This window comes from Notamacropus eugenii, chromosome X (genome assembly GCF_028372415.1).
Source record: "Notamacropus eugenii isolate mMacEug1 chromosome X, mMacEug1.pri_v2, whole genome shotgun sequence".
Lineage (NCBI taxonomy): Eukaryota > Metazoa > Chordata > Mammalia > Diprotodontia > Macropodidae > Notamacropus > Notamacropus eugenii.
This window is the reverse complement of record NC_092879.1, coordinates 5,111,637-5,255,815: the sequence shown is the minus strand read 5'-3', so window position 1 is coordinate 5,255,815 and position 144,179 is coordinate 5,111,637. Positions and strand designations below refer to the sequence as shown.

Here is a 144,179-nt window from a genome sequence, read left to right as displayed (position 1 = left end):
TTGAAGCATATACTATTGCTTTATTTTTCTTGCTTTTTTCTTTGCAACATGGCTAATATGGAAATATATTTTGAATTATTTCACATGTATAATTGATACCATATTGCTTGCTTTCTCAGTGAGTGGAGGAGGGGCTAGAGAGAGAGAGAATTTAGAACTCAAAATTTTTTTGAAAATCATTAAATAAGTTTGACATTATCTCCCCCTCTCTCCCAAAAAAGCACTTAGATACACAGAAGGGAACAAGGTCAACTAAGCACCTGTAGCATCAGGGCAAGAAAAATTGCAGGAGACTTGAAACCAGTGTAATCTCTAACATGGGGCTTGTCATGGCCACAGCAGGAGATGAAACCAACTCCTGATTGGGAATCATTCAACAAGAAGAAGAAAGACCAGCAGAGGTCAGAACCTCTGGTGGGCAGCCAGAAAACTGGTTGAAAACAGAGGCAGAGCATAGGACTCTACCAACCACCTCATCTAGATTGGCAGCGACAGCAGTGTCTAAACTGGAAGGAAATGAGATTTTTTGAAAGCCCACTCAACCTATACAAGAATGACTTTCCAGAATGAAAAAATCCTAATCTAAAAATTAAAAGTGAAAATATGAGAAAACAGAAGATTTCACACAATAAAAAAATACTATGGGTTAAGATAAATCCCAGAGGTAAATGCAGATGAAGAGAGTAACCCCACTATAACTTCAGATAGAGCGTCAGAAAAGATGGTTTGAATACAAGGACTACTATGGTTATTGGACATAGTGAAATGAGTTTTTAAAAATTATAAATGAAATGAGAATATAAGAGGAAAAAAATTGAAAAAAGGTTGACTACCTTAGAACAGAAAGTGAAAAACCTTAAATAGTATATTACCTAAAAAATAGATTGGGCAGAACTCAATCACTCCAGGAGATAAGAAATATTAGAAGAAATTGATAAAGTTTTTAAAAAATTAGAAGAAAGCTGAAGGTATCTACCCTTCAGAACAATTGACTTGGGAAGTAGGTCAAGAAAAAATAATTTAAGTGCCATTAGAATCCTGAAGTGCATAACCAAATAGTTACTTGATTTACATGTGTTAAGAAATCATTTAAGAAAACTACCAAGATTTATTAAATCTAGTGGATTAAGCAAAATTTTGGTAGCATGAACTTCAGAGGAGTGGGAAAGGTTGTTGAGTGATGATGACAACCCAATATTTTAGAAATAACTCTGTAACACAAAAAAACCAGTGAGACAAGAAGTATGAAATAAGATGCAGTCAGTGCTATATATTATGACATGATGTAGTATGATCTGTGAAGCCAGGTTTCTGAGGACCTAGAGGCTGGAAGAAAGAAAACAGGAAGAGATATAAAATGAAGGAAAAATTGTTAGTTATGGACTGGGAATCTGGAAGGCATAATAGATAAGGTGGTCAAAGTTGAAGTGAGACATCAAGGTTTAGGGCTAGGGAGGATAGCAATGGGAGGCATGAGGTGAGGGAGGGAGTGTTTTTTTTTAAAGGTCACATTTTTCTACTTTATAATGAAGTGCAGAAGCCAAAGCAGCAGCCATAAAAAGCCTGTAGGGTAGAGGAGAGAAATGACCAAAGGTCTCTAGTTGCTTCCTTCCCACTAGTGGGGGGATGTCTATTATTTGCTCTGGATGGCATAATGGCATTGAAGACATTTTAATCAACATATTGGTTAACTGTTTTGCTCTGTTTCTCTAAGTGAAAGTATTCTCTCTTTTGTCTACGTAGTTTGTTACAAGCACCATTATTTCTTTCTCTAATTTCTGTACTCAGCATCTTCGCTTTCATCAATGCAAAATGCTCAGTGGGACAGTTTCCCTTTATTTTCTAAGTATTTATCAAACATATGCTAATAGGCATGGATTATATAAGAAATGTAGAGTAGAGCCCCCACTGTTATGAAAAACTTTTGTCCCAAAAAAAGAACAAGTTTGACATTTGCTGTTCAATTTACAACTCATGATCTATGTTGTGTTGCTACCAGTTCTTATGTTGTACACAACACTATCTGATGGATGCACTATTGCTGTGTGTCAGATATTTAAGATGATGCTTTTAAGAAGTTGAGGATTTAGCTCACATTAAAGCTTCATAATATAATGCGTGTATGCATATATATACTTATGAATACATTATGTGCATGTGTACATAATCTCACTTAATGGAAAATGACTGGCATCAATATCACTAGAGTAGTGAGAGTCTTGGACCAGAAAGCCAGTTAGGAGGCTTTTGCAATAATTGAAGTGAAAGTTGATGAGGGCTTGAAGCAGTGTGTTGGCTGTGTGAGTAGAAAGAGGGAAACATGTATACATGATTTTGTGAAAGCAGAAATGACAAGAATTGACCACCAAGTGAATATGTGAGAAGTTGAAAGTAATACCAAAGTTGTTAACTTGGGAGACTAGAAGAATGGTGGTACCTTCATCAGAAATGTGAAAGTTTGGAAGAGGGAAGAGTTTGGGGGGAAAAATATGAGTGAAGTTTCAGACATGTTACATTTGAGATGTGTCCAGCTGCCAGGCCTAGAGGCCTGTGGGCTACCCGAGTCTTCTTACCTCACCTCCCGAGGTCTTCGGTTGGCCAAACCAGATACTCGTATGAGAGAAAGGATGTTCCAGAGTCAAACAAGGGTTGAGCTTTATTTCTCAGGGTCTCAGTTACAAGTGCAGGGGATTCTTCCTTAGGAGGGAAAGAGAATCTCCCAAGGAGGCAAAGATCTTACAATAAGAGATTGGAAGTAGAAGTACAAGCGGGGAGAGAGGGGGAGGGGAGAGAAGGAGAAGAGGAAAAGCGGAGCCTTGTGTCCTCTTTGGCTCCTCACGTGCTAAGAGAGCTTTCAGGCTTCCCTGATCCTACTTAACTCTCCAGTCGCATAGTTTGCATCTAAATACCGTGCTGTTAGATAACAATAGTGTGCCCAGATCCGGGACAATCTCGAGGGCGGGGAGATCTCTCTCCCATCACGTTTCTCACGGGAAGAGGCAGAAATACACGAGATAGCTCGGTTCACCTCGATTCCCAGCCGTTTCCTGGGGGGGTCTCGTGAGAGCTCTAAGATTTAGAAGTTCCCACCTTTACCCGCCCGAGACTGTCCACACGGAATTGAGCTTCCAACCCCAACATCCAGCATATCCAGTTTGAAGTGCGCAATAGGAAATTGGTGATGTCAGACTGAAGCTCAGGGAAGAAAGCCTGGGACAGATTATGTATAGATCATAAATCATCTGCATAGAGATGGGATTAGCAAGAGGAAAACTCTAGAATGAGAGGAGTAATAGACTTAGGACAGAACTTCAGGAAACACTCACAATTAGAGAGAGATTTTTTGGACAATGAGGCAGCAAAGAAGACAGAAGAGTGAACAGACAAGTAGGAAAACCTGAAGAGAGTAACTCACAGACCCAGAGAACGGAAAGTGTGTGTGCAGCTGGAAAACGTGATCACTAGTGTCAAATGGAATAGATAGGTCAAGAAGAATAAGGACTGAGAAAAGATTGTTAGATTTGGTCATTTCAAGGTCATTGCTTAACTTTGAAAGAACAGTTTTAGCTAAGTAATGAAGTCAGAAGCTAGATTGCAAAGAGTTGAGGAGAGGAAATGGAGGCAGGCAGTGTAGATAACTTTTATTTTTATTTTTTTAAGGAGTTTCGGAAAGAAGAGAAATATAGGACAATTATTTGAAAGAATAATAGGTCTAGTGAAAGTGTTTCTTTTTTTAAGTATAGGGGAGACTTGGGCATTTTTGAAGATGAAAAACTAGTAGAGAAGAGAAAAAGGGAAGATACATTCTAGAGAAGACGAGATGGGCTCAAGGTCACATGAGTGTATCAGGGTTGATTTTGGCAAGGAGAAGGGCCACATTTTTGTCAGAGACTGGGGAAAAGAACAAAAGTGTAATAAATAAGATGAAGAGAATGGGAAAAGTGAGAGCTCACATTTAATTGCCATAATTTTCTCAACAAAGTAAAAGTTAAAATCTTCAGTTGAGAGAGAATGGAGGGAAAGTTATAGAATGCTTGAAGTAACAGATTTGAATTGACTTCTTTGGAGTAAGATAGGGAATTGAGGTTGAATAAAAGAATTACCTTGCAGGTGAGGGCCCAATTCAGATTAGTATGTATGATTTTGTGGGGTAATCAGTTCCCCCCAGCTTCCTTCGTTAGAAGTGTTTGGTTGTCCTTCATTCTCAAAGAGGGTCAAAATGACATCATTGTGCTAGAGGCTGATCAGACCAACATGAGTTCAGAATGTTCTACCAAGAAAACACAGGTACTCTATCAGCCCCCACCACTCCATCCATCCATGGAACCATTGGTTACAGCAAATGGAGAAGTTTTGAATGCTGTGGATAAGTTCATTTATCTTGGTAGTATACTTTCCAGGGATGTGCACTATGATAATGAGGTTAACACACGCATTGCCAGTGCTAGCTCAGTGTTTGGGAGCCTCCAAAGGAAAGTATGGGAGAGAGGAGGTATTAGACTGACTACCAAATTGAAGATCTACAGAGCCATTATGCTGACCTCATTGTTGTATGCCTGTAAAACCTGTACAGTGTACCAGTGCCATACCAGAAAACTGAATCATATCCACTGAAGATCACCTGGCAGTATAAGGTACCAGGAACTGAGATCCTTACTGGAATTGCCAAGCATTCATACTCTGCTTCAGAGAATGCAGCTCCAGTGGACTGACCATGTTGTTCAAATGCAAAGTGTACACTTGCCAAAAAGACTGTTTTGCGGAGAACTCACACAGGGCAAATGTTCACCTGGTGGTTAGAAGAAGCAATACGAGGGTACTCTCAAGGTATCTCTTAAGAACTTTGAAAACTAGACATAGACCAATGCCTGATACCATACACAAGAATAAAGTCCAAATGAGTACATGACCTAGGTATAAAGATTGATACTATGAGCAAATTAGTGGAGCAAGGAATAGTGCATTTGTCCGATCTATGGAGAATGCAGAAATTTATGATCAAACGAGATAGAGAACATTATGAAGAGCAAAAGGATGATTTTGATTACATTAAAATGAAAAGTTTTTGCACAAATTTAATGCGACCAAGATTAGGAGGGAAGCAGAAAACCGGGAAAGAATTTTTGCAACTAGTGTCTGTGATAAAGGCTTCCTTTCTAAAATAGATAGAGAACTGAGTCAAATGTACAAGAATACAAGTCATTCCCCAATTGATAAATGGTCAAAGGATATGAACAGACAGTTTTCAGAAGAAGAAATTAAAGATATGAAAAAATGCTCTAAATCACTATTGATTAGAGACAGGTAAATCAAAACAACTCTGAGATAACACATCATACCTATCAGATTGGCTAACATGACAGAACAGGAAAATGATAAATGTTGGAGAAGATATGGGAGAGTTGGAATACTAATTCATTGTTGGTGGAGTTGTGAACTGATCCAACCATTCTGGAGAGCAGTTTGGAACTATGCCCAAAGGGCTACAAAAATGTGCATACCCTTTGACCTAGCAATACCACTTCTTGGACTGTATCCTCAAGAGATATGAAAATGAGAAAGGGTTCCACGTTTACAAAAATATTTATAGCAGCACTCTTTGTGGTGGCCAAAAACTGGGAATCAAGGGGATACCCATCAATTGGGGAATGGCTGAATAAATTATGGTATATGAATGTAATGGAATACTATTGTGCTGTAAGAAATGATGAACAGGAAGACTTCAGAGAGACCTGGAAAGACTTATGTGATCTGATGCTGAGAGAAAGGAGCCAGAACCAGGAGAACTTTGTACATAGAAACAACCACAGTGCGAGAATTTTTTCTGGTAGACTTCGAACTTCATTGCAATGCAAGGACCTAAAAAATTCCCAGTGGTCTTTTAAGGCAAAATGCCTTCCACATCCAGAGAAAGAACTTATGGGATTCAATTGTAAAATGTAGCAGATCATCTTCTTTTGTATTATGATTTGGTTTCTTATATGATCTCTCCCATTCATTTTAATTCTTCTATGCAACAAAAATAAATAAATAAAATTAAATTAAAAAGAAAGAAGTTTGAAATTGATTGTGTAACAGAAGAGACCTTGACACAGGACCACTCAGCATGGTGTGCCCACATCAGAGAAGGTGCTGTGCTCTATGAGCAAAGCAGAATTGAAACAGCTCAAAGGAAACACAGGATGCGCAAATTTAGAGAAATCACTCCAAATGTTCACATGGACTTATGTGTGCCCAATCTGTGGTAGAGAAGTCTTTTTCAGGTATGTTGTTGAGGGCTTTCTTAGGTATAGATTGGACTAGGCAGGCACTCAAATTCCTTTCTAGTTCTGAAATTCTGTGAATTTATGGAAGCAGGTTCCTAAGAAGCAAAAATTTAGACTTAAAACAAAACCCAAGCCATGGATATATAAAAATAATATTTGTAAATCAGTAAATGGGATTAGTAATTACAATCAGGATAGTGTGATTTTTTTTTCCTGTGGACATTAACCAAAGAAATTATTTATACAATTATTTGTTAAATAGAGCTTCTTGTGTCTGCTAAAGTGCTATATGGACTTCCACTATGTAACATTTGTTATAATGAAATTTTATCTGCCTAAAAGTCCAAAAAATAATTTTTGTCCTTATTTCCAACTAGGGAAATAAGCCATTTAGGTGAGGAAATCTATGAAACTTTTCCAAAAACATATCTAGAAACATATGCACCCACCAATTGAGAATCAGTTTTATTGCTTAGGAGCTGATCATTTCGCATATGTCCTACCATGGGAATATAAACATTTTACAATTGCCTTATTGTTCCAGCTAATAAAAATGTAGCATTTATTACCAAGTGCAGGGTAACTAATGAGCTTTAAGAGAATGAAACAGAATGCTTTTTTCAGATAATTTCTAGTTTTGGAATGCAGAGTTAGTCAGGATAGTTTACATTGCTTGGTACCATAAATATTAGTCATGGCAAATAAAATATTTGCCTTTCCTACCTAATTTTAAAAATTCAAATTATGTCTTTTCTATAAAGTAAAAAATGTTCAGCAGGTCTCAGAAATGGTTTTTTGTTGGTGCAAGGAAAATATGCATATACTGCGATTTTGAAAAATAGCAGAAAGTTAAAAAAAAATCCTAAATTTCTTCTTTGGAGCCCAAGAGCAGTGGCAGTTTTTTTTAATCCCTTTAAACAAGGTAAATTATGTTTAGATGTTATGCTAGGTGACCAATCTGACCATTTCTTCCCAGAGAAGGTTGTTTATTATGCTTAGCTTTTTAAAAAATTTATTGGTTGTATACTTTCCACTGATTTAGAGAAATATGATTAAGATAAACTTTATATGAAAATTGGATTCTTTTCCGGAAACGGCCTGATTGAGTAATTTGAATACTCTGTGTGCGCGTGCGCGTGTATGCATGCGTGTGTATGCATGCGTGTGTGCATACTAAGAATTGTATTTATTTTCATTATTTTGCCCCCAAATATTTAAAAGTAGCAAAACAAAGGCAGAATTCTTTTTTCCTTTAACTCACTTCTGTTTATTGCTTAATATCACATAAAAATCTCGTCACCTAAAAATCTTCCTTCACATTTTCCACATTTAGTCACATTCTGGGTGACTCATAATACTATTATATCTGTTACCTACATTACCGTTTAAATTGTGTACTCTATCTCATATTTAGTCTTTTTTTTTTAGCTAGTTTTATGAATGAGATAGTGCTAAAAGAAATATCCATCCATTAACAAATGTTCATTTTCTCATAGATTGGCGATTTGATTTCTGCCTTCATTAATAAATTGATTCTGCTATTTCCAAAGTTACCACTCATGTCTTAATTGCCAAATTATGCTTTCTCAGTTTTCTGCCTTCTTGACCTCTATGGCATTTTGATGCTGCTGAGAACTCCCTATTCCTTGATACAATATCCAGGCAGATTTTAATGACAGGGCTTGTTCTTTACTGTTTCCCAACTATCTGGCTGTTCCTTCCCAGTCAGTATTGCTAGATCACTTATTCATATCTACCCCTTCTCCAACCTCTCCAAGGTGTGGGCATGCACCAAAACTATATCTTGGTCCTTTTCTCTGTATGTTCTCTTGATGATTTCATTAGTGCCCATGGTTTTAGCTATCATCTCAGTCAATGCTTCATAGAGTATTCCAGTTGAACAGAGGATGTAGGATTTGTTAGTGAGGACATCATTGGTCATGGTAGAGAGGGTGCTTTTTGTAGCACATATAAAGTGAAAAAACCTACAAAGCATTAAGGAGCAAGTTATAAGTTGACTTTGGCTAGACAAAAGTGTTGGGGGTTGATAAGTGGCTATAGGATATAGTCTGGGACTTGGGGTCAGGAAAACCTGAATTTATATCCTGTCTTGGATACTTACTAAGTATGTGACCCTGGGCAAGTCACTTAACCTTTCTGTGTTGTGTCTCAATTTCCTCATCTGTAAAATGGGAGTGATGATTGTAGCACCTACCTCACAGGGTTATTATGAGGATCAAATGAGTTAAAATATGTGAAATACTTTTCAAACCTTAAAGCGCTATATAAATGCTAGCTGTTATTACTGGTGTCTTTGTTGAAAGTTGGAAGCAAAGCTGGAGCAAAGGGATGAAAATGAAAATGAACTCTATATGTAGAGTACAATAAGGAAACCACAGTGGTTAAAATAGAGGGTTTGTGTTAGGGAATAGTGGACAATAAAACTGAATAGGTACGTTGGGCCAGGGTAAATAGGGTGTATTAGGATCTTAGATGTGATGCTAGTGCAAATGTGGAGGTTCCTTCTTTTGTTGGAGTGATATGTTGAAACAGATTGATAGTGTACATAGTAGTTTGTAATGAAGAAACTAGATTCACCATAATCTGGTATTGTGACTATTATTATTATTATTATCCAGGTATGAGGTGATAAGAACCTGAGTTGGGATGAGGATGGAATAGAGAGAAAGTTATGAATCTCAGGTATTGCTGGGACCGTTACAACAAGTGAATGAAAAACAGAAAGGCAGTTTGGTGTGAGCTAATTACAGTTCATAGCTAATATGTTTTTCAAATTCAACCCTATCATTCCCTGGAGTAGCAGTTCTAAATGACAGATTCTCAGACAATAATAGTGGTATTAACTGCTATAGGTTAAACGGCTGTACTCATTTTATAAAATTCTCTGACACTGACATGATTCCTGATGGAAAAGTCTTGATAATAACTGCTATGATATTTTCACATTGCCACATTTTCCTCATTCAAGAATAGCAGCTGTTCTCAGTGTGGCGCCAGTATGATCTAATGAAAAATCTCTTTTCACATGATTGCTTCTTACTCCCCCTGAAATATTAACCACAGTGCATCCTCATATGTGAATTGCATGAGATGTGTCTTTTCATTAGAACAAAGTATGTTTTTAATGAGATGCTGATTTGCGCATCCTTATTTATATCTTTAAGATATTGAAATGTGAATGAAGCAAGTTTATACAATACCAAAGACATTCTCTTCTCCTTAGAACACTGCATTGGTTCTTCTATAAGTGTTAGTGTTTTAACTTCTGTAGTGAAAAGAGTACTGGACTTAGGAGAATCTTCAGTATGTCTCTTGGATCTGATACTTAATAGCTTTGTGGTCTTGGACAAATTACTCATGCTCTCTGAGCCTCATTTTCTTTATCTATAAAATAGGCCTATAATACCTCCTCTATTTACCTCCTAAGCTTGTTTATAGGATGAAATGAGATCATGTATATAAATTTGGTGCTAAATAAATATCAGCAATACATTGAGATATTTCTGATTTTTTATGTAAATATTTTCATGTACTCTCAATTATTTCTGTGACATATTCTTTATTTAGTAAAGAGTATATGCATCGAAAATAGGAAATCTTATTACTCTGTTTTTAGTGGTATGATCAGATTTGTGAACAGTGACTTTTTACATTACTTTTACATCAGCAGATGTTTTTTTTGTTGCTTTTTCCTCTGCATTGTCAACACTTATCCTAATATTTTAGCTATATATTTTCAGTAACAATTCAGAACCTGTAGTTAATTTAGAAAAGACAGGATTCTCCACGTTACTTTGATTGTACTTATCTGGCATCTCTAATAAGGGATTGAATTAGACTTTCCTTTTCATCTTGTGTATATGATTTACTACTAAGGCTCAGCAGACAGGGAATATATGGTGAGTCTTTGCTGATCTCTCCATTTTTTATCCACATGAAGGTTTGTGGGAACAAGAAAGCTATGCACTTGTAGCAAAAACTAGATCATCCCATTCCAAGCTTTGCATATATTACTTAAAGTATTATTAGGAAAGCACATACTTATATTACTGAATCTTCTCCCAACAACTAATAATATCTTATTCTAAGGCTAAATCAATTTTTAAAATGTTAACCCTTGACAGTTATATTATAAACAGATTCTCCTATATTCTCTTTTGATAATCAGTCTCTGATGTATACTGCAAAAAGCTGAAGGTCAGGGCTGTCCCAAGCTTATTATTTTCTGGCCTCCTATTAGGTAGAGTACTCAAAGTTTGTCTTGGAACACTTTTTCTTACTCATTTTGGGAAATGTGTGATCTTAGCATAGAAGTCATAGACTTTTCCCAGGTGCATTTTGATTCTAAACAGATAAGTGGTCTCTTATTGGTTTTTTGAAAATTGGTAAAAATGAACAACATTTTCATGCCCTAATAAAATAAGACCACAGTATGGAGACCATATTTTGTTTTGCCATGAAGCCTCACTGACCTACTTGCTTGCCCATTGACCAGTTGACTGTGTTGTTGTTATATGTTCATCCTTCATTGCTGAAGACCATGCCATCAGAGAAATGATGACATGACTTGAATTTGACTTTTTTTTTTTGAGTGAGGGAGGTTTGTGCAAGTCACCAGCCTCACTTCTCCTCCAGTGTCATCTGAATCCGGTGACCAGATATTCAGCAAGATGACTGGAGATGACCCAGGATGAGGCAATTGAGGTTAAGTGACTTGCCCAAGGTCACATAGCTAGTGAGTGTCAAGTGTCTGAGGTAAGACTTGTCAGGTCCTCCTGACTCCTGCACAGGTACTCTATCCACTGCACCACCTAGCTGCCCCAATTGACTGAAAATAGATGAAGCAGATCATAGGTCAATCTACTGAAAGAAAAGGAGACCCCTTCATCATACCTTATGTAGATTAAATCCCCCTCCTACCCTCAACATTGAGCAGGGATAGGGTGAGATGGAAACTCAGGACATTATTTTCTTGCCAAAGGCTATGTTCCAGCCACTCTATTTTTATTATTTCTTTTCAACTCAGTAAGCTTTACTTATAGTATTTGTCATTTGAAGTTGCCTATATAGCCTTGAAGAAAACCTCCCCAGTGTTTTTGAGAACCTGAATTTGTTTCTTCACATTACATCTTCACACAGGAGAACACATACATATTCACACAGTTACCTTAATGTTTGCATATACAGTACCATGCTTTTCTCTTCATCCTTCTCTCTTCTCTGGCTATTCTCTTATGCTCACAGTCCTGTCCTGAGCTCCTTCATGTCAGTAGGGCAGTAGAGAAACCTCTCTGAGCACACTGCTGCTCTCGTGTTCTTCACTCTCTTTGTGTTCTTCCCCAAAATAACATTGCAAGGCGAGAGAGAGAAAGCAGGTGCTTCTGGGAGAAAATGTTCCTCTGAGAATGGTTTATAGAAAGGTAGAATGGAAATGATACTCCTTCTATGCAGTCAATATGAATAAGGAAGTTAGACAAACTCTAAGGTATCTCCAGTGATCTATTTTGTATTATGACTATTTGTGTATTTATCCTCCTTTTTCTTTCTGCCTATCACCTAATTATAAATCCAGCACTGTCTTATTCAATATTGAATAATAAGTCATCTTCTATCTCCTTACCACTACTGTTGCACAGAGGCCAAATTTTTCAAAAACACCTTTATTTCAGTAAATAAATATATGTTAAATGAATCATTTGACTCCACATAATTTAAGACATTTGTTTAGAGTACACAGTTCAGTTATCCTATTCTAAAATTATACTAAAATTTATTTTTAATATTTTATAATTAATTTTGTATGAATAAGGATTTTTCCCCCTTCAGTGATAGTTAGTTATCTTTGAGTTTTTATGTTAGTAGGAATACCTACATTATGAACATATTTTCATTTTTTAAAAACCACACATTTGAAATGGGTTTTTTGAACAACCATGCTAACCTGTAACAAAGCATTCAAGGCCTTTTTGTCAAAAGCCTTTTTGAACAGTGTCGAATATGTGGTGTGAACAAGGCCAAAAGCACTAGGTTCGAACATTTTTTCATTATTGCTTCCTTATGCCATGTTGAAACAAGCTTAATGAGGGGAAATTTTTTTGTATAATTTACTTTATATTTTAATGTAACTTAGATAAAAATTTTAGTATCCAAAATGAGAATTTAGCAGTTATTTTCTGCCTGTTTTGTTTTATTTTGTTTCACCTTTAAAAAACTATTAGCCTAGAGGAGGTAGGGATGTAAAATATGCATTTACTTTGGTTCTAAATGCTTACTAAATACTATCAGTCTATGTAATATTTGAAATTTTTTAATAAAAATTAATAAAAAGTGAATCTAAATTTTAGAGTTTAGAATGTAGGACATTTTGATGGTGCCATCTTTTGAATTCATACATTGTAGGCTGTATTTTTATAATATGTATTGCTGAGATGCTGATGAGATGTGGATTACTTTTCTGATTGAATTTGAACTGTTTTATTAACATCTATCAGTAGACAGGCAGAAGAAACTCAAATTTGTCAAATGACTTACTTATCTTTAAGAAACTTACAGAAAGGTTAAAGAAAGGAGGAAGTTAAAACTCATGACTAAAAAGTAAATGAGAACAGTTTTTATTTAAGGTACCGTAGAAACATACCAAAGATCACATACTCAGTTATTTTGCTTATTCATACTGTTCTTTTTTCTTCCTTTTCTGTCTCTTCTCTTACCATTTCCATTTTCTTCCCTTTCTTCCTTTTCTAGGCTAATTTTTTTCCCCTGATTTTGTCCCTTTTATTATCCATTTATTAGCCTTCCTTCCTTTTCTTTTTACAGTTTACATATGTAATAAAACTAATTCAAAACTTAAATTTTTATGCAGGGATCTATGCCAGTTAAACTTATATCCCATTGCCTGTAATTTAATTAGAACTATATCATGGTGATAGTAATAGTTAATGGATGACACTTTGAGGTTTACAAAGGAAATTGTATACATTATTTTATTTGTTCAACAGCTCTATTGTAATTAAAGTGCAAATATTACTCCCACTTCACCATCTATAAATATTTCCAGTTTAAAAAATCTTGACAGAATCTGCTTATATGGAGCAGAAGTGACATGTAACATGTATTTTAAACAAGCAGAAATACAAACATTTCTACTGTTAAAAAATGTTTTTATTTTATATGTAAATGCTGACTGGTCATTCCCTGACAATTAAACTCATCTAAAATGAGAAAGACACTGGTTTCTAGTATCTTTGCCCATAGACAATAGAAATTGTATAATAATTTTGGATTACCGTATTGAATATTTTTAGTTGGTGACTAAAGCTGTGTAAACAGATGGTTTTATTGTGTTAAAAATGATTTGCCAACAAAACCTGACCTATATTTTATTGTGAAATTATTGTATTAATTATTGTGGCATCTTGGTTCTTTAGCAACTTGTTGATCATCTTAACTTCAATAATAATGACAGTGATTATCTAATGAGAATAAATTATCCAACAAACATATTTAAATGATCTTTATTTTTAAAATGTTGGAAGTTCTGCTACAAGTTCTCCATAGGGGAAATATACTTAGAATAGCAGAATCCTGAAGACTAAAATCCCCGCCATTTATCTGTATAAATACAAGATAGTGACCTCAGGTCATCATTTTCATCAATTAGTCTCCTTGATTCAAGTCGCTCCTCTGTGGACTCCACTTTCCAAACAACAGCCTAAATGATTTTCCTAAAGTTCAAATCTTACCTTGTCATTCTTCTTTCAGTAAACTTTGGTGGTTCCAAGTTACTTCTTGGATTAGATAGAATCTCCAAGTATGCATAGAATGGTCCAGAAAAACTGGTCTTTTATTGTTCCTTGCACTTGTCACTTCATCTGTCTCTGTGCTGACTCTTTCTGGTGCATGGAATGAACTCCTTTCTGGCTCCTATCTTTCAGAATCTACTCAAGTATCACCACTTACACAAACCTTTTCCAAATTCCTCCCACTGCTTGTGCCTTCTCCCCAAATTACATACAAGTTGTTTTCCATGGCTAGAGGGCAAGTACTGTTTCACTTTTGTTTTTGTAACCCCAGAGCCCAGAACAGTACCTAGCACATAGTAGGTACTTTAATCTGTGCTGGTTGTTTAATCAGTACCTCACGGTTTTTCTTCAGTACACCTTCCAACAACATAGTTCTTTATTGCTCTTTGTCTTTGTAGATGGTCTTTGTCAGTTTCTGTGACTAAAAAAAAAAATTCATCTCTTGTGCCTAGTCTTGCCACAAGCCTCTCGAAACTCAACTACTGTGCTCTCAATTGACAGATATACATCTCTGTGTGTGAAAACTTAGCCCAGTTTCTCTAGACAAGCATCGTAGGTCAGTTTGAGTGCCAAAGAACAATTTGAACTTTTCTATTCAATAGTATCAATCTAGTAATACCAGATTTCTCACATTAAATGTTCTGTCTGTATTTGTGCAAGACTCAGTAATTCACAATATCAGGACCTATCAATACTTCCATACATAATTCAGTAATACAAAAAGTATCAGTCAGTCAATCGACCAGTGGATAACTTCCCATAAGATATTTTAGAATGAACTTGATTTTCTTTATTAAGCACTCTGCTGGGCTTCTCAGGAAGGCTTTTTGGTTTTACACTTGACTTTTTGTAACTACCTAATAGTAAAACCTAAACATAAGCAAAATGACATTGAAATGAAATTTGACTACTTAGCATAAAATGTTTCTGTATTTTCTGTTAACTAGGAGAATATATGGCCATGTTAAGAGTAAACTAACACACTTTTATTTCTAATGTAACATTAGTTTTAAATCACCTCTTTAAGATGAAATTTGATACATTTTTCTGTATCATATATATTAGAATATTTTGCCATGTAGACTATCAAGGGATGGGCCATGCATGATTCCTTCCTTAAAGGCAATATTGAAGTTAACAAATGTATAAAATAACCCTGCTAGATGATATTGCTTTTCATGCCTCTTTTATCAAAATTATAACAAACTTTGATTGCAACTGCCATGTATTGTGTTTTTCATTTGCACCCTCCTCCCCTAATATCTGACCTTAGGTTAGTTACTTAATGCCTTTGGGCCTCAGTTTTCTCATCTCTTAAGTGAGGGGATTGTAAAATGGAACACATCAGTGGTGTCAAACACAAGTAGAAGTGGGCCACTGAACCATCGTAGCAGGCCACGTATTGAAAACTATGTTATCTAAATTCTGTTGTATTTTTATTTATTTTGTTAAATATTTCCAAATTAACTTTTAGTCTGCTTTGAGAAATACTGGAGTATTACTGGAGTAGATGATCACTTTTAGTTAAGATACTATGGCCTGACTTCAGACTAAGATGGTGCAACAAAAGGTCCTAAAGGACCCAGGTCTCCCACAAGAATCCCAGCAAAAGAGCACTAAATAGAATAGTGATCACAAAGAACAAAAAAAACACTAGTACATTTTCTTCATCTAGTTCAGAACTGCTCAAGAAGACAGAAGCCTGTGAAATCTCAAAGGGGGACCATGCCAGAATAGGTTGAAGCCAGCATAAGCTCCAGGAAATAAGCTCCAGCTCAGCCAGCAATCTCTAATTAACATGTCCTGAAGTCCTACACGCAAGGAGTGAGATATCATTACAGAGGAAATTGGGGGTGCGGGGTAGGGGGAAGGAGTCGGTCAGCAGCAACCTCTTGCAAATGAGCACTGAAGTCTATAGAATCTGGACCCTGGCCTGTGAGAGTAGCAGTAACAGACAGAGTCACTATCATTATCCCTCCCACCACAGATCATTATACAGAGAAACAGGTCCTACCAGTGCTCACTTCAGAGCATTTGGAGGCACAGCAAGAGACATGCTCAAATCAACAAATAGTCACATATTCCAGGGACCTGCAGGATATTTGAGATCAGCTTAATCTGTTTTCTCTGACCAGGCAGCAAGTGAGCAGAATGAACTTCTGATTAAGAATTGTCAAAGGAGAAAGAGACGGTGATTGGCCGAAGCTAATACCTGCGTTGGGCTAACTAGAAAGGATGTTAGCAACCAAGGATTACAGTGGGTAGGGCCTAGTATAAATCACCCTGTCCAGAAGTGCAACAGCATCCAAACTACAGTGAGGACAAACTTCACTCCCCATCCAAGGTTATAGAAGGGCAGAGTCTAGTCTTTGCACAAAATCACAGGCTAGCAACTAAGACTGGAGACAAGTTAGCAGAGCAACATATGGAACACAATGAAGAAATATTGTGAGTTAAGAGAAGTCAAAGAGAAATCCACAAGAAAAGAATAATTTTACAAGTCCAAGTATGGCGGCAAGGGGAGTGGAGGAAGAATGGTTTGGCCTCAAGGACTCTAAAAATGGCTAGACAAATAAACTAAGAAATGAAAAATGAAATTTGAGGTCTTTAAGGGAAAATTGGAAGAATAAAACACCGAAAACAGAGAATGTACATGGCAGACAGTTTTTATTTTACGTATAATGGTGCAAGGAGAACTCAGTAATTCCTGAGACATCAAGAAATATTAGAACAAAGTGAAGAAAAAAAGACTTAAAGATTACAACATATTAAGTACCTATATCAAATACAACTTAACCTGAAAAGAGTTAGAGAATTTAAGAATCATCAGATGCCATGAAAAAGATGACCATTCCAAGAACCTTGGATATCATATTTATAGATATAGTAAAAGAAAACTTCCCAGATCTATTAATACCAAAGGACATAGTGAAACTAGAAAGAATCATCTATCATTTCCTGTAAGAAATCCCAAATAAAAAACAACCAGGAATTTCTGAACCAAAATTCAGACCTCAGTCAAAGAAAAATACTTCAAGCTGCCAGACAGAAAATTCAGTACCAAGGAGCCACATGCCAGATCATACAAGACTATACTGAAGCTACCAGAAAGAACAGGAAGTCTTGGAATATGATTTTCAAAAAGACAAATGGACTAAATATTAGAACTAAAAATAACTTATTGAGAAAATACTGAGTATAAGCATGTGGGAAAAAATGTGACCCTTCAAAAAATGAGAACTTTCAAGCATTCTTCATAAAAAGATCAGAGTTGGGTAAAACCTTTAAAGTAAAAATATAGGAAACCAGAGAAACCTAAAAAGGTTAAATATCTTTGAGAAATTGGAAGGGGCTAAATGATGATTAAGTGCTTACTTTATCATGAAGGAAAAAAAGACAAGTCCGTTCAAAATTTCACTGTCTTGAGGGGTCACAGAAAGACAAACATGAGAAATATTATTAACATAAGAGAGTTCAGCGGGAAGAACAGACAACCGGGACAATTTTGAAATAAATACTTAGGATTTATTACACATTTTTTAAAAAGCAGGAGATATTAAGTGGACATTGACAGTTTCATTGAAAATCTCATTTTGTGTTGTGCTATGTGTATGGAAGTGATCTCTTTTTTGTGTTTAAGTTTAGAATAAATTTTTTTAAAAATGACAAACATAAAATTTAGGGGTAGTTTGGTTCCACCTTGTTGATTTTGAGAGAAGAAAAGGGTTAGCAAAGAAACTGGGAAGAGGAAAGAACTTAGTATTTCTAGGTGAGAATGGAGAAGGGAGAGAAGATAGGAAGTCATCTCACAAACTTCAGGCTTATCTGAATTAAGCAAAGGACAATTCAGCACACATACTCATAATTTGACTTAAAATTACATTAAGTTCAGTATGGAAACAGGCAGAGACAGGGAAGTGGGACATGTTTAAGAGGAAAAGTAGAGTTAGAGAAGAGAATCAGTACAAACTGAACAATCTTCAACATTAGAGGCTGGATCATAAAGGGAGCATTAAAAAGGAAAAAATTTATAAGAACCATTGTTTGGAATCTGGGCATGTTTTAATGTGGAGAGCAGAAGAATGGGGAAGAAAGTTATGTGAACTTATGGTACAGTACTTTGCCCCAAGGATGACACTGGTTATGTTCAACTTAATCTTCAGATTTTAATCAAAAGAAAATTTTCACAGCAGTCACACACTAATAGTTAGCAAAACAATGGTCCTACAAATAATAGCAAGTGTTTTTGTAAGGTTTATTTCCCACGGTCTAACCACACTGATGATCTCTGGGCACTTTGTTTTTAAGCCCTTCAAGAGTGGGCTCGGCAAAAGGAGCAAGAAGTACTAGTGAGAGGATCCCTCAGTTGCTCCTGTAATGGGCTTTCACACTTTTCATGTTTTAAGAAGCTAATGGTGACATGCAGTTCAACATGTATTTATTAAGTAGTTGCTGTGATTGGTTCTCTGACTCCAAATTTGCTGCTCTTTACTCCTCTGTCCTTTCAGAGTTATTCTTCATATTCTCCTAACTAATTTAAAAGAGTTACTGGTCATCTTTAAGTCTTAGCATGCAGTTATACCATGGGAATAAGTTTCTAGTTAATTTTTGTGTCTAAAATTTATATTTTATGTATGTCTCTTTCATGGATTTTTTAAATAGGAATATTTAAATTACTGCTCATTTTTCTTTGTGTGGATGAATGAACTTTTAAAATCTCAGTTAGTAACTATATAAGAGAGCCTATAAGAACTTATAAACATTTTAAAAATAGATTTTTACTGATATTTTTGTTTTTATGTCCCCTAAAATTCCCATCACTCTATTCTTCCTTCTCCAGAGAGCTACTTACCATAACAAAGAATTTTTTAAAAAGAGGAATAAGGAAAAAATAATTTAGTAAAACCAACTTGCATATCAAAAAAAATTTGACTTTATATGCTATATTCTATGCTTCAACCCTAAACCTCTGTAAAGGAGCTGAGAAAAGTTGTGTGTATATGTATATATGTATGTTTTATGATTGATCTTTCCATTCACAGTGTTGTAGTCATTGTGTATGTTGCTTTCCTGTCTTTGCTTACTTGATTTTGCATCAGTTCATGTACACATTGACTCTTGATCAATTAATAGGTTGATGACATCTTAGGAGAAGGAAGTGATGACAGTGACACTGAATAGAAGAAGCTAGAAGAAGAGGGAGAGAAACCCCAGAAGGGTGAAACTGAGAATCTTGGAACAAAAATTGAACAAAGACCTGGATCATCATCATCACCGAGTGAAAGAAGCCTGACAGGCAGTATACCCAGGTAAGAATTCTACATGTGAAGACAAAAAAAATGACTAGAATTTAATGTTGTGGAGGTCTTTGCTTCTTTTCTTTGTTTCATTTTTTTTAGGATTTAAATCTGAAAATCTTTTATTCTTTCAAGATTTTTACCTAATATAATCACTAATTAACTTAAATTTCATCAAAAGAATCTCATCTCCACTTTCAAAAATAGAAACTGGTTATAATCTCATATGAAAGGAATATAAGGTAGTGTTTGATTTTTGTTTACTTACAGCAGATGTTCAGTGCACACTATATTTACAAACAATAACAGATTGACAGAGATGAGATAGTACAAAAGGGAATGTTTTACAGTTAACGGTATTCCTCTAAAAGATTTAACTACTGTTATTCCTTCTGTGTTTGTAATGTGATAGTCTTGTACATCATCTAAAAACTGTGATTAATAGCTCCATCTATCTCCTTTTCCAACTTTTTTTTTTTTTTTGCTATAAATGAATAGGATTAGGATTGCAGCTAAATGGAAGGTTAGCGCACAGGTTCACCTTACACAATGAATAATGGAACTGGGACAGCGGTTTTATGTGAGAACCAAGGGCAGTATCAAACATCATTCTGTTGTTTGGTTTCTCTCTCTCTCTCTGCAATATTGGAGCTTTGGCAAGGCAACAGCTATGACGCTGTTTGTACTTTATTCACCAAGATGCAGAAGATGAAATAGAAATATTTTTCTAAGTCCTCTATACCAAATCAACCTACACTTTAATACTTGATGGGAAGGCACAAGGAATTCGAACTCAGTATAAGAAATCAATTTATAGCAAGAACTGTCCAAAAAATAGAATGGCTTGTTTTACAGAGGAAGGTAAGCAGCCTAGGCAGGTAGGTGGCATTGTAGATAGATTGATGGACTTGGAGTCAGGACAGCCTGAGTTTGAATTCTCCCTCAGATGTTGCCCTCTCAGCCTCAGTCTCCTCGTCTGTTAAATGAGGCTAATAATTGCACTGACCTCATAGGGTTGTTGGGAGGATCAAATGAGACAATATCTGCAAAATACTTTGCCAAACTTAAAGCACTACATAAATGCTAGTTATAGTAATAACAGTTATTTTTATTATCATCATCATCATCATCCATAGTTATATGTACTCTCTTCTCCTCTTCCTCTCCTTTCTCCTGCTCCACAATAAGCTACTGAAAGAAATTCTAGAACCCTAGTGGGGACTTTGGAGGTCACCTGGTCCAATCCCTATTTAAAGCATTTATCCCTTCTACAACACACCAGACAGATGATAAATCATTCAGCCCCAGCTTGTAGATCCACATGTCCAGAAATTCATTATCTCCCTAGAGAGCTAATTCTGTTTTCTGATGTCTCCTCTTGTCAAGAAGTTTTTCCTGACAAGGTAAGTCCATGATCATGAACAGTGACTTGGTACATAGAATAAATGTTTTCTGAATAAGTGGATTATATTACAACAATGTAATGATTCAGTCTAAAAGTCCAACTGATATCATTAAGTACTAAAGTATTAGTGTCTGTCTTCATCTTATCTGAAAGTATTTGTTCCTTTGGGATACCACATTAACTAACATTGTGTCCCTATTCTCCTTAGTGTAGCCTGAAACATAGACATACGTGTTACTCTAAGGGAGCGTGCAACATAGTTTTTACCAAGTTAAAATAAGGGCATTGTGAGAAAATTGACTAATTTTAAACTGTTTTTTAAAGTAATAATAATAATGTCATTTATGTAGTGCTGTAAAGTTTGAAAAGCACATTACATACATTATTTCATTTGATTATTACACTATCTCTGAGAGGTCAGTGCTGTGATCACCTCAACTTTACAGAAATTACTGAGGCAGAGAGATTAAATTATTTGCCCAGAGTCACACATAAGTATCTGAAGCTAAACTTGAGGCTCTGGTCTCCTTAGCTTCCAGGTACATTGCTTTGTTGACTGCACTACCTAAGCTTGCACAGTAATATTTGAGGGTAGGAAGGGCTACTGAACTGGACTTTATTAATCCACCTAACCCCCTTTGCATGGAACAGTGGGGAAACAGGTAACAGGAAAACAGTAACACAAAACATTATTTTGTATTGAATGTTCATAAGTTTTATCAGGAAATTCAGGTACTTGTTGCAGAACATAGTAAGGTTCCCTAGCATCTAGGTGGTAAAGTTCATGACATAAAGGTTTGAGGCAGTAATGCCCCAATGGGTACTTCCCAGGAGCATAAAGGAAAGATGAGGAAATGTCTACTTTCCACGTTGGAAATATTTTCTTTTTTGTAAAAGTTATTATTGCCATTGCAAATTGTTTCTTCTGTCCTGGTAAATTCATTGGATTACGTGAGCATTTTTTATCTGGAAGCAATTATACTAATACTTTAAAAGAAATAAATTCTTTGAGTGGTATTTCAGTAAGACCTTGATTAATGGTTCTGGAAGAAACCTCAATAATGGCATTGCTTGTTCTCAGTGCCCTGCTACCCTGTATAATGCTATGCAGGGGGTGGTATTACGTTAACTCTGTTGAAATCTAAGCTAAGATTTTTCAGTTGCCTTATAACTATTTTTGTTTGTTCTTTCTAAATTTGCATAGATTTCAGCACTTAAGGAAAGCTGCTCAGTCTGAATCTTAATACTGACTTTGTTAATCCTGTAGTTAATAGTGGCTCTCAGTCAGACTTGTCTTAGCATTTACCCCTTCATCAAGGCTTCAGACTGAGTAAATTGTCACATTATTTTCAGAGAAGAAATTGCTAAATCAGAAAGAAAAAATGAGACTCATAGAAGGAATTCTTTTCTCAAGTTCTAAGTTGATAATTCCTTTCCTTTGTTTCCTGTTACTTTTTTATGAATGTTAGTTTCAGGTTTATATAATCACTAAACATAAGAGACTATCAACTCTAGAGCTAGTTGTATCAATCAGCAAGCATTTATTAAGCACTTATGATATGCCAGATACTGTGCTAAGTGCTAGAGATCCAGAGAAAGGCATAACCAGGGTTTTTGTCCTTAGTATGTCCTTACATAGTAATAAGGGAGACAATATATAAACCAGTGGATCCATACAGAGTAGAAAGAAGATGAAAAGGGTTAATTGAATGGAGGAGGAAAGGGCAGTACACAAAGAAAGGCCTTCTGTATAAAGTTTCATTTGAGCTGGGTCTAGAAAGAAGTCAGGGATGTCAAAAATAACTCTAGTAATTTCTCTTTACCTATTCTTATTTACCTTGTCTTGTTTTTCCAGCTGAGTTGTTGTCAGGTTTTATTCCCCTGACCCACAAGCCCTCATCACCTTTTTCTTGGTCTATTGCAGTAATCTTCTAGATGATCTCCCTACCTCAATTCTCTCCCTACTCCAATCCATCTTGCACTCAACTGCCAAAATGATTTTCTTAGTCATTCCCTACCTCCTACAGAAACTCCAATGGCTCCCCTTTACCTCCAGGATCAAACAAACAAAAGAAATCGTGCATTTGGGCATCTCAGACCCTTCAGAAGCAGATACCTTCCTCCCCTGCCAGTCCTTACTATTCCTTACATGACATTCCACCTGCCAGCTTTGCACTGTCCTTTTCCCATGCGTGGAGTGCTTTGCCTTCTCATCTCAGGAGGCCTCTCCTAGCATCTCCTGTCCCCACTTGTGCAGCTAGAGCTTTTCCACTGAGGTTATCTTCCGTCTGCTCTGTGCATATCTTGTGTGTACATGGTTATTTGCGTGTTGTTTCCTCCATTAGTATGTGAGCTCTTAAAGGGCAGAGATGCTATTTTGGTCTGTGTATCACCGTAGCTTCGCTCATTATCTGGCACATAATAAGCACTTCATAAAGAGCTTCTTAACTGGCTGACAATTGGAATTTTGTTTTGGTTTGGTTTTTTTTGTCATTTTTGCCAATCTAGTGAGTGTGATGTGGAATCTCAGAATTGTTGTAATTTTCATGTCTCTAATTATTAGCGATTTGGAGAATTTTTTCATTAGGCTGTCAGTAGCCTGAATATCTTTAAGAACTGACTGTTCCTATTTTTTGACCATCCATTCATTGGGGAATGATTCTTGTTATTTGCAAATCATCTCCTTGTGTATCTTGAATAGTTGGGCTATCTCAGAGAAACATTGTGCAAAGATTTTTTTCCTAGTTAATTCTACTTCTATTTTTAACTTACTAAACTTCTGATTTTAACTTTTTGTTTATATGTAAACTTTTCAGTTTATGTAGAGATATTTCTTTCCTTAATCCTCTGGTTGGCTTATTGTACAACCTTTTACTACCTCTGATGTATCTATGGCTAATTTAACATATTTTTAGATGACCTTCATTACCATCATTATAGAATTTTCTGTATCATGATTCAAGAGCATATTATTCAGTCAATGAAGAATCCAGATTTGGCAAAGTTGGTACAAGGATAACATGGAACAGGGTTTGAGGAGAGGGATTCACAGTGCATTTTTGAGCTAGTCTCCTATAACACTCAAGATTAAAGTAAAGCCAGAGCAGAGGGAATGTTCTAGAATCTAGAACAGGAAGTGGCAGATGAAGAATGGTTTTTAAAAGAATGAGATAGAGAGGAGAAGCTGAAGTGATTAGAAAGAGGAATTTAAGATTTCGGAATCAAGGAAGTAATACAGTTATAGATAATGGACCCAAGGATATGATTAATTTTGTAATTTACTGTGTACTGCCAGATTGGTCTCCAAAAATTTTTCTGTTACGATTCTGCTGGCAATGAGTGTAGATATTTTATTTTTGCATGCTCCCACAAGTATTTTGTTTTATAGTTTTTAATTATTTTTTGTCAGTTTTCTGGGTTTGAGGTAGTATCTCAAGAATTGTATTAATTTGTATCTCTTTATTAGTGAGTGAACTTCTAAAATTTACTTGTTAAAGCTTTTAACTAGGAATTCGCTTTGTACTGTTTTAAGGTTTTTTTTAGTATTTTAGATGTAGTTTTTTTCTACCATCTCTGCCAGAAAATTCTTTTCAAGTCTCTTTTCAAAAAGTAAGTTATTATAAAAAATTATGTTGTTTTTTGTTGTACAGAATATGTTTTTTAAATGAAAGCTGATGAGGCATTTTTATTCTGTAGGTTTGTTGAATAGAAAGTCATATCCATTCTACATTTGAGAAACATTATAGAATCTTTCTAGATAGCCCAGTTTTAAATAGCCAATTACCACAACTTGTATATGTCTGTTTTTAAGTGATTTTAAATGGAAATTTTTAAAAAATGTGTGGTTTCACTTGTCTACCATCTTAAACAGAGCATAATGAGCTTTGTGATAGCATGGAATTTGGAGTTTTTATTATTTGCCATAATAGGACATTCTGTTTTAAGGTACCTTTGACTTACTTTTTTGTTGTTCACTTATTTTCAGTTGTGTCCAGTTCTTTATGACCCCATTTGAAGTTTTCTTGGCAAAGATACTGGAGTGGTTTGCCTCTTTCCTTCTTCATCTCGTTTTCCAGATGAGGAAACTGAGGCAAAGAGAGTTAAGTGATTTGTACAAGGTCACACAGTTAGTAAGTGTCTGAGACTGCATTTGAGCTCACAAAGATGAGTCTTCTGGACTCCAGGCCCCGCACTCTATCCAGTGCATCAACTAGATGCCCTACCTAATAAGTATCAAATAAAAGGAAATATAAAGGAGTTGGCTAGGTAAATACTATTGTACTTGGGCTCAAAACTTACTTTCTTCTTAAACATAAGTGTATAGGAGTTTGAGGATCACCATATCATTTCAAGTTACTAACAATGCTTCAATTCAGAATCAAAACAAATTCTTTGTATGTAGAGTATTTAACAAATAAGTTTTCAGCACTTAAAAGTGGTTTTTCTTTTTTTTAAGAGCTGTGGCACAATCCATACTGAAATTCAGTTTTAGTGTTGAACAGAAGTGTTCTAGTTGCCTACACATCCTGCTGATTTCACATTGGCAAGCTCTTCTGTAAAATTTTAATTTCACTTGAATTCGATAATGATTTTCTGAATGATAGATTGAAGGACATGTGGTTCTTTGTTTGCTTATGTATAATTTCCTTAGCCAAATCAACAAACATTTAATTGCCTACTACATGCAAGATACTGTGTGGGACTCTGTGCAAAATGCCCTTGACAGAAAATGACTTGGAAAAAATTATTTTAGTATTAGAGAAGCATTTGTCCATTTTATTCTAGTTGAAATTTGTTATACTATGGTATTATAAAAACCCCTGCTTTCTGCTGACCAAGTCTTGAATATACAGTTGAGTATTTGAATATCTATCTACTCTTTGCCTAGTGCAGTTCTAGGTATAGTGAGACAATACAAAGTTGTTCAGAAATGTGGACCCCCTTCTCAAGATGCTGTTACAGGAGTCATTGAGAAAGTAAGATATGATGTTCTAGAAGAATCAGATAACCATGTGCTTACTTGGGCATTTAGTATTGATAGGCAGCATGACAGAATCTTTAGAATACTGTACTGGGACATAGAAACAGCAAGAACTGGGTTTGAATCTCATCCCTGACATTTATTAGCTGTGTGACCAAACTGTGTGACTAAGTCAGTTTGCCTTCAAATTTATCATCTGGAAAAAAGGGATAAAGATGCCTATAAGGCTTACAGAAGACAATGACAGTGCAACTCCTATGAGGTGATACATGTATAGAAAGTATTTTATAAACTCCACAGAGCTATAGAAATGTCAGCTTTTTATTTTTAGTAATTTTATAGGCCAGAGAAAAGACAAATAGTAGCAACTTACAAAAATAATTATTGTTCAAATAAACATGTCCCCTAAAGATTTCATTTTCAAAGAGCTAGAAAATGATAACTTAGACACTGTGTCTTTATCTGGTACAATGAAATACAAGCTAGCAAAATATTATAATACTGGCAAGAAGTCTCCATTACCTAGCTCTGGACTAATAGTCGACTTCTGTCATCCCTACTCATCCTAAACTTCTGAAGGAACACTCAAAGGACTTGAATAGTTTATGTAATAAAAAGCAACATTGTAAAGACAAACAGTTTTGAAAGCCTTAAGAACTCTGAGCAACCATGTTTGCAGAAAACCAGTGCTGAGGCAGTGCTACCCACTTCTTGATAGATGATGAAATCAAAATGCATAATGAAACATACATTTTTGAACATGGCCACTAATTTTAAAAAAAAGGTTTGAGATGTGCCCTTTACATAGAGGAAGGAAACAAGCATTTATTAAAGTGCCGACTACATACCAGACCTGCACTAAGTGCTTTACAAATATTTCATTTTATCCTCACCACAACCTTGTGAAAATAGCCATATGAGATAGGTGCTATCATTATCCCCACTTTACAGTTGAGAAAACTGAGGCAAAGAGAAGTTAAATGATTGGCCCAGGATCACAAAGTTTGTAAATGTAGAAGACCACATTTAAATTCAGTTCTTCCTGCTTTATCCTGTGTCACCTACCTGTGGTGTAAACAGAAAATGTGAGGTCTAATTAGAAGAGCTTGCAGGAGACAAATAAGCATGTCTCCTCCAGAAGAAATTAGACTTCAGTATTACCATGTTATTTCCTCATTTATATCTTTTAACAAGAAAGTAGAATTCATCTGTTTGGTAAATATTTAGCTCCTTGGGACAGCTAGGTGGTTCAGTGGATAGAGTGCAGGAGTCAGGAGGACTTGAATTCAAATCCCACCTCAGACACTTGATACTCACTACCTGTGTGACCTTGGGCAAGTCACTTAACCCCAAATGCTTCATCCTGGGTCATCTCTAGTCATCCTGATGAAGATCTGGTCACTGAATTCAGATGGCTCTGGAGGAAAAGTGAGGCTGGTGACCTGCACAGCCCTCCCTCACTCAAAACAGTCAAGTGCAAGTCATGTCATTATTTCTCTGATGGCATGGTCTTCGTCGACAACAAAGGATGGACAGACACGCACACACACACAAATATTTAGCTCCTATCCTGTACAAAGCACTGTGTTGGGAGGAGGAGAACATGCCCTTTCACTTTACCTTCTCTAATCAGTTTTTTAATTTAATTTTCTTTCTGAACTTGACAAACACTCCCAGAAGTAAACATTTCCATTTTCAAAACAGCATTCAGTATGCTTTTAAAAGTATGTAATAAATTCAATGTGCTATTTTAAAAGCTTTCATGATTTTCTGTTTTTTTCAGAATTTACTTCTTTTCTCTGTATTTTTAATTAAATTTTGTATTTCTCAATGATCAGATTTTAATTTTTTCTCTCTCGCTTCCCCCACACTACTGGGGGGAAAACAACAACTCTTTTTAACAAACACAGTCTAGCAAAACAAAGTATATTGGTCACATCTAAAAGCATACATCTCATTTTGCATATTAGCCCACACTTCTGTGTCAGGAGGTAGGTGGCAGCATACCTCATAGGTCCCTGAATTGTGGTTGATCATTGCATTGATGAGAGTTTTGAAATTTTTCAAAATGGTTTATTTTTATAATGTTGATATTACGAATGGTTCTCTTAGTTCTGCTCAGTTCACTCTTGCCACAGATCATACATGTCTTCCCAGGTTTCATTGAAAGCATCTCTTTCCTCATGCCATACAGCACAAGTGTTCCTTTTCATTCACATACCATAATTTGTTTAGCCATTCCTCCAGTTGATGGGCACCCTCTTAGTTTCTAGTTCTTTGTACCACAACAGGAGCTGCTATATGTATATTTTTGAGCATCTAGAATTTTTTCCTTTTTTTGATCTCCTTGGGCTATTGACCTAATTATTTGCCTAGTTATCAGTGGGTACTACTTAATAATATTTCTGGGTCAAAGGGTATGCACTAATTAATAACTTGGGGCTTAGTTCCAAATTGTTTTACAGAGTGGCTATCCCAGTTCACAGACCCATTGAGGGGGCATCAGTGCTGTTTTCTGACAACCCCACCAACATCATTGTTTTTATCAGCTTTATCAATCTGCTAGATGTGAGGTCTAACCTTAAATTTGCTTCAATTTGCACTTCTCTAGTAGTAATTTGGAGCATTTTTCATATGACTACACACAGCTTAAATTTCCTCCATCGAGAACTGTTCATATTCTTTGGCCATTTATCAATTGGGGAATGTTTCTTATAAATTTGAATCAGTTCTTTATGTATCTCAGAAATGAGACCTTTATCAGACAAACTTGTAGCAAAGATTTTTTTTCCAGTTAACTTTCCCTTTTAATTTCAGTGGATCTGTTTGTGCAAAAGCATTTTAATTTTATTTATTTCCCTTCATCTTATTCTCTTAAACTTTTTCCTTTTTGTGCCCCTCTCACCCCCAAACCTAGAAGAAGAGAAGACTAGAACAGGTGTGTACTTCAGCACACTGATTCTCTTCTGGATGTAAATAACTTCTGTCCCCTAGACCCTCTTCTCTTCCCCTCACCCAGACTTAAACTTGAGAATTATAGCCAGTGCAATGGCTAACTCCAATCCCAGAGGACCAGACAGGGGTGATCGGCTCAAGATGCAGAATGAGGCATATATTTTCAGAACATGGCCAATGTTAGAATTTATTTCACTTGACAATGCATATTAGTTGCAGGGGTAGGGGTGGAGGGGAGGTATTTTTTTTCTGTTTAAAAAAATTCAGTTGAATGAGAAGGAAAGAGAAAGATTAGATTTGCCAAAAGAAAAGAGTGTGCTTGAAGCATTTTTTAATGCATAAAAGAGAATAGGAGGAAGGCCAGAACAGCAAAAAATAAGTGTTTTAAAAGACAAGGGTTGAATATATTATTTACTTAAGAGAAAAAGCAAGCTGTACATAATCACATTTTCACGTACAATCATTCTTCTTTTCTACTTTGTGTATGAATAAAGTACTCATTTTATTTAGTGTTGTATTTTAGGATAAAAAATGATTTTTGTTTTTGCACTGAATGTGGTGACTTTATTGATGATACACAGTACAGGACTCTAGGCTTCTCCCCCCTACTACAGGGGTGTATCGGGACAAGGATGTGACTGGGACATGGTAGCCCCAGTACAGGAACATAAGTTAGGAATATAGGCTCCCCAGTGGTAGAACTCCTTTTTTGACTGGGGATGAAGATCCATGACTTTCCACTTTACTCCTTGGAGGCCATGTAGACCATGCAGTCTACTACATGGTTGCTGTAACCATACTCATTGTCATACCAAGAAATGAGCTTGACAAAGTGGTCATTGAGGGCAATAACAGCGCTGGTATCAAAGGTGGAAGAGTGAGTGTTGCTGTTAAAGTCACAGGATACAACCTGGTCCTCTGTGTAGCCCAAGATGCCCTTCAAGGGTCCCTCTGATGCTTGCTTCACCACTTTCTTGATATCATCATATTTGGCAGGTCAGATCCACAGCAGATACATTGGGAGTAGGAACACGGAAGGCCATGCCTGTGAGCTTCCCATTCAGCTCAGGTATGACCTTGCCTACAGCCTTAGCAGCACCAGTGGAAGCAGGGATGATGTTTTGGGCAGCACCATGTCCATCATGCCACAGCTTACCAGAGGGGCCATCTACTGTCTTCTGGGTAGCAGTAATGGCATGGACTGTAGTCATGAGTCCTTCCACAATGCCAAAGTTGTCATGAATGACCTTGGCCTGGGGGCCAAGCAGTTGGTAGTGCAGGAAGCATTACTGACAATCTTAAAGGAATTATTATATTTCTCATGGTTCACTCCCATCACAAACATTGGGGCATCAGCAGAAGGGGAAGAAATAATGACCCTCTTGGCTCCACCCTTCAAGTGAGCCCCAGCCTTTTCCATGGTGGTAAAGATTCCAGTGGACTCTACAACATACTCGGCTCCAGCATCTCCCCATTTGATAATGGTGGGATCCCTCTCCTGGAAGATGGCTTTTCCGTTGATCACCAGCTTTCCATTCTCAGCCTGGACTGTGCCCTTGAACTTACCATGAGTAGAGTCATATTGAAACATATAAACTATGTAGTTGAGGTCAATGAAGGGGTCATTGATGGCCATGATGTCTACTCCACCTAAGGTGAATGCAGCCCTGGTCACCAGGTGCCCAAAACAGCCAAATCCATTGACTCCGACCTTCACCATCTTGTTTCTGGGATGTGACTGAAGTAGCAGATCCTGGCACCAAGCTTGGGAGAAAAGCCGAAAGCCGATAAAAAAATAATTTAAAACAACTCATACTGTCATCAGAAGTTTGCTTGCCTTTTCAAAAAGCATTTCAGTCAGTTATTAGCATTTATTAAACTTGTACCATGTGCCACACACTGTGCTAAATGCCAGGCATACAAAGAAAGGCAAAAAAATAGTCTCTGACCTGGAGGAGCTACCATCTAATGGCTTTTTCAAATGCCTTGACCAAACTTGCAGAATATCTCTAGCTATTATCCTAATCAGAGAGTTCGCCAGAAGGAAAGTTTTATGAAAAGAAAACTAATTACATTTTAAAGTGTCAAAATTATAAGGTAGGGGCAATAAATAGTCTTGCCTCACTTGGTAATTTCATACAAACAAATAACAGCAGTCAACTCTTGGAAATATTATCTAGAAATTCTAAGTTTTGATGAATCTATCAGTAATAGCAGTTATGATAAAACTAATTATTTGCTGAATTTATTTTTAAATTGGATATATTAGGGATATATATGTATATATAATATATACGGAAATTTTTAGATGAAGGCATTAACAATGTATGATGTGTTCAAAACTTATCTGATTTCTCAACGTTATATATTATTTTATTCTACATACTTCATTTAAAAATTCAAGTGGAACAAATGTTTTGACATGCCACTTTCTATGAAGTCTTTTTTTTTTTTTTGAGTACCAATCTTAATAACATTGAATGCAGTTCTCTACACTGGTAAAATCACTAAGTGTGTTAGCAAGGCACACAATATTATGTTACTGAAGTACCACTGATCCATCATGTAATACAAAAAATAAGGATATTGCTTTTGGTCATTGGAAGATACAGTTTACCTTTTAGTCCCTGGGAAACAGAAATTACCAGAGCAGGGAAGGGAGGATCAGGCCATTGTGACACAAGTTAATCTTAACTTAATTATGTATTTTTGCCATAGTTTATGAGAACAGCATAAGAGCTCAGTGTAAACAAGAAAAATTTTTTTTCATATTTTATTTGGCAGAATTTCACATTTTTAGAAATGTTACCCATGTCAGCAAAGAAAATTTATATGCAATTTATTAAAAATTTTTAATAATGCTTTGCTTAAAATTATAACAGCATTTTATGGTTAATTGCTCTGTTGGTTGATTTTATCTTAGTTTAATACAGTTCCATATCTACTCTCCCAAGAATGAATCTTGTGGCCTCTAGATATTTAATGCTTGAGAAACCATAATAGTTTATAACAGTAACCAATTTAATATCCATTACATGTTTTTCCTTTTTGTTGTTGGCCTATAAGACTTGTTTATTTTTATTACAGTCACACCAAGGAACATTTTGTGGGAAATTGTGATTTCTAGGACGGGATGTTGGAGATATTTCATCTTCTCATCATACTATCTTGAATGTATTTATTGAGAACATTTTTAAATTCATATATTTTCAGTATGTTCTAACTTTGATTTATGTATATGTATATGAATATATATAATTTTCCCAATTTCATGTTAAAACAGTTTTAAACTTTTTAAGCTTTGAGTCAAGTTCTATCCCTCCCTCCTTCCTTTTTCCCATTCCCCCCTCCCTGAGATGGTAAGCAATCAGATATAGGTAATACATGTGCAATCATGTGAAACATTTCCATATTGGTCCTTTTGTTGAGAAGACTTGAATGAAAGATAAAGAATGAAGAAAGTGAAAGATAGCATGCTTCAGTCTGTATTCAACAGTATCAGTTCTTTCTCTGCAGGTGGATACTATGCTTCATCATTAGTCCTTTGGAATTGTCTTAGATCATTTTATTGCGAAGAATAACTAAGTCATTCACAGTTATTAATCATGCAGTATTGCTGTTATTGTATTCAGTGTTCTCCTGGTTCTGCTCACTTGACTTTAAATCAGTTCATGTACATCTTTTCAGGTTTTTCTAAAATCATGATGCTTATCATTTCTTACAATGCAATAATATTTCCTCACAGTCATATACTATAGCTTGGTTAACCATTCCTCAATTGATGGGTGTTCTTTGGATCTCCAATTCTTAGCCACCACAAAAAGAAGTGCTGTAAATATTTTTGTGTACTTTTGATTTTTAAAAAGCAAAAAATAATTAACAGTCACATACATCTCTTGCTACAAAAGATATGAATACCAAGCATAAAGTCTCTTTTTATTCCTTATATTCTACCATATTGGGAAGATTATTAAAATGTGATCAAGATTCAAATGCTTAGCATGGCCATAAAAATTTTTGTAAAGTGGATCAGTGGCTTGCCTCTATTTTATTACAGAGACCTCAAGCCAGAGGACAGTTTCTCTTTTATGAGTTTTGCAAAGTAAAAAACGAAGAATAGAGCAGAGTAGATGACATGGGCTTGGGGACAACATGACTGGTTACAAAGCTCAAGTACAGGAGCAACATGATTAGTTGGAAGTTTGATGAGTTGGTTGGTTGTTATCCTTTGTTCTTGAAGAGGATCAAAATGGATATCACTGTGTTGAAGTCAAATTACAGTATGTGTCCGACCATGACTGATACCAGTATGAGCTCAGAATGCTCCAACACAGGTCGGGCACAAATAGTCCATGTGAGCATTCTCTAAATGTGTGCATCTTGTGTTTCTTTTGACCTACTTAAGTTCCGCTTTACTCATGGAGTACAGCACCTTCTTTGATTGTGGCTCACCATGCTAGGTGGTCCTGTGCTAGTGTCTCCCATGTCATACCGTTCCAAAGTTCTTCAAAGAGACTTTCAGAGTTCCATATCACTTTTTCTCACCACCGTGTGAATGCTTGACTTGTGTGAGTTCTCCATGAACTCAAAAGTGTCTATTTGGCATTTGAAAAATGGGGGCTAGCAAAAATTTTTCTTCCTACCTGAAAATCTAGGTGCAAGATAACAAAACCAGATACCCTTGAAGGGTAACTTAGTGGTGTAAGATATTAGTCTCATCTCCCTTATATTCATACATCCCCCAAAATCAGTTAAATTCCATGAGACAAGAATAGATCAGTGATTAGAACTTAACCCATTACAGGCCATCTGAATCTCTAAGTTCAGAGACAGAGTCATGACTTAAGTTAGTTACAGGACAAAAGAAGTTATGGGACAAAATCAATTACTTGTAAATAGGATCAATTTAAAAAATGATACAGAATCAATTCAGTCTTCTCAGTCTGACAGTCTTATTTTGTAAAAAAAACAAAAAACAAAAAAAAACTTAAAAGTTTGAGGGAATTAAACCTGTTTATTTGGATTTTTATCAGTAATAACTAATAGCATTGTAAGTTTGCAAAATGATTTATGTTCATTATTTCATTTGACTTTAAAAATTTATAAAGTAAATATTGTAGGTATTAATATTCCCATTTTAGATCAGGGAAAGGCTTATGAAAATTAAGGATCCTAAGTGATTTGCTTAGAGTCACAGAGCTAGTAGTGTTTTAGGCAAGATTCAAACCCATATCTCCCTGACTCTAAGACTATTACTCTAATATGCCATCTTCTCTCTCAACCAAATGAGTGTTTATAAACAACAGGGAAAGAATCCCATATTCCTAATACCCATTGTACACTTGAGACAGCAATTTATTTCTAAGACTGCAATTAGTGTACCGCAAGTTAGAGGGAAATGCTCTGTCATTCCCATTAGAACTCAAGTATTCAAATATACATGTGACCTTACCGATTTTGGAGTTCCTTCCACCAATACAAATGACAACCTGCCCATGACTGCCCATCCTATGCAGTCCTTTTATACCCAAGAGATTCTTGGAAACCTTCTTTCTTTCTCTTAGCATCACAGAGATGGAACATTTTTGGCTGTCTATTTGTAATTCCTCGATATTGTCCTTTACTCCTATTCTTTTGAGTTCCTTATTGGTTATGTATTACATACTTCTAGAATTTACCATGTCTTTCCTCTGCCCTCTGGTAGGTGCAACTCACATTGGAGGCAGTTTTATGTCGTATTTTGTTGCCCTAAAAAAAACTGGCACAATATTAGCATGAGGATATGAACTTTTCATGAGAAGATTGGGATCAGTAAAAGAGTTTTGCCATTTACTTAATACAATCCATCCCACTTGCCTTTTTAACTCTGGACCCAACTAATTTCCCATTTCTTCAGTCTGTCCCAAGTGTATCTTCAGTAGATCCTGGACAAAATCTAGGAGATGTCCATCCAAATTCAGTTTGAAATATGAGGAATAGACATTCTCCATCCACTCGGTCTTTCCTTTGTGATGATCCAACACTTTGGGTGGTTATAAATCTCTATTAGGTCCTGTAGCCAGGTTCTTGAGGTTAGGTTCAATCAGCATGCTGTCATTGGTAAGCACTGAGAATGAAATTGACCACATTTTGATAGATGGGAAAAGACTAGCTATTGAGGTGGGAGATATCAATGAGTCATTTGTCTGTGTATAATTAGACCATTAGTTTATGAGAGCCAAGATTTGAATTTATTTAATTTTTTAAAAAGGAAGAAGAAAGAATAATAATGAGAAAATGATATGTCATTTAATTAAAACCACTTATCTTCATTATATATTTTAAATGAAGTAGATTCTAACTTAGATTTGGAAATTTTGTATATTAACTGATGAATCAAAATATCTGTACTGTTATTTAAAAAAAACCTTTGAAAAAGACTGTTAGTTTCCACACATTTTCAATTTTAGTATAAGAAATAGTAATCAGGTTTAAAAATCATACTTATTGGCTTTCCAGCTGTAAAGTAGCAGCTCCCATTGTGAGACATCTGAACCATGAACAATTAGGAAGACACAGAAACAGTGGTACGTTATTCTCCTAAAAAAAACCAAAACCCTCTGGAAATCTATATAAATACATATACTGAAGTTATATATTCTTGAAGTTTGTGAGGTAGTTGTTATCCAAGCTTCTATTATTAATTTTTTTCCTATATGTGCATCTGAGTACATCTAGTTCTGTAAAGAAATATTTTTTTTAAACCACGAATTCCTCCATGTAACTTTCAAAGACAAGCAAGGGCTTATTCTTAAAATATCCCTTACTCCTTATTCATTTTCGTCTGAATTCTGTGAAACCCTTATTGATTCATTATGTGATAATAGGAAAAGCCCCACTCATAAGAACTATTTCTTTTGGGTAGCAGAATTTGCATATAAAAACAATCTATATGTAAGGTAACAAAGTAGAGCAGTGGCTAAAGGGCTGGGCCAGGATTCAGGAAGGCCTTAGTTAAAATCCAGCCCCAGACATTTATTAGTTGTGTGACCCTGAGCAAGCCACGTAACTCTTCTTCTGCCTCAGTTTTCCTCATCTGTAAAGTAAGGATATTAATAGCACTTACCTTCGAGGGTGATTGTGAGCTTTCAAATGAGGTAACACCTCTAAAGTACTTAGCACAGTGCCTGGGACATAATAAGCACCAACAGATGCTTCTTGATTTACCTTCCCCATCCTTTACCTGGGCCAATTCTGTTTTCAAAAGGTCAGTCTGTCTAAACAGTAAGATATTAAGACTAATCATAAAAAATACTCCAGAAAAATTTATGTTCCTAATGATTATTTTAGTACTTAAATTGTTCAAATTAGAAACACTAGGAATAAGTGGATTTTCATACAATAGAAGAAATTTTTCATCGTGAGTAATCATTTATGTTGTTTTCCCACAGGTGCTATTAGGGAATGGCATCCACTCTAAATTGGATCAGAAAACCCTAAGATCGTATTATTTGTGCATTAGAAGGGATTTTGTTCTTCAGTTAGATCCAACTCTTCGTGATCCCATGAAGGCATCGATACTGGAGTGGTTTGCCATTTTTTTTCTCTAGCTCATTTTATAGATGAGGAAACTGAGGCAAACAGGGTTAAGTGATTTCCCCAGGATCATAAGTAAGTGTCTTAGACTGGATTTGAACTCAAGTCTCCCTGACTCCAGGCCTGGCACTCTATCCACTGTGCCACATTTCCTTGGTAAATTGAAGAACTTAGACATTTTGCAGCTCTAAATCTTATGATCCTATAAATTTTGACTAAAAACTAATTATACCTTCACCTCTGTTTAATCTCATCAGCATGAACAGTAAGATTACCTAGGGTTTCCCAAAAAAAGGCAGTTACCTTCAGTAGTTTATATTAGAGCAGAAACATAGTATATGACTCCTCATTCTTCACAGTAAATTCTAGAAAAAGATGCTATCTTTATGTTAAAGTATCTAGAAAATAGCCAGAATTTATTTATAATTCACTTTGACTCATTCTTTTTTAAATAAAGAGAAGTGAGTTCTTAGTTATTTAGAATCAGGTAGAATTTAAACTTCATGTTTTTTGAAATTTTAATTAATCTTTTGATGAATTTATTTTGAGGGAAGTTCTTTGGGAAATAAAAAGAAGACTTAGAACAGGGATCATGGGAAGTAGATAAAATAATTGTAATCTAATTTTTTTTTTTTGGAGTAAAGAGATTCATCATGGAAATGAAAGCTGACGTTAAATGGAATAGACTGTTGAGAAATTTAACTTTGGTAGTGAAAAGGATAGAAGGCAATGCAAACGAAACCGACCTATATTTTGTGCCTCACGTGCCTCACATATTGTCAGTTGCTCTAGATGAGTGGGCACCAGAACTCTAAAATCTCTCATAATTTCTGTTCCTAGGTTTCACTCATCTCCTTCTCTCCTCCGTATGATCCATTCTGACTATGCTACTGCTTGGGACTGCTTTATCCTGATGCTAATCCTTGACTGAGCCTCCATTAACAGGACTAACTGTGATAACGACATTCAACTAGGGAATGTCAAATTCAAATAGAAGTAGGGGCCGCAAAACTGAATAGAAGAAAGCCTGTAGGATGCATATTGACCTAGAAAACCTACACATTTATAGATATGTATTTTTATGAATACATGAACACACTAGTCTTGTAGCCACACTCAGGAGTGTCATGGGCCCCACGTGGACACCTCTGCGCTAAACTTCTCTCAGTAGATGACCTTGCCTTCAGCTAGACTGAAAAAAAATGGGATCATTTATTGTAAGCTTCCTCATCTCTCCTGTTCCTTAACTCAGGACCTTTCTATGTCATCACCTTGTTCCTTTTTTTTTACTCCCATCTCTTTTCTAATATTTTCTCCCCCATTTCTTAACCCCAACTTGTGCCTTGAACTCTAGCGTCCCTTGTGGGCATTTCCCTCATCAGTCATTCTGCTTGTCCCCCTGCCCCCCAACATCTTCAATCTCCCCTCATCTGTAAATGCTTTCTCTGCCACTTTTAAACCTGTTCAGCTCTCCTCTCCCATTATCTAAAAAACAAGCCTGAAATAGTTACACTTGAACTACAGTTATCTGGAGAAATTTTTTTAAAGCAAGTTAATGAACTTACTGGTTATAAGAACTCACAGTTTAGATACTAGTAAACCAAAATGGAAATTTAATTTTGGACTCATGCCACATATTTGTATATCATAGTAATTTAAGTAGATTATTTGAATTTCAATTTATAACTTGGTGTGAAATTACTTTTTTCAGAGTTGCAGCTAGGAAGTAAACCAATCCTTAAGTCCCATCCTCCTTGATTGCATTCAGTCAAAACGTGAGGGAAATCCCATTCCCCAGTGACACAGGCAATAGCCTATAACTCCTAAGCAAAGTGGAGTGACAAGGAAAGAAGGAAGGCCCTGGGAGTTACAGTAACAGAATTTTTGGGCCCAGCAAGGAGCAGAGGTAGTACTTTGGGAGTTGGAAAAGGAAGTGCTTCCTTATTCCCAATTATTTGTGTCCTGGACCAAAGAACTCCCTAGTTTTAGTTCTTCCTTTTCCTGCTACCTCAAAAAAAAAGAGCAATTCATCAGTAGGTTCGAGTGGTACTAACTTCATTTAATTGTAATCTGACCATAAATGTATGCCAAAACTGCCAAATAAAATAAAGCAGCTTTGCAAGAAGTTTAAAAAAATTGTAACCAGAAAAGAATGCATACTAGTTCATAAAGCTTTCACTGGTAGAATGCTAGCAGAGCAGTGTACATATTTTCCTATTTTATTCAGATATTTTTTCTTACATGATTAGTGTTTGAGGATTGTATTTTAAGAGAATAAAAAGAATCAGCTGACTGTATTTTAATTTGCACACAAAGGTGATATGAATTGTCCATTTGACTAATCCTGCAGGGGATGTATGGTAAAATTAGAAAGCATAGATTTTGCATGAAGAGAAGGGGGAATATATACTTTGAAGTGAATGTTAGGATTATTTCTGTTACATCTTTGGAGCAAGGTTTTTTCCATAGACACATAACAGAAATGACAAAGAAGTAAAGGAAACTTGGTTTGTTAAAAGCTTGGTCCATTAGAAACTTTAATTTTCTCAGCTGTATGATTGAATTGAAAGATAATTCATGTTTTTGTTGTTATTGTTTATGCTCAGAACCTATGTAGCTAAATAAACCAGATTAAATGTGACACATCTTGAGGTCTTTGTTTTAAAAATTAGAAAGACCTATTATGAAATGAAGTAGATCCTCTTAAAATTGTTTTAGAACTCAATCAAGTATATATGGAATTCCTACTTAATTTCTCATGTTGGACAAATATTTGTATGTGAAGATTATTAGCTTACAAAAGGTTATACCTTTTGAATAGATTTGCCTAAAAAAATTCTCATTTGATTAGTAGCATGAGAAAACCTAACTTATATGTTTTATCAACACAGTGTATCCTAAAAGTCTTTGGACAGTTTTGAGTGTTAATAGTTTAAAATTTTAATAGCCTGAATTTAATACCTGAATTTAAATTCATCTTGCCTTGAAGAAATCTTAATAAATATCATCTGCATTAATCTGCATTTAATAAATTATCATCTGCAGAAAATACTGCAGCAACAGTGTGTTCAGAAGATTGAAATGTGAAGCTTTCTCAGAGTTGAACATTTTCCAGAATTGAATTCCAATTGGTATTTCTCTCTGGAGTTATGCAGTTGGTTGTAAAAACAAAATGTAAATATTATGTGTTAAACAAAAAAGAATGTGAAGTCAGTTTCAGTTATAGATGTTTATTAGCTGGGCCACATGGCCATCTGTTTCTAATTTTGAGATAATTGTTAATCACTAAACTTAACCATGTATGTTTAAAAAAATGCAAAATATTATTTAGTCATACTTTGATTCTTGAGTAGGAGAAACATCACTATATTTTTATTTAATTTGAATAAATAAACACTCTTGAAGGGAAAAGCCAAAGGATTTTTATTCATTAACTTTCTCTAAAAGAAGGTCCCTGCAACCTTAACACTCTTTGACTGTTGAACCTATAACTTTTCTGTAAAGACTAACTAAATTGTTATTCCATGGAACCTTCCCTGATCTTTGCTCCTCCTCTGGGAATTTTAGTGGGCTACAAGCTTAGTGTAAATCAATATATTACAACTCTGCAGCCAAAAGAACCATCATGATTTTAGCCTATATTAACAAAGGCATAGTCTCTCCAGAACGTAAGAAGTAATAATCACACTGTACTTTGTTCAGATCAAACATATCTGGCATGTTCAATTCTGAATGTCATTTTTAGGGAGAGCTTTGACAGTCTACAAAGTGTTTTTTATGTGAGACTTGGAAGGGATATCAGAGATCATATATTCCAACTCCTACCTGAGCAGGAAGGAGTCCTCTCTGCAGCAGTCCTGAGAATTTATCCATTTGTATCTTTTCTTTCCTTTTTCCTTTTCTTTTCAAAATTCATCTGCAACTTGGCAATCATATCCACAGAGTTGGGGGGGGGGGTGTTTTTTTTTTGAGTGCACCAAGGCATAGTCCATTCAAGGCATGTCTTGAATTCTTTGAGGGTAGTGAGATGCCTTCCAGCCATCTCCTCACTTATTTTGGATTTCTCTATTTTTGTTCACTTTCCTGGTCTGAAACTTTTAAACCCTTTTTTTTTTTTTAAATCATACCTTTGTATTTATGCTCAATTTCCTTTTAGGCTTCCATTTTTAATATACATTTCCTAAAATCTAAGTTATTTAATTTCCCATGAGATCAGAAATTTTATTACTTTTCCATTTGTACCCCTCAGCACCTGGTACAGAGCTTTGTATGTAGCAAGCATTTTATAAGTGCTTTTCTCTTCCAGTCATTTTTAGTTGGCCACCCTTTCCTTCCTGATCAGAATTACTTGTTAATTCTCAGAATTTTGTCTAAAGATAAAATTCTTTCCATTTCATCTGGAGGAAAGCTGCCAGAATGGCAAAGGTCCTTGATGCTATGCCTTGGAAATATCAGTAGAGTGAACTGTGAGTGTTTTTAGTTTGAAAAAAAACATTTAGAGGATACCATAACTGTCCTCAGATATTTGAAGGTCTGCCTTTAGTTTATTTGACTTGACCCCCAAAGAACAAAACAAGGAAAACATGATTAAAGTTGTAGGGAGGGTCTAAATTAGATCAGCAGTTCTTTTTTGTATGTCATCGAACCCTCTGGCAATCTAACAAATCCTATGGGTTCCTTCTCAGAATGATATTTGTTGCCAGTATTCTTCAGTTAGAGTGATAGTTCCCATTCAAGTTCATGGACTCCCTGAAATCTTTCCATTGTCTCCCAAGGAGTTAAGAGCTCCTCAAGTTAAAGTTCTTTGTAGTCCTCGAGATAGTTGCCAAACCAGGGATCTCCCACAATTTGAGCCCAAATGCCCAGCAGTTTTAAATGATATCTGAAGTAAAACTATAGTAATTTGGGTTTTGAAATGGCTTTGAATGGAATTAGAACATTCTTTTAAACCATAAAGTTTGTCTTATCTTTTAGTATATTCATTTTGGAGGAGAGGAGAAGGTGGATTGTAAAACATTTGTTTGAAGACTGAATAGTCTTTTGTGAAAAGGTGTTTTCGACTGGGGTAGAAATAGAAAGACAATGATAATAATGGCAGGTATTCATTACCAGCATCATGTTAAATATATTCTTATTTTCTCAGTTTAATATAATGGAATTGCTTTTAATAAAAAAAAAAACTTGCAACTTGTTCTACATGGCTATAAAGTTTAAAAGTAGCAGTTCAGTCATGAGATATTATTGCCTTTTGAATTTTAGAAAATTATTCGTTTCAGAGAATTGTCAACATTTGACAGCAGCCAATTATACTGTCATGTAGTAGACCCAAGTTCATACATAAATGGTAGTTACCACAGAAAGATATGCTTTTGGTTTCTCTTTTCCATTTTTTTTTCTTTCTCATACACCATAATCACCTTCAAATCTTTTGTGGTGTCACAGAGCCACATAGGGCGATCTTGGTATTGGTATTGGCCTTGGTATTGGCCTCCTTAAACTAGGCAAGTGACTTCTGGGAAAAGATTGTAGAATGAAAATAAGTCATTATGCATAGACAGTTATCAACTAAATTGCATCTTGAATATTTGGAGTATTTTTTTATTATCCCTTTGGGAAGCTTTTAGCAATAGTTCTTTCATTTTATGTAGAAATTATGGGATTCAGTACCTAACCTTAAAAATGGTTTATATTCAGAGTTCATTATCATCATAGTGTTTTCAAATGTGTTCTTTATATTTTAGGTGAATATATTTTAGCAGCATGACTTCCCCTTTAACATAGTTTTTACATGTTAGACTTTGAGTTTTCTCTTAGGAAAAAAGCATATCAGGACTAATTTAAGCTTTTGAAAATTCATCAGAGCGAACTCATTCCTTATGTATTCTGCAGGACAACATAATCTAATACAGCATGCTCCAAATTATGATTCATAGAATTATCATTTACCCAGAAAAAGTTGCTAGTGGACTTTGTTATTTTCCCCTCTTCCTAGTTACAATGGTCTTACTTAATTGATGTGAAGTTATCACTTCATGAAGGTCAAAAAGAAGATAATTAATTTAGACATTAAAACCAGGAGGCCTAAGGTCTGATTGTACCTTCACCTCTAATTTGCCACATAGCTGAATTATATTTAAAAAAAAAAACCAGGTTATCCACTATATGACATTCCTTACTTTTCTATAAAATATTCTTAAATCATGATCCAGAGATTTATCTGGGTCATGGACAAATTATATTTCACATGTAGTCAGTCAATATAAAATGATTCAGGCAAATAAGTTTAGAATAGTATTTAACTGGATTTTATGAATATATTTGGACAACCTGAATTTCCACCATCTCAGACACACACACACACACACACACGCGCGCACACACACACGCACACACACACACTTATTCTTTGAATTTTTTTCTGAAATTACCCTGACATTGAATAGACATTAATATTATGTAAAACCGTTCTTACAGGTAAGAAAAAAGACTATGGCATAAGTTCTAAAAATAAAAAGTAGGTCTTTTTTTAGTCAGGTCTTTTAATTCTTTTGTGTTCATTAATTTCCCATCCTTGGTAAAATGTCATGTTCCACATCTAACAAATGCCATGGGTAAGGCATTTTGGGTGCTTAGTTTTAAGTTTGAAAAAGAAATGAAATATCCCTTACCATAGTTTGAATTATTATTAAATCATTATTTGTTATTTTTTATTACCCAGAATTATTTTCCTTGAAGTTGATCTAGAAGCAGTATTATAACACTTTCAAAAGATTTCCTTATTTCCTTTTTTCTCTGAAGTTGGCACTGATTTTCAGTTATTTAATGAAGGCTTCACAGTTAGAACAACTAACTATATTTCCTTCTATCCTGTTTTCTCCTTTGACCTGTCCCTCTATAAAAGTGTCAACTTTCAATTACCTCTTACCCCAGTCTGCCATCTCTTCAATTATCCCCCCTCTCTTATCTAAAAATATTATCTAAAAATGAGATTTTCATTAGTCAAAGCTTTTTTTGTTAAATCCTTAAAACATTTATACAGATAGAGTAATTTCAGCATATTGTTTTAATCTCCCCTTACATAGAAGGATAACTTCCAGCAGATAACATAGTTTTTTGAATATATGAATTAATATCAATTGATGATTGATTCATCAATTCAATAGATATGAATTAATATCCATTGATGATTTCTATTCATAACTGTTGATATTTTAAGTCCCAAATGGTGTTTTCGACTGGGGTAGAAATAGAAATAATAGAATACCACTTAGCACCTAATATATGGATAATATTGGTGTTTCAAAGCAGTCGAAGCTATAGCTGTTATTGAATTTAACTATTGGTTATGTCACTGTAGAACCAACTCAGTCATAATTTCACAGTATTCAGTTTCTATTGTTTTGTTGCTTTTCTTTCTATTTACATTGAATGGTTATCACCTTTGTTCATTTCCTGTTGTGTGCTTCAGTTTTCATCAGTTCATGTGTCTTTCCATTTTTCTCCATACTCATCACATTCATAGTTTCATACACAACATCATTATTCCATTGATCTGTGACCTATTGAGCTGTTCCTCGGTCAATGAGCATCTCTTTGGTTTCTAGTTTTCTGTTACAGCAGAAAGTACTGCTATAAATACTTTGCTGCAAATAGAACCTTTTCTAAAAGAAATCATTTGCTTCCATTTGGCTAGCAGTGGCATCTCTCAATCAAAAGATAAAGATATTTTGGTCATTTTCTTAGCATAATTCCAAATTGCTCTCCAGAATGGTCCAATTCACACCTCCAGCAACAGTGCATTAGTTTGCATTTCTTTCTATTACTCCTTTAACATTGAGTATTCCCATCTTTTGTCATCTTCATCAATTTGCTATGTGTGCAGTGCAAGTTGTTTTGGTTTGCATTTCATTTGTAGCATTCTTTCTTATAATTAATGGTTTTCCTTTTTTTTTTTTTTAGAACTTTACGTTCATATGAAAAGAAGCAAATTTTACCTCATTAGATATCTCTGAAATTAAACGAATTATTTATCTTTGACTAGAATGTGGCTCTTGAAAGGTATAGGAACAGCATTGAACATAATAGGAAAAGTGTACTTACAAAGAAGTCTAGGAATCTGAGAAGGAAATAAAGGCAAGGACATTTGAGTAAATATCAGCAGAAGTATACACAGAAACAACATTGTCATCAGATTGTTACTGTTGACCACCCAGACAAAAAAAAAAGTCAGCAGAATTTGGGAAACAGGTCATAAGTCTAGTTCAGAAGCATGATATCATAGTGATAGATATCTGGACATTTTCTGGAGCTTTTTGTCAAAAGTAAAATAACTAGTCATTTCCTGGCTTGCCCTAATGATAATTTTATCTTTGTAGAAGAGGAGGAACTAACAGTGGGAAAGGTCGTTCTGGACTCAGTTCTGACTAAGGAAAGACTGTCTGCTGAAGCAGAAATGTTGGAAACATTGGGGAGAGGAGTAGAGTGTCTAATCCACCTTAGATTGTTGAGATATCAGGGGAAAGAAAAGCCAGACATAGTCTGACATGCAGCCTAGATTTAGGGACAGCAAATTTCAGAGTATTCAGAGAAGGGATAGATAGGTTTCCATGGCCTGATTCTCTGTAGGGCAAATCAGCACACGGGAAAATAAGAATGAAATATTGAAGTCTCAAAGAGAAAATCCAGATGAAAAAGAGATGCTTTTTCAACAAGACTAAGGGTATAGATGGATATCATCATCTGACTTATATTTTTGAAATACATATATAGAATATAAAAGCAAGAAAAGGTAACAGCATGGTTTATCAATGGCCTTCTAAGAATAGTGTCAGAAGAGTTTATAGCTCAGAATGAACAGAAACTGGCAAGTCATGCTAACAACAACAAAATTGTGTGGGGGAGGGAAGGTTGAGACTTTGAGCTAGATAGGGGGAATAGCTGCCTTAAGCTGGCTTTAATGAATATTATGATGGAAAGAAAACAAAACAATTCAACTCTTATTTTTCTTTCACTTTCAGGAAAATGAAATTTTAGATCAGAAATAGTGGTTCAGAAATGAATAATAGAGAGTTGATACTCAAGATAAATTTGGAAGACAGTAAGAGAACATCCAGTTAATCTTAATGTGTTCAAGTCTACCAGGCCCATACAAACTGCATCCCAGAGCAAGGAACCAGTGGTTTGCTGAGCCACTGATGGCTAATAGGCCTCCAGGGAAGCAAACAGTGATCACATAGAGCCAGTTCAGCTTCATCCAATATAGGTCATGCCTACAAGCATCCACCCTACAGAACTGATGATTCAGCCCAGCTTACTCCTCTTAATAAAGGGGGGGTGAGGGTGGGGCAGAAGGATTCATATTTATATGAAATATTGTCTATTCGCTGTCAGGTTCAGTTTCTGTTTCTCTTGGTTTTGTGTAAATGTTTTTCTTTTTTTTTTTCTTTTTTTTGTGGAAGTTTATTTTATTTTATTTTATTTTATTTTTTTTATTATTTTTTTATTTTTTAATGTTTAACAGTCACTGCCATACAATTGTGATTTTATCCCCCCCACCTACCCCCCACTCCCCCCCTCCCTCCCCACGACTGCATACAATTCTGTATAGATTCTACATATACTTTCCTATTGAGTATATTTTCACTATAGTCATGCTATGTAGTCAGACTAAGATAAATGAAAGAAATCGTATAACAAATCAGAACATGATACACAAACACATACACATACACAAACATGATCTGCTACAATATGTGAGTGACTTCCATATTTCTCTCTCTGAGTGTGGCAGGCATTTTGCCTTGAGATCCTCCATTGGGATTTTTTTTTTTTTTTTGGTAAGAAGTTCTTGTGTTATTACAAAAATCTAAGTCTACCAGAAAAAACTCTCACACACTGTGGTTGTTGCTGTGCATAAAGTTCTCCTGGTTCTGCTCCTTTCACTCAGCATCAGGTCATATAAGTCCTTCCAGGCCTCTCTGAAGTCTTCTTGTTCATCATTTCTTATGGCACAATAGTACTCCATTACATTCATATACCATAATTTATTCAGCCATTCCCCAATTGATGGACATCCCCTTGACTTCTAGTTTTTGGCAACTACATAGAGTGCTGCTATAAATATTTTTGTACATGTGGGACCCTTTCCCATTTTTACGATCTCTTGGGGATATAGTGCTAGTAGCGATATTGCTGGGTCAAAGGGTATGCACATTTTTGTAGCCCTTTGGGCATAGTTCCAAATTGCTCTCCAGAATGGTTGGATGCGCTCGCAGCTCCACCAACAATGAATTAGTGTTCCAACTTTCCCACATCCTCTCCAGCATTTATCATTTTCTTGTTCTGTCATGTTTGCCAATTTTATAGGGGTGATGTGGTACCTCAGAGTTGTTTTGATTTGCATCTCTGTAACCAATAGTGATTTAGAGCATTTTTTCATATGATTATAGATAGCTTTAATTTCTTCCTCTGAAAATTGCCTGTTCATATCCTTTGACCATTTATCAATTGGGGAATGACTTGTATGATTGTACATTTGGATCAGTTCTCTATATATTGTAGAAATGAGGCCTTTATCCCCGAGCTTAGCTGTAAAAATTCTTTCCCAATTTACTACATCCCTCCGGATTTTGGTTGCATTGGGTTTGGTTGTGCAAAAACTTCTCAGTTTAATGTAATCAAAGTTATCCATTTTGCATTTCATAATGCATTCTATCTCTCCTTTAGTAAAGAATTCTTCCCTTCTCCATAGATCTGATAAATACACTATTCCTTGCTTCTCCAGTTTATTCATGGTATCAATCTTTATACCTAAATCATGTACCCATTTGGACTTTATTCTTGTGTACGGTGTCAGGTATGGGTCTATGCCTAATTTCCGCCACACTGTTATCCAGTTTTCCCAGCAATTTTTGTCAAACATTGAGTTCTTATCCCAGAAGCTGGGGTCCTTGGGTTTATCAAACAGAAGGTTGCTATATTCCTTGCCTACTGCATCTTGAGTGCCAAGTCTATTCCACTTGTCTACCTCTCTGTTTCTTAGCCAATGCCAAGTGGTTTGGATAATTGCTGCTTTATAGTACAGTTTGAGGTCTGGTAGCACTAGGCCACCTTCCCAAGCATTTCTTTTCATTAGTCCCTTTGATATTCTGGACCTTTTGTTTTTCCAAATGAATTTTGATATTATTTTGTCCAGCTCTAGAAAGTAATTGTCTGATAGTTTAATTGGTATGGCACTAAATAAGTATATTAATTTGGGTAGAATTGTCATTTTTATTATATTAGCCCGGCCTACCCATGAGCAACTAATGTTTTTCCACTTACTTAAGTCTGACTTTATTTGTGGAAAAAGTGTCTTGTAATTGCGTTCATATAATCCCTGGGTTTGTTTTGGCAGGTAGACTCCTAAGTATTTTATACTGTCTACCCTAACTTTAAATGGGATTTCTCTTTCTATCTCTTGCTGTTGGACTTTGTTGCTAATATATAAGTATGCAGAAGATTTGTGTGGGTTTATTTTGTACCCTGCAACTTTGCCAAAGTTGTTTATTAATTCTAGTAATTTTTTACTTGAATCTCTGGGATTCTCTAGGTAAATCATCATATCATCTGCAAAGAGTGATAACTTAGTGTCTTCTTTGGCTATTTTAATTCCTTGGATATCTTTATCTTGTCTAATTGCTACAGCTAACATTTCTAGTACCATATTAAATAATAGTGGTGATAATGGACAACCTTGTTTCACCCCTGATCTTATTGGGAATGCATCTAGCTTATCCCCATTGCATATAATGCTTGCTGAAGGTTTTAGATAGATACTGCTTATTATTTTATGGAAAGTTCCCTTTATTCCTACGTTCTCCAATGTTTTTAGTAGGAATGGATGTTGTATTTTGTCAAAAGCTTTTTCTGCATCTATTGATATAATCATGTGGTTTTTGTTAGCTTTGTTGTTGATGTGATCGATAATGCTAATAGTTTTCCTAATATTGAACCAGCCCTGTAGTCCTGGTATGAATCCTACCTGATCATAATGTATTAATCTCGTGATAAGATGCTGTATTCGTTTTGCTAGAATCTTATTTAAAATTTTTGCATCTATATTCATTAGGGAAATTGGTCTATAATTTTCTTTCTCTGTTTTGTCTCTTCCTGGTTTGGGTATCAAAACCATATTTGTATCATAGAAAGAATTTGGGAGGACTCTTTCTTCCCCAATTTTCAAGAATAGTGTATGTAGTATTGGAATTAACTGTTCTTTAAATGTTTGATAGAATTCACTTGTGAATCCATCTGGCCCTGGAGATTTTTTCCTAGGGAGTTCATTGATGGCTTGTTCAATTTCTTTTTCTGAGATGGGGTTGTTTAAGTAATCAACTTCCTCTTCTGTTAATCTGGGCAATTTGTATTTTTTAAAATATTCATCCATCTCATTTAGATTATCGAATTTGTGGGCATAAAGTTGGGCAAAGTAGTTTCTAATTATTGTTTTAATTTCCTCCTCATTGGAGGTGATTTCACCCCTTTCATTTTTAATATTAGTAATTTGGTTTTCTTCTTTCTTTTTTTTAATCAGATTGACCAAAGGTTTATCAATTTTATTAGTTTTTTCATAAAACCAACTATTGGTTTTATTTATTAATTCAATAGTTTTCTTAATTTCAATTTTATTAATCTCTCCTTTGGTTTTCAGTATTTCTAATTTGGTATTTACTTGGGGATTTTCAATTTGTTCTTTTTCTAGCTTTTTCAACTGCAAGCCTAAGTCATTGATCTCCTCTTTCTCTATTTTATTTATGTAAGCATTCAGAGATATAAAACTTTCCCTAATAACTGCTTTTGCCGTATCCCATAAGTTTTGGTATGTTGTCTCACTATTGTCATTCTCTTGAATGAAATTGTTGATTGTTTCTATGATTTCTTCTTTAACCCAATCCTTCTTTAGAATTAGATTATTTAGTTTCCAATTGATTTTTGGTTTCTCTTTCCATGGCCTTTTATTACATGTAATTTTTAATGCATTATGATCTGAAAAGGATGCATTGATTATCTCTACCTTTCTGCACTGGATTGTGAGAATTTTATGTCCTAGTACATGGTCAATTTTTGTAAATGTTCCATGTACCGCTGAGAAAAAAGTATATTCCTTTCTATTCCCATTTAATTTTCTCCAAAGATCTATCATATCTACCTTATCCAGAGTTTTATTTACCTCCTTAACCTCTTTCTTGTTTATTTTGAGGTTGGATTTATCGAGTTCAGAGAGGGGGAGGTTGAGGTCCCCCACTAGTATAGTTTTGCTATCAATTTCTTCCTTCAACTCCCCCAACCTCTCCTCTAAGAATCTGGATGCTATACCACTTGGAGCATACATGTTTAGTAATGATATTGCTTCATTGTCTATGGTGCTTTTTAGCAGGATATAGTTTCCATCCTTATCCCTTTTGATTAGATCTATTTCTGCTTTCGCTTTGTCTGAGATTAGGATTGCTACTCCTGCCTTTCTTACATGAGCTGAAGCACAATATATTCTGCTCCATCCTTTGACCTTTATCCTATGTGTATCCCCCCGTTTCAAATGTGTTTCTTGTAAGCAGCATATTGTTGGATTATGGCTTTTAATCCATTCTGCTATCCGTCTCCGTTTTATGGGAGAGTTCATTCCATTCACATTCACAGTTATGATTACAATCTGTGTATTTCCCTCCAACCTCTTTCCCACCATTTGTGCTTTTAGCTCTCCCGTCTCCCTTCCCCTCCTCAATAGTATTCACTTTTCTCCCCTTCCTCCTGCAGCCTTCCCCTCCTTCTTTTGACCCCCCTCCCTTTTAGTTCCCTTTACTCTTATTGCTTCTTTCCTCCCTTTTAGCCACCCTCCCCTTTCTTCCCCCTTCCCCTCCTACTACCTATAGAGCTAGTTAGGCTTATCTACTTAAGATTATTGTTCCCTCCTTTGAACAAATCAGATGAGAGTACCTCTCAAACAATGCTCATCTCCCTCCCCTCCTTCTCTCTACTATAGTTTTGTACTTCTTCCTGTGATATAATTTGCCATTTTCTGCTTCCCCCTTTCCACACCTCCTATTACATTCCCTTCTCCTACTTAAATCATATTTTTGACATGACATCATTTACTTTATGCCCTTTCCCTCTACATATATCCCTTTTATCATAATAGCTGCACAGTTCTCAAGATTAACAGGTATCATCTTCCCTTATAGGGAGGTAAACAGTTTGCCCTAATTGAGTAGCAAGTTTTTGTTTTTGTTTTTTCCCCTCTGTTTACCTTTTTATGATTCTCTGGAGACCTGCATTTGAAGATCAAATTGTCTATTGAGTTCTGGTGTTTTGGTCAGGAAGCTCTGGAAATCCCTTATTTCGTTGAATGACTTTCTCCTTGCCTGAAATGTTATGCTGAACTTTGCTGGGTAGTTGATACTTGGTTGAAGTCCCAACTCCTTTGCCTTACGGAATATTGGGTTCCAATTCTTTCGATCTTTTAATGTAGAAGCTGCAAGGTCCTGTGTGATCCTGACTGTGTGTCCTTGATATTTGAATTGTTTCTTTCTGGCTGCTTGTAGTATTTTCTCCTTCACTTGATAGCTCTGGAATTTGGCAACTATATTTCTTGGGGTTTTGAGTTTGGGATCCCTTTCTGGAGGGGAACGGTGGATTCTTTCGATGACTATTTTGCCCTCTGAGTCTAGTACTTCTGGACAGTTTTCCTTGATGATTTCCTGGAAGATATTGTCCAGACTCTTTTCTTCATCATGGGTTTCTGGCAGGCCAATAATTCTTAGATTTTCTCTCCTGGATCTGTTTTCCAGGTCAGTTGTTTTTCCAATTCAATATTTTACATTTTCTTCGATCTTTTCATTCTTTAGATTTTGTTTGACTGATTCTTGTTGCCTCATTGAGTCATTAGTTTCTACTTGCCCAATTCTAATCTTCATCGTAGTGTTTTCTTCAGTTAGCTTTTGCATCTCCTTTTCCATCTGACCAATTTTTCCCTTTAAGGAGCTATTTTCTCCATTTAATTTTTGTACTTCTTTTTCCATTCGACCAATTTTCCCAGTTAGGTTTTGGGTTTCCTTTTCCATCTGATCAATTTTCCCAGTTAGGTTTTGGGTTTCCTTTCCAATTTGATTAGCTCTTCCTTTTAGGGAATTATTCTCTCCAGTTAATTTTTGAACTTCCTTTTCCATTTCTTCAATTTTCTTTTTCAGGGTGATGTTCTCATCAGTGAATTCTTTTTTTATAGTTTTAAAATCATTGGCCAGTTTTTCTTTTATATCCTTCTTCAGACGTTCCAGGTAATCTAGTTGTGCTTGCGAGAAATTCATAGTCCCATCTGAGGTTTCAGATGGAAGTACAGTCTCAGCTCTAACCTCTTTGGTGTTTGTGTTTTGGTCCTTATCCCCATAGAAAGATTCTATGGTTTTTTCACTTTTCGTCTGCTTTTTCCGATTCATGATGTTGGCTGAGTGTTGTAGCTTTTGGTTCTTTCAGTCAGAAGGTACAGATCTTTAAGTTGAGCTGATGTGTGTCTAGGCTAAAAGCAGGCTTTTGTTTTTTGTTTCCCCAATCAACCCTGGAGTTAGCTTGTTAGGTGTGTGGGAGGTGTGGTCTGGTCTCAGGCTATCTCCTCAGCTGACTTGAGGCAAAGGCAAGATCAGGGGATTGTAATCCCAGCTTCCCTATTGTCTTCCCTTTTCCCCTGGAGGGCTGGGGCACGCCTAGAGGCTAACGCGTGTTCCCGCCCCTCCTGTGGCTCGTCTCCCGGCTCTGAGGCGTGCCTGGGTCTCAGTACGAATTTTCTCTGCCCTGGGTCATCTGTCCCTCCAGATCGCCTCCACCACAGTAGGAAGAATCCCCCTTTGCCACTTTTCCAGCCTCTGGTGTTATGAGACTATTTGCCCCCTTCTGCTGTTCCCGCTGATCCAGGATTAATCTGGGGAAGAATTTTGTGGTTCCCTCAGGGTCATCAGGGGGGAGGAGAGAGCACTTACTGATCACTCTGCCATCCCAGTTCCTGGAAGTTCAAGTAGTGACCCACTGAAGTCCGTCTTCAGACTGAAGATTTCAAGGACTGCTGCGCTGATGTCTGGCACTCAGCGGCTCTCACCGGCTCGGCCTGGCTTATCTCCTGCTCTGCTGGTCTCGCCCGCCACTCTCGGGCTCCTCTGGTCCCCTCCGCCCTGCCGCGCTGACCGCGCTGCGCTGTGCGCCGGGGTCTTACCCCCGCGGAACAGATCCCTCCCGTGGACCCTCCGGTCCAGCCTGGGCTCAGAATCCGTCAAAGTCCGTCACCCACTGGATTTTACACCTCCAAAGTCTGGTCAGACTCTCCCCCCAGATATATCCAGAGGAGTTTTTCCAGGAGCTTAGGTGAGTCGTTGCTTTCACTCCGCCATCTTGGCTCCGCCCCCAGAACTTTTTAATCAGCACACTAGAATAGGGTGATAAAGTATTCCCTAACCATTCTTTCTTCTTTGGAGCAACCTTCTCAAACACAGTATAGATATTACTTCTATTTCCCAAGAAGCCTGATCTACAACATTCAAATTAATTGTATTCATAGAGAACAAATCTCCTAGGACATTGTTCCTAGGTCTATTCCCGTGCCAAATTCTAGCAACTAGCTCCATAAGGTGTGTTTAAATTGAGAAAAGAAAATATACAGGAAAAGAGACAGTATTCCTTTTTTCTGTAGTGTTGGTATCATCTGCTGCACAAACACATCCCTTTTAGAACAATGAGGTGCATTCAAGTTTAATAATTGCATTGAGAAGTTGATATGAGCCTAAATTTTGAGAACATAAAAATAGGTTTTTAGCAGCATGTTTGACAGAGGCAAGGATATTGTGTGGGCGTGGTGTTCCAGGAGATGAATATAGAATAATTATTAAGAGCTATACTTTTTAAAATAATAGCACTGGAAGGGTTCCTTCTTGAAAAATGTTAAGTAGGTTTTGGCTACTTCCTATTTACTGAAGAGCAGAGCCATTACTGGGCTGGATTTGTTTCTAAGTCTTATCCTCTAATAACTGCTAAGTAGCACATAGCACTTGGAGAATAAGTAGAAAAATAATTTCATTTATATTATTATTATTATTATAAAATCTTCTAGTGCTCTGTCATTATGAGGTAATTCATCCGATTTTTGGTGTTAACAATCACTTCCTTCTTTACATACTTTGAGAGAGAGGGGTAGCTTTGCTCTAATAGTGACTTGGAACCAGATAATTTCTAGTAAATTATTCCAGGAGCCATTTTGTGTTGCCAGAAAGCTGCACTCAGTCCTCAAGAGTTCATTTGCCTTTTTATTGTGTGCACTTAACAGCAAAGCTGGAAGACATATGACAAGGCTCGCTTCCCAGTGGAGAAATGTCTCTCAGGGCCAGCAATTGAATTCAGTTCAATAGACATTTATTTTTTTAGAACCCAGTATGTAACAGCAATAATGATCATAGCATCCTAAAGTTTTTATAAACCTCACAGAATCAAAACACAGAATTTTGGAGTTGGAAGTGATCCTAATAATCACTGGGGTACATGGTGTAATTGAATGTTAGAGACTGGCAGACCTCACTTCCAACATCCTGTGACCCTAGGCAAGTCCCTTAACTTCTATAGCCCCAATTTTTTCATCTATATAGTGACGGGGTTGGATTTGCTGACCTCTAAGATTCTCTCCCAGCTCTACCGTTATGTTTCTATGAATATGGCAGTTATAGATATGATATGGATAGAACACTGAGTCTGAAGTTAAGAAGATCTGAGCTCATCTCCAGTCCTACACATTTGTGTGATCCTGAACAAGACATTTAACCACTACTTGCCTCAGTTTCCTCATCTATAAAATGGTGTTAATGACAGCACCTAGGTTGTTATGAGGATCAGATGAAATAATATTTATAAAGTACTTAGTCCAATGCCTGATACATAATTGGCACTATATAGATACTAGCTATTAACTAGGTTTCAGTCCAAATGAAATATGGAGATATGAAATACAAATCTTTTTTACATCACATTTGATAAGCAAACTTTTCTTGAAGACCTCAAATGAGAGGGAAGCTCCTAACCCAAAGGCAGTCTATATTTATATGCTTAAAAGTCTTCTTCTAGTGGGGTAGAAGTGACTTGGAGTTTGCAAAGACATGGTTATAGGTCACAAAGTCACTAACCATAACTGGTTCTACTGATTTTGGAAAGTTTGAACCTTCCAACAATCTTGTGATATATAATGAGATATTCCTCCTGTTTTACACATAAGGAAATTAAGAGTCATGGTGGTTAAGTGACTCACTCATAGTTACATAGACAATGAATATCAAAGGGGGGACTCAAATGAAGCCTTTGGGCATCCAAGCCCATTCTATCCATGCTTCCATGGTATCTCTTGGTTTTAAGAATAATTGAGTTCTGCTGTTGGTTGTCCTTTGTTTTCAAAGAAGATCAATATATCAAAGGGTGATATCTTGACATATATGTGAATTGGGTTTAAATGCGGTAGGGTTGCTTAAAGTCATCAGCTTCACTCTCTCTTCCAGAGTCATTGAAGTCCAGGTAAAAGAGAAAAGTCAAGGTAACTGGCAGTGGTTCAAAATGCAGGGGATAACCTTAGCATCTTCAATGTCTGACCAAGCTTTAAGCACTCCACAGAACCTGCTTCTGTCTCCTTCATGATCATTGGAACAAATTGCTCTTATCCACCCATTCTACTGGGAGAAAGTCTTCACACGCTGAGTGCTAGAGCTAAGAAGGGACCTCAGAGACCATCTAGATTAAAGGTTCTTGACCATTTTTGTCACGGAGACCTTTGGGACTCTGACCAAGTCTATGGACCTATTCTCAGAATCATATTTTTAAATGAATAAAATAAAATACATAACTTCACAAAGAAAATCAACTATTTTGAAATAGTTATCAATTTAATAAAAAACAAGTTTACAAACCCTAGGTTAGGAACTCTTGATCTAAATGAAATTCTTCATTTTATAAAGACATGGAGAAGACAAGCTAGTAGCTAAGGTCTCCAGTTCAGTTTGTGACAAAATCAAAACTAGATTCTGGGGTGTTTACCTGTAATGAACTAGGAATTTTGAGATCTTAGTTCTTTCCTGAGTTCTCTCTCATCCCTGGCTTGCTATGTCTCTGGAGAGAACCTTGCTTAGTTAAAAAAAAAATTAAAGTACAATCCAATTGGTCCCTCTCATACTAGTCAAGGTAAAGCTTCCTATGATAGTATTTGCGAAACTCTTTGTATGGCAGTCATGTGGAGATAAAAATGATATTGTTATTTTAACGTTTGAGTGATATTTCCTATATTCAATTAAATCTGAATTATTTCAGTAATATAAAATGAATGGAAAGTCTGTAGGCTAACATTATGGAGCTATTTAACTTACAAAGTGGTATGCCTTTTTTTTCTAGGTAATCTTTACAGCAACACTAATAGTGTCTCCCATTGGTTGATGAGGACTAGATCATCCAGTGAGTCAATGAATAGAAAAGTTAGTATTTCCCAAGACTGGTATACTATTGTTTAGTTTAATGAGTCAGACTGCCTGGTACCATTATGCTAATGACCCCTGACTGAAATGGAGGAACAAAAAGAAACTTCTTAGCAGGAGCACTATTTTAACATTATTACTTTTGATCCTGCCTTATTGATTAATTTCTCTGCCTCTACTGAACCTTCCAGTCATTGCCAGAAAGAGTTAGTTAGATCCTTTCACGTCAGATGATCTTTAGGTAATAATAGTAAATAATATTAATTTGCAACTAAGGGTACATTGGATAGAACACTGAAGTTAGAGTCAGGAAGACCTGGGTTCAAATCCAACCCCAGATACTAGCTGTGTGATGCTGGGCAAGTCAATTGACCTCTGTCTGCCTCAGTTTCCTCTTCTGTAAAATGGGGATAATAGCAACTATCTCCCAGGGTTATTGTGAGAATCAAATGATATCACAATTGTAAACTGCTTTGTAAATCTTAAAGCACAATATGAATGCTAGCTATTATTATTATCACTATTATTAACAGTGACATGTACTTTAATGTCAGTATAGTTAGGAAGGTATTGTGTGGGATACAGAGACCCTCACTCAAATTAAACTCAGAGACTTCTCAAGGTAGAAGGCAAGAAGAAATTTATTACAATCTCCTGAGAAGGGGCACTTCCCACAAGACCATAGACAGTGTCAGCAAGGGAGTGCACCTGAGCAGAGCAGAGTACAACATTATATAGTCTCTAATGTGGAAGCCCACTAGCCTCTCTTCCCATTGGCTGGGAACCCAGGCAAACATTCTAAGTGCAGAGATCTACCCCAGAGACAAAGAACATAGAAAGGATCATTGCTTACCAATGAGGGTTTTTATTACCAAATATGGAACTTAAGGGAAAAGTGCTGATGTGGCATAAGGGGGTGGTAAAGGGGACGTGAAGGGGAGGAAGGTATACCAGGTCATGTGACTGGAACTTTGGTGGTTCTCCTCCATCCTGGAGCACTTTATTTACCTAAGGGGGATACTTAGTTATTTTAGCTTTGGCAGGAAGGATGAGGATTTGGGGAAATTCATGCCTGACAGGTCTTCACTTAACCTGATTTCACTCAGTTCCTCCTCTTTATTATCCCTCCTCTGAAGACCTCTCACACCACTCTCAGAAGGCTGCCTCTGCTAAATCATCCTACTTTCTTCTCCACTCTCTTCAATTGGTGTCCAGCCTTGGCTCTTTAGGACCATGAGTTTAGCTGACCCTTCAGCTTTAGTTTCTGGCCTAATCATCTTTGAAAGGGAATCTTCTACTGTCTGGTTATTAGCTGTATCATGCAAGGGAGATAAATTGGGAGGAGTATAACTCCACTGATGGCAATGAGCACAAACCATAACAGTTGTTTCCACCAGCTATCTCCAAACCAGGACCACCAAGAAGTGTTAAATGGTGATGTCCAAGTCTGAACTAGAATGTGAGCCAAATTTTTAATATTCCTAATGATTTCTTTTACTGCCTTTCCATTGTCATCTATTTTCATACAACATGTGGAGAGATTTAGCTTCCCACACAGTCCCTTTTTTTCTCTATTAAAATTCCTATTTCCACACCTAAATCCAATAAATACTTCCTCACATTCTTTCCCCTATGAATTCTTCCCTTTATCTAGCTCCCCTTTATATGAATATGAGAAGGGAGCAAAGTTGTTTGATGCATTGACAAATTAGAAGGGGGCAGTCCCCTTTCATAAGTACAAATACAGAGATTCAAAATACAAAGGTAGATCAATGAATTATCCATTTAGAGATTCCATCTCATACAGCAGTCTGGGGAGGAACATCATTTGATGCAGTTTTCTGGTCTGGATGCTCGTTCAAGTCATCTTCAGCACAGCATCTCAGCATCTTCCTCGTTTATCTTCTTTAGGAAATCGAGATATCTACTCTCCTACAACACTAACCTTAATACCATTTTAGATGACTATCCCTAAGCTTGATACACTTACCACTCTTACAAAATCAAAATTGGAACTTTGGCCAATTTTCATGTTTAAGAAATTCACATTAGAACCCAGTTTTTACATTTTATATTAATTCACTATTCATTCCCCCATCAGAAAGATGAGATTTCACTAAGGAATCAATAAGAGGCTCCAATACTTACATAAACACAATAAATAATCATATTTAACACAGTACATATCACCCCATAAAACAATTCCAACTTCTGATCATGTGATGTTTCTTTTAAAGCATTTACAATATAGACCACAAACCATTTTTCTTTTAACATTGACCAACTGAGACAAAAATAATAATAACTATGTATACTAACCTCACAAACCCTTGACCTGATTTGTCTTTACACTATTACTAAGAATTAAAGGACTTTAATTTATTGTTGTTGATCTAAAGTCCTAAGTCTAATAGTTTAATTTTTGGACTTAAACTCAGGTGTTTCCCTACCAACAATCTATTGTTTAATAGATCTGGTATTAAACTTACAAAACTTTTGATTATAGGAAATTGCCACTAAGAGTGGAGACATTTCAGGGAAACAACATCTCCCTCATGTCAATTCCAGGCAGGAGTAGATTGTCAACTAGCATTCAGCCAAGCTTAAAGTCTGCCAGGTATCAGTGGGAAAACTGAATCAGGAGAATCCTACTTCAGCCCAGGCTGAACAGTCTCGTTCCCAACCTTCCCATGAAATCACCTTTTGCAGTTCATACCAGTATCTCATAGGCTCACTGGCATCATGGATCAATGACTCAAACAGTCTCTCTTACTATCCATACCTGGAGTTAGACTCAGAAGAACAGTCAATTAGTAGTTCCATAAAATCTTAAAATAGAAAGCTCCAATAATCAGTCTCACATATGATTATAACTTCACATTGGCTAAGGAACATCTTTTGAAGCAAATCTTAAGTAGCTTGCATGCCTTTCTATACATGTTCTAGTCCTTGATTAAATAACAATCATAAAATCAAATTTACCATTGTAACCATAAGTTATTGCCCTAATAGATTTACATCTCTTTCCCAAACTACTCTATCCCTTTCTAACCCTGCTCAATCTAAAAGAATGAGTTACACATATGATAAGTTCAAACACTAATTTCAATGTATGTTCATGAAATGAACTCAAATCAAAACAGACATTTAACTTTCCCATCAATGCCAAATATTACCAGAGGCTACATGCATGCCTCTAAGAAACTTAAACTAAAATTCTTTTCCCCAAACTAAAGATGTCTCTGATTTAGTCTCAGTAACTTGATTCAGTCAATTATATTTGCCCATATGCTTTTACATCATTTTGTACCAGGTAAAGACCGTATTCCAAATTGAGACCTTTGTCCCTTACCCTAAAGAGTTTTGGTCCCATTTATCTAAAAGGGCCTTGGAAAACCTCACCTTGAAAACTCCTTGACTTTCCCCAAGTGAACTGGCTATCTAGAGGCCCATAAACTTTTCCCTGTCACTATACCCTATCAATCCAAATCTCCAGATTACTGGCCAGTCCCATCAAGACCATGCCTGGAACCCCCTGGGGCCACCCCTAGACTCCTTTGACAATCGGAAATAGTTACTATCTCTCCTCTGAGAATCTCCAGTTCAGATTAGATCTTAAGAAGTCCTTCTGTAATGACTGGACTTCACAAAGAAAGGTGGATGAGACCAGGAGACTGTCTTAAAATTTACCACAAAGCTACCGGGAGCCGTAAAATTCCTGGTCTCCCTTATCTTGTCCCTTATCTTCCAACCTCCCATAAAACCTGAAGCTAGTATAACAAATTAGCTTACAAATATAAATTTGGTAGGTAGTCCTTTCAAAAATCACACAAAAAATTTTACAGAATATTTCTTCATACAACAAATATCTTCCTCTTTTAAGAACAGTTTACAATTTATCACAAAACCCCCATGAACTTAAACGGAAAAAAATGACAATATCTAAAACCAAGGTCTTTGTATATTTGCCTATAAGCTTCCTTTTACAAACATACTTTTGTAAATGCTTGATTCATAGCAAAAACAATTTTAGTTAAAACTTCCTTCTTAACAGCAGAAGTTAACTTTTTAACATACTTAATACATCCTTAGATGAAGCAGGCTTGAAAATCACACCCATATATTAAAATATATATGTATTGTTTTTTAAGGATTCTCATTTTCTCAATAGAAATTCTACAACACAGAAACTCTTACACAGAATTCATAACAGCTTCTTTAACCAATTCATCATTAATTTTACAATGCAATTTCTAATATAACAACATTTAGATTTACTTTAAAATTTTAAACTATTTAAGTTTACTTAAAACTTAAAATAAGCTTTTACTCATTTCCACATCATCTTGTACCGTAATTTATCTTCTTACCACCTGATCAAATAGAGTCATCTCAAATTTGATGGAGCTATTAATTATCAAATCAAGTTACATGATTTCTTTGTCTTCTTAACATACTTCCTCATACCCTCACTACTTACTAAAACCATCACAAACTAACCCATCCAGAGCCATTCAAACCTTCTTATCTGACTCATATCTTCAATCAAAACCCTGGTTCATCTTTCCAACTCTCAATCCCATTACTCAAATTGTCCAGCTCCTCCACATCGTAATCATAACTGTCTGCACTGGATTCTCATTCTAGTTATATATATAACAAACTCCAAATTCAAAAATTGTTTGACAATTACATCAGATTAATGTTGCATCTAACATATATACCCATCCTTATGTTAAGCACTTTACAATCATAAATGCCAAATAATATCTTTCTGCTTAATCCTGATAGGAAGAGCATTCTCAGAGGCGCTCTGTCTTCCTTCAGGATAGATTTTAACTTGAATCGTATCAAACCTGGATTTGTAATCACTAATGACAAACATTTTAGACCTCCTTTTTAAAAAAATGCTCTTGCTACTTAAAAGAAAGCTTTTTTTTATAACTTCCCATAATCTCTTTTTACTCTACTCCCTTAAAGAGTTGAAATGTCATCTTCTGGCTCCCCTCCCTGCTCCAAGGTCCACCAGACCAGGAGCTTTCCCAATTAATTCGGACCGGGAGGGAGGGGGCAACTTCCTCTGAGCACATGGATACTACTGTCTCACCCATATCTTTCTGCCTTGGGAATTTCATGCTCTAGAAAGAGTTGAAATCCCACCTGCTCTCCTTAGGTTAGCACAAAATCCAGACAGGTATCTGAGGAACCTCCATACTCACCCTCCTTGTCTTCATCCTTCAGAATCAGGAGAGAGTGAATGCCTCCAAAAGAAACCACTGAAATTCCAAAGTGGACTTTGCAATTTTAAACACACTGTCCTGTATCAGATACATTGACCCAATTCATACCTAAAGTACAGATTTTAGCTTTAAGATCTCATCAAATCAAAATGCAACTTTTCCCTGCAGACTGCTTGAGGTTTCTTTTTCCCTTATCTTTCTTTTCACATTCAAAAATGTGGCCAGCCAGGGTCTAGAATGCAGAAAGATTTTTTTTTGACAACTTTCAAAAAGTTTTCAAATTCTCTATTAACACCATTCATGGAACAGATCAAGCCAAACAGTTTATCACAAATTGGCCTGCCTCCCGAAGGCATGGGGCTGCACAAGAGCTTTCTTCCTTGTTAAGAGGCTTTTTGGCATTCACCATCAGATTTAACTGTCTGCACACCCAGTCCTGGGAGGACTGTACCTTGGTCAATTTACATTTCCTCCCAGCAGGATCCCTGCCCAAACAAAACAACAATATTAATCATTTTCTTCTTATCCTTCCTTTATATTTTGGTGCTTCATTGCAATTTCTAAGTCTATTCCCCAAGAGGCTATCCTCCAGGAATGTCCAGAAATGAGTTTTTGGGACCAGCCACCTTTAATTGTCCTCTTCCCATGGCTCATGAGATCTTGCTTCAACATAAAACTCACTGGATCTTGTTATAAGTTCAAAGAGGGTGGTGGAATTTACAACCTTCTCTGCCAGTCACCCAGGGGTGCTCACTTGATCTTGGCTGAGTTATCTGCTCAAGTTCACAAGATCTTGCTTACCTGGGTTGTGCTCACAACTCATGTGACTGATATTTTGGCTGGTCTTCCTGGCTGAATTAATCAGTCCTGACATCACTCTGGAGTTTCTTTATTTTCATATTTTCCTCCTTCAAGTTCCTCTTCTCAGGCAATTACCTGATTGGAGTAGGATCTCGCAAACCAATTTCAAGGACTTCCAAAAAAACCTTGTTTGGTGCCTGGTCTGCTAATGGTCTGGAAGACCCCCCCACGATGGGGAATAATCCCGGATAAGCCCCCAAAACTATGTGGGATACAGTGACCCTTACTCAAATTAAACTCAGAGGCTTCTCAAGGTAGAAGGCAAAAAGAAATTTATTACAATCTCATGAGTAGGGGCACTTCCTACAAGACCATGGACAGTGGTCAGCAAGGGAGTGCACCTGAGCAGAGCAGAGTACATTACATAATCCCTAACATGGAAGCTCACTAGCCTCTCTTCCCATTGGCTGGGAATCCAGGCATACAGTCTAAGTGCAGAAATCTACCCCAGAGACAAAGAACATAGAAAGGATCATTGCTTACCAATAACGGTTTTTGTTACCAAATATGGAACTTAAGGGAAGAGTGCTGATGTGGCATAAGGGGGTGGTGAAGGGGAAGTGAAGGGGGATGGAGGTACAACAGGTCACATGACTGGAACTTTGGTGGTTCTCCTCCATCCTGAAGCACTTTATTTACCTAAGGGGGATACTTAGTTATTTTAGCTTTAACAAGAAGGAGTGAGGTTTGGGGGAATTCATGCTTGAGGGGGGTCTTCACTTAACCTGATTTCATTCAGTATTATAGGTATTCATTTCATTTTGCAAATGAGATCAGTAAGACTTAGAAAAGTTATGTGGATTACCCATAGTCACAGAGCCCAAAAGAATGGGAAACAGTTCTTTCCAAGTCTAATTCCAGTATCCTATCCACTAGGCCTTAATAGAGAGAGTGAGATACTTTAGGCATTAGCACAAAGTACTTTCTCTTTGTATTGAATATCAGATTCCTTAATGCAAAATCAGGATGAAAAATAGTAAGATGTTATTAGAAATAATAATATTTAGGAATAATTAATTAATGATGAAAATAATGAAATTAATTAGATAAATTATATGTAATTATATATATAAATTAAATAAATACTAATTAAAATAATAATTAGGAGGAATTAATTCATTTCCTACTTCCCCTAAAGAATTCCTACACTTGTTATATCTTAGTCCCTCCTTTCTCTCTACCCCCATGAAACAAGGGTTCACTCATACCTGGAGAATCCCTCAATAAGTCTGAATGATCTTCACCAAGCAGACCTGATTTGTTCCCACGAGGTCATGCCTGAAGGCAAAGTTGGCATGTATTGCTACTTAACAGCTCCTTCTAAATACAAAAAAAGATCACAGACCACTAGACCTGTTAATAACTGCTTCCTGGAGTCACCTGGAAAATTCATCCATCCCACTCAACTGAATTACATAAACAGTTCTTAACAATATTATGGGCAACTAGTGGATAGAGTGCTGGCCCTGGAGTCAGGACCTGAATTCAAATATGGCCTCAGAAACTTACTAGCTGTGTGACTCTGGGCAAGTTGCTTAACCGTGTTTGCCTCAGTTTCCTCATCTGTAAAATGAGCTGGAGAAGGAAGTGGAAAACCATTCCAGTATCTCTGCCAAAAAAAAATTGGGTTAATGAAGAGTCAGACACAACCTAGAAACATTATACAAACATGGAATGGACCGAAGTAGTGAGTTCCCCATTACTCTAAGTCACTCAAGTTTGATAGCCATTTCTGGCAAAAACTATAGAGAATTCCTATTCATGTATAATATGGATTAGATGATGGCTGAGTCCAACAGACTTTTTGATTCTGTGAGTAGGCCTTTTCTCTGCAATTACTAAAAAATAATATTAAAAAGGCATTATATTTGAGAAGAAGGAAGAGAACTGCTCTATATAAACTAAAATATGAATGCTGAGCCTCTGGGGATAGTTCCCAGCTGGAACCTCTCAGAAGGGGTACCCCAAGGACTCCATGGCTCCATATTTGCTCAAAATAATAGCTTACAAGACATCACTAATACTTTTTTTCTGGTTTGCCAGAAGACATAATTAATTCAAAAGCCAAGGCATTTAATGAAATAACATAGTAAGAAAAATAGTTACAGAATATTTTCCCCATAGACTGGAGGTAAGATTTCTCACAAAGACACCATGACTGGGAAGTGAAGATAGAAAGAGGCAATACAAATGATACATGTAGGCAACATGTGGCCAGGGGACACTTGGAGAGGCAACCCATGCCTCTGGTGCTCCAGGGCCACCCATGCCTTTTGGTAACATCATTTCGATGCTTCTGTTGAACTGCCTCTGTCTAGTGTGCTATGGCATGCACTTGCTGCCAGTTGTGTAGAGTCTGCCAGTCACCTGGGCATGGTATATATTCTCTGCCAAGCATTGGTCCCAACTGGGTGCATGTGACTGCTGCACAATGGAGATCCACTCTTCTTACAGGTACAGTAGTTACTGCCAGCTATAACGCTGTTGGATGTAACAATACTGAGTTTTTCTCTGCTTCTACCTGGTATCCTCAGAAGACACGATGTTTCTTCCCCATAAGAGAAAGGTGGGCTCTGCCATCTCCCTTGTTACTTAATGGCCAAAGGCTTACACTACAGCTCTTAAAAGGCAAGGTCCTCATATGCCAGGTCATAATATTAAGGAAAAAATCCTTAGGCTTGAGTTTTTCTGCTCCCTCAAAGAAGATCTACAAGTACTCAGATAGACAATGTCAGACAGACATTAGTTCTCCAAAAGGAAATTCACCACCCCAGGAGCAAAGCTAATCAACTAAAAACTTTTTTCTTCTTTCTACTTCATGTTTCATTACTAAGCAATATACATGTAGAGTTATTTTAGATGCTGTCTTCCTAAGAAACTGCCCAACAAACTCTCCTCTGCTCAAAAAACCTCTAGGTTTGGAGTTGAGTGCTCTCAAATCCACAATTACTTTTGGCTTCTTGTGTAAATGAATAAGAAGGGTAAAAAACAAAGAATAGGTCAGAGTTTTCCAAAATATATTGTCTGCCATTCAGAGACTCAAATCAATAGCCAAAATTATTGGATTTTTCAAGTATAACTCTACTTTTTTCAGTGAAAATAAGGTTTAAACCACAGTGAACAAATTACGTGATTGATGCAGAAAACTTGCTCCAATTGACTTTTAATGCAGCATAGCAATCATTTTATTGGAAACATGCAATTGAGGTCAATAGAGTAATCCAGGATTGAGGTTTGGCATACCATACAATACTGTAATGGCAAGTAAAATAGGATCTTTTGCTGTTTTTGTTTTAGTATAATCAAGAACTATAATGCTTCTATTTAAATGTGATTGGTGAGGATCTTTCCCATCCATTGATGGGCCTGCCCATTGTGGGAAACTTGATTAAGGGAGTTGTTTTGTAGGAGGGTCCCAAGTACCTTTTATTTATTCTATTGAGGTGCTAGGGCAGAGGCTCTTAAAAGTGTATAAATACTCTGAGGGTGAGGTTTTACTTTGGGGCTTAGTTTTGGTAAGAAGGTTTGAGTGCCAGACAAGGACTCTGGGAAGCTGATAAGGAGCCCCCTCCCCTCCTCCCACCCCCAACTTTGAGAATCCAGATGTTGAGCTTCCCTCTTTGATAATTATGGTCAGACAACTGTCTATCTGTTGAAATATGGTCAGAGGAAGCCATGTCCATTGATCACTTCGGGGTTCAGGGTGTTGACTCCCCTGAATTAGGTAAATGACATATGTGCTTGACTAAAGCATTGATACATGTGCTTGATTCAAGTGATTGTTAACCCCTCAAAAGTAGCCTTTCCTTTTATGAATGTAGATCTAAGAACCTGTGATAGCAGGCCCCCCTGTGTATGTTGGGGTGCTTACTGATACAAGCACACACAATAAACTTTTATTAAGTATCTATAATGTGCCAGGCACTGTGCTAGTTTTTGGGGTTTTTTTAAGAGACATAGTCCCTGCTTTCAAAGAGTTGACAGTCTAATGGGGGAAGACAATGCATAAAAAAAAAATCAAAAGATGGTGGGGGTGGGGAAGCACCTGAAGATAATGGCAGAGTCAAGACCAAACAGCAACTGGTGGAAAACAAGGAGATGCCTGGGATTTTGAATCCTCTATAAACTGGGGGTACTGATGAGATGTGATTACCAAAAGCAATTAATAATTTGTGATAGAACCAAGGGTCAAGGGATTCTAGGGTAGATGAGAGTATAGAATTGACTAATGGCTCAAAATGGAGAAGGAAGAGGACTATAGCAAGTTCAAAAGTGCTGAGCTAGGACAAAGCTGAGGAGCAGAGAGAACAAAGGTCATAGGGACTATAAAAAACAAACAGGGTTAGTGATCACAAAACAAAGGAATAAATGAATGGTAAAAGATGATCAAATAAAGGAATTTCAGAGTTCATAAAAAAAAGTAGAACTCTTGTGGGTGACCACAAGATCAAGAGTATGATCATCTCTGTGTGTAGATGAGATGGACCGGTGGAATAGGTCTTAAGAAATAAGTGGAATGAAAAAATGGGAAGTTAGAACATTTGAGGTAATGTCAATGTGCATGCTGAAATCCCTAGTAAGAAGAGAAGAGATGCAGATGAGAAAAATACAAGAAAGCAGGCAGTAAACTCATTGAGAAATAAAAGAGAATGTCCTGGGGGTGTGGGTGGGAGAGGGAAATAATAGGCACTGGGGCCTGGATAGGGCAATAAATGTGAATAGCATGAATCTCAGAAACGAGAGAGAGAGAGAGAGAGAGAGAGAGAGAGAGAGAGAGAGAGACAGAGAGAGACAGAGAGACAGAGAGAGACAGAGAGACAGAGAGACAGAGAGACAGAGAGACAGAGAGAGAGAGAGATTGAAAGTGATAATGGGGAAGGAGTAGTCTTCTTGCTTCTCTACCATGACCAGTTAGGGAACATGAGAAAAAACAGATTGGAAAAGACCTAACAGAAATGGTATCAGGAGGAAGCCATGTGTCAGTGAGGCTTAGAAGCTTGATGGAATGAGGAACAAAGATATTTAAGATGAGAAATGAAGCTTGTTAACTATGGAGCAGACATTGCAGAGGGCACAAAGGAAAGGGGGAACTGATTTGGAGTAAGACATTAGAGTGGTAGGACTGAGGTAGACAGGCATTAAGGACTTTGCAGTGAATCCAACCAGATTATCACTGATTGAAAAAAGGAACATCGAAGCGGGCAAAAAATTAGACTTCAAGGTCCTCCTTTGAGGTTCAGCTTAATGGCAGGTATCCAGGGCCACCTCTCAGGCTCAGTTCCCTCAGGGGGTTTATGCACAGACCTTCAACAATGGATCCAGGCTCCTGCCTGGTTGCGGAGCCCCAGTCCGCCGCCTCCCAGCCTCTGCCTCCTGAGGGGGCCCGAGCTATGGGGGCACCCCACTCCCCTCTCGACCCGCCAAAGAGACTGTCTCACCGACCCCCGTCACCTGTGGGTAGAGGGACTTGTGCGGCAGCTGGAGATCCCGTCCCTGAAGCCTGCTCGGATCTGTTCCTCTTGGTGTCGCGGCCACGGCAGGTCTGGGCTGGGCTCTGCGTCTGCAGCGCGACAGACCTTTTGTGAGAAGTTTGCAGGTCCCTCTGGAACAGAAATCTCCTTTGCTCCACTGTTCTGTGGCCTCACTGCTCCAGAATTCACAGTGAGTTACTTTATACAGATGTTGTATTGGTTGTGGGTTCGGAGCTATGTGTATTTGCGTCTTTCTACTCCGCCATCTTGGCTCCACCCATCGAGAGGCTTCTTAAGTTATGGTCTTTGACTTTTAACTTTACCAGACAATGTGGGATGACAATGTGTTTTCTCCCAAGTCAGGTAATATAACATGCCATGTCAGTTCAGAGGAATTTTTAAGTGTGGCCAGGCCATTTTTCTAGGGCAGCTAGCTGCTCCTTAACTCCTCTTCCCTGATAATGATCATATGTTCCAGAAAAGTCAATCAGATTTTAGAATGCGACAGTCATTGCCCCTGTAATAGAGGGATTTGATTACTTGGTTAGTTTACCTTACTCTCAGAAGCAAGGTCAGAAGATTATAGAATCTTACAACTATCTTATTCAGAGCTTGAAGGAACATTAAAGATCATCTAGCTCAATCTCTAATTTTATGTATGAGGAAACTAAGGCACAGAGAAGTTAAATAACTTTCCATTAAATTCAACTTAGACCCAAGGTCACTGGTAGTAAGTTGTAAGGTGGAATTTGAACCTAGAAGTCAATATTAACGTTCTGCAGTGTGTAGGACAGCCAACTTCTCTTCTTCTCCCACCCCCATTCTAAATCTTGTACTTTATAGGTATGTGATTTGGGTAGAGTAAAAAGGCAAAGAGGGAAGGAAGGGAGTCAGTGACCAGCTTCTTTGCTTGGCTTACATAGGTGTATAGAAATGATGGATGAGTACTTGAGGTAAGAACCTTTGGTCACTTTGAGCTACATGACATGCAAGGTTGTGCCTTAAACTTCTCTAACTATTACTGTGGAAATCCAAGTTCTAACACTTATAATCAAATGGAATCCCATAGGATCTTTTATCCAGGGCCATTTTTTCCCTCTGAAAGGATCCAGAGGGCAAAATAATATACCTTTTAAGTGACAAATGAGAAAAAGAAGCCACTGGTGGCACAGTGGATAGAGTGGTGGGCCTGGAGTTGGAAGATCTGCTCCAGATGCTGGACAAGGCTTTTTACCTCTATTTGTCTCAGTTTCTTCACTTGTGAAATGGGATCAAATGAGATGATATTTATAAAATGCTTGGCACATAGTAAGTGCTGCATAAATGGCTTTCCTTAAAGAGAAGCAGCACAGCATAGTGGAAAAAGAGATAAATTTTAAGTCAGAAGACTTGGATTTCAATGCTAGCTTTGGCACCTACCATCTGTGACTTGGGACATCATTTCACCTCTTTTAGTTTCCTAAATTTCCTTTACCCTCTTAGCAAGAGTTTAGTTTCTTCATTAGACAAATGAGGGAGTTGCACAAGATAATCTTGAAATCCTATTAATTCTTTACCCATCATTGTGAGAATTTGTATATGAACTTTCAATTCATCAAGTTTTCATTAAACATCTGATATTGAAAAGGGATTGTACTAGGTACAGGCGGCTGTATAGGCACAGGAAGACATCTTTCTGAGTTCAAATCCAGCCTCAGACACTTACTAGCTGTGTGACCCTGGGCAAATCACTTAACCCTGTTTGCCTCAGTTTCCTCATCTATAAAATGAGCTGGACAAGGAAATGGCAAACCACTCCAGTATCTTTTCAACAAAACCCCAAATGAGGTCACAAAGAGTCAGACACAACCAAAAAACAACTGAACAAGTGCTTAAGTCCAGAGGATACAAAGATGGAATGAGACATAATCCCTGACCTTAAGGAGCAGACAATAGAATAAGGCATGTATGCGAGCTAGATGGTGACATAGATGGAGTTCTAGACTTAGAATCAGGAAAATTTGAATTCAAATCTTGCCTCAAAAACTTAGTAGGTGAGCCAAATTGTGGAGAGCCTTGAATGACAGTATCAGGTGTTTATATTTTATTCAGTAGGCAACAGGAAGGTATTGATGATTTTTTGCTACTTTCTTTCTTCTAACTTACTGAACATCATTGCCATTCAGTATAGAGCAGAGGCTCTTAACCTTAGGAATCCATAAGCTTCACCAGACTTCTAAAGGAATTGATGACACATAAAAACATCAAGTACCCCTGGGATTGAGAATAGTAGTAGTAGTAGTGGTAGTAGTAGTAGTGGTGGTAGTAGTAGTGGTGGTAGTAGTAGTGGTGGTAGTAGTAGTGGTGGTAGTGGTAGTAGTGGTAGTAGTGGTGGTGGTGGTGGTACTCATTAAATTAATAAATTAAATAATAATTAGCTAATAATTAAACTAATGTATAACAATTAACTAATAAATAATAAAAATTAGCATTTATCTGACAGATTTGCAAAGCACTTCAAATATGTTGTTATTTGATTTTTTGATCCTCTTGATGTTTGTGAAATTATTGCTATTATTATCATTATTTTACATTGGAGGAAATTAAGGGTCAGAGTAGTTGATTTGTCTGGTCTGGGGCAGAATTTGAACTCAGGTCTTCCTGACTCCAAATCAGGAAGCTTCCTAGGTAGATGGCAAAATTCATCTACCAGTTTAAACTGAGGGCTGGTTTTTAATTTGGGGGTGGGAAGTGGAGGAAATAGACCTTCAGGGAATAGTGAGCAAATTTGTTTGAAACAGCTAAGTGATGGGGCACTTAGGGGGTGCAGTGGATTAAACATTGGCCCAGGAGTCAGAAAGACCTGAGTTCAGATCTGACCTCAGACACTTGACATTAGCTGTGCGACCTTGGGCAAGTCACTTAACCCAATTGCTTTGCAAAAAAACCAAACAAACAGTTAGGTGGCAAAGTGAATAGAATGTCTAACTTGGAGTCAGGAAAACTGCCTTGGACACTAGCTAGTTGTGTGAACTGTGTAAATCTCTTAAGCTCTTTCAACCTCAGTTTCCTCATGTATAAAATGAGGATAAGGATAGCATCTACCTCACAGAGGGCTGAGAATCAAGTCAAACGAGATAATATATATAAAGTACTTTGCAAAGTTTATTGTACTGTTTGTTATTTTTATTATTTGTTGCCTTAGAGAATCTTTTTTTGATAAAAAGGAAGGTTTTTTTTTATCAGACAATTCTTCCTTCCCAGACAACATTAAATGGACTGCCTGGCAGATTCAGCAAGTCAGATAAAAGCCTATAGGAATCAGCAAGGATAAAAATTGCATCTTATTGCTCCAAATATATCTCTTTCCCTTTCTTTTGCATCCTGTGCAGTGCTAATCTTAGGATAAAAGACTAGAATGAGGCTGATTCAGACACTTACTATGTGCCCTGAGTAATTCACTTAACTCTGCCTCAGTTTCCTCATCTGTAAAGTGAGCTGGAGAAGGAAATGGCAGATCACTTCAGCTTCTGCCAAGAAAACCTCAAATGAGAACATTGTTGTTGTTTGTCCTTCATTCTCGAAGAGGACCATGACATCAGGAAAGTGATGCCATGACTTGCAACTGAATGGGATTTAAGTGAGGGAGGCTGTGCAAAGTCACCAGCCTCACTTTATCCTCCAGAGCCATCTGGGCCCAATGGCAAGATATAGGTTAGGAGGACTGGAGAAAACCTCCAAATGGGGTCACTAAGAGTCAGACACAACTGAAATGACTGAATAAAGCAAAGACTGATTCTCCATGGAACATAGCTTCTGCAGAGCTCTGCAGGAAGGTGGCTCCTCATTTCTGGGCAAAGCAACTGGAGGAGATAAAATGCCTACCATATTCTATAAAAAGGAGCATAATAACTGCTGAAGAAGGGGGGCCCTCCTGCTCTTTGGAGGAATTTATGATACAGGAAAGAAATAGCTGCAATCCCTTTTGCACATCATAAATGTTTGGCTTTATCTTCTGTGCTGACAGGCTTGTGACTTGGCATCTCTTTGAAGATATAGTCCACTAACAACTATTAGGTCTATGAATGATAGTTTTCTTATCTATTATTATCATCATTATAGCTATTGTGACAATATAATTGCTATCACTTACTCATCAGTGAATGCCTGAGAGTTCAACATGCTTTAGAGAATTTTGTCAGGGACAGGATCTTGACGTGATTTCATCAGCATGGTGAACTTCCGATATGGAAACTCCCTCCATCTATTATAAATGGGCATCTCAATAATTTGTTTGCCTGGAGAGTTGGCTAGTGCACTGAAAGTTTAATTGGCCTGATGAAAACCATGCAAATAGTATACAGCAAGATATTATATGTTTGTATCAATTCCCTGTATATCTTAGGTAATCAGACATTTCCCAGAGAAAGTTGCTGCAAAGATTTTTTAACTGTTTTCCCTTCTATTTCTAACTGCATTGATTTCAACTTAAAAAAAAAACTTTTCATAGAAAATTTTTTGCATAATCAGAATTATCCATTTTATCTCCTATGATGCTCTCTATCTCATGTTTAGTCAAAAAATATTTCCACGTCCAGAGTTGTGAAAGGTATCATATTTATCATTTTAGCTTTTACATCTAGACCATATATCTATTTGGACATTACTGTGGAATCTAAGATGCAGTGCTAATCTAAATCTAATTTCTGCTAGATTGTTTTCCAGGCATAAGCTGTTCTGGATTCTGGCTCTTAATGTCACCCTAGAACAGAATCAACTCCTCGGACAAAGAGTGAGATACCTCCTCTACCACATATGCCTCTCCTTGCAAAAATTAAGATGACTTAATGACTATTAGCATTTAGGCACATTTGACATTAAGAAGCTATGTCCCTTCCAACCCATTGTATATAAAACCAGTCAACATATCTATTAGATACGTCATTCTTCTGTCTGGAAGATACATTGTTTCTATGATAAAGTCAAACCTCATTGATTACATTACAAACAAGACCATGTTCTTACTTGCTGTCATTTTTTTTTTTTTGTCATAAAGGACACCAGCCCCAATGTTTTCTTCCAGGTTCTTCTTCCAAAGAGACCCATTTCCAAAATTTCCCTCGGTTTGAAGGAATTCCAAGCTTTCCCATGTCTGTTTCTGTGGTGATTACTTCCTGTTTTCATGCTTGTGTTAACTGTTCACATCACCCTCTTGGGAATCCAAAGGGATGCAAAATTCAAAATGTTGCTTAGTTTCTGATTCTTTCTAATTTCTTTTTTGATCCTGGTGCTGAGACACGTGACCTAAAATGAATACCTAAATGACCTGGGTTACAACCAAAGTCAATTCTTTTCCTACCCGCACCCCCAACCCTTTTTTCATTAAAATACTTGCCTCATGTCTCGCTGACAGGCTGCAATTTTACAGAAGACTTAGCTTGTCAAACTAGTTAATTTTCATTTTAATTTTTCATTAACCCTTTGAGGTTTTATACTTTTTACTAGCTCTTTTACTTACATTTTTCCTGCTAAAAGATCACAAATCCCTTAGCCTTCTGGAGAAAGAATGACAGTGGCACCCTGTGATAAATAACTCCTATTTTTAGAACTAAAAAATACCTTTGCTGCATTTTCCCATCACCACCTAAAACCTGGTGTGTTATTATATCTAGAAATCTGCTTCTGCTAGGCTCTTTCACTGGCTGGTTTATATTCCCTTTGGCAAGGGCATTTCAAAAATTTCCTTTTCCTCTCTGAATATAATTCAGAATTGCCTTATCTTTTGCAAAATTTTCACTTGCCCTTCCATGCATTTTCTCTCTTATCAATACAGTTAACTTAGATAATTTGGGTGTTTTTCTTCTTATGGTGAGATACACCAACATACGTCCTACTTTTCTTACTGATAAATTTAAATTTGGAAGGGACCTCAGAGGTCATCGACTCCAACCCTACTTCAGATATCCTTTAACCTTTCCCACTGGACACTTGGACTTTATTTCCAGAACTCTGGGCTCTGGTAGATGAAGAGCTTTCTTTTTATCTTGCTCAGAACCATGTCACTACCAGATATTTTCAGACTGTGTCCACTGATTTCTAGCTTCCCTTTGTGTGCCATCTTCCATTAGAATGCAAACTACTTGAGACCTTGAACTATTTTGCTTGTTTGCATTTCTATCCTTAGGACTTAACAAGATATCTGGCACATAATAAGTGCTTAATGAAATTCTTTACCATTCATCATCATTCAATTGTTGTAACAGGCATAGTCAAACAAAACAAATTCCCACATTAGCCAAATCTGAAAATATATATCTCATTCTATATTTCTAATTCATCACCTTGGTGCCAAGAGAAGAGAAGCAGGCTTTATCATCCATCTCCTTGACTTATTATTGATCATTTCATTGATCATTGTTGTAAGTCTTTCATAATTATTTGTCATTGTAGAAATTATCTTCCTGCATATCTTCATTTGATTTTGTATCAATTCACACAAATCCTACCAGATGTCTCTGAATCTAGCTTTTTAATTATTTGTTAAGGCACAATAATATTCCATTACATCTACATAACATAATTTGTTGGAGCCAACCCAAATAGATGGGCACCCACATTTTTTCCAATTCTTTGCTACAACAAAAAAATGCTTTAATAAGTATTTATGTGCATATAGGTTCTTTCTCTCTGTATTCGATCTTTCTGGGGATATATGCTTAGGGGTGGTATTGATATTTTTTAAAACGTCAAATGTCAACAAAGACACAGTTTGGTGTCTTTGGGGGAGTATAGTTCTTTTTTTTTTAATTGTTGTATTTATTTATTTTTAGATTTCAACATTCATTTCCACAAATGAGTTCCAATTTTTCTCCCCTTCTCTCCCCTCCCCCCACCCCATAACACCTTGCATTCTAATTACCCCTTCCCTCAATGAGCCCTCCCTTCTATCACACGCCACCCTTCCTTTATCCCCATCTTCTCTCTTTTCTTATAGGGCAAGATAACTTTTTATACCCCATTACCTGTATTTCTTATTTCCCAGTTATATGCAATAAAAATTCTCAACATTTGTTTCTAATACTTTGAATTCCAACTTCCCTCCCTCCCTCCCTCCCCACCCATCCCCACTGAGGAGGCTAGCAAGTCAATACAGGCTATATATGTGTCATTTTGCAAAAACCTTCCTTAATAGACATGTTGTGTAAGACTAACTATATTACCCTCCATCCTACCCTGTCCCCGCTTTTATTCTTTTCTCTCATTTGACCTTGTCTCTTCCCAAAAGTGTTTACTTCTAGTTACTCCCTTCTCCCATTTGCCCTCCCTTCTATCATCCACCTGACCCCACTTGTCCCCTTCTCCCCCACTTTCCTGTAGTGTAAGATAAATTTTCATATCATATTTAGTGAGCATGTTATTCCCTCCTTAAGCCATATGTGAAGAGAGTAAGCTTCACTTTTCCCCTCTCATGTCCTCCCTTTTCTCCTCCATTGAACAAGATTTTTCTTATCTCTTTTATGAGTGATAGTTTGCCCTATTCTATTTCTGCTTTTCTCCTCCCAATAGTTTCTTCTCTCATCCCTTAATTTTATTTCATTTTTTTATGGATATCATTTCTTCTGATTCAACTCAACCTGTACTCTCTGTCTATATATGTGCGTATGTATGTGTGTGTGTGTGTGTGTGTGTGTGTGTGTGTGTATAATCCCTCTACCTACCCAAATACTGAGAAAAGTCTCAAGAGTTACACATATTATCTTTCCATGTAGGAATGTAAACAGTTCAGCTTTAGAAAATCCTTTATGATTTCTCTGTCCTATTTACCTCTTCATGCTTCTCTTGATTCTTGGGTTTGAAAGTCAAATTTTCTCTTCAGTTCTGGTCTTTCCATCATGAATGCTTGAAAGTCCTCTATATCGTTGAATGACCATTTATTCCCTTGAAGTATCATACTCAGTTTTGCTGGGTAGGTAATTCTTGGTTTTAATCCCAGTTCCTTTGACTTCTGGAATATCCTGTTCCAAGCCCTTCAGTCCCTTAATGCAGAAGCTACCAAATCCTGTGTTATCCTGATTGTGTTTCCACAACACTCAAATTGTTTCTTTCTAGCTGCTTGTAATATTTTCTCCTTGACCTAGGAACTCTGAAATTTGGCCACAATATTCTTAGGAGTTTCTCTTTTCAGTTCTCTTTCAGGAGGTGATTGGTGGATTCTTTCAATATTTATTTTGCCCTCTGGTTCTAGAATATCAGGGCAGTTTTCCTTGATAATTTCATGAAAGATAATGTCTAGGCTCTTTTTTGATCATGGCTTTCAGGTAGTCCCATAATTTTTAAATTGTCTCTCCTGGATCTGCTTTCCAGGTCAGTTGTTTTTCCCATGAGATGTTTCACATTATCTTCTATTTTTTCAATATTTTGCTTTTGTTTTGTAATTTCTTGGTTTATTGTGGGGTCACTTCCCTGAATTCCACTCTCACTTTTAAAGAACTATTTTGTTCAGTGAGCTTTTGAACCTTCTTTTCCATTTGTCCAATTCTGCTTTCTAAAGCCTTCTTCTTCTCATTGGCTTTTTGGATCTCTTTTTCCAGTTGAGTTAGCCTATTTTTAAAGGTGCTATTTTCCTCAGCATTGTTTTTTGTTCTCCTTTAGCAAACTGCTGACTTGCTTTTCAAGCTCTTCTATGTCCTGAGCCCATTTTATATTCATTTTGGAGGTACTGGAGGCAGAGGCCTTGACTTCTTCTGACAGTTTGCATTGTTCTTCCTCATCTGAAAGGATGAAAGGAGATACTTGTTCACCAAGAAAGTAAACTTCTATGGGAGGCAGCTTGGTGGTGGAGTGGATAGGGTACCAGTGTAGGAGTCAGGAGGACCTGAGTTCAAATCTCACCTCAGACACTTGATACTTACTAGCTGTGTGACCTTGGGCAAGTCATTTAACCTCAGTTGCCTCATCCTGGGTCATCTCCAGTCATCCTGATGAATATCTAGTCACTGGACTCAGATGACTCTGGAGGAGAAGTGAGGCTGGTGACCTGTACAGCCCTCCCTCCCTCAAAAGAAAGTCAAGTGCAAGTCACATCATCATTTCTCTGATGGCATGGTCTTCTTTGGCAGTGAAGGATGAACACACACAACCTTCTATGGTCTTATATTTTTCCCTTTTTTGGTCATTTTCCCAGCCAGTTACTTGACTTCTGAATCCTTTGTTAAGAAGAGAGTCCTAGTGTTCCTTCTCCCCCCAGGATTGTGTTCAGGGCTGAGATTCAGATAAGCTGCTCAATTCCCCCAGGGGCTTTAGGCAGGGGTGGGCTGCCACTGAGAGCTGAAGTTCAGATCCCCTGCTCAGTTCCCTCAGAGGTTTAAGCTGAGCCACTTGGACAATGGACCCAGGCTGCTTCCACAGTAGCTGCCAGCTGCCTGCTGCTGCTGCTGCTGCTGCTGCTGCTGCTACCTCTGCCACTTCTTCTGCCAGTGCTGGGGGGACCCCACTGCCCTCTCGCCCAACTGGGAAAGCCCTCCCACATTGACCTTTGAAGCTTTCTTTGGCACTTGTGGGTTGAGGGATCTGGGACCCTCCCTGCTGAGGATTCTGCCCCAGAGGCCTGTTCCTCCCTGTGCCACATGGCCAGGGCTGGGCTCTGCTCTGCTCAGTATCCCATGGGGAAGACTTTTCCTATTGGCCTTCCAGGTTACCTTTGGCTGGAAATCTCTTTCACTCTGTCGTTCTGTGGTTTCTGCTGCTCTAGAATTTGTTGAGAGTCATTTTTTTACAAGTATTTTGTGGGCTGTGGGGGAAGCACTACAATATATGCATCTTTCTACTCTGCCATCTTGGCTCTGCCCCATGGGGGAGTATCGTTCTAAATTACTTTTCAGAATGTTTGGAGCACTTCACAGTTCTGTCAACTATGCACTAGTGTGCCTGTCCTCCAGTAGACCTACAGCAAAGGTCTTTTTCCTTTTTAGTCGTTATCTGATGGGTAAGAAGTAGAACCCCAGAGTTGTTTTATTTATTTTTTTGTCATATTTTTGAATTTCAAGTTGTCTCTCTCCTTTCATTCTTCCCAACACCACATTATAGAAAGCAAACATTTGATACAGATATATATATATATATATATATATGGAACTATACAATACATACTTCCATATGTTTATGTAAAGAACTGATGTTCTTTCTCTAGAGCCTTTTCCAGTTGATTTGAAATATCATATTACTCAGAATAGCTTAGTCATTCACAGTTACTCTTAGAACAATATTGCTGTTACCATATACAATATTCTCTTCATTCTGCTCATTTCACTTGTATATTATTTTATGCAAGTCTTTTCATGTATTTCTAAAACCAATCAGCCCATTATCTCTTACAGTACAGTAGCATCCTATCACAATCATTTACCATAACTTATTCAGCCATTTCCCAATTGATGGGCATCCCATCAATGTCCAATTCTTTGCTGCCACAAAGAGAACTGCTATAAACATTTTAGAACTCACAGGTTATTTTCTTTTTTCCCTGAACATCTTGAGAAACAAACCTAATAGTGGGATTTCTGGGTCAAAGGGTATACATAGTTTGATAACTCCTTGGGCAAAATTCCAGATCACTCTCCAAAATGGTTGAATCAATTCACAATTCCACCAATAGTATACTAGCATTCCAATTTTTCCACACCACCCCCAACATTTGTCATTTTCCCCTTTTATCATTTTAGCCAACTTGATTGATGTAAAATGATACCTCAAAGTTGTTTTAATATGCATTTCTCTAATTAATAATATTTTAGAACATTTTTCCTATGACTATAGATAGCTGTAATTTTTTCTTCCAAAAATTTCTTGTTCATATCCTTGGACCATTTGTCAGTTGGGGAATGACTCGTGTACTTATAAATCTGAATCAGTTCTCTATGTTTTTGAAATATGAGACATTTATCCAAGAAACTGGCTATAAAACTTCCCCCTAATTTTATGCTTTTCTTATTATCTTGACCACACTGATTTTATTTGGAAGAATCATTTTTAATTTAATGTAATCATTCAGAGATGTTTTAATTCATATTTATCTTCTTATTAGTGATTTGGAGCATTTTGTATATGGTTCCTGATAGTTTGCATTTCTTCTTTTGATAATTGCTTGTTCCTATCCTTTCCCCATTTATTTATTGGGGAATGATTTGCTCTTACATATTTGCACCATTCCCTATATAATCTTAGATACCAGACCTTTCCCAGAGGAATTTGCTGCAAAGATTTTCCCCCCATTTAACTGTTTTCCTTTCTATTTATAACATTAATTTTAGCTTATGCAAAACTTTTTCATTTTATGTAATCAAAATTCTCTATTTTATCCCGTCATCCTTTCTATCCCATGTTTCATTAAAAAAATTTCTTCCCCTATCCACAGTTCTGAAAGGTAGCTAGCTCTTTTTCTTTATTCCTTTAGTTTGCTTTTGAAAGTACATTTGTATATAGATAGTGTATCCATTTAAAGCTTATTGTAGAATCTGGCATAAAGTGTTGTTCCAAACTTGATTTCCGCATTTTCTGATTTTATGGCATAACCAGTTCTTGATGGACTAATGTTAGTTTGTAATGCCATCCAAAACAGAATGAACTCCTCAAGATAAGGAGCAGATTTTCTCCTTGCAAAACACCTAATAAGTTCATTCTCTAGGTCATTTTGGATCCAGAGTAAGACTGACCCCTACCTACCTCAGTGCCATTACATGATACACGTTAAAAAAAAAAATTACTCATTTCTGTGTGCAACACTTGCTTGAGAACTTTAAATCCTGGTGGAAATCCTTATTACAAACACAGAGTTGAAAGAATCGTTAGAGGTTATCTTGCACAATCCATACCTAAACCCTAATTTCCGTATTGATGCTTCCATATCACCAACAGGTGGTCCTCTAGGCTTCCACCTAAAGGCTAGTCCCTTTTCACGCATTTTATGACTATTCTTTAGTCTAATCCAAATTTCAAGGAATAACAATGTAAGGCTATACTCTATTGATCTAACTACTTTGGTTTATTGACAGTACAGGAACTTCTGGTTGCACTTTTTTTTTTTTTAATAAAAAGGGAGACTTGTTAATCTGCTTCGTTGCCATTCTAGGTCTCAGTTTATTCTGATCCTAAGAGAAGACACAGAATATTTAACAATGCCAGCTGACAAATGCTACCCAGTACTACAGACTAAATCTAAGTATCCTGAAGAGGTCAAAGAAAACATTACTTTATATTCAGGGGGACAAAGAAGTCTGGAACATTACAAATGTCCTAACCCAGGGAAAGTAGTCTCCAACATCCTTTCAATATATGAATCATGCATAATTTTAATTGCGATGCTAACAGGGGTTGGTAAACATTCCTTTAGTATTCAGTAGTTGCCCCCGTGGACCTATCGGTCATTCTGCCTGTTATTATCTACATATCTGCCCTCCTCCATTTGGGGGAAGCAGCCCAATCTGATTAAGAAGGACAGCTAGGTGGTGCCATAGTGCACAGAGTGCTAGATCTGGAGTTAGGAAGGCTCATCTTCCTGAACTCAAATCTGTCCTCAAAAACTTACTAGCTGTGTGACCCTGGGCAAGTCACTTAACCCAATTTGCCTCAGTTTCCTGATCTGTAAAATGAACTGGAGAAGGAAATGGCAAACCACTCCAGTATCTTTGCCAAGAAAACCCCAAATAGTGTCACAAGGAGTCCTACACAACTGAAATGACCAAAAAACAACAATCTGATCAAATTGTAACAACTGGGCATTCTGTCTGCTGTCTCTTCAAACTTACAAACATTCTGAGACTGAAGATTTTCTTGCATTATGTATTCCTTGTATTCTACATAGTACCCCTTACTGTGCTCATCAATATTTGGAGGGAAACATCAAAGGTGAGATGCTTTTAATTCGTTCTAAAAGAAAGTGGGATGACATCATTCGTTATTCTACACCTTGGTGAATATGTAGCTAGTGAGACCTCAGTAAATAAGAAAGGATAATAATGACTATGTCTACTATCTGTCTGTCTATCTATCTGTCTGTCAGTCTCTCCTCTGTCTGTCTGTCTATACATTTCTCTCTCCCCCCCACAAAAAAGAAATCAGCAACTCTATGCCAGTGCTGAACCTTTTAAATACACAGGATCAAAGACTAAGAATTTCAAGAACTTCTAGTCAATTAGTCCAATCCTTCACTTCACCGACACAGACCAGATTGCTGTGGTGACTTGCCCGAGGTCACATAACTTTTAGGCGGCAGATTAAGGACTCCAGCTCAGGACCTCTGACTCCAAATTAATCTTCCAATTCTTCTTCCACAATATCCCATTAGCCCACCTATTTAAAATGGAAGAAAATAAGACAAATGTCATGGAAGTTTGCTGAACAATCATCAGTATTGCTAGATATTAGATCTGAAAACACTGAAGGAAATACAACAGTCAAGCAATAAAACCTGAATAAGGATATATGTGCACATGTATATACATATATAAACAGATATATACAGATATGTATGCATATATATACATATACAAATATATGCATATTTATGTATATAAAAACATAATTAACGTATATTCCATTCTTCTGGTTCTACTTTTTTTTTTTTTGCTTGCATTATTTCATAAAGGTCTTTTGGGTTTTTTTTTGTATTCCTTATAACTCTTCATGTGGTAGAATGAGAAGGAGTTTATTGGTTGTGGGGGAAAGAGAGAGAAAATGAATGGCTGGAGGTATTACAAAATTAAAGAACTGGCTTGTAACATGGAAGGATTTGTGTCAGTCAACAAACATTGAAAGTCAGTCAACAAATATTGGTCAAGTGCCAAGATACTAACTGTAACATAATTTATTGAACAATTTCAGACTAATAAACTGCAGTCACATACATGAGCTCAACTGGTCCTCACAATAGCAAATATTATTCTCATTTTGTAGACAAGGACACTAAGAGAGTTTAAATGATCTCCCTAAGATTACATGGTAAATTAGTAGCAGAGACAGATTCAAACTCAAACTCATTGATCCAAGTGTATTACTCTTCCTGTGATAGTGTTCTACCCCTCTAAAGTATTCCTTACAAGAAAAAGACCATTCTAAATGGCACAGGGACCAGCAATTAAGTACTTTTCCATCTGCAATCCTATGGTGTCAGAAAAGAGCCAGACAATGAAGCTGATGAACAGCAAATTTAGAACAGATATTTTTTATTTTTTCCTCTCCTACATACAGGCTCTCTCCAAGTCCCATTGGTTTTCCTTCTCTACATTATCTTCCCCCACAGCTAAAGATGCAAATACCTAAACTTTAGCTATTTCTTTCTTTAAAAAATTAAATGTTTTATTTGAAACTTAACATTGAATATCAGTACAAACAACCATACATCTCTTAGTAGCTATTTATGTTTAAATGAATTTCAGTGCACAAGGTAAGATAGCGCTTTTTCTTTTACTCCCTCCTTTTAATTCCATCAGGATTATTATATCTTTTTTTTTTAATTTTTTCCCTCATATGACCATAGTTAGTGTACTTTTTTTTACTTGCATTATTTCATAAAGGTCTTTTGGGCTTTCTTTGTATTCCTTATAATTCTCCAAGTTAATTGTTTTGTAATATTCCATTACTTTAATGTAACAACATTTATTTAACATTCCCCTATTTTTAGACATTTAGTTTGCCTTTAGCTTTTTGCAGTTACATGCATGAAAATATTTTAATAGATAGCTCCTATAAGAACACCCAAGAGAGGAGTCACATGACCAACAATATGGAAGACTAGACCTTTTCTTCAGTCCTCATGAACTCTCAAAATCTTCTTCAAAACAAAAGGTAGGTGTAAGCAGTAAAGCAATTGTTGCTGTCTTCATAGGCCAAGAGCCCAAGAAGCCTAATAAAGCAACAACCTGATGAATTAAGAACAAAGTAGGTCACTCTATCGCAATCACTCAGTAACTCCTCTCTAACTAGCCCCTATGCTTGGGAAGAGGAGCACAGCCTGACTTATTAAGTTGTGCTCCAGGATCCACTCAGCAGTTTTCTTGGTGCTGCTGGAGTCTCTGCTTTCACTCTGCCTTTCTGTGGGAACAAGCAGGAGGCCTCAACTCTGCCCACCTCCTTATGGAGGAGAGAGAGGTACAGGAAAGTGAAAGTATGTTCTTGGGGCAGTGACTTGGGGAGGTGAGACAGTTTTTTTATTCTAGCCTCTGGGTGATCCACAATCAAAAGGGAAGGAGTCTGAAAGTGAATAATAGGTGAATATAAAGAAATTTTTAAAATACAATTTAAAACAGAGTCCAAATATATAGATCATCAGGGAAGATATTAAGAAAGAAGGGAAAATAGCCACCAAAACATCTAAACAAATCCAAATGTCTCTAAATAAATTCTGCAAGATAAAGGAAATTGAAGAAATGTCTAAGATACAAGACACCATGAATTTCCAAGAGACCACAGAACAGCAAAAGGATTTTCCCAAATGACTCAAAAGAGAAATAATCTTGAAAGCAGAAGTAAAAGAGAACAAACAGGAGAATTTATGTTCTGCATGGTAGAAATAATGAGCAGAATAGAAAAACTTGAATCCATAGGGGTTAGTGTCTCCAAAGACACACAAAAGAAAACAATTAATTGGCAATAAAACTATTGTAAAGTGAAGGACAGACTGGAAGAAGAAAAACAAAATGCAATATTGTTAAAAGAACTCATGTTCTACATAAGCAAAAGATATTGATCTCAAAGACAGGATGCATGGATACAAATTAAAGATCACGTCTCTTGGAAGAACATTGCAACTCAATAAAACCTCAATACCACAAAGTAAGAAATAATAAAAGAAAACTGCCCAGAACTTCTGACTATGGAAAAAGAAGCACCACTTAAACACACACACACACACACACACACACACACACACACACACACTCACTCAAGGAGAGATTGCCTTCCAGGAAAAAACAAACAACCTATGCTTCAAACTCCAAGACATGCATAGGGGTTAAGTTTAACAATTTAAATAACAAGCAACAAGTGTCAAGTTTGTGTCAAGTGAACAAGCTTTAAAGTTTAAAAAAATGTCCCTGCTTTTGAACTCACACCCTGAGGGGGAGATAATATAGAAACAAAATATGCATGGGAAAATTGGAAATAAACTTAGAGGAAAGGAAGTGTCAGTAAGGGTCTGGAAGAGGAATCTTACAAAAAGTAGAATTTTGGCTTAGACTTAAAGTAAACCAAGTAAGCCAGGAGGTGGAGATGAGGAGGAAGAACATTTCAGGAATGGAGCACAGCCAGTGAAAATGTTTGGAATCTAGAGATGGAGTATCTTGTAGGAAGAACTGCAAAGAAGCCAGGGTCACTAGATTGCAGAGTACCTGGAAGAGAGTAAGGTATAAGAAGAATGGAAAGGTAGGGGAAAAGGTTCTAAAAGACTTTAAAAGCAGAATAGAAGATTTTATTCTTGAACCTGAAAAGAATAGTGAGCCACCAGAGTTTATTGTGTATGATCAAACCTGTGCTTGAGGCACACTTTGACAATTGAGTGGGGAATGCACTTGATAAGGAGAGACAAGGCAGGAAGATCAATCAAAAGGCTATTTCAATAGTCTAGGTATGAGGTGATGAAAGTATGTACTAGGGTTGTGGGAGTGTCAAAGGAGAGAAGAAGACATAGGAGAGAGGTTACAAAGGTAGAATCAACAGGAATGAATAATTGATTAGATATGGAGGGAGGGCAGTAAGAGAAGGTGAGTAGTCATGGAAGATATCTTGGTGTTAACTTCAATAGGAATAGGAAAGTTAGGAAGAAAGGAAGGTTTGGCAGGAAAGATGAAGAGTTCAGTTTTGGTCTGTGGTATATCCAGTTTGAGATGTTGAACGGGTAATTAGAAATGTGAAGTGCAAGAAAGAGGTTAGGACTAAATAAATACAACTCTATGCAGATGATATAAAATCCATGGGCATGGATGATATTGCCAAGCAAAATAGCATAAAGGGAGAAAACAAGAGCTTTGGGAATATCCATGGTCAACAGGCATGCCACCAATAAAGATCCAGCAAAGGAGACTTAGGAGTTGTGAGACAGTATTTATTAAGCACTTTCCATGTTCCAGGCACTGCGCTTAAGTGCTCAGGATACAAAGAAAGGCAAAAGACAGTCCCTACCCTTAAAAAGCTCACAGTCTAATGGAGGAGAAAACATGTAAACAATTAAGTACAAGTAAGTTACATATAGGATAAACAGGAAATGAGCATCAGAGAGAATTAAGAGGGACTGGGAAAGGCTTTCTATAGAGTATGGAATTTTAGCTAGGACTTAGTTAAGAAAGACTGGAGAACAAAGATGAAGAGGGAGAACATTCCAGGAAGAGAATGAGAAGGGGAGGAGAACCAGGAGAGGGCAGTGTCACAAAAACCTAGAGAAAAGAATCTCAAGGAGAAGACAATGATAAACAGTGTCAAAAGTCAAAAAGGATATGAATTGAGAAAAGACCATGATATTTCACCATCATGAGATCATTGGTAATTTTGGAAAAAGCAGCTTCAGTTGAATGATAAGGCCAGAAGCCAGATGGCTGAGAAAAAAGAAGAAGAAAAGATGTGGAAGCATTGATTTAAGATAATCTTTTAAAGGAGTTAAAAGGAAAGAAGACATATAGGACAATAACTAGTATGGATGGATAGATCAAGTGAGGGGTTTTTCAAAGGTGGGAATAGGGTAGGAGATAGTCATGTTTGTAGATTATGGGCAAGAAAACAATAGACAGGGAGAGATTCAATATTAGTGAGAAAAAGGGTATGAGAGGGGGGTAATTGCTAGAGAAGATGGGATGGAATGTGATCATTTGTGCATATAGAGGGGTTTGTGTTGGCAAGGAGAGGGCAACCTTTTTATGTGAGATAGACATAAATGAAGACATAGTGCTGGAAGGCCTCTGATTGATATGACATGTGGATCAGGGGTCAAGAGAGATCTCTTGTAAATGACCTCAGTTTTTTAAAGTGAAATATGAAGCAAAGTTTTTAGATGAGGTGATGTCAGAAGGGGCAAGCCATGGAAGTTTAAGAAGGAAAATTTTTGGAAGAGCTGGTGGGGTGAGTAGGACGGTGATTCAATAATGGAGATATAAGAAGATGTAGTGAGGTACAAACCAATATTATATAACAGAAATCTGTAATGGATCCAGTCAGCATCCAAGTTTTGGGGGGTTTCTTTCCCACTTCATTCAAAAATATGTGAATAGGTGTGAAGAAAGTGGATGATAGGACCAATCCAAGGCTAAGGCTTAGCAGGGCAAGATTTTTGATAGAATAAAGAAGGCAAGGGACTCAAAATAAAGTTCAACAATGGATAAAGATAAGAAAGGGAGGAGAATATAGTTAGGGCAAGGGTGATGACCTGGTAAAGTTGTTGTCCTTTTGTCTTCAAAGAGGACCAAAATAACATCACCATTGTAAAGTGATATTTCAGTGTATCCAACTGTGGCTGATCAGACGAACATGAGCTTGGAATGTTCTACCACAGGTTGGGTATAGATAGTCCATGTGAATATTTGCGGGAGTTACTCCAAATTTGCACATCTTACGTTTACTTTATGCTGTCTCAATTCTGCTTTGCTCATGGAGCACAGCACACTTTCTGATGTGGGGCACGCCATGCTGAGTGGTCCTGTGCCAGTGTCTGCCATGTTGCAAAGTCAAATCCAAAGTTCTTGAGAGAGACCTTGAGAGTGTCCTTGTATCATTTCTTCTGGCCACCATTTGATTGCCTGCCCTATGCTAGTTCTCCATAAAATAGTCTTTTTGGCAAGCTTACATTTTGCATTCAAAAAATGTGGCCAGCTCATCAGAGTAGTACTCTCTGAAGCATAGTTTGAATACTTGGTAGTTCAGCTCGAGCAAGGACTTCAGTGTCTGGTACCTTATCATGCCAGGTGATCCTCAGAATCTTCCTAAGACAGTTCAAATGGAAGCAATTCAGTTTCCTGGCATGGCGCTGGTAGACTATCCATCTTTCACAAGCATATAACAATGAGGTCAGCACAATGGCTCTGTAAACCTTCAGTTTGGTAGTCAGTCTAATACCTCTATTCTCCCAAACTTTTTTTAAGAGCCTCCCAAGCACTCACCTAGTTCTGGCAACACGTGCATCAACCTCATTGTCAATGTGTACATCCCTGGAAAGTACACTATCAATGTAAGTGAACTTATCCACAGCATTCAAAACTTGCATCCTTTTTCTGGAGTGGGCACAGTGAAGGGGAGCACTGTGAAGTTGGCATGCGTTTTGCAATCAAAACTAAACTAGACAGCAAGCTGGTATACCTGCCAATAGGAATGAATGACAAGCTCATGACAATGCAATTGCCACTCACAAGAACATGCCATGTCACCATCACCAGTGCCTATGCTCCCACCATGACAAATCCTGATGAAGTCAAAGAAAAGAAATTTATGACCTGGTAAGAACTAAAGGCTGGAAGGATTAAAGATCATAATGAAGATAAAGGACTTGGTTAGGGGTTCTAAGGCTGAGAGAGATGGAATGACAACAATTTATAATCAAAGGAATTTTAGAGTTCACAAATATAGAAATGAAATATATAGTAATGGCAAGATGAAAAATATTGACCATCTGTCCATGTGTGTAGCTGAGGTGGGGGTGGACGAACTGGTCATATGAAATGAGTAAAATTGAAGAACTAGGAAGTTAGAGTATCTAAGGGAGTATTAATATGTATGTTGAAATCTCTATGATGGTGTTATTTTGCAAGAAAGACTGTGAGTTAAACATTGAACTAATTGACAAAGGAAGGAAAGTATTCTGGAGCTTGGTAGGTGACAGCTACTAGAATGCTGATAGGCAGTAAATATGGGTTGAATGTATACCAAAGGAGAGGTTATTCAGATGTGAGAGGGAGAACTTGAAGGTGGGAAGTGGGAAGTAAGGAGAATTATGCTTCCCCCAATCATAACCAGGGAGCTTGAGGGTATGAATGAGAGTGCAACAAGTATTCAAAAGAGTGACCAAGGAAGTAGGTGTCATGAGGAAGGAGGTGGGTCTCAATGAGTAAAATAAGTTGGGAGAAATGAGAAAGGAAAAGATTTAAGATGAAAGCAAATTTGTTATTTATGAACCAGGTATTCCAGAGAGTACAATGGAAGGAGTAGATGACTGACTGACCCTTGGGATCTGGCTTTAGAGTAGAGTTAGACCAAGTTGTCAGACAGTAGAGTGTAACTGGAAAGCAGGATGCTGGGATATCCTGATAGGGCAAGGCAACTGGTATGGAGTGTTGTAGGATGCCAGAGAGGGTACTGAAAGCTCAGTGGAATGGCTGGCACAGGAAGATAAGGGTCCTCTGTTCCATCTAGGGCAGAAAAGCCATCAGTGTGGAGGACAAAAAAAAGACATTAAAATATGAAGAAAGGAAATCTGGAGTATAGACTATTTGTCACTCAACAAAAACCCCAGAGGAGAATTTTCCAAAAAGAAAGAGAGCTCAAGATGCAATTCAAAATGTCTTACCCTGCAAGTCTGAGTCTAATAATCTATAAAACGGATGGATATTTGATAGAAGACAGGCAATTGAAACACTTTAACCCCCTCAAAAAAGTAGTTGTGATGCACCAGTGGAGTGAAACAGGGCTGTGTGCTTGCTTCCATGCTTTCTTAGTATGATGTTTCCAAGCATGTTGTCAAATGCTTTCATTGAGGATGAACATGGCATCAACGTCAACTACCATACTGATGGCAAGTTCTTCAATTTGAAAAGGCTACAAGCCAAGACCAAAGTGGAGGGAGTGTGGGTGCATGATTTTCTGTTTGCAGATGATTGTGCACTCATTGCAGCCTCCCTCTGAAGCTGAGATGCGACAAAGTATGGATAAATTCTCTGCTGCCTGCGCTAATTTTGGCCTAATAATTAACACCAAGAAAACACAGGTGCTCCATCAGTCACCACCACACCATCCATATGTGGAACCATTGGTTACAACAAATGGAGAAGTTTTGAATGCTGTGGATAAGTTCACTTACCTTGGTAGTGTACTTTCCAGGGATGTATACATTGACAATGAGGTTGACACACACATTGCCAGAGCTAGCTCAGTGTTTGGGAGGCTCTGAAGAAAAGTTTGGGAGAGAAGAGGTATTAGACTGACTACCAAACTGAAGGTCTACAGAGGCATTGTGCTGACCTCATTGTTGTATGTCTGTGAAACATAGACAGTGCCATGCCAGGAAACTGAATCACTTCCATTTAAACTGTTTTAAGAAGATTCTGAGGATCACCTGGCAGGATAAGGTACCAGACACTGAGGTGCTTGCTCAAACTAAACTGCCAAGCATTCAAACTATGCTTCAGAGAGGGCACCTCCCATGGGCTGGCTAGGTTGTTCAAATGCAAAATGTATGCTTGCCATAAAGACTTTTTATGGAGAACTTGCATGAGGCAGGTGATCACATGGTGGTCAGAAGAAATGATGCAAGGACACTCTCAAGGTCTCTCTCAAGAACTCTGGATTTGATTGTGGGACATGGGAGACACTGGCACAGGACTGCTAAGCATGGCATGCCCACATCAGAAAAGATGCTGTGCTCCATGAGCAAAGCAGAATTGAAACAGCATAAAGGAAATAAAGGATACGCAAATTTGGAGTAACCACCCCAAATGTTCATGCAGATTGTCTATGCCCAATCTGTGGTAGAGCATTCTGAGCTTGTATTGGTCCTATCACCCACAGTCCTACACATTGAAACTTCACTTTATCATGGTGATGTCATTTTGGTCCTCTTCAAGAACGAAGGACCACAACCAACCAACCAACCCTACCCCCCCCCAAAAAAAAAAACTCTCATAAAAGTGGGCAGATTATGCAGTTTACAAGCACTTCAAACATCAGGAACACAAGAAATGTAGATAAATTCAGTTACCAAGGAATGCACAAGTAATAAAATAAAATACCCCATCTCTTGAGATTGTTAAAAGGAATAGACACATATTATTGTGTTATTTTTTGAAACCTACTTTTTTATTGCTTCTTTCTAGTTCTTTTTTTGGGGAAGGGGGCAAGGCAATCAGGGTTAAGTGACTTGGCCAGGGTCACACAGCTAGTAAGTGTCAAGTACCTGTGACTATATGTGAACTCAAGTCTTTCAGACTCCAGGACTGGTATTCTGTCCACTGTACCACCTAGCTCCCCTGCCTCTCTAGTTCTTTCTTGTGCTATCCAATCTCCAATTTAATTTCTTCAAGTCTTCTGAAGAGGAGGGGAAAAAATACCTTTTTCTCCTTGACTTTGCAATTATGTCACTGGCTTCTCTTTACCTTCTAAATCAATGCACCAGCTCATGGCAATTTATGGGCCATCCATTATGTAATAGTAATAATAGTAAGTCCTAGCATTTACATAGCACTTAAAGGTTTGCAAAGTATTTTACAAGTATGATGAAATTTTATCCTCACAAAATCTCTAGAAGGTAGGTGCTATTATTACCCCCATTTTACAGATTATGAAACTGGTTCACACAATGTTTAAGATTGGATTTGAATTCAGAATTTCTTGATTCCAAGTTCAACACTCAACTGTTTGGCTCCCTTCAGGGCACATCTTTCATTTCCTTGCAGACTGTTCTACCCTGGGAGGGTGCTCCTCCCAGGATAAGGTCATCACTTTTAATCTCATCACCATGCTGCTAATCAAGCCATGATCGATACCACTTCCCACAGCCTCCTCTCCACTCTTATTGGAGGACTAGAGGGTGGAATACCAAATTCCTCCCAAAGCATTTTTATAGAGAAAGCAGAAACTGGATTTTCAGCTTATTCCACTTTTTATCTACAGCTCTACTTGGTTTCAACTCCCTGGAACAAGGTGCCCACTAGTGAACCTCCTCCACACTTGCCCCTTTCCTGCCTCCTTTAGCGTATTGTCTCCCCTCATCATACTGTAAATTCTTTGAGGGCAAGGATGGTCTTTTAATTTTATCCCCAACACTTAAAACACTGCCTGACACATAGTAGGTACTTAATTAATGTTAGTTGGTTTGGATTGGTGCAAATAAGGTGCTCTGAATATCAGAACCTTCCTTCTCCATCCTGGTCTTCTGTGTAATCAGAGAGCAGTGCAATTAGGAGGAATCCAAAGAGAATGTGATTGCTGGTAGTGCTGAACACTCCTGGGGCAATAACAGTGCTTCCCTCACAATTCAAGCAAATTATTCCCAGTCTAAACACATAGCTCTTCATGACTCTCCACAGTCTTTTTATTTCTGCTCTCCTTTCTTCCAATATTTTTTTTCTTTTCTCAGTGATTTTCTTTGTTTCCTTAATCCCTAAACCTTACTGGATCACCTTTTTCATCTGTCTTATGGCTACCATACACTTAAGATATTCTTCACAACAGACAATCCTGGAATGATTGTGAGAAGTCAAAGGCTAAGACCCCTGAGATTCAATAGTCTTTTCTGGTGTCCTGTGCCCAACATATCTGACAGACACTATGCTAGGTACTGAACATAAAAAGGCAAAAATTAAATGGTCTCTCTCTTCCTGTAGCTTATATTCTATGGGAGCAGACATCATATAACTACATACAAAATAAATGCCAGACACTGACTTGGGGCAGGCAGAGGCACTAGCAAGTGAGAAAATGAGAAAGGGCCTCCTGTAACCAATGACTCTCATAATCTGAACTTCAAAGGAAATGAATGATTTTTAAGAGACTGAGATGAAGAGGGAGCGAATTCCAGCCACAGGGTGCAGCCTGTGTGAATACATGGGGATGAGAGATGGAATGTCATGTGTAAAGGAAAAGAAAGTAGGTTGGTTTAATTAGATTTGAGAGTACAAGAAGGTAAACAGTAAACAGAAAAATAAGGAATTGAAATCTGACCTCAACCTTGACTATCCAGACTTTTATACCTTGCCTCACTTTTACCTTCCTTACTCACATGTAAGCTTCTAGAAAGTAGGAACTTTTTGCTTGTTTTTATATTCCCAGTACTTTCCATGGTTATTAAATAGTTCATAGTAAACAAGTAATAAGTACTCTATTGAGCTATCATCATCTATATATCTTTCATCTTTGTAACTTATAATACATAGATTTGCTTAGACAGAAAAACCTCTTTCTTCCTTTCTAACTACTTTCTAATTCTTTCCTGTGCTATCCAGTCTCATTTCTTCAAACACTCCTGAAAAGGAAAAGAGAAGACTTTTTCTTCCCTTGACTTTTAAATTATGTCACTAGCCCATTTCTCTGATTTCTCATTACCTTCTAAATCAATCCATATTAACTTTGATAAGTTTGGAAAGGCAGCTTGGAGCTATTCCTTATTTCACAAGGAATGATAATCACTTGAACTCTTATCATTTTTACAAAACTGTATGGTTTCATCACCTAAATTTTGAAATGTCACAATAATTTCTCCTTGATAATTAGAATATATCACTCCAGTCAATCAATACATGTATTCCTCAAGCTGCTAATTCTGATTTAGGTAATATCTGTCTAAAATTACTTTTAGGGATTCTGATATGCCAGGCCTAGAGGCCTGAGGGCTACCCGAGTCTTACCTTACCTGTCCCAGGTCTTCGGTTGGCCAAACCAGAAAAACGTATGAGAGAAGAGACTTTCCGGAGTCGAGCAAGGGTTAGGCTTTATTCAGGGTCCTGGTTACATGTGCAGGGGGAGCTCTTCCTTAGGAGGGTGAGAGAAATCTCCCAAGGAGGCAAAGATCTTACGGTAAGAGATTGGAAGTAGAAGTGTAAGTGGGGAGAGAGGGGGAGGGGAGAGCGAAGAGAGGAAAAATGGAGCCTTCTGTCCTGTCAGGGCCCCTCCGCCTAAGAGCACCTTTGGGCTTTCCTGACCCTACTTAAGCTCTCTGGCCGTGTAGTTTGCACCTGAATACCGTGCCTGTTAGATAACAATAGGTGTGCCCAGATCCGGGACAGTCTCGAGGGGGATGCTCCTCCCATCACGTTTCTCACGGGAAGAGGCGGAAATACACGAGATTGCTCGGTCTCACTCCTCGATTCCCTGGTGTTTTATGGGGGACCTCATGAGAACTCTAAGATTTAGAAGTTCCCACCTTTACCCGCCCGAGACTGTCCACATGGAATTGAGCTTCCATCCCCAGCACTCATACTTTTCCAGTAGAGATTTTTCTTATTTCTTTTCTATCTAACCAAAAGTCCTCTAAACAATGTAAGTCATATCCTGCTGAACCAAGTGTCCCTAGATGTGGTGCTGGGACATCAAGCCTCACAGTCCAGTACTCTACACTTGAGATCTTATGTGTTTGTTGTTTCTTAATTTGCAGATTTGGGGTCATCATTATGGCTAGTTTCTCCCAATGGTCTATTATTCAAATTATGTAAAGCAGTGAACAAATTATCTTTCCAATGTTGATAAGAATTATTTGAACTTAACTTCTTAACTGTTCTTTCAATAATTCATTCATTCTTTCAATTAACCCAGATGCTTGTGGATAATATGGAATATGATATATCCATTCTATGTTGTGTAATACACAATATCTCTTCATTTAATTATCCTTGAAATGTGACCCATTGTCACTTTGAATCTGCACTGGGGCTCCATAATATAGACTTACGATATCTAGAGTTTTACAGGTATTTTTCTGGGTTGCATTCTTATAGGGACAAGCCACTAGTACACCTAAATAGGTGTCAACACAAATACATATGAATTTGCATCCTTTAGCTTGGGGTAGAGGTCCAATATAATCTATTTGCCAAATTTGGGTTGGTACTTTTCCCCTTGGTATCTCTCCAGTTACTATCCAAGAAATAGTTCTTTCCTTTTTCAACTGACATATATAACATTTCTCTGCTATTTTCTTTAACAATGAATGAGAGATATTGACACTTTGGTCTTGTGCTCACTGATGTGTGGCCTGGACCCCTAAATGGCCAACCATTTGATAGACCCATTCTGCTAGTACTGGATCATCAGAGTATCAGATGAGGGACAACATTTTGAGTAGCAGTCTTTGCTAATTGATCAGCATGTGCATTGTACTCACATTCTGGCATAGTGAGGGTCAAGTGAGCATCTACATGAAAAAATGACAAATTAATAATCATAGGTCCCACATGTCTTCCCATAATTCTTTGCCCCAGACTTGTTTGCCGTGAATTTCCCATTTTTTATTTTTCCACATAGGCATCCATATAACTAACCTGTTAGATACTGCCCACGAATTAGTGAATATATGACACTGTCCTCCTAGTTCTGTTTTGATAGCTTGATGTACTACCATAAGTTCAGCATATTGACTACTTCCACCTATCCCAGTACTTTCCAAAGTCTACCTAGTACATGGATTATAGGCTGCCACTTTCCAATGTCTTTTGTGGCCCAAATATTTTTCTGTCCCATCAATAAACCATGCATCTCTCTTTTTTTCTTCAGTAATCCATCATATCCCTCATTCTATTTTACCAAGGACTGCAGTAACTGTTGCTTTGGTTCAGGGGGTGTATCATTTCCTTCAGTATCTATGGTTGCTATAGATTCATGTAAAGCAAAAACTCCACTTTTGCCTGTTTTAGATCTATTTTGAATATACCATTTCCATTTAATTTTGCTAGCCTCCTGTGCATGTCCAATTCTATGAGAAGCTGAGGTACTCATTACCCAGATCATAATTGGGATTCTGGGACTTAATATTACCTCATGGCCTAAAGTCAGTTGTTCAGTCTCTACCAAAGTCCCATATGCAGCTAACAACTGCTTTTCAAAAGGGATATATTGAATTCTAGAGGAAGGGAGTTTTCTAGACCAAAATCCTAAGGGTACATTTCAGCTTTGTTGTTTTTGCCATGAACTCCAGTTTGCATATTCACACTGTACAGTCACTTGTAATTCCACCTAGCTATTTTGCATAGGCCATAAATCTAGAGCAATTGTGCAGCAGCCTTTGATTCTTCAAAAGCTTTACTCTGCTCAAGTCCCCAATCAAATTGATATTTTTTTCTTATAATTTTTTATAAGGGTTTCAAAATTTGTCTTAGATGTGGTATGTGATGTCATCAATATCCAAATAATCCTATAAACTTTGGGGCTTCTTTCTTATTCGTAGGGATAGGAAAACCCTGAATCTTTTGTTAGGCTTGCAGGAGAATCTCTTACTCCTGATTCCATCATATACTCCAAAATTTTACAGTTTGGGATGGCCTTTGAATCTTTTCAGGGTTAATTTCCCACCCTTTGCTTTTCATGTGCTCAACTAAAAGCATCAAACTCTTCTCCACTTGCTTTACTTCTTTTCCCTGTATCATAACATCTATGTAGTTAGTAAGCTGTACACCAGGTAGTTCTAATTCATCCAAATGTTCAGCCACAATCCTATGACAAATAGTGGGACTATGCTGATAAACTTGTGGCAAACATGTAAAGGTATATTGTCAGCCCTGCCAAGTGAAAGCAAATTGGTCCTATGGTTTCAAATCTATTGGGAAAGTAAAGAAAATATTGGTTAAATCAATAACTGTGTACCAAGTCCCATCATATTTCTGGATCCTTTCTATTAAGGTAATGGTATCTGGAATAGCAGAATACAAGAGAGGAGGGGCCTTATTCAATTGTCTATTATCCACTGTCATCCTCCATATCCCATCTGACTTTTGTACTGGTTAGACAGGACAATTTCATTGAGTAGTTGTAGGGACTAACACTCCTGCCTCAACATATTTTTTATGGTATTGGTAATTTCATCTTGTCCACCATGCACATGATACTGCTTTAAAGTAATTACTTCAGAAAGTTCAGGTGAAATGCTTGGGTCCATTTTTATTTTACCCACTAAAACTGTATTAATTCTTATCTTCCTTACTGCAAATTGGTATTTCCCCTCAGGTAAATTTAAAGTCGCACCTCTCAATATATCTATTCCAATCATGTATTCAGGAATGAGCACAATAACCATGGCATAGTCTTTCTTAAGCAAATGTCCAATTTTCATTGTTAGTTTGACTTGTCTGGCTGACATTTTAGCCCCTCCCAGTCCTATGATGGTGATAGGAGTTCCATGTTTAAACTTATCAATATACCAATATCAATATATCAATATACTTCCATATACAAGGGAAGCCTCCACCCCAGAATCTATTAATGACCAAGTTACAGTATTTGATCCATTTTTCCAATATATGGTCAAGTTGGTATAGGGTCTGTTATCCAGTCTGCGTATTTCTTTAATCTGAACTGAGGCTTAGCCAACTTCATATTCTCCCTGAAAGTGTGACAAATTTGCATACAAGGGTTCAGGAGGATCTGTACAGGCAGTTCTTACGTTTCTATTTTGTCTAGTATCAAGTCCCTCTTCTCATTAGTTGGAATACCATCTATGCTTCCAAAATCTACCCCTGCTCTCTGTAGAGCAATAAACAATTCTTTCCTTGTCAGTCTACTCTGACTTTGAATCTATTGGCTATTTACTCTTCTCTCTTGAGGAAATTTATCTTTTCCTCTGTCCCCTAAGTTACTTAACTGTGAAATGTTGTCCAGCATCTCTGAAAGGGGGTGCCCTATTTCCCCAATTATTAGAGTCAAAGCTAGGTGCTTGTAAGCAGGAGGAGCTGACCTCACTCTTATATTCCTACAGCAAACTGCTAAGGGGGTATCATAGTATGCATCTGTGTTTGTGATCATTATAGCAGTCTGCATTACCTCCTTCTTTAACTTTCTTATTCAGTCCCTAAGTGAATACTAGGGTCTATCTCCACTAGGTCACATAGAGTTAGTAGGATACTGCCTACTGCAGCCATCTGCAGTCAAAGTTAACAGATTAGTCATTTTGTTACCTCCTTGCATATTGTAATCTCTAAAGGCTTGCTGTATGAAAGGATTCTGATATCAATAAATTTCAAGCAATCCATGCTGTCTATAGATATTCCTCCAGCCCCTTCATCACTGATTCTCACCATCTAAGATATTAACGATTTTCCCATCCTTTGGGTGAACTGACTGAAAGTATCTGTGACTTTCTGCTGAGTAAAATCCTCAATTATTTCCCTAAACACTGTGTTATCTCCTTGGTTCTCCTGTTTCTGCCTTAGTATTGGGCAAGCATCTGCCTGAAAAATTCCCTCTAACATTGCTTCATTTTCTTGTTCTGACTTCCTTACATTTTCCTCCCATGCCTTCTCCTAGTAGTCATCACTGTGGCAACTAGACTGGGCCTGCACAAAGGTCATATGCATGCTTCTTTTGTCAGTCTTTGGCTGCTTCTGAGCTAAATGAACAACCTTTTCTTCCACTTGAGACCTCCCCCCCATCTTACTTTTTTAAAGGAGAGCCCAAACACTAAGAATTCCCAGGCAAACTAGCTCTTTTTCCATCAGAAATTTTTCCTTCAGCAGCTTATCTCTACTTTTACACATAATATGGTAACCTGTTAACAAAATCCAGTCTCTCCTACATATCCCTGCCAGTTCTTTACCTGGTTTTATTGTTATTCCTTGCAAACACCTTTCAAAATCTCTAGGTTCTCCCTCCTGTAACCTCAGTTCCCAGTTTCCAAAGGTCCAGTGCTTCTAGCCAATTTCTTAGCTTGGGAGGAATACAGTGAATCCTCCCATCCTGGGATATCTATTTCTTCCTTTAAATCCTTTCTGTCTCCAAGAGTTTTATACCCTGCAATCCTATTCCTGACACCAAATGTATCACCCAGACAATATTCACAGCATTGTGGACAGTTATGAACATGCTGGCATTGTTCTTAATCACAAATTATGAAAGTCTCTCCATAAAGAAGGTAGAAGAAAAACATTTGTTCAGACACCAGAAAGCCAAATCCCAGAACCAGAAAAACCAAATTGGTCGTAGTAGCCAAGAAGTCAATACACATTAGTACTGCTGGGGACAAAGGGATTCCCCAGCCTTCTCCCCCTACCCCATCCCCAGCCAGGGCCTTCCCACAAGCAAACACTCATGAGCCTTGCTGTGCCTGCTGGCCTTCATCCTCTCTCCTCTACCCTGACTGCTCTCACAAATTTCCTCCCAGTTCTGCTCCACCCTTCCTGTTCCACCGGTTCGGCAAGTTCCTCCCACCACATGTGACTTAGACTTCCAGGTGATTTAAGTAGGTCCTATGGGCCTATGAATGAATGGGAAATATCTTTCCATTTAAATTGCTATTACACTAAATTAAGAAGTTTTAAATGATAAATAAGATATTCTGGTTTTGGTCTTTATCAAATACAGAAGTGATGAGGAGGTACTGAATTTTTTTGAGCAAGCAAGGGAAAAGGTTAGAGTTATGTGACTCTTTGTGACCTCATACCCCATGTAATCCATGGGGTTTTCTTGGCAAAGACACTAGAGGTGTTCACTATTTCCTTCCCCAAGAGTTACTATTAGAGATATTTTCAGAGCACTATTAAAGCATTAGAGATGAGAGAGATTGGAAGCTGGGAGACCAACAATGAAGCTGTTACATTGTCCAGTAAGAAGTGATGAGGGCCTGAAATGAGATGGTTTCCATATGGGTAGAAAGAAAATAGTGACTAGGAGAGATGCTGTGGAGGTAGAATAAGTAAGACTTGGCAACTGATTCAATACATTGGTTGAAAGAGAGGTATTGAGAATGACACCAGGGTTCTCAACCTATAAGACTAGAAGAAGGTGATATCTTTGACAGAAATAGGGAAGTTTGGAAGAGGAGTGACTAAGGGTACAAATGATGTGGCTGCTAAAAAGCATAGAGTATAAGTGAAATACATATTTCTAACAGCTGAGGCATTAATCTCACTATACCTTGGTATACTGAATGTCATATTAAGAATTCTTAGTCTAGGGAAATTTTGAATCATGTAAGTCCAACAGTAAAGCACTTTGTGTCTCTCCTTCACAGAGAAACTGTTGTGGAGGATAGAGAGTCCTGGACTGGGAAAGAGACTAGTTCTGCTATTCACTACCTCAGGGAAGCCTCTCTAGACCTCAGTTTCCTCTCTTGTGAAATGGGGGGTGGGGTTGGATCAAATTATCTCTAAGTCCCCCTCCAGCTCTAAATTTTGATGGTATATTCTAGCTTATTGTAGTTACTTGTGAATGTCTTGTCTCTTCTACTAGTTAATTAGATCCTTGTTTAATTTATGGTTTCTGTGTTAGTGTCTCCTCCCTCCCATTAGCATCTCCCTCAGCCCCTGCACCAGTGCACTATACACAGCAGGTGTTTAATATATGATTGATTGCTATTTATATTTGTATTTCTCCTACAGAGCTTTGCATAGTAGGCATTCAATAAATGTTTACTGAACTGAAATGAAACGAGGTGACAATGTCATAGCAAATAATCATGACATCTAATAATTATCTAGCACTTTAAGGATTGCATAACATGTTATGCTTATCATCTCATTTGATTTGATTCTCATCACAAGCCTGTGATACAGGCAGTTTATTCCCATTTTACAAGTGAGAAAACTGAGATTCAGAAAGGTTATTAGTCAATAAACATTTATTAAGAGTCTACTATGTGCTAGGCACTTGTGATAAGTGCTGGGGCTACAGAGAAAGGTAAAAGACAGTTTCTGTTCTCAAGGACTTCATACTCTAACAATGGAGAAAACATGAACCTAACTATGTGCAAACAAAACATATACAGGATAAATTGGACTAAGCAACAGATGGAAGGCACTGGAATAAAAGGGCACTGGGAAAAGCTTCCCATAGAAGGTAGCATTCTACCTGAACCTTGAGGGAAGCCAGGAAAGCCAGGATCATACAGCTAATGTAGCTGTCTGACAGTCTATCCACTGTCTCACCTTATTGAATTATGACAAACTCAGAAGTATTTATTTTTTTGCCTCATCCTGTGACTTCATTGGTGTAGGGAGCTCCCAGGTTAGAAAGGTCTCTACCAATATGTGGTTTATCTATTTAGTCTTAGAGATTTGCCTAGGGCCAATAAAAGGTCAAATGACTTTTCCAGGAGCACAACTTAATGAGGTTCATCCTTTGTTCTCTAAGAGGACCATAACATCAGGAAGATCATGCCATGATCTTCAAGTGAATTGGATTTAAGTGTGTGTGTGGGGGGGGGGGGATGGTGTACAATGTCACCAGCCTCACTCTCCTCCAGAGTTACCTGGGTCCAGTGGCCAGATATAGATCAGGACAACTGGAGATGGCCCAGTTGCACACCTTGACTATGTGTCAGAAAAACGCCTTGAATCCAGTGTATTCTGATTCCAGGCTGACTCAATCCACTACCCTATGCTGTTTCCTTGCTGGGAAGGGGTTAAAACGTATGCTAGTAATTCACTTCAGAAACAGCTGGTAAACTTCAAGCTTTATGGAACTTGGAATAGAGTGAACCATGGCTCTCTTTAAACCTCCTTTGTTGAACTTCTGTAACTTCACTGAATTTCCTCCTGAGACTAAATATGATTGTTCAGTGTTATTATTTAATAATATTGGATAGGCCAGTTGAAAACTTTAGAGGATGGATTTCCATCAGTACATGCTGTGGTTAATGTAGGTGAGTGATCCTAAGGTTAGCTGCAGTGATGAGCAATGAGGTGAGTAGCTTTCAGTCTTCTAGGAAACATTAGGCTGGGGAAAGCAGGGCAGTGGGGTCCCTGGTCTGCACTAAGTGTAACACACCTTCTTAACTATAGTTACTATATATCTTGCACAGCCAGGGAAATCAGAGGACTGTGGCACATATTACATTCCATAATGGGGGAACAAGGGAGGCATAAGATTTAGTGTCCCCTTTAATGAAAAAGGAAATAGAGGTATAGAAAGACTACATAGTTTTCTCATTTATCTTGGCCAGGATTGAAACCAAGAATCTTCAGTTTCAAATACTATGTCCAGTAGAGCAAAGAGAAATGGACCAAGAAGGAGGAAGTCCCATGCACATCATGATATTTCACAAAACTATGAAAGTGGGTGACAGAAGAGGGCCAGATCACTGATGGAACTGCGTGGTTGAGAGTTATGCCTTACACAACACCAGCCCAGACTTAATTGATTAAAGAAGACCTTGAGACAGAGTCAGTGAACTTGACCTCCAGGTGGATGGATCTGGGACCCAACTATGGATCCTTTGAGCAAGAAGAATGTAGAGTCCTATAAGGATTGGGCTTTAGCTCAGAGTGCTGGAAGCCTCAGAGAACCTCCTTGTCACCTGCTTTTACTTTCCTAAGCAGCTTAACTACTTAACTTCCTTAACTACTTTTGTTAGGGGGAGGTAATTGTTTTTTTTTTTTTTCTGAGGATATTTGTATATTTGGTATTAAAGGAATTAATTATTTGAACCCTCAGCCAGTGAGTCATCCATTGCAGCAGATGTCAACCACTGATTGACAACTAGGACAGTGACTGTGGTAATGGGACTGTGGTTTCCCTATTCTGCCAGGATCAGGGCTTTCCAGATCCTCTAAACACTGGCCAATAGAGAGCCTGGCAGGTTGAATAACACTAAATAGAGTTTAACTAAAGAGAGAATATGAGGCACTGAGAACCATCAAGTACATGGACTATAAGGAAAATTCTTAGTTTAAAAGAAACCATAAAAATCAAATATGGTACACAGCACCTGGCATGTAGTAAGTACTTAATATGTTCTTTTTTTTCATTCATTATAAGTATAAATTGAGAAATAGCAAGTACATGTATTATCATTATTAGACGTAGTTCCTAGCTCAATACAGCTATACAAGTGACTATAATGAAAACAGAATCTTTTCTTTTAAAGTTTGACTTTTTTTTCATTGAACAAAGATCTGTTTTTCTGTTCCTTCCATGCTGTCCCCACCACCACCACCATTGAAAAAGGAAAAGGAAAAAAAACAAATTTCCAAATTGGTGAGCCATATTTTTAAAAATGCCCAGTTCTGCACCTGAGTCTATCACCTCTTAGTCCAGAGGTGGGTAGCAGACTACATTCATCATAAATCCTACTCAGAGTCCTTATCTTTTGTAGTTGTCTTTACAATATTGTAATTATTGCATAAATTGTTCTCCTGGTTCTGCCCACTTCAATCGGTATCAGTTCACACAAGTCTTCTGCGGTTTTGTCCCTTTTGTTATTTCTTATGGCACAATGGAATTCCTACATTTATATATCATAATTTGTTTGGACAGCACACACTTAACGAGCAAACCATTAGTTTCCAGTTCTTTGCCACCATTGAAAAAAAGTGAAAATAGAATTATTAACAATAATTCTAAAGATAGGAAGCACATAATTCTCCCTGTATTTTTGAACTGGATATCAAACTCCCTTCACACACCCTATCTTACAATTTTGGTTGTTGAGTGATTTTCCAGTTACATCTGACTCTTCACAAGGCCATTTGGGGTTGTCTTGGCAAAGATGCTGGAGTAGTTTGTCGTTTCCACCTCCAGATCATTTTATAGATAAGGAAAAGGAGGCAAAGAGGGTTAAGTGATATGCCCAAGGTCACGTAACTACTAAGTATCTGAAGCCAGATTTGAACTCAAGAAGACCACTCTTCTTGATTCTAAGACCAGCACTCTATCCACTGTACCATCAGCTGTACGACTGGTAGATTTAACATAAAAACATTTACATTTTGGATTTTTCTTCATTTTGAGGTGTCTGATCCCCTGCACTACAAACTCCCAAGCCAGGATGACTGAAAGATGGTGTGAAAATAAAAGTGGGGATCTAGGGCTAGTATCTAGGATTATATGAAAAGAGATGAGGTGACCATAAAGTAATGAGACAATTCTTTTTTTGTCTAACTTTCTTTTTTTAATAATTCATTTATTTATTTTTTGTTTACAACATTTGTTTCCACAAGCTTTTGAGTTTCAAATTTTCTCCCCCTCCCTCCCTTCCCCCCTCCTCAAGACAGCATGAAGTCCAATATAGGCTAATGAGACAATTCTTAAAGAATATAGGAGAACTTAGCCTGGGGTCCAGAATTTCTTTTTTTTTTTTAGTAACTATTTCAATATAATTTGTTCCCTTGGTAATTCTATATATTTTATGCATTTAAAAATATTATTTTAAGAACATATACATAGGCTTCACTGTATTGCTGAAGGGATCCATGATACAAAAAGGGTTAATAAATTTTACATTAGGGGTTTTATATTTATTCCACTGATGCAGTCATGTTTCAGAATACTTCTGTACTGCTCTTAGGGAATTTCCTTCAGGAACTGTAATACATTCTTTCAGGAGGGCAGTACCGCTTTTGGTCAAAAATTAGTAATGAGACATCGTTTTGTGTGTGTCATAAAGTAGCTCCAAATGCTGTTTCTGAATGTGTTTTGGGCATCATTGGGATACATGATTGGCCTCCCAAGAGGACTATTTAGAAAGAAAACACTCATTTGGGGTGGATGAGTTGTAGTATGAGGTGTTACATAAATAATGCCTCATTACTTTATGGTCCCATGTCACATATCGGGTCCTCTCTGACTCCTAAGGCATTCTCATTTAGGAGCTCTGATCACCCAGCCCTACATCCTCAGCCCTCTCTCCGTCATCTGTGCATAGCTGAGCACAGCATTACATCACTCATTTCTAATCAGCTGAATGACCTCCCAGACTGAATGTGGATTTCACACTGCTTCCTTGACTAAGTCTAATTACTTTGTTTCCCTACTGTGCAAATCTTTCCTGAAAATCAAGAAGACTTACAGCTTCCTTTGAATGGGGACAAACAGAGTAGGGAACCTGAAAGAGCACAAGATGCAGGCATAGCTTTTGTTTCGCTTGGTTTTGTTTCCTTCTACCTATTCCAGATGAATCATGATTCTAGATGCTAAAACAATAGAATTAGTCCTTGCCAGCCTCCAGAGGTCTCAGATAATGGTTCAATAAAAACAAACAAACAAAACTAACCTTTTTGTGTTACAGAAATGAATTCAGAGGCTTGACTTAGTTGTTTTTTTGTTTTTTTACTTTTCAATCAGTAGGAAGGAATGCTGTGAATGTAGCGTTTAAAAAACATATTTTATTTTTCCCAGTTACTTGTAAAGATAATTTAACATTCATTTAAAAATTTTTTGAACTCCAAATTTTCTCCCTCCTTCCCTTACCTCCCCCTCCTTGAGGCTGAAATAAGTTATAAAGGTGTAATCATGTAAAACATATTTCCATATTAGTCATGCTGAGAAAGAAGACATACCCAAAGGAAAAAAAAAAACATGAAAAAGTATTGAAAAATAGTAGACTTTGATCAGCATTTAGACTCTATCAGTTCTTTCTCTGGATCTAGATAGCATTTTCCCTCATGAGTCCTTAAGAATTGTCTTGGATCATTGTGGGAACAGCCAAGTCATTCATAGTTGATCACTGTACAATGTTGCTGTTACTGTGAATAACGTTCTCCTGGTTCTGCTCATTTCACTTTGCACCAATTCATGTAAGTCTTTCCAGGTTTTTCTGAAATCTGCCTGCTTGTCATTTCTTACCACACAATAATATTACATTACATTCATATACCACAACTTATTCAGACATTCCCCAACTGAAGGGCATCCCTTCAATTCTTAACTTTTTTGTGTCATGGTTGCCTTTGGCCATCTGACAAATCCTTCTCAGAAGAATGCCTTTGACAACACAGAGTAAAATACATTGGCATATTAAAGGAAATCAATTATAGTGAAATACAAGTATGAAATACATTCGCATATTATAACATATATTTGATCAAATACATATGAAATACAGTTATTGAGAGAGGGAGACACAGAGAAAGAGAGACAGAGAGAGAGGGGGGAGGGGGAACACAAAGAAACAAATTGAAAGGACCAAGGTTAAGAACCCCTGAAAATAATTAATGGTTAAAAAAAGGTAATGTGAGGCAGAGAAAGAAGAGGCATTGAAGGAGCAGAAGCATCTGGTGGGGTCATAAATCTGATTTTACATTATGTTCAGCCCTGGAGTATGTGTGGCAGCTTCAAGGTTAGCAGTTTGTCACCACTGACTATGAATGCTTCAACCTGATTGGTCTCAATAATACACTGAGTAGAATTTAGCAGACTGTGCCTTATGGATCTCACAGAACCAAAGAATCTGAGAGCTGGAAAGAATCTCAGAAGCCACTGAATCCTCAAACACAAATCTCCAGCATCTCAGACTTGGCTACTAAGCATCCAGCAACCTGGGTTTATCTTTACATTTGAGAAGATTCAGATATAGGGAAGAAAGGTTACATTTACAACTAGCAGGTCATCATAATGGAAGCTGAGAGCCCTAATAGTGCTGAAGTCATAGGGTAATAGCACTTTAGAGCTGGAAGAGAATGTAAAGACTGTCAAGTCCACCCCCTGTATCTGACAGAATAGAGAAAACTGAGCTTAATTTGATCACAAATCATAAGTGAACAAGTAAGTGACGCTTCTTTTTTAAAAGGGGTGGAATGGGTTCTGAATATTTATTTAAGGAAAAATAGATGCTGGATCATTAGAAATTTACCCTTTTGATTAAAAAACATGAGGAACACAGTGCTTGGCATATAGTAAACACTTAGTAAATATGTAATTGATTGGTGTTTTTTTTTTTGATAACTCATTGAATTAAAGAATTTTAGAGCTGAAAGAGCCCTTAGATACAAGTTAGTTCTACCCTCCCCCAACCCCATCATTTAACCACCAGCACAACAAAAATGTTGAGAATTGCAAACACCTGGCTGGATTGGCCCCATAGGGCAGAAGTGAGAACCATGGATGGAAGCTGCAGACAGGTGCATTAAGGCTTGATATAAGAAAAAAACCTTCCATCTATTATAACCATAGAAAAGTAGGATAGCCTGCCTTGGGAGATAGTGAGTTTCCCCTCTCAGCAAAGCCTGGATGCTCCCGTGCCAGGGTTGGTGTAAGGGGATTTTGGGTCAGATATGAATTACACTTGATGGCCCCTGTAGTTCCAACACTGAGATTATATGAATTAATCAAATTGTACAATTTCCCACTTCCAGTTAGTGCAAAAAGAGAACCAGAACCCACATCCTCTCTCAGTTCTGTGCCCCTTCCAATATATTTACTCAACACACCATGCCTCTTTTTATACACAATAAAGATTGGGAATTCATCCTCTGACAGCAGCAGGAAAGCATGTAAGAATTATCATCAACACTTTGGAGGACTGTGCAGAAGTAAAAACATGTTTTTCCTTTAAAAGAAACATCACTAAATAGTATCCATTTGTCAAACCAGACAGTTACTGCCTCTTCTCACCAGGTTACCCATTCTAGGAGAAAAGAAAATAAAAATGAGGGTTTTTTCTTTAGAATAAATGAGTAGTTACTAGATTCAGATCAATGATTCTCCTACCTTGTTTCTAGGCTTTATTATTTTTTTCAGGTTGTCTTCACTCAGAATTTTACCCACAATTGAGGATTTAGCACTATCTTTTTTTGGGGGGTGGGGCGGCAATTGGGATTGGGTTACTTGCCCAGGGTCACACAGGTAGTAAGTGTTGGAGGACATATTTGAACTTAGGTCCTCCTCACTCCAAGGCTGGTGTTCTATCCACTTTGCCACCTACCTGTCCCCAATTAACACAATCTTAAAAATAAAAATGCAATATAGAATAGGGAATATGGTAGCAAGCCTCCAAGTCAGAAAAATGCAAATTCAAGTCTGGCTTCTGATAAATCTTGGCTATGTGAACTTAGGCAAGTGACTTAAGTAACCCAGACAGCATATACATTACAAATGAGAGTGCATCTATTGGTAAACAAAGTTCCTCAGTGGTCCTATTCGTTCCCTCTCCAAAAAAGCAAAAGTAAAAAAACAACAACCCAATCTCCACCATTTAAGGCAACTACAACATTGGAATGTTTTCTTTTACAAGAGGGTTATTTGATAGAAAGAGAGGAAGGGGAGAAACTTTTCATGGGGGATGGTAAGGAGGAAAGAGAATGAAAATATAATGGGGGTGATCTTGTCAAGGCCATGGGTACTTGCTCTTGTAACAGAGACAAGTAGGAAGGAAAAAAATTGTGTTCCCCAAAGCTCAGACTTGGTGCCTCCTTTCCCCTCCCTGTACACAGTCTTTTTCTTGGTGATCTCATCATCTACCATAGATTTAATTAGACTTCCAAATCTATATATCTAGGCCTAATCCTGAGCTTAAGTCCCACATCACCAAATGCCTACTGATCATTTTCAAACTAGATGTCCCAGAGATAGGTCAGACTCAATGTGCCCAAAATAGAACTCAGTATCTTTCTTCCAGACTTCCCTATTTCTGTCAGTCACCACCATTTTTCCAGTCTCTGAGGTGTATAACTTCAACCTTATTCTGGACTCCTTGCTTTCCTTTACCCCACATAGCCAATCAGTTACCAAATCTTGCCATTCTCCCTGCATATCTTTCACATCCAGCTCCTTCTCTCATTCACTCAGCCAAACCTGTAGTGGGAGACCTCATCATCTCTTGATTAGTACGACACTCTCCTAATTAGCTTCCATTCCCCAAGTCTCTTCCCACTCCACTTCACCCTCTGCCTAGCCATCAAAAGGATTTTCTTTAAACATAGACCTGACCATTTCACTCTCCTACTCAAATTATAGAGGCTCCATATTACTTTTAAGATCAAATAGAAACTTCTCTGTTTAGCTTTTAAGGCCCTTCATAGCTTGGCCCCAACCCACCTTTCCTGCCTCATTGTACCTTACACCCACTCTCATACTCTTCAATCCTTCCTAACTGGCTTTTTCTGTGTTCATCATACATGACATTTCATTTTCTGTATCTTTGCATTGGCTATTCTCCATGACTGGAGTTCATTTGCTTTTCATATCTGTGAAGTAGAGTCTCACTCTTTCTTCAAGATATAGCTCAAGTATCAGCTATACAAAGTCTTTGCTGATCCCTCAGCTGTCTTCCCTACCAAACAACCCTGTATTTATTCTCTTTATAAATACATATGTATTTATATTCACACACACACATATATTCATATATAGCTACGCACATACTTGTACATAGGCATACACAATGCATATATGTGTATGTATGTCTGTATGTATATATTGTGTATATATGTACATATCTGTGTATATTATGTGTATATATACACATTTGTATATATGTGTATGTGTGTGTGTGTCTCCATGTTAGAATATGAACTCTTTTAACTCAGGTTTTTGAAAGTAAGGATTATTTTATTCTTTATATTTCATCCCCAATGGTTACACGGTATACACTTGATAAATGCTATTTGATTGATTACAGGAGAACTGTCAATCACCTAGCACTTCCCTCCCCCTATTAATTCTCAGGAGTTATCTGTCTAGGAGTTATCTGTCAATCACTAATATCATTTTCTGGTTCATATTTTCCCCTTCCCATCCTCCACCTTCTGACCACTTCTGTCTGGTAGATCTAGGCTATTCACATTCCTTTGGACCTAAAGGACACGATTTTTAAAAAAGCTTAATTATGGTTCTGGGTTTGTTTTTTGTCTTCCTTAGTACAGGGACCCAAAAGTTTATAGTACGAGAAGAGTCACAATTTATGAGGTACCCACTACAGAGAGGCAAGAGACAATATAAATTTGAAACACTAGGTTTGCTTCAATCACTTTAAGTCATATTGATGCATGTAATACATTTTTTAACAATAAATTACTGGATTAATCACTGAAAGGGAAAAACTCCTTCCCAGGTTTGCACAATAGAAATGAGCTAATCTCTCTAAGATTAGTAAATGGGTATTTCTAGTCAAGCATCAACAATACCACTCAAAAAGCCCAAAACAACTGAATAAGAATTGCAGGTCTGTGGTCCAGTATTGTGCAGTGTTGACATGATTTCAAGGCAGTCAGGTGTAGAGCTTTGGGCAATGATGTTTGGAAGCCAGCCACCAACAAGAGCAGTAACTTATTTGATTGTAGTTACCCTACACGGGGTTCAGTGATAGCCAAGACATTTGTTTACCAGACGTATATCAAAGTATGCTATATGAGTACCCTTAATAACCTAGAGATGTTGACCACTACTCTAATAACAAGCCATATGTCCTGATAAAAGGTGGACCCTTGGCCTGAGGCAGCCTGATTTTATGGTCAGTCCAGTCAGTGGGATTTGAGATTATTAATCAGTGTCCAATAAATATACTTGAGGTCATTTATGCCAATTTGCTAATATGTTGACACTGATGCCAGAAGTATTTCTAGGATCACAGAATTAAAAATTTAAAGCTCGAAGGGACCATTAAGTCAAGCCTTTTCATTTCACAGTTAAAGAAACTAAAACACAGAGAAGTTGAGTGACTTGTCCATGGGAACACCACCTGTAAAGGTCTGTAACAGCAAGGACCCCATCATACACAGGAGGACCTGCTGTCAGGTTTTTAGATCTGCTTTTCTAAAAGGAAAGCAACTTTTGAGGGGTCAGCAATCTACTTTAATCAAGCACATGTATCATTTCAGGGGAAATAGTACCCTGAACTTCAGGGAAAATACAAACAGAAATTACAAGCAGAAATTACAAACAGAAAGGCCAACAAATGTCTGACCATAAGCAATACATACGTCACAGATCAAGAGAATCACCGTTATATGTATATACATAGTTACCAGGGAGAGAAGCACCAACGTCTAGGTTTTCAAAGCCAGGGGGTGCTCCTTAGTGGTTGCCCAGCATCTCGTCTGGCCAAACAAACACTTCCAATGAGTAAGTCCCAAAGTAAAATCTCACCCCAGAGTATTTATATACTTTGCAGAGCCTGAGGGCATGATCCTCTGACCCAGTGCCTCAATAGAAATTAACAAAAGGTATTGAGACCAATCAATGGGTGGAGAAGATCTTTAACTCTCATTAACATGATTGACCTTACAATGTCTAATGTAGGACTTAAAATCTTCTTCCTAAATCCAAGGTTCTGAGTTACCTTGCATTTGGAAAACAAGTAGCTGCACAAGTTTTCCCTGAGCCCCATCTAGTTAACACATTGGTATTTTGTTTGCATTCTTAAAGGGAATGAAAAACATTAGTTAAGCCGTTACCATATGCAAAAGGGGCAGTAAGTAGTGCAGTGGATAGAGCATCAGGGCTGGAACCAGGAACACTCAGATTTCATGAATTCAAATCTGGCCTCAAAAACTTACTGTGTAACCCTGTTTGCCTCAGTTTCCTCTTCTGTAAAATGAGTTGGAGAAGGAAACAGCAAAGCCCTCCAATATCTGCAAGAAAACCCCAAATGGGGTCATGAAACATTGAACATGACAGAAAGGACTGAACAAAATATACAAAGGATTGTACTAAGCACTGGGGATATTGGGAGAGACAACATATATTGGAACTTTTAGCTGCAAGTCAGATGGAAAATTCCCATAGCCCTCAGAATGCAGCGGCAAAACAGATATCAATGCTTCATCTTTAATGTTATTTCTGCTTACAAAATCCTATGTTTCCTATTTTGAAACGTATGATAGTGCCAAGGACTTGGGTGTCAAGTACTTTCTTTTCTGGGTCTTTAGTTACTGTGGTTGCTGAGAAGCTGGGATTACAGCATCTGAAAAAAGCAGTTGCCAGGTCCTGTCTCTAAAAGGGTTGATGGCTGTCAAACAATGCTGGAAGAAGCACTGGTCTGGGGCAGAAGACACTGAAATTCTCAGGGTTCTTGGGCTTACCTACCCCTTGGCAGCACTTGGTCAGTGGTTGGTATTAGCGGTTTTAAGGAAGGTAGGCCCTTTATTCACAGCTATTTCTCCCTTCAGTAATGGTTTGGGGGGGGCCATTTGGAAGCATGGCTGATGATCTAGGGGTAGGTAGGGGACACTGGCTTACTACTGCAGCCTCTCTCCATTGCTGTCTGTGTGCCTGTGTGTCTCTTTTGTTGCATGACTTAAAAAATCTTTGGTGCCTCTCTACCCCCAATGAGGGTCCCTTGGCCTCATGAAAAATGTTATTCAGACCAGTTCTCCCAGAAACGTGTTGCTACTGTACATCATTCTGGGAATGAGACTGATCTCTGAAAAGTCTCCTTTCAAAGATAAAGTATCAGTCTTAAAAGAGAAAAAGAAAAGCATTAACCTCACAAACTGCTTCTTTTTCTAAGAATGGCAGCTTTCAACAGTGTTAACTAGATCTCTCTGTGCCATGATTGTCCTGTAGCATAAATGTCACAAAAACTCACTGCTTTCCTTTTTCTGAATTTTCTTTAGACATCCACAACCCAGATAGAATCTGGGGACAAGGATGGGAGGCACAGCATCCTTATTTCAAGTCCCACTTGCATTGGTAAATCAAGTCCCTCCATCTCTCCATCAGAGTCCTAGTAATATTCTCAGAGTTTGGGTGATTATTTTAACCCTTCATTCTGGTGTGTTCTTCCCAGTATCAATCACCAGTTATTACCACTCTGATATTACTTGACAATGAACATAAATTAGCCTTTATGAAGGGATAATTCCTGAAAAAGATAAAGCCAGAACCAAAGCACAAAACATTCCCATAAACCAGGGATACACCCTCCCCTATAATCCTTTAGTTCCCAAGGATAGTGGGCTCCAATTGAAGGTGGCTATTGCAAAAGAATTCACCCTACCAAGTTCATTTCTGAATACAGCATAGCCAATGTTTGAGTCACTCCCTGACTGTAGGACATGGTATCTAAGATACTAAGTTGATTCACTGCTTGGCACGATCTTTTGGTCACTCTTCAGGACTAGGCTGGTGCCTCACCAGGTGCAATTGTGAGCAGACCAGTTCAGACTCCAGTTCCAAGGCCTCTCTTACCTTCCCAGCCTTTTCAAGCTCAAGAGTCATAGCCCAGTCTGTTAAAACTCCAATACCCTTTCATTTAAAAGTATCAAAGAATGGACACAATAGGGTGAAATATAACATCAGAGTTACGCATTGAAGGGCCTCATGGCAGTGGCTACTGGGGAAATTAAAGGCCGATGGCGTTTTTGTCCACAGAAGCTTGCAGCATTTCCCCCCTCACTCTAGTACAGCCAGGGAAAGAAATCACTGGTTAGTATTTTTATATACATACCCATTCCAGCTCAGCAGCAGATCATAAGGTCTCCATTTTGCATGCTCAGAAGCTGGTTCACCAAAGTTTCAGTGGTGAATTGCATCAGATAGAGTATACCCTGTGTATTGCTAAGGACTCTTTACATGCTGTCACTGGCCAGACTCCTCTCTCCCTTATCTTAGATTAGTTACCAACAACTACAAATGAGAGAAGTAGAATCACAAAGGTAGAGAATACTAGTAGAAATTCCAAACACTCAGAAAAAAATACTGTTTTCCTAAAAAGAAAAAAGAAAACCATTCCAAAAATCAGTGAACCCCTGAAATGGCCACACTACAATAATTCTCTCAAAGGTCTTCCTCAGCCCTGATGTTCTGATATCATGTGATCCCATGACTCTTAATGGGAAATGAGAAACACAAAAGAAAATTAATGTAGTCCCAGATGTAGCCTGTGATTTGTCTTTTTTATTTTTGGTTTTTCAAACCATGTTTTGTTTTTTTGCTTAAACACAAAAACTCAGATCATGTGTACAACAAGGTCAAAATCTTCTGCTACTTGTTTAATTCTTTTCTATGGCTGTTAATAGTTAAAAAAAATGTTTTTAACCTACTACATAACTTTTATTTTTAAAATTCTAAGGATTTTTTTAGATGACATCTGTGATGGGCTGGGAGATTTTTACAGAAAGGAGGGAAGGAACATCTTCTTTATTGATAATTTATTATATAATCACACAGTTTGAATTTCTAGCACTTAATAATTGATTACTTACTGCTAATATATTGTGGATTCTAGGCATGTATTTTTCAGTTGCTGAGCTGAAAAAGAAATGATTTTTTCCCACCTACACTTAACTGGTTTTATAACTTCCATCTTATTTATAGAGCTTTTGTTACATCTCCCTGTTTTACTAAAATACTCAGAATTCTGCTCACCAACAATTCAACAAAGATTGATTAATTCAATTCAGCAAATATTAAGTACCTTCTATGTGTGAGTTTAGGTGCTGGGGATATAAATATCACAAAATTAATTCCTAGCCTTCAAGAAGCTGACATTCTATCAGTGACATAATATGCTCACAAATAAATAAATATCAAGAAATTTGGGGGGAAGAGAGCACTACTAAGTTATGGCGATGGGGGTGCATATTGAGAGGGAAGCGCAATTATTATTGTATACCACAGGAGGAATGATACAATCCCTTCAGCTCAGAGCACTGTACTAGTTGCTAAAGAAGATTTAGAGAAACTTTCAGTATAATGGGGGTGAGGGCATAACCCATACATGTATTCATTCATTCATTCATTCATTCATTCATTCATTCATTCATTCAATAAACATTTATTAAATGCAAAGTCCTGGGCTAGATGGTAGGGGAGATACAGAGTTTAACTTTTAGCATGCTGCAAGACCTTTCATTTTCAGAAGATAAATTATTGCTTTTCCTTCTAATAAAAGTTCCAAAGATGTAAATTAGTAAATGGACCCTAGACAATATGAAATTGCTCTTCAGGGCCACTCAAATCTGCAGCAAAGTTGTTAGTCAAGGACCTTTCAGGGAACTCATCATGATATCTGGCCCCTTTTGTGTTCTGGTAAATACCTATGAGATCACTGAGTATTTGACATTAAGAATTAATGCTTTTATACTGCAAAATGATTAGAAGGCTGCTCTGAGTGCCTAAGAAGATGTAGGAATCATGAGGTGATTAGGTGCGTTGACCATGGAGCTTCATTGATATAGAGAAATCCCAGCTAAGAGAACCCCCTCTACCAATGTAGGTTGGCAACTTCTCTGTAACTTATGATCTTAAAAAGTCTCTGACAGCACTGAGAAGTTAATAGAAATTAATGTGCCCAGGGTCACACAGTCAGTATGTGCCAGAGGTGAGGTTTGAGCTCAGGTTTTCCTGATTCCAAGAAGAGCTCTATCCTTTGCATCACGGTTGTCTCTCAGAGGTCTTAGCTATAATCGTAGCTTACATTTTGCAGCACTTTATGTTATAAATCACTTTTATATATCATTATGTCCTTTTGTACAGACAGTGAAGAAGGTAACATTAAATATTATCTTCCTTATTTGATAAATAATTGACCTTATTTTATAGTTAAGGTGTTATATTAGGTGACCTTTAAAGTCCCTATCAGCTGAGATTCTATAAGTCTAGGTCATGTTAGAGCCAAGACCTGAACACCCAAGTCTTCTGAACACTTCACAATTGTTGATTCCATGTATTGACAATGCATTTTTGCTTATTATGAATGTAATTTCGCTTTTTAATGGGAAAATCTTTAATTAATTAATGAATGGGCCTGTCCATTATGGGAAGCTTGATTAGGGGAGGCCCACACCTTTTGTTAATTTTCTAATGAGGCTCTGGATCTCAGGGGTTGTGATGCCCTCTGGCTCTGAAAAATGTATAAGTACTCTGAGGTGAGGTTTTACTTTAGGACTTAGTTTTTGGAAGAAGGTTTGTGTGCCACGTGAGACTCTGGGAAGCCACGAAGCAACCCCCCAGCTTTGAAAACCCAGATACTGGTATTTCTCTCTCTGGCAACTATGTATACAATAGACAGACAGCTGGATCTATCTGTTGATCTATGTGTGTACTGCTTATGCCAGGCAGCTGGAAGCCCTATGTATTGATTTTGATTTCTCAGCATTTTCTCTGAAGTTCAGGGTGCTGACTTTTTCTCCTGAACTAAGTGAATGATACATATGCTTGATTAAAGTGATTGCTGACCCCTCCAAAGTGCCTTTCCTTTTAGAAAAGCAGATCAGATAACTTGTGATAACATGCCCTCCTATGTCAGCGTCCTTGCTTTTACATCCATTTCACCCAACTCATTGATAAAAGTCAACTGCTCAGTGGTTGTTAAATTACTGCATTGATTCAGATTCTCTCATATGCCTCAATTTTTCTCTGTAAGTAAGATGAGTCAACCATTTTTTCTTCTTTTTTTTTTAATTAAACTTTTTTTTGGGGGGGGGCAATCAAGTTAAATGACTTGTCCAAGGTCACATAGCTAGTAAGTGTCTGAAGCCAGCTTTGAACTCAGGTCCTGCTGACTTTAGGGCCAGTGCCTATCCACTGTACCACCTAGCTCCTGTGTGAGCCACCATTTTTAAGCAACCTTACTATTTATCTCTAGCATGACTGGCCTGTATTTTGAAGGCTACATAATTCAGAAAGATCTGCCATGGTATCTGAAATTCCCAGAATCATTTTTGTTCTTTTCAAGTTAAGGCAACTCTAGAAGTCTTCTATTGGGGTATAAATATCTTATTTGGAAGAGGTAACACATCAATGCATAAACCAGTCCACAGTAAATAGATGCTAATTCCTTCATCCACAGAACCATTGAAAGAATAAGCTGTAAGGACAGTGAGTTTTGAATGGGAATGGGGGAGGGGAATGAGAAGAAAGGAAAAGTTTTCTTTAGCAAACGAGATAATCAATGTAAAGCACTTTGCTGATCTTAAAGCACTATATAAATGCCATTTTTTTTAATATATATTAAATTTATTTATTTAACTTTTAACATTCATTTTCACAAAATTTTGGGTTACAAATTTTCTCCCCTTTTATCCCCTCCCCCACCAAACACCAAGCATTCTAATTGCCCCTATGACCAATCTGCTCTCTCTTCTATCATCCCTCTCTGCCCTTGTCTCCGTCTTCTCTTTTGTCCTGTAGGGCCAGATAGCTTTCTATACCCCTTTACCTATATTTCTTGTTTCCTAGTGGCAAGAACATTACTCGACAGTTGATCCTAACACTTTGAGTTCCAACTTCTTTACCTCCCTCTCTCCCCACCCTTTCCTTTTGGAAGGCAAGCAATTCAATATAGGCCAAATCTGTGTAGTTTTGCAAATGACTTCCATAATAGTTGTGTTGTATAAGACTAACTATATTTCCCTCCATCCTATCCTGTCCCCCATTACTTCTATTCTCTTTTGACCCTATCCCTCCCCATGAGTGTAGACCTCAAATTGCACCCTCCTCCCCATGCCCTCCCTTCTGTCATCCCCCCCCCACCCTGCTTATCCCCTTATCCCCCACTTTCCTGTATTGTAAGATAGGTTTTCATACCAAAATGAGTGTGCATTTTATTCTTTCCTTTAGTGGAATGTGATGAGAGTAGACTTCATGTTTTTCTCTCACCTCCCCTCTTTATCCCTCCACTAATGAGTTTTTTGCTTGCCTCTTTTATGAGAGATAATTTGCCCCATTCCATTTCTCCCTTTCTCCTCCCAATATATTTCTCTCTTGCTGCTTGATTTCTTTTTTTTTTAAGATATGATCCCATCCTCTAGAATTCACTCTGTGCACTCTGTCTCTATGTGTGTGTGTGTGTGTGTGTGTGTGTGTGTTCCCACCAACTATCCAGATACTGAAAAGTTTCAAGAGTTACAAATATTGTCTTTCCATGTAGGAATGTAAACAGTTCAACTTTTGTAAAGTCCCTTATGACTTCTTTTTGCTGTTCACCTTTTCCTGGTTCTCTTCATTCTTGTGTTTGAAAGTTAAATTTTCTTTTCAGCTCTGGTCTTTTCATCAAGAATGCTTGAAAATCTTCTATTTCATTGAAAGACCAATTTTTCCCCTGAAGTATTATACTCAGTTTTGCTGGGTAGGTGATTCTTGGTTTTAGTCCTAGTTCCTTTGATTTCTGGAATATCCTATTCCATGCCCTTCGATCCTTTAATGTAGAGGCTGCTAGATCTTGTGTTATCCTGACTGTATTTCCACAATACTTGAATTGTTTCTTTCTAGCTGCTTACAATATTTTCTCCTTGATCAGGGAACTCTGGAATTTGGCCACAATGTTCCTAGGAGTTTCTCTTTTTGGATCTCTTTCAGGCGGTGTTCTGTGGATTCCTTGAATATTTATTTTACCCTCTGGTTCTAGAATCTCAGGGCAGTTTTCCTTGATAATTTCATGAAAGATGATGTCTAGGCTCTTTTTTTGATCATGGCTTTCAGGTAGTCCCATAATTTTTAAATTGTCTCTCCTGGATCAGTTTTCCAGGTCAGTTGTTTTTCCAATGAGATATTTCACATTATATTCCATTTTTCCATTCTTTTGGTTTTGTATTGTGATATCTTGCTTTCTCATAAAGTCATTAGCCTCCATCTGTGCCATTCTAATTTGGAAAGAACTATTTTCTTCAGTGAGCTTTTGAATCTCCTTTTCCATCTGGCTAATTCTGCTTTTGAAAGCATTCTTCTCCTCATTGGCTTCTTGAACCTCTTTTGCCAATTGAGTTAGCCTATTTTTCAAGGTGTTATTTTCTTCAACATTTTTTTGGGTCTCCTTTAGCAGGCAGCTGACCTGCTGTTCATGCTTTGACTTCATGTCTCTCATTTCTCTTCCCAGCTTTTCCTCCACCTCTCTAACTTGATTTTCAAAATTCTTTTTGAGCTCTTCCATGGCTTGAGCCCATTGGGTGGGCTGGAACACAGAAGCCTTGACTTCTGTGTCTTTGCCTGATGGTAAGCATTGTTCTTCCTCATCAGAAAGGCAGGGAGGAAATGCCTGTTCACCTAGAAAGTAACCTTCTATAGTCTTATTTCTTTTCCCTTTTCTGGGCATTTTCCCAGCCAGTGACTTGACCTCTGAATATTTTCCTCACACCCACCTCGCCTCCTGATCCTCCCAGCCAGCGTTTGGGGTCTGAGATTCAAATGCTGCTTCCAGCCTCAGGGCTTTTGGCGGGGCCAGGGCTGCTATTCAGTGTAAGATTAAGTTCAGGTGCTCAGGTTGGGGCAGGGCCGCCTCTCAGGCTCAGTTTCCTCAGGGGGTTTATGCAGAGACCTTCAACAATGGATCCAGGCTCCTGCCTTCTTGGGGAGCCCCGGTCTGCCGCCGCCCCTCAGCTTCTGCCTCCCGAGGAGGCCCGAGCCATGGGGGCACCCCACTCCCCTCTCGACCCACCAAAGAGACTCTCTCACCGACCCCCATCACCTGTGGGTGGAGGGACTTGTGCGGCTGCTGGAGATCCCATCCCTGAAGCCTGCTCGGGTCTGTTCCTCTTGGTGCCACGGCCGCAGCAGGTCTGGGCTGGGCTGGGCTCCACTTCTGCAGCATGACGGACCTTTTGCGAGAGGTTTGCAGGTCCCTGTGGAACAGAAATCTCCTTTGCTCCACTGTTCTGTGGCCTCACTGCTCCAGAATTCGCCGTGAGTTACTTTATACCGATGTTGTATGGGTTGTGGGTTCGGAGCTATGTGTATTTGTGTCTTTCTACTCCGCCATCTTGGCTCTGCCCCCATAAATGCCATTATTATAATTATTGCTGTTGTTACTGACCTACAGTTTGGTGATGATTTCATTCCCTGAGCCTTCTGGATATTATTGCTGATGTTTTAAAGCAATACAAGGATGTATTCTTAAATGTTTGACAACCAGACTCTCCAGAAAAAGAAATCTGCACATACACTTTTAAGTTTCGTCTGCTTTCTTCAGTCTAGACAATCAAGTCTCCATTGGGAGCTGTTGCTGATTTCTGAGGTATAAATGCTCATACTGAAAATTTAACAGTGGGTTCTTGCCAACTAGCTGGAGCTGTTTCCAGCACACCCCTGGTTGTAATCTGGGTATGCAACAGGGGAAGGCAAATCTAACTCAAGGTCTACTATAGAGAGACCTAGTGCAACAACAAAACACATAGTGTAAGATTATAGCTAAGTTCTTAGAATAAAGGGTTGTCTAGAAAGTTAGGCATGTGCTTGGGCTCTAAAGATGAAACTGAACTCCTTCACATGTTGCCTAAGGCTGGCCTTGATTTTGTTTAATTTCCTAATGCTTCTGCCATCTCATGATTTGGGTATACCCTTTAAGGACATAGGCTACAAACCATTCATACTTTTTTACCCTGTACTACTCTTATCTATACCCTTTCATAAATCCTCAGTAGTGGAGGTTGACTCAATGTGCTAGGTATCTGGGGTAGGGTACAACACTATGACCCTGACCCTGAGCAGCTTAAGTTAACTCTCCTCCCAGGTAGATTGACTTGAAATACAAATGGGGGCCTGTTGGTAGGAGCATTATCCTCAAGCCTTACCTCATGAAGCTTAAGCTAGCTTTTCTTTAATAGCATTAAAATAGTTCTCCAAATTTAATTAGTTGGTTCGGAGGACTAAGGTTCAGGTCATTGATAGAGTTCCCCAGTGTCCTGAATGCAAAAGATTCAGTGAATGAGAAGGAACCTTTTGCTTCTTTCGGCATCTGACGGACAGATCAACACAGATGCAGGGAAGCTATGTCCTGAATCAATGCTAAATAGCTTTTCCTTGTTATGGGTAAATCAAAGCTAATTTTGATAACTCTTAAATCATGCTTGTTTCACTTCATTCCAGTTTTGAACATGACCTATCAGAGCAGCCCAGCCTACCCTGTTCTTCCTGGGGAGGACTTCTCCTAACTATTGGACTCAAGCTTAGACTTCTCAAGCCCAGTAGAATTTGGTGGAAGCAGCTTTTATCTGGGGAGTCACTAAACACATCTTCATGGAGGACAGAGGGGAAGCCAAGCTCCCTTATATATCTGCTTACTCAAGTAATTGTTTACCTGATCTTCTAGGTTCCCAATCTTCTCTTACACCTGATAAACAGCTCTTACTGGGATAAGGTGTTTCTCCAAATGTGATTAACATAACAGTTGGAAAGATTATAGGCACTAGAGAGAATACAACCCTTTAAATGTGAGGGATTAGGCTCTATCCATGCCCAGGGTCAACTTTATATCTAGGCAAAGTAGACAGCCACCTACATAATAAAATATTTTAGAATCAGAAAACCCACCTGCCTCAAAATAGCTCCCCCTCCCACTAGCCATGCCTGTGAAGTCCCACCCTTGGAACTGACAAGAGACTGCTTCTAAAATATATGCCATAGTTAAATTTTTGAGCTGATTTTCCTTTAGATATAAATGCCTGATGTAAATTTGCTTTCTTCCTTTGAGAGCTAGGATTCTGACATTAAAGGAATGGGAGTTTTGACTGGAGCCAGGAAAGAGATATTGGTGGGAAAAATCAATCATTTTTGAAGATTAATAGAGAGACAAATTTGGGTAGATTGCTAGCAGTATAAGGCCAGCAGGAATAGTGGGGGGTAGTTCCTGGGTTTAAAGCTAGAAGAGGCCTCAGAGATCATGTGATCCAATCCCTTCATTTCACAGTTGCAGAAAAACTAAGGGAGGTTGCACACAGTAAGTTTTCATCTGTCTTCATGGCCAATGGAACAAATTGTTCTCATCTGCCCATTCTACCAGGGGAAATCTTCACATACTTGGGGTAGACATCCCCCTAATTCACTGATGGGTTTAAGATCCCTCAGTTACCCTTAACCTGGTTCAGCCCATCTGCCAAAACAGTTTATTGGGGTGTGACCACTGCACATGCTACAGCTTCTTTGAGCCACAGGTGAGAGTTTAATCAGATACCAAAAGTAGAAAGCAGCCCTCACATCAGAGGTACAAGTCTTCCCTGAATATGCCCTACACCCCACAAAGGACTTACAGTCTACCGAGGGATGTGATACATGGCATCATGTCACTGTAATACAAAATAATCCAAAATAAGCATATTAAAGAGGTTGAAAACACTAATCAATATACAATTAAATAAATTTGATAAATCCAAAGATTTGAGCTTTGGGGGTAAGAACTCGCTATCTGACAAAAACTTCTGGGAAAATTGGAAATCAGTCTGGCAGAAAGTAGGCATAGAGCAGCATCTCACTTGGTATACTAAGATAAGATCAAAAATGGCTACAAAATTGAGACATAAATGGTCATAAGCAAATTAGAGGAGCACAGAAAAAATTACCTGTCAGATCCACAGATAAGGGAAGAACTTATGACCAAATAAGAGGAAAAACTGATAACAGGAGGTATGGATAATTTTAATTATATGAAATTTAAAAAGCTTTTCACTAACAAAGCCAATGCAGCCAAAATTAGAAGGAGAGCAAGAAGGGGAGATTTTATAGCAAGTTTCTCATTTCTCAAATATACAGAGAACTGAGTCAAATTTATAAAAATAAGGTCCATTCCCCAACTGATAAATAGGTAAAAGACATGAATAATCAGTTTTCAGAACAAGAAATCAAAGCTATCGATTAGAGAAATGCTAATTAAAACAATTCTGAGATACCACCTCATACCTATGAGATTAGCTAACATGACAGAAAAGGAAAATTACAAATGCTAGAGAGGATGTGAAAAAATAGGAACCCTGATATATTATTGATAGAGTTGTGAACTGGTCCAACCCTTCTGGAGAATAATTTGGAACTATGATTAAAGGGTTATAAAACTGTGTATACCCGTTGACCCAACCATACCATTACCATAATACCAATAACAATACATAGGTCTGTATCCCAAAGAGATCAAAGAAAAAGGGAAAGAACCTATATGTACCAAAATATTGATAGGAGCTTTTTTTTTTTTTGTGGTAGAAAAGAATTGGAAACTGAAGGGATGCCCATCAACTGGAGAATGGTTGCACGAGTTGTGCTATATAATTGCTATATAATCTTGCTACTGTGCTCAAAGAAATGATGAGAGGAATGGATTCAGAAAAACCTGGGAAGACTTATAAGAAGTGATTCAAAGTGGAGTGAACAGAACTAGGAGAATGTTATACACAGCAACAGCAATGTTGTAACAGCGATCAATTGTGAAAGACCTAGCCACTCTGATCAACACAAAGATCCAAGATAATTTCAGAGGGCCCATAAGGAAAAATGCTATCCATCTCCAAGAAAGAACTGATGAACCCTGAGATAAGGTAAAAGCATGTTTTTTCCCAATTTATTTTTCTTGCTTTTTTTCCAAAACATAGCTAATATGGAAATGTTCTGCATGACATCGTACGTATAGTGAGTATCATATTACTTACCTTCTCAGTGGGTGGGGGAGAGGTTGGAAGGAGGAAAAGAATTTGGAATTCAAAATTTTAAAACAAATTAAAAAAATTAAAGCGAAGATCCTTCCAATTCTTCAAAAATATTTTTAAAAGTCGTTAAATAATTACCAAAACAAAAACAACTGTTTTGAGAAGCATTATTTGCATCTCAATTTGAACTTCAATTTTTTACAACCATTATGCATTAAGTATGAGGAAAAAATTAGTGAATAAGAAGTCATATATTTATACATTTAGATGCGTACATGTGTACATATACATATATGTATGAATGTATGTATACATTACATATGTACATGACATACAATATAATAATATCAGTGATATCTTTTTGTTCGCCTGTCCCCATATGCTAGTTTTTCTTGCAGAGCTGCTAGCTGGGGAGCCTGGAATCTCAGAGGGCAGCAGGTGGACCTGTCTCATACATAGATTCTTAGACTGAAATTACCTCAGAGATTGCCTACTCCAACCACCAAGTGGAACGTTTGGTTCGCGTGGGACAACTCAAGAAGTAGCAGAAATATTTTTCTTCTACCTGACATCTTCTCCCTGGTTCCCTGGCCTTTCAAACATAAGGTTCTACAAAATTAATTGGCACCAAATTGCTTGAGATTATCTATTAACTCCTCCAGCAGTCTCCCAGAAGGTTTCCAACCTACTTCTTAAATGAAAGCAGCAAACAACAATCTGTCTACAGTTAAGCTGTAGGACTCCAGTAACACTTTCAAATGATTTATAAATATTTATGTTTGTTTTTGAAAACAGCTAATTCCCTTATTTTGGAGGGTGTACTGGCAGGTGGAGGAGGCAACTGCTCAATGGAGATATGGGTTGCCAGTGGGGAAGGTTTATATGTCTTTTCCTGTATGCCATGCAAAAGTTTTCTTCCTTGATTTCATTTAGTCTTACCGTGAAGTCAAAGATATTTGTGTATAACACAGAGCAAGGTAGCAAGAATTATTAAATAGTGTATCATTCAGGAATGGATAGATTGATGGATAAAAATCTTTCATTAAGTGCTCATTCCAAGTAATGCACAGTACTGAATGCTGGGGATACAAATGGAAAAAGCAACAGCCCCTGCTTTCCAGGAGCTCATATCTTAATGAGGGTGACAACTCATACAAAAGATTTTAGCTGCAGGTCAGATGGAAAGATCATATGGTCCTTAGGGTGAAAAGACAAAACAGAAGGCTATGCCTCTTCTTTAATTTCTATGGATAAAATCCTATCAGTTTCTGATCTTGAACCATTTGACAGTTCCAAGGACTACAGAGAGTTCAAGTTGCACTTATTGGAGGACCAGCATTTGCTAGAACCATCTTGCCTACTGCTTGCAAAGTGTTGTGCTACGCTATAAGGTTTTTGTTCTTCTTCCTTCACTCCTGGAAGAGGACCAACGTCATGAGGGTGATGTCTTGACTTGTACGTAAATGAGGCAGAGCTGTGCAAAGTCATCAGCCTCACTCTCTCCTCCAGAGTCATTGGAGTCTAGTGTGAGACATAGGTCAGGAGACAAGTGGACCTTGAAGGCAAAGACTTCTATCTCTAGTGCTTCACACAGTGCTTTGCCCACCAATGTTGCTTTTGCCTGCCTGCTGTACCACAGACAATAATTGTCTCATACTTAAAAGCTTTTGTTCCTTGAATTGGCTATTCATTGAGTCAGGGTAGAGGAGGGTTGGGCAGGGTAGATAGAAACATCATAGAAAAATCAGACCTGGAAAAAGACCTTAGGGGTCATCTAGTTCAACTCCTTCATTTTATAGAGGAGAAAATTGAGTTGTGTAAGGTATCACCAGTAGTAAAAATCTTTGGGACTGAATCTTTGGTCTTCTGACTCCAAGTCCAATATTCTTGACACCATACCCAGTATTCATCTGAGTAAGATTCTCAACCCACAGGGAGACAATAATTCTGTAGAGGGAAATGGGCTTATTCCTCTGCAAGTTTCCTTCCAACTCAGAATTCTAAGGTCCTGTAATTCTGATTCTCTTCTTTCCTTGGGTCCCTATGTACAGGACACACACACACACACACACACACACACACACACACACACACACACACACACACACACCCAGGAAAGAATTTAGTTGTCTTTCCAGAGAAAAGCTTTAACTTTCCACTGCTTTCCTCTTTTGAGTCTCTTAAATTTGTTCTGTGTTTTGTATTTTAATTAGTTAATTATTATGCATGTCAGGTTGTCTCTTAAGAAATCAGAATCACACTGTATTCTAGCTATTAGGCTCATTCATTTAATTTTTGCATCAGGGATTGATGGATATTCTTTAACTGCTCTTTATTACTCACTTTATCACAACAACTAGAACAATCTAACTTGTCACCTCAAAGGATTCTAATAAGATAGCCTTGTTGAAAAATTCAGCCTAACCAAATAGAATGCAGAATGAGATCAGCATAAATTGTATTTTGTCAACCTAGAATGGTCATAAATCTACCTCACAGAAGAATAGATCAGCAATTTAATTCCAATACATTACAATTGAATTTGAGTTGTACATTAGAACACTGACAAGAACGTGAAAATACATTTTCTTTTGTTCCCGTCTACACGATAAGGCAATCATCCATCAGTTCAATCAGTGAAATGACAAGAGTTAGTCTGAAGTTGGTTGGCATCACTTGCATCAAATTCACTGATGAACTGGGTTTTTTTCCCCAATTTTTCAACCTTTTTTAGTGGAGGGGTGGGGGCAGGGGATGAAGTGACATGTTGATGAAGCCCAGTTGTGATTTTACAAGTAGTGAACTTATTAGTCATTTGTGACTATGTGATTTAATCAGTATTTACATGATTAAGACCAGCTGATTTCTCCCATATGTCATAGAGTTTGTTCTGGGAGAGAAGCATAAATTTTATTTTCTTTCTGAAGATGATGGAAACAAGGGAAAAAATAAATCCCCAAACCATTTCCTAATAGTTAAAGATTTGCACTAGCCCCATGCTTAGAATGCACTCCCTCCTCACCTTTGCCTCTTAGAATTCTTGTCGTCCATAAAGGTTAAATTTAAGCACCTGTTCCACTGAAAAGCTTCCCCCCACCCCCACCTCTCCCTCTCTCTTTTTCTCTCGTCTCTGTTTCTGTCTTTGTCTCTCTTTGTGTCTCTGTCTCTTTCACTCCTAAGATTACCTTGTGGTATGTGTCAGTGTACTTATCGTATTCTGTCCCCTTCCTCAGAACTATACATTCTTTGAGGGTAGGAATATTTGTCTTGGTGTCCCCAGGACATAGCACAGTGACTTAAACATAGAAAATGCTTCCTTAAATGTAGAAATGCTTCAGTCACGTCTATTTACACATGTCCCAACAACTCTGACTCAGAGTAAATATGTTGAACATTACATTACATTATCATGACCCCCTCATTATACAAATGAGAAAACTGAGGATCAGGGAAGTTAAATGACTTGCCCAAGGTTCACTTAACACCAAGTTAATAAGAGGCAAGATATTAAACCCAGGTCCTGTGGCTCTAGAAACAATATCCTTTATGTTGCACACGCTACATCCTGCTGCTATATTGACATCGGTTTAAGCCTGCTTCTGTGTGTTGGGTCATATTCAGCACTGGCTACTATAACAAAGTTGATTGAGAAATGTGATTCCTATTATTTTAAGGGGGAAGGGGGTTAATCCATTCTGAGCAGTCTCTATCTGTAGCTTCCTCTAAAAGTTGAATAATGAGGAGTAAATGGCTTTGTTCTTCACTCAAGCTTTCATCTGTGACAGTAAAACATATTCTCTCCAGCCTGCATTGGCACTTTCCCCATTCTGCTTCCCACTCTTCTTCAAAACCATTCAGGCAGCTTTAATGTCAGCAGAAACTCAGCAGGGACCAAGAGAAGCAATAGCAGATTTGCCCAATGATGTATCTAGTCTTAGGTTACTTCTACAAGCAGCAGACAGTAACTAATGCTGTGTCTGTACACTGGCCACTGCTGTACCTGGAAGAAATGGCAGAAAAGTGAATAAACATAAAACCTGACCCTCGAAATATGCTAGCAACCAATGTGAACTTTGCAAAAGTGATTCCTGACCCTCAAGGTCCAAGGTAGGTCAAGGGAAGGGTATGGACCTGAGAATTACTGGGTGTAGGCAACTCCCAGTAAAGAAATTCCCTTTACCAATATGGAACAGCAACTGTTCTGCAAACTTACAGGTATTTAGTGAGAATAAGAGCTCTGAATCTTTGGGTTTTGTTGTTGTTCAGCCATATTTTAGTCATGTCTGACTCTTGGTGACCCCATTTAGGATTTTTTTTTTTGACAAAGCTACTGGAGCAATTTGCCATTTCCTTTTCCAGTTTATTTTACAGATGAGGAAACTGTGGCAAACAGGGTTAAGTGACTTGGCCAGGGTAACACAGCTAGTAAGGGTCTGAGGCCAGATATGAACTCACAACGATGAGTCTTCTTGACTCCAGGACTAGCACTCTGTCCATTATGTCACCTAGCTCCCTATGATAGCACCCTCCTATCTTAGTTGGATAGTGGTGAGCCTTGCCACCGTCAGTTGACATGTCAGGATAGTTTGGGAGGCCTCCAGGCTTTAGGACTTACTGCTGTCTTGTATTACTGAATTATGTGAGAAAATGTGAAACATGGACAGTCTACCAGCACCATGCCAGGAAACTGAATTGCTTCCATTTGAACTGTCTTAGGAGGATTCTGAGGATCACCAGGATAAGGTACCAGACACTGAAGTCTTTGCTCAAATTGAACTGCCAAGCATTCAAACTATGCTTCAGAGAGCTCAATTCCGATAGACTGATCATGTTGTTCCAATGCAAAATGTATACTTGCCAAAAAGACTATTTTATGAAGAACTCACATGAGGTAGTTGATCACATGGTGGTCAGAAGAAGAGATACAAGGACACTCTCAAGGTCTCTCCCAAGAACTTTGGATTTGACTTTGCAACATGGGAGACACTGGCACAGGACCACTCAGCATGGTGTGCCCACATCAGAAAGGGTACTGTGTTCTATGAGCAAAGCAGAATTGAGATAGGACAAAGGAAATGTAGGATGCAAAAATTTGGAGTAACCACCCCAAATGTTCATGTGGACTATCTGTGCTCAATCTGTGGTAGAGCATTCTGAGCTTGTATTGGTCTGATCAGCTACAGTTGGACACACTGAAATCTGACTTTATCATGGTGATGTCATTTTGGTCCTCTTCAAGAACGAAGGACAACCACCAATGTGAGAAAATAGTAAGCCCCAGAAGTTTTCATCCACTGAACACTCAGGGCTCAACGTTACCAAGACTCCTGATGCAACACTTAGACCTCCTTTCACTATCAGTGAACAAAAGAAGGGTGGGGCTCCAAATCTGGTCCTTTTCAGGGAATGGATTTGAAGGATTCCCTACCCTGGAACACTGCCACATGTACAAGGACCTACTCTTTCTAATCTTACTGAACCATCTGAAAAAACCTGTTAATGTAGACCTCTGACTTCTTCTCACCCAATCCCCAGTCAGTCAGTCAACCCATTAACAAGACTTGCTGTGTACCAGGTGCCATATTAAGTGCTAAAATGTAGGTTTAGTTGGGCCACTGGGCATTTGCTCACCATGGATTTTCCAGCCTAGACTCCCAAATTGACTTTCCTGCTGCCTCCGTTTTCTGATGATTGGAGAGTAATAAGGTGATGCTATCCTCCATTACTTCGGAACTTTTTTCAATTTATTTATTTATTTTTAGTTTTCAACATTCATTTCCACAAGATTTTGAGTTCCAAATTTTCTCCTCATCTCTCCCCTCCCCCGCCCCCAAACACCGTGCATTCTAATTACCCCTTCGCCTAATCTACCCTCCCTTCTATCACAACTCTCCCTTCCCTTATCCCCACCTTCTCTCTTTTCTTGTAGGCAAGATAGATTTCTATACCCTGTTACCTGTATTTCTTCTTTCCCAGTTACATGCAAAAACAATTCTCAATATTCATTCCTAAAACTTTGAGTTTCAACTTCTCTTCCTTCCTCCCTCCCCACCCATCCCCACTGAGAAGGCAAGCAATTCAATATAGGCTATATATGTGTAGTTTTTCTAAAGACTTCCATAATGGTCCTGTTGTGAAAGGCTAACTATATTTCCCTCCATCCTATCCCACCTCCGCATTTATTTTATTCTCTCTTTTGACCTTATCCCTCCCCAAAAGTGTTTACGTGTAATTATGCCCCTCCTCTCATTTGCCCTCCCTTCCATCATCCCCTCCACACTCCACTTACTCCCTTCTCCACTACTTTCCTGTAATGTAAGATAGATTTTCATACCAAATTGAGTGTGCATGTTATTCCCTCCTTAAGTCAAATGTGATGAAAGTAAGCTTCACTTTTTCCATCTCACCTCCCCCTTTTCCCGTCCATTGAAAAGGCTTTTTCTTGCCTTTTCTATGAGAGATAATTTGTCCCATTCCATTTCTTCCTTTCTCCTCCCATTATATTCCTCTCTTACCCCTTAATTTTATTTTTTAGATATCATCTCTTCCTATTCAACTCACTCTGTGCCCTCTGTCTGCGTGTGTGTGTATGTGTGTGTATGTAATCCCTCCACCTACCCAAATACTGACAAAAGTTTCTAGAGTTACAAATATTATCTTTCCATGTAGGAATATAAGCATCTCAACTTTAGTAAGTCCCTTATGATTTCTCTTTCCTTTTTACCTTTTCATGCTTCTCTTGATTCTTGTGTTTGAATGTCCAGTTTTCTATTCAGTTCTGGTCTTTTCATCAAGAATGCTTTAAAGTCCTCCATTTCATTGAATGACCATTTTTTCCCTTGAAATATTATACTCACTTTTGTTGGGTAGGTGATTCTTGGTTTTAACCCTAGTTCCTTTGATTTCTGGAATATCATATTCCAAGCTCTTCGATCCCTTAATGTAGAAGCTGCCAGATCCTGTGTTATCCTGTATTTCCACAATGCTCGAATTGTTTCTTTCTGTCTGCTTACAATATTTTCTCCTTGACCTGGGAACTCTGGAATTTGACTACAATATTCCTAGGAGTTTTTCTTTTTGGATGTCTTTCAGGAGGTGATCAGTGAATTCTTTCAGTATTTATTTTACCCTCTAGTTCCAGAGCATCAGGGCAGTTTTCCTTGAAAATTTCATGAAAAATGATGTCTAGGCTCCTTTTTTGATCATGGCTTTCAGGTAGTTTCATAAATTTTAAATTGCCTCTTCTGGATCTATTTTCCAGGTCAGTTGTTTTTCCAGTGAGATATTTCACATTGTCTTCTATTTTTTCATTCTTTTGGTTTTGTTTTGTAATTTCTTGGTTTCTCATAAAGTTATTAGCTTCCATCTGTTCCATTCTAATTTTTAAAGAACTATTTTCTTCATTGAGCTTTTGAACCTTCTTCTCCATTTGACTAATTCTGCTTTTTAAAGCATTCTTCTCCTCATTGTCTTTTTGGACTTCTTTTGCCATTTGGGTTAGTCTATTTTTAAAGGTGTTAATTTCTTCAGCATGTTTTTGGGTCTTTTCTAGCAAGCTGTTGACTCATTTTTCATGATTTTCTTGCATTGCTCTCATTTCTCTTCTCAATTTTCCTCTACCTTTCTTACTTGATTTTCAAAATACTTTTTGAGCTCTTCCATGGCCAGAGACCACTGCATATTTATTTTGGAGGTTTTGGATGCAGAAGCCTTGACTTTTAGTTTTTCCTCTGATGGTATGCATTGTTCTTCCTCATCCAAAGGGATGGAAGAAAATACCTGCTCACCAAGAAAATAATCTTCTATTGTCTTATTCTTTTTCCCTTTTTTGGGCATTTTCCCAGTCAGTTACTTGACTTTTGAGTTCTTTGTTGAGAGGAGAGGGACCCGAAAATTCTCAATTCTTTCAAGGTGACACAGTCAAGGGAGAGGAGCTGCTCCTCTCCTGGCCTGTACTCTGGTCTGGGAGCAACTACAAGCACTCTTTTCTGCCTAGGATCTGCCAGTAGAATTCCCTTTCCAAAACCGCCTCCAGCTCCACCTTGCCAGCCACCACTCTTCCTCAACTCAGGAGAGTCACTCAGGGCTGAGATCCAGATCAACAGCTCAATTCCCCCAAGGTCTTTAGGCCAGTGCTCCAACAATGGAAGCTGTCTCCACCTGGGGCTGGGGCTTGACCACGGCATTCCCTTTTCATTCAGGTGAAAGAGCTTTCTCACTGACCTTTGAAGATGCCTTTGACATTTGTCGGTTGAGGAATCTGCTGCCACTGGTGCCTTGAAACGTGCTCTGGTCCTGTCCCTGCTGTGTGGCCAAGGCCAGGCTATGCTCTGTTCTGTGCCCAGTGTGATAGACCTTTCCTGTTGGCCTTCCAGGCTGCTTTGGACTAGAAATCTCTTTCACTCTGTCATTTTGTGGCTTCTGCTGCTCTAGAATTTGTTTAGAATCATTTTTTTACAGGTATTTTATGGGCTAAGGAGCAGAGTTTCTAGAGGTATGTCCTTCTACTCTGCCATCTTGGCTCTGCCTCCTTATTTTGGAACTTTTTCAAATAAATTTATTCTTCCCTTGCTGCTTAAATAGTAAAATCCTACTTCCTCTTCCTCCTTTTCTCTTTGATTCTCTTTGATTTGACAGTACCCTCATCCCCATGGGATGAAATATCTCTCATTTCCTTCCAGATCACCCTTTCCACTTCCAGATCTCTATTTTTCTTTTGTCCTTCCCTTCCACTGAACCACACAAAACTCTGTTCTACTGTAAATTAATTCTTCCTCTACACTAGATTCCTTCCTTTCACTCTTTTCATTTTGAATTCATAGAAACATAGTTGCCTCTTGGAAAAAGAAATGGCATCCAAGAAAACTGAGGCTTCCCTCACTTGGGTCTCCTAATGCAGTGAAGCAGAGCCTTGTGTAATCATATTCCTTTCTCCTCACTGCCACTTTCCAGGCTGAACCCTTGCCATTGTTTCTCAGTAATCTCTGTTCTTTGTAGATTCACTCTACCTATCTATATCACCTGGTTTCAGTCATGATGCATAGTCGTGTAACCAATATCATGTCATCTTCTGTCCTTTCTCCAGGAGTTCAGTACCTGGTTCAGAGTCTTCTCTTCTGCCCCAATACACATGTTGAGTTGTGTTCTAACACAGTGACTTTCCCTCCTCAACTACCAAGACCTGTAGCACCACCACAATTAAGTTCATCTCTTACATCTCACCTTTACCCTTAACTATACAATCTGTTTGATGATGAACTCTGAAATCTCTGCCTCTATGTCTCTCCTCTTCTCTCCTTTCTTTCCTCTCCTCTCTACTCATCTTCTTTCCTTTCCTCTCCTCTCCTCTCCTTTCCTCTCCTCTCCTTTCCTTTCCTCTCCTCTCTCTCTGTCTGTCTCTGTCTCTCTGTCTGTCTCTGTCTCTCTCTCTCACACACACATCTTGACTTCCTGTCCTTCCATCTCTCCTAAATAAGACTTGGTAAATAATTGGATCATTTCCTCAACCTCTTATTTGTACTTGCCACCAGCTTAATCCCTCTATCCTTCACTGTCCTCCCAGTCATTGTCTATAAATATCAGCTTTTTAAGTATAGAACAGGAGAAAAAAGAAGAGGCAGCAATTCCTTCTGTCCTTCATGATTTAACATCTCTGCTGAAAGACTTATCTAATCTGTCTCTTTGCCAGTTTAATATTCTTTTCTCTTCACTATCTCTTCTGGAAGGGAAAGTTCCTTCTACACTTCAGCTCCTTTTTACCTGTCCAAAACATTAGCTTTTAAAGATCCTCAGAAAAGGAAAGTAATTTCACACTTGTAGGTGCCTATCTCTTACTAACCAAGGTAGTGACTTAAGCAGGGCTTCCAATAAAGAAGACGATTTTTACTATGCTATTGTGTATGTGTGTGTCTATTCTCTCTTTTTATTTTACAGACTAATTTCAGAGAACTCAAAGTGAGGCAAATGGCTCAGAATTTGTACAGGAGACACAATAGTAGATTAACTCAGTGATTTTCCTCAAAAAAAATTCTATATGAAGGGACTCAGTCTATTGAAAACCAAATATTCTTATGTCAGGTTCTTTCCTTGTGGAAGTGCTTAGTAGCAACTTCTGCGGAGGAGCATCACATAAACACAGTTATTAGATTAAGTCATTTCTATTCAAGATGTCAAAACATGTATATTTAATGAATGAAAAATGACAATACAGCCCACTCATCTCAGCTAGCTCCCTTCCCCCCCAAATCAATGAATGTTAAAAAGACCAGTCTCTGGGAGGAAAAAAAAGATTATCTACCTTGGGAAAAATAAGGAGCTATGCCATGCAAATCCTGTATCAAATGATCTTTATTAGTCTTTGTAGCATGTGCATGCTGGCCCTCTGTTCCAGAACCAGGGTGACTACATCTTCCCTCACAGTTCTTGGGTTCCTGGAGTGGATTGTAGAGTGTTTCTTCTCTGCCAGTAGCTAAAAGGCCTGCCTGATGTGTTTCTCCACACCCACACATCCAAAGTTACAGGCTATGACTAGTTCCCCAGTTCTATATAACAACTTAACTCTGAGTGGCTTTGACAAAGGGATGTTTACCTCAAAGATACTTCAAAAACAAACACATATTTCCCCAATACTTCTGGGATAGCCCTCTCTCTTCCTTAGTCCCAGGGGGAATAAACTCAAACTTAGCTCAGCTGCTACATCACATTGGTCCCATCAAGTTCACATCCCGAGGTGGTCTGAACAAGTCTCAAGGGATACTCTCAAGATTACTAGTAGCTTTGTAGGGCATTCATGCTGAGCTGGTTGCAACACTGGCTTCCTGACATCTTATTTCTTGTGGCTCTCTCTCTCTCTGGTTAAAACTCTCTTCTCCTAGAACAGAAAAGAATGAATGAAAAAGCCAACCAGGGCTGTTTCCTCAGGGTCCATATAGTCTCAGAGGGAGAAGATGGCCCTGAGGCCTTTCTCTTTACCATGCAATCTCTCACTTAGGGAGTAGAGTCACCACACTCCCCCAGCTTGCTCTGACTCTGACAGTTATGGCTTTGCAATAAATGGAAAAAAACTCCTTCCAACCATGGAGTTAATCAAACAAAACCAGGTACCATGTATCTGCGCACATTTTGCAATCTTTCCAAAGCACTTCCTTTATCAACCATCATAATTCTCCCGGAATCCATCTCCCAACATCCTTACCCTCAAGAAGCTTACATTTCAATGTGAGGAGCAACATGTAAATAACCAAGACACATACATACATACACATGTGCATATATATATATATATATATATATATATATAGTCATATATATGTATATATGATTTATATATGTATATATTCATTCAGAGTATTTGGAAGGTAATCTCACAAAGAAGGCACAAGAAGATGGAATGCTTAAAGCCATTTCTTGCAGAAAGTGATATTTGAGCTGAGTCTTAGAGAAAGCCAAGGATTTTATAAGATAAAGGTGGTATCCCAGATATAGGGACTAGCCAGTCCCTAAGGGACTAAGACAGGAGATGGATCATTTTGTACGAGATATGAAGCATGTGCGAGAAGCAATGTATAAGAAAATTAACAAGGGAGAAAATACACAGGCTACTAAGAGCTTTAGATGCCAAACAAAGAAGTTTATATTTTTATCCTCAAGATAATAGTGAGAAGGATTGTAGTTGAGAAAAGGCTATTAGATTTGGTGATTAAGAGTTTTTGGAGTATTGCAAAGACAAACAATTTTGAAAGATTTATGAGCTCTGATCAACAAATGACCAACCATAATTCCAAAGAATTCAAGATGAGATACAATGCACTCAAATGGACTCGTGGCCCATGATGGAATTGTTTTGTTTGACCACCTATGTTTGTAATAGGAATTTTGTTTTTCTTGCTTTCTCAGTGATGGTGGGGGTGGGACAGGAAGAGGAAGTTGAAGGGTTAGAATGAGGATCTGAAAACAAAATAAATTGGAATTTTACAAAAAAGATAATTGATAACTGGGGGAGAAGCATTTTCATTTGAATAATGAAGTATGAAGCTTAGTTGCTGAGAGTTTAGAAAAGAGGAAGAGGAAGCACAAATGTATGTGACTTTCTCAAGGAGTTTAATTATGAAGAGGAGAAATAAGATGGTAGCAAAAATGACAGGATAAAATGAGGGTTTTTTTTCTTTCACATGGGGGAAATATAGTTATGTTTCTAGGTAGCAGTGAAAGAGCCTTCCCTCCACCTCTGAAAGGGTCCTAATTCCTATGTGAATGATCACTTCCATGTAATAATGCGTGATGTCAGGTCTTTGCAGTTCACGTAGGTATCTCAATGTAAACAGGGGACCATAGGCAGCAACATCAGGACTGCTGCAAAAATGATTCTATTTCCTGCACAGTTGCCAATTCTCATTATAGGTCAGGGAGAATTACCCTGTATTACCCACCTCTTACCCACCAACAAGGACCTTTCTCCTCACTGGGAGCCCCAATAGGGGAGGGGAAGACAAAATCTTTTCCTGTGAGAAACCTCTATGGAACTACCCCCTTTCTGTGGGTGATGAGTAGACACTTACACCTCCCACTTATTGCCAGGAAACAAGCCACCTCCCAATAATGCCACCCTTTGTCCTCAAAAAGTGTTGTATTGGCAGCAATGTGGAGGAGTTGATCAGTTCTAGATTACAGTAAGCAATGGGCTTCAGTTGGCTTGCCTGACCTATTGGTGGTAGTCGGTCAGCAGTATTAGTGGAGACCGTGTTACCTTTCTTCATGAGGACTGGTTCCCAATGTGAAGGCTCCAAGGGCATGAGTCCATGGATTCTTTGAAGCACCAAAATGAATGATAATAACTCACATTTTTGTAATGCATTAGAGTTGTTTTGCACATACATTTTCTCGATTGTAATGGTAAGCCTGTGAGGTAGGTCCAATAAGTACTGTCATTCTTATTTTGCAAATAAGGAAAACAATTTCAGAGAGATGAAGTGCCTTGCCCAAACTCATACAACTAACAAATAAAAGCAGCTCAATTAACACATATTTATGAAGTGCCTGTTATATGTTCCAGTGGTGGGGAGCTTGCGGCCTCAAGGCCACACCTTCTAGGTCCTTGGCCTTTTGACAGAGCCCAAGTTGTGCAGAACAAATTCTTTTATTAAGGGAATTTGTTTCGTGAAACTTTGATTCAGTCGAAGGGCTGCACTTGAGGACCTAGAGAGCCACATGTGGCCTGCAGGCCATAGGATCCCCTCCCCTGTAAAATTTAGGCTATGGGTAGGAATAAAGACAAAAACAAAACAATCCTTTCCCTCAAGGGGCTTACATTCTACTGGAGTAAAATGAAATGTAATCATATTAGTAAATATGGAGTGTGTGTGTGTGTGTGTGTGTGTGTATGTAAGGTGTGTGTATGTAAGGTGCTGACCCTTTAAGGTATTGCCCTTTCATGGGGAGAAGTTTGTTGCTGAGTTAAATCTATTTTTGTTGAGAGTTCTAAAAGAAACAGTCATTTTGTTTCAGAGTTCTGAGATGGTTGTTGCATTTTGAACAGGACAAACAGTATTATATTAGAGAACTGGATACCAGAGCCATTCTGCAATGATGAACAAATGTAATTTCTCTGATATAGACAAAAGATGAGAATTTGGTTCCTAACCTTAACGTAAGGTGGAATCATTCACAGAGAGGACCCAAAGTATGAATCCAGAAAGATAAAAGGCAGGAGATGTGAAAGGATACGTTTTAGATCTGCACCAACTAAATCTGAAGCTGGAAGTGATAGATACTACAGTTGCAATTAACGAATTAATCTAGTTGAGCAGAAGAACAACTTGGAAGCAGAGAATCAGACAAGTCTTAGAGTGGAAGAATTAGTTTAGCTGAGACACTGTGCTTAGTAAAGCATGAGTTATACACAGCATGGATCAACTTAGCAGTAGAAGAATCTGTTCAGCACTGAAGACAAGTTCATCAAGAAGTTTTGGTGGACAATAGCTGAAGCAGAAAGAGGACAGCTAAGCTTAGAGTTCCAGAGTTGTTAGGTAATATGGACACATGGATTTTTCTTACTTGTGTACCTCTATGACAGATTTCTGCCAGCGTGTGTCCACTTTCTCTCAAATATACTAAAAGCATTGATTGGAGAGTGTGATCCAAGTTTATTGTGAACTATGTTAATTATTCCTGCATTTGTTTTAACATATGAGTGCTGTTGATGTTTTTATTATTCTTTTACCCTTGTTGTTAAGTAAATAGTTATAATTAAGATCTAGAAGTGTCATTGTTTTTGTGAGTAGCTGACTTTGTGTAAATGTAAATGCATTAGTTAGGGCTTGATGGTTGCGGGAATAGGAATATGTTCCCCTACAACACCTAGGATCCAAGAGAATTTGAGTGGAACTAAATAGTTGTGGTACTTTTCTGGAAACCTAGACCTGCCAGTGTGAGAGCAGGTTGGAATAACCTAGCTAGACCAGAAAAGTGAGTCGATGTCCACACATCCTGTATGAAAGGAGTGAGACACTACAACATAGATAGCCATCCCATGCATGTTAGATATGACAAGTAAGCACAGTATAATATCCAAGCCAAGAGAAAGAGCCCAAACAAAACAGGCCTTGTATAGGAAGTAGCACTTCAGCTGAGGTTCAAAAGAAGTCAGGGATTTTAGGAGGCACCATGGAGAAAGAAGGGCACTCTAGCGATAGGAAGAACCTACAAAGGCATGAGGGTAAGAAGTAGGCTACTTTGGGGAGGACATATTTTGTGAAACCGGTCTAGAAGGACATAAGAATAATATTGTAAAGTGTTTTAAATGCCAGGGGATTTTATATTTTGTCCTAGAGGAAACAATAAGTTAGGAGAGAAACATGGCCAGATCTGTCCCTTAGGAACAATTGGGAAGAGGTATAGAGAATGAGAGGAGGAGGGCATTGAGGGAAGGATAAAAATAGAAGGTTATTGCAGTTGAATAAAGGGCCTAAATGAGGATGGCAGCCAAGAGAACAGAAATGGCGGGACAGTTGTGAAAAGTGTGGTGGAGATTGAATTCATAGGATTTGATTAAGACTACAACCCAAAGTTCAGAGCATTCCCTACTACACCATGAAGCAGTTATCACAGTAATTAAAAATTAAGAATGAAATAAAAGTCAAATAGTAACTGACACTGTCACCCACCAGATATCCCATAACTGGACTCCTAGTATCATCTCTGTCCTTATTTTTTTTTCCTCTCTGTCCTTTTCACTCTCACATTTGTTTTCTTCCCCCTAACCCACTTGGCTTGCCTCCTATTCTAAGAACAGCTTGCCATTTTTCATCTGTTCATTTCTCCCACCCACCTTTGAATCTCTGCTGACAACATGTATCTTCCACGCAGACTTCTGTGCCTATTTCATCACTCCCATGACTGTTCAAGTAAATCGTTTCCTCAAGATGCACTCTTCTAATGTATGTGACTGAGAATGGGAGCTCACAAGGGAAAGCATTTTGATTCTATTATTCACAAGTTTGTTTGAGATTGTTACAGCACAGCAGTAGAGGCAGTGGGATAGCCTAATTTACCACAGGTAGACCTTTGTACCCTGTGAAAAAGGCTCCCACCCTATGTATCTACAAGACCTCTCCCTCAACAAATTTTCCTTTAGGATTTTATCTTGATGGCACCTTTTTGTCTACTTTTCATTAAATTATCTTTGTGTGCATCAAATTATGATTTATATTCCTACATATTAATGACTGTAACATGCTTTCCTCACAACAACCCTGAAAGATATATATAGTGAAACTATTATTATTTCTATTTTCCAGATGAGGAAACAGAGACTTAGAGGTGTAAAATAATGTGTCCATGACCCAATTCTGCTAGAAGGTCTTAGATATAGGATTTGAATTCCTGCTGGGCTGTGATGGTGTTATCGTTCAATTGCTTTAATTGTGTCCAAGTCTTTGTGACCCCATCTGGGGTTTTCTTGGCAGAGGTACTAGAGTGCTTTGCCATTTTTTTCAACCATTTTACCGATGAAAAAACTGAAACTAACAGTGAAGTGAATTGCCCAGGGTCACTCAACTAGTCAGTGTCTAAAGCTAGATATGAATTCAGGTTTTTCTGACAGGCCCAGCACTCTATCTGCGGTGCCACCTAGCTAGCCCTGTGATGTAGCTTTTCTTTAAATGTCCTGAATTGAGAATCACAAGACCTGAAGTGAAATGCTGATGCTTAACATTTACTAGTTTTATGATGCTGAACATGCCACTTTGCTTTTCAGAGCCTCAGTTTCCCCAGTCATAAAATGAGAACAATAAAACTTGCATGACCTACCTCAAATGGTTGTAAAGAAAAAATTTTTTAAAACTTGGGAATGTAATACCCTTTCACCCAGCAATACTACTACTAAGTCTGTGTCCTAAAGAGATCAAAGAATAGGGGAAAGGACTTATTTGTGCAAAAATATTGATAGCAGCTCTTTTTGTGGTGACAAAAAATTGGAAATTGAGGGGATGCCCATCAGTTGAGGAATATCTGAACAAGTTGTGCTACATGATTGTGATGGAATACTGTTGTGCTATAGGAGATGATAAGAAAAAAAAAATGCCAAGACCTATATCAACTGACACAGGGTAAGGTGAACAGAACTAGGAGAATATTGTATGTTGTGACAGCAGTGTTATAAAGATGATCAACTGTGAAAGTCTTGGCTACTCTAATCAAGGCAATGATCCAAGACAATCCCAAAGGACACATGATGAAAAATATTGTCTACCTCCAGAGAGAGAACTGATGAACTCTGAATGCAGATTGAAGTATGCTTTTATTTTTAAAAAACTTTCTTATTTTTTGCTTTATTTTGTTTCTATTTCTTTTGCAGCATGACTAATATAGAAATGTGCTTTGCATGACTTCACATGTACAATTTATACCAAACTGCATGCCATCTCAAGGAGTGGGGAGGAGTAGGAGAGAAGAAAATAATTTGAAACTCAATTTAAAAAAATGATTCTTGAAAAGAATGTATATGTAGTTGGGAAATATTTAACTGAATAAAAATAATTTTTAAAAACTTAGTTGCATAAACAAATGCTTCATTAAAATTCTAATTATTTTGTGAGCACCATGAGGGCAAGGACTGTATCTTTTTACATCTCTGTATCTGCAACACCTGTTGTAGGACTCGGCACTTAGTAGATCTCTAATAAATTTCTGTTGAATTTCTGTTAAGAAAATAATCATTCAAGAGAATCCTTACTTTATGAAAAGAAACAATGACAGGTTTAAAAATATTGAGAATTTCTATAGAATTATTTCTCTTGGATTACAACTGAGTCCTTCTCCTCTAGGCCTACCTCAACTTCTGCAAAATAGTTGAAATATGACAATTTCATGGGCTGTTTTGGAGTTTTTTTTGGACCAACCTCATTCTATGAGTTTGGTTATTGCATTCCCTGGCAGAATTACTTAACTGTTGGTCTTGGCTCAGGGAAACTTTTCCCTCATTACATGGAACAGAAAACTTACAGAAAAGCAGCCTATTTAGTCTTCTGTGAAGCAGATTCTATTTTGAGAATGGCCTTTTTATTTAAGACTCTAAGATCCAGTACGTCTTCCTTCAGTGGGAGCAGGAGAACAGCCTCTGTTCTGCCCACTACAGTTCTTGGAACTGGAACCAGGGAAAGAAGATTCCACTTCCTGAATTCATTGGAATGCCTTGCAGCAAAGTTGTAGTAACACAGCTACTGTCTAATGAAGGAGGAAATTACAAAGATATCATTCTCTCAGGGTTGATCTTTCCACAACAAAGAGTTGTTTCTTTCTTTCTTTCTTTTTTAAGAGATGGGGAAGATTCTGACAGGCTTCACAAAAATGGCAGACATAAATTACTGCATGGCAAGGTTTATATGATCTTTTTTAATGTTCTTCATCACAAGTACTATGCAAATGCTATTTGAAATCTATTGAAACAGCTTGACATGAGAACAACATATACACGACAGATGTCACGGTAGACCATGTATACACTTAGGTCTAATTTCCCATATGAGCTTCAAAGGCTACAAAGAGGAAAATTTTAACTGTATGAACATACATTTTATATCTGTGTATATCAGCGATATAACACACACACATATGTGCGCACTGTATTGAAAGACAGTTGAAGTGTGCTTATTCTCACAATATACACACAGAGAGTAGCCTGCTAATAAAAACAGTACCTGTGTTACATGTAGAATACATTTATATATATATATATAGAATATATACAATATGTAGAATACATACATATAGAATCATTTGCAACAAATATTTATCAAAATGGTCAAAGACAGTTTTTAGATGAAGACATTAAAGCTGTCTATAATCGTATTAAAAAATGTTCTAAATCACTATTGATCAGAGAAATGCAAATTAAAACAACTCTGCAGTACTACATCAGATCTATCAGATTGGCTAGTATGACAAAACAGGAAAATGATAAATGTTGGAGAAGATGTGGGAAAAAATTGGAACACTAATGCATTGTTGGTGGAGTTATGAACTGATCCAACCACTCTGGAGAGCAATTTGGAACTATGTCTAAAGGGCTATAAAACTGTGCGTACCCTTTGATACAGCAACACAAGTACTATGTCTATATCCAAAAGAGACTATACAGAAGGGGTAAAGGACTCATATGTACAAAAATATTTATAGCAGCTCTTTTTGTGGTAGCAAAGAATTAGAAATTGAGGGGATGCCACCAATGGGGAAATGTCTGAACAAGTTGTGATATAGGAATGTGATGGAATATTATTGTTCCATAAGAAATGATAAGCAGGTGGATTTCAGAAAGAACTGGACTTACATGAACTGTTATTGAGTGAAGTGAGTAGAACCAGGAAAATATTGTACACAGTAACAGCAACATTGTGTGATGATCAACTTTGATAGACTTGGCTCTTCCCAGCAATGCAATGATCTAAGATAACTCCAAAAGACTCATGATGGAAAATGCTATCTACATCCACAAAAAAGAACCATGGAGTCTGAATGCAGATTGAAGCATACTATTTTCTCTTTGGTTCCGTTTCTCATGTTTTTTTCCTTTTGTGCTGATTCTTTCACAACATGACTAATATGGAAATACGTATAACATAATTGTATTTGTATAACCTATATCAGATTGCAGGTCATCTTGGTGGGGGGAGGAAAGGGAAGGGGGAATTTAGAACTCAAAATCTTATAAAAGTGAATGTTGAACACTATAAATAAGTAAATACATTTTAAAAAATAAATTTTAAAAAGTAGCAATAAAAAAACTGCAAATATTTGTTAAGGATATTATATATTTTTGAAACAATTAGTAACAATACAGTCTGATCTTTAAACTCACTTGTCAACTTACTATCCCATCCTCTGCAGGGGCTCTTTCAAATCTTTTCACCTCTCTTCAATCTTCCCATGGCTTCTTCTTCCCTTCCTCTCTCATCTAAAGACCTCTGTGTCATATTTTACAGAAATAAAATTGACATCATGCCCTATGAGCTCTTTCTTCTCCCTTCTTCTTCATCTCATATCACTTACTCGTCTTCTGTCATCATCTGCCCTTTCACCCTTATCTAACATGATGAAGTGGCCCTACCCCTTACCAAGGCTAGTCCCTCTACATGCTCAAGAGATCCAATTCCATTTGGTCTCTTTCAAGAGATTGTCCCTTCCGTTACTTTCACTCTTTTACTTATTTTCCATTTCGCTCTCTCTCTTCTGGCTCATTCTCTACTGCTTCAAAACTTGCCTATGTTTTCTCTACCTCCAAAAAATAAAACCTTTATTTGACCCTTTCATCTTTGTTAACTACCATCCTATATCTTTTCTGCTATTTGTAGTTAAACTGCTTGAAAAGTTTGTCTACAACAAGTGCCTACACTTTCTTTCCCCCCATTCTTTTCTTAACTCCTTACGATTTGATTTCTGATTTCAACATTCCACTGAAACTGCTATGTCTAAAGTTACCAGTGATCTATTCATTTCCAAACCCAGTGGCCTTTCCTCAGTCCTCATTATCCTTCACCTCTGTCACCTTTATTACTGCTGGTCAGTCTTTCCTATTTAATATTCTCTTCTCTCTAGATTTTTAGGACGCTACTCTTCCCTGGTTCTCCAACTACCTGTCTAATCACGCCTTAGTCTCCTTTGCTGCGTCCTTCTTCAAATTATGCGTTTTAACTGGGCTTTACTTTCTTCTTCTTCTATACTATTTCACTTGGTGATCTCATGAGCTTCTATGGATTTAATTATTATCTCTTTGCTAATGATTCTTACATCTACCTATTCTGCCCCAGTCTCTCTGCTCACCTCCAATCTCAAATCTCCAGCTGTCTTTCAGACTTCTCAAACTGGATATCAGTAACATCTCAAATTCATCATGTCCAAAATAAAACTCATCTTTTTCCCTAACCCTTCCTTCTTCTGCTTTCTTTTTTATGTTATGGTAGAGGGAAACATCATTCTCTCAGTTCCTCAGGTTCACAACCTAGGTCTCATCCTTGATTCCTCTCTCTCTCCCTCTCCTTCCCCTCCCCATATCCAAACTGTTGTCATGACCTGCTGATTTCACCTTTGCATCATCTCAAATATACCTCCTTCTCTCCTTTGACACTGCCAGTGCTGGTCCTTATCACCTCACACCTTGACTATTCAATAGCCTGCTTAAGTCAATCCCCAGTGCAATCTATCCTCCATTCAACCACCAAAATGATTTTCCTAAATTTTAGGTCCACCATGTCACCACCTCTTACTCAGTCAACTCCAATGGCTCCCTGTCCCCTCCAGGACCAAATACAAAATTCTCTGTTTGGTGTCCAAAAATCCTTCATAACCTAGCCCCCTCCTACCATTCCAATCTTCCTACAACTTACTCCCCAATACATTCTCTCCGATCCAGTGATGCTGGTCTGCTGGATGTTCCATGAACAAAATATTCTGTCTTTCAGTTCTGGATGTTTTTTCTGGCTGTTCCCAAGGCTGTAATGCTCTCCCTCCTCATATCTGCCTACTGAATTTCCTGGCTTCCTTTAAGTCCCAAATAAAATCTCATCTTCTACAGAAAGTGTTTCTCTTAACTCTAGTGCCTTGCATTTCTTAATTATTTCCTATGCATCCTATATATAACTATTTTGTACATGTTCGTTTGCTTGTTTTCTCCTCTATTAGACTGGGAGCTCCATGAGGGCAGGGATTATCATTTTTAATCCCCAGAGTTTAGCATAGTGCTTGGCATACAGCAGGTGCTTAATACATGTTTATTGACTGACAGTAAGCTAAGTAGAAGGATATAGGTTGAATGGACCAGGTGGGATTCTAGACTTAGAACTGAGTCATAATAATAGAGGCAGCACTAAGGAGGAAGCCCTGGACTTAAGAGTTTGGAAGACCTGGGTTCATATTCTGCCTCTGATGCTCACTACCTGTACCACCTCAGACGAAGGACTTAAACTCTCCCATTCTCAATTTGCTTATCTATAAAGTATGGTTGTTGGAATATATGGCCTCTAAGGTCCTTTGCAGTTCTAGCCCTATGACCTATGTCTAGTCAGGAGTAGATGTGCTGCAATATGCATTCATAAGAAAAGGGCCCTGTGCTAACTAAGTCTCATCTTTGGGCTGATAAGAAGAAATGTTCAGAAATGTTTAAACCATGGGAACTTAGGGAATTATAAGAGATGTCATCTTTTCAATTTAGAAATTGAAATTAAAATTCACTGTTAAAGAGATCCACTCAAGCAAATTTGGCTCTGCCTTTCTATAAAAGTAGGAGGTGATATGTGCAGTGTAGTTTCAGGGAGAGAAAGAAGGCTGGCATGCCCTCAGACCTCTCCATTTCTGGAGATATCTGACAGCACATCACACACACACACACACACACACACACACACACACACAGAGTCTACTCAGTATGAAATTTCCATCCTTTCAGTAAACAAGAGAGGGACCAGACCTGTAATTCCAATGAAATTAGGAAACTCTCACAAACAATGCAGGCTGTCACCTTCTCTTCAAGGAGTTGCCTAGGACCTGAAGCATTTAAGTGACTTGTCTCAGGTCACACAGTCAGTAAGTATAGAGGGATGTTTTGAAACCAGATCTTTCTTCCTCCAAGGCCAGTTCTCTATCCACTATACCACGATGCCTCTCACTTTTTCCAGCAACCAACAAAAAGAACTAACTGGGAATCTATTATATTCTTGGTATGGAACTTAGACACTTTTAAGCTGATCATTTAACTCAAACTGCTATCTTCAAATCTCTTAATTGTCAAATATAATGATCATTTCCTAATTCTTTTCTTGATCTCTCTGTGATCTTTGACGCTGTAGATCACCGGTTTCTCCTTAAAACTCCCTCCTCTGTAAGTTTTCCTGACACTGATCTCTTCTTGCCCTCCTCCTATCTATCTGCTGACTCCTTCTCAGTCTCCACTGCTGGAACTTCATCTAGGACATGAGTGTACCCTGGGGCCCTTGCTGTTCCTTGCACTTGGTACTCCATCTCCGATCTCTGTGCCTTTGCAGTGTCTGTCTACTGCCTCTTATGCCTGAAATGTTCTCACTCCTTCATCCTGCCTTTTAGAATCCTCAAGACAGAGCTCAACTGTCATGTTGCCTTCTGTAGGAGGCCATTCCCATTCTTCCCTGTTATTAGAACCCTCTCCTCTAAACTTACCCTAAACCATCTATCTGCACTGTATACGCTTACATCTTACATCTGTATGTATACCTATTTATTTACATACTGTCTCCCCCATTGGAATAAAAGCTCCTTGTGGGTAGTGACTATTTTTGCCTTTCTTTGTATGTATGTATATGTATATATGTATATATATGTATATGTATACATATATATATCAAAGAGAATGAATGCATATATATTTCTCTACTTGACTTTCATCTAAGCAATCACATAGATGATTCAG

General features: G+C 37.8%; 1 pseudogene; it reads right to left on the bottom strand.

Moving 5' to 3' along the window:
* Window positions 1-29,469: 29,469 nt before the first annotated feature.
* Window positions 29,470-30,462, bottom strand: LOC140516480 (glyceraldehyde-3-phosphate dehydrogenase-like; annotated as a pseudogene).
* Between the last annotated feature and the right edge of the window lie 113,717 nt (window positions 30,463-144,179).